The 110,814-nt window shown below is 41.1% G+C and overlaps 2 protein-coding genes across 7 annotated transcripts; one reads left to right on the plus strand and one right to left on the minus strand.

Moving 5' to 3' along the window:
* Positions 1–395: 395 nt before the first annotated feature.
* Positions 396–102,415, minus strand: LOC135494147 (glycine receptor subunit alpha-2-like). 6 transcript variants are annotated; one of them, XM_064781957.1, is made up of 8 exons: positions 101,647–102,415; positions 100,584–101,495; positions 18,664–18,767; positions 5,162–5,468; positions 4,779–4,861; positions 4,327–4,467; positions 3,755–4,095; positions 396–3,337 (listed from the first exon to the last, which is right to left on the minus strand). In XM_064781957.1, exons 2-8 carry the CDS (start codon positions 100,661–100,663, stop codon positions 2,990–2,992), a joined length of 1,404 nt encoding a protein of 467 aa, XP_064638027.1. In that variant the 5' UTR covers positions 100,664–101,495; positions 101,647–102,415; the 3' UTR covers positions 396–2,989. The 6 variants fall into 6 exon arrangements, with proteins under 6 accessions (XP_064638027.1, XP_064638028.1, XP_064638026.1 ...); XM_064781958.1 differs by having other exon boundaries at positions 100,584–100,670; positions 101,044–102,415; XM_064781956.1 differs by having other exon boundaries at positions 100,584–102,415.
* Positions 38,228–47,957, plus strand: LOC135494146 (DBH-like monooxygenase protein 2 homolog). The gene is made up of 12 exons (XM_064781955.1): positions 38,228–38,544; positions 40,941–41,090; positions 41,465–41,623; positions 42,306–42,389; positions 42,694–42,885; positions 43,251–43,353; positions 43,851–44,017; positions 44,341–44,529; positions 44,978–45,037; positions 45,466–45,590; positions 45,788–45,956; positions 46,566–47,957. Exons 1-12 carry the CDS (start codon positions 38,275–38,277, stop codon positions 46,719–46,721), a joined length of 1,824 nt encoding a protein of 607 aa, XP_064638025.1. The 5' UTR covers positions 38,228–38,274; the 3' UTR covers positions 46,722–47,957.
* Positions 102,416–110,814: the final 8,399 nt, after the last annotated feature.

The raw sequence follows: 110,814 nt of genomic DNA on the forward strand, positions 1-110,814 counted from the left end.
ACGCATGTAACATTAAAAAGGACCTACTTCCAGATAAAATTTCCGTCCGATCTGGTTCTTGGGCAGGCCATTAGGGGGCAAAATATGATATGAATGGCCGGAATCTTATAAAATCAGGATCTTTTCGGGATTTTCGATCCGAGTCGTAAGCCAGATATAAAATGTTGCTTCACTTTGCTGCCACTAGAAGGCGTTTTACCTCAGTGATCCGTTACATGTACCGATCCAGCACGACGAAGTCGACCTGATTGTGACGGGATGTGTCTTCAGTTACGTGACCGTCACATTAGCAGACGGCCCGAAGTAACCATTCTTGCAGAGGTGATCTCATCTTCGCCTCCTCGCCACTCATGCTTTAATTATTACCACGGTTAATAAATCAAGAAACAAGTCAATACAATAATCACAAACATTTAATTAACAAATAATTGAGTGGCAAATGTACAGCGTCACTTTATATACAGTAGCAAAAGGAGATGGAAACAAGCATTGCTTTAGCTCAAAACAAGTTCGGTGTCATCTCTAATCTTCCTACATGTGCCCGCTTCGTTGTGCTCCCTAAAGTCTGAAAGTCTCAATCCGTACAAGGTCGGGTGGGGGCCGGGTGGTGGTGCCGTCGGTTTCCTGCTCTGCCGTCGAATCCATATCACCCACTCTAACGCATGCAACACTAAATTCCTCAATCACGCATTGAACAAGATTGTCGCACACCAGGCCACATAAAGACTTAACGTTGTGATGGAACTATACTCTTCATGTTGTGATGGAATTAAATCACAGACATGGGAATACATTTAATGTTTTAGTATACCCTATCCCTGCTGTGACTGATCCTGTAGGCCTAGATCATCATCACCGACTCAAATTCTGAAGCACACACGAAAAATGCCATAATACACATCTGAAATACACACTTCCAAATGCAGCGGAACAACGCTCAGCGGACACACCTTCCTCCGCATGACATGGAAAAGCCGCCTTTGATAAGGTTCAGTGTTCTCTGTTGCCATAGGCGAACAGAATATATTGACATTGAGTGATGGTGTAACGAACCAGTGGAAAAAACCGATCTGGGAAGAAGTTCTTTGTGATCGACATGAACATTACAAATTTAGGGAAATCTACCTCTGTTTTGAGGAAAGCCAAGATTTTCACTCAGGCAATAATGACAATAACGAACAGCACACAACGCATGCTGATAGGACATCAGTTTTCCCTCACTCATCGGTCAAACATCCATATCTGCGCAGTCAACCTGTTATCCGCATCAATTTTTCCCACCATCCACCAATCACCAGTGCCCTATCTGCGGAGCAGAATCAATCAAGCCGGTCATCAGCAAATATTCCTCCAGTCATTGCATGACATTCATTGTCCGCACAGAGTAACTGCAAACAATCTGCAACCGATTCCACACGTATCAGTCACTCACTTTCACGACATCGACGCACAGTCTTATCACACACCAAATATACTTTTGCTTTAAAGCACTCTTCAAACACATACACTACAATAATGTGAATTTTGCGAAATCTGAGCTACATTCATAAGATTGGGCAACAACAATCAATGTCCTGCAGGCATGTGGCTTGCCTTAACGAGTCTTCTTATCCTAATACATGTATACAATCAACAAATAACGTCTTAAGCAAGGGTTATATAGAAAGTCGAAACGTTCAGAGGAAGCCATCTTTCTCAGCAACAGGCGAACATGCTCACCTCATACACACTTGGCAAGATCTTCGGGATTGTCTTTCGATCAAGCTGACAGAACACATTCACAGGAGACACATTCACAGCTCGCAGAGACACACGAGCATGCCGGTTTCTTTTGATCTACTGTCTCCCTTTGTGGAGGTGGGAGGTATATTTGTGTGTCAAACATAGTTCTTGTTTCCACCTCCCCATGGGAGTGTAGTGACGATACAAACCTATGATTCCACGACGACTAAAGTAAAGACAGTGACGGAGTACCTTAACCCTGTACAGAATATTATGAAAGGTCATGACTATGAAATAGGAATTTCATAATCATATACAGATACAGTTTTATCTATGTATATATTTACAAGATCCGCCCTCCAAATGAGACATGCGAGATATAAGGCATCAGTACACACAGAAACGATCCACTACATGACTGGTTGGGTGGTTTAGCAACCTATTTCTCATTTAACACCGCCTGTCCATGTAGATTAGACACAGTTATGACAATTAGGCACATTATATTAAAACACGCCATATCACGAGTTACATGCATTATGATTTGCTTATGTACAATATCAACAATATAAAACGCCGCAATCTTATACAATATATTCGTAATAATTACCGATTGGAATAATTTATATATAACACAAAAAAACTCAACACTTCCCGCCGACGTATCAAAACCTTCATGTATCGGGCGGCAATAAAAAAACGTCCCCAACTTTAAGGATTTTAAAAAGACGTGTGGATTTTAATTAGACATTATTAGAGTCATCGTGAACATTTTCATGCAATATTGTGGTGAGTACCTTTCGAAGTAGAGCCTCTCAAGATGCAGGATATAACCACTAAAACAAGCAAGTAAATGAAGAAAACACTTTGATCCGTGTCGCGTTAACTGGAAAAGTCATGAAATAGTAGATTACCAAGTACGCATGTACAAACTCTTGTTTCACCGATGTTAGAGCAGTTCTGAACACTCAATTCAAGCTAGATATAATGCACATGGTCGTTCTCTGCATATACACATAAACAGTCACCCAGACAAGGGAGTTTTATCCGCACTATTAGTATATCAGACATACATTTTGCACGGATGCGGTGAACCGAGCGGAAGTTGTGTGGCTTTTCCTGCCTTCACTTTGTTCTGACTTAATGCAACAGTATCTTCTCCAGTAAACCTCAATAGCTGTCTGGAAGGATTCAACACAGTAAGGCATTGATTGGGTCGCTTACAGCCCAACTGTGGTGAAAACTCAAATCAAGTATCGTTCAATCATCAGTGCTGAGCATCCAAGTATTTTCTAAACGTTGGGTGCTGGTAAATAGTCCAATACACAGCATTGAAAAGCACAAACAAAGAAGGAAATGCGATCCTGGAAACATAGTCGACGTGTTTGGCTTTCGTTCGACTTGGAAAGCAGAAAACCCGACCAAGGCATGAGCACATAGACCTTTTCTTATTTTTATTAGCGTTCTTCTTCAAGCCTCGCTTTGACGTTGAGCTAGCATTGCTATCCACCGGAGTGTAAGAGTTTTTACTTGTCCTGTAGACCGTGTCTAGTTCTATCTCCCCACCTGCTTGATGGGAGCCTTCCCGGCCAGGCGTACCCATTTTTAAACGCTCCTGAAACAGTACAAATCGCTTAGTTTAGAGCTTCACTATTAAGTCATACAGATGCTGTCATCTAGAAGGCCAAGCTCACAACCTGCTACCGACCCATAAATCGATCGGCATTAGGTGTTTAACACAGAATGCACGTTTATCTTTTTACTTTTTGATCATTACATTTATACGGACTGGTGAGATCTTGCCACTAAAACACCAGCAGTTATGCTTTACTAGTGTTCTCTTTCAGCTGTTGAAAGTTTGGGATGTACTCTACACCGTCAGTCCGTTTTCGATACTGGTGTTTTCTGTCGTTGATTTACTCGTCGAAGACATTAGATGCTGCCTTTCCTCTTCCGGGTGTCAGTGATTTATGACGGAAAGGCATGTTGATTCAACTGATGGTTTGCTTACAACTTAGCTATTCGCACTCACCTGGATTTGTTTTCTCCGCAACTGCTTCCTCCTGAGTGAATTAGCCACTGCAAACTCCAGCAAAGCCGCAAACACAAACAAAAGGCAAGCGGCATGCCAAACGTCAATGGCTTTGACATAAGATACCTTCGGCGTACTATCGTTGACGTTGGCATTTTGTGTGGTTACTGTGAGAACCGTGACCACGCCGAGGGAGGTACGAGCAGCAACTGCGTCTGGGCTTAGGAAGAAGGAGACCCAGGAGATGATTACAACCAGCATGGAAGGTATGTACACTTGGATGATGTAGTAACCGTATTTTCTGGCCAATGTCAGGCTGAAGGTCAGGCACGTGAAGTTCCCTGGAATTATAACACTGGGACTGAATATAGTTCATCACAAGATGACCAGTAGCTGGTGATATCATTTGACCGCCATCTTCGTAGGTGAGACCACAACAGGCAAACCAGAGAAAGAGAAATCACGCGGGGAAGCAAGCGCATGAACACTGGGGGTGATCATTGAGTCCTGTTGGTGACAACATGAGAAGAGCTACCCACTGCTCGACATAGAGAGCATATGGTGATAATTACCTGTTCTATATTTTCTCACGCATTTTAACTCCACTGCTTCCTCGACGATCTCAAACTTGGGCAATGTCATCTCTTCATTTATCGCCACGCCGTCGCCATTTCGGTGCCACTGAAATATGACGTCATCTGTACGCATGGCATCTGAAAAAAGAGTACGAAATTCATGATTAAGTCTTCTGTTGGTCTCAGTAGATATAGATGACGGAGTTACTGAGCTCTCAACCTGGTATCACAATCCACCTTTCTTTGAGATCTCTGGTTACTTTGATGGTTAATCAATAACTTCAAGAAGAAAGATATACGACTCAACCTCGCCTCAGGTATTGATGGCGTCATACAATAACTTGATACGAGGTTGTTTTCTCCCTATCGGAAACAGCTCACAACAATGAGAACGGGGTTTTGCCTATATTCAGGTTTACACGAGATATTGGAAGACAAAATACACTTACAACTGGTCATTATTATTCTACACTTCTGTGTGTCCATTGGGAATAGATAAAGTTTCATCGGACAGTGGAGCTTCACTGATATCCTGGAAGCAACAAAAGGTCAGGGAAGAAATGCGAAGTTACGGTATCTCTTTCAGACTAACGTTTTCGGTTTAGATATTGAAGGCTGTCCTTTGTACATACGCATATCCAGTGTGCCAGTATTGATGCGGATTTTAAGTTACCCGACGACGTCTGACTTAAATTTGCAAGAAGGACAAAATGAAGTTAAATTGTTGGCACTACTTTGTAGCTGCTGAATTTGACAGTTAACTCAATTCTCTGCTTTCCTTAATTAAACATTTCCCCAGTTAAAACCTTGCCACAGCATTGATGCTCCTTACCTTTCTGTTGCATAAATATCTCCTGTCAGCGTTATCACGTGCATTGCCGAGTTTTTCTTGGTGATTGTGTGATAAAAGGCATACTTTGAATTGAGAAAGAAAAGATCAGGCCGCCATAAACGACGTTTTAGTTCACCTTCAACCTCTACGTTGAAGGTCGGGTTAGCCACCTGCATGTCCAGATTGATAAGCCTTTGATCTGTCCACCATTGTTGTAAAAATAAGTCCACTTCCATATCCATGGCTATTTCATCCACGGAGCTGATGCTGTTTATGTAAACCATTGTCCAAACTTTAGTTGGTCTTTCTGAAAAGACAAATTTGAAAATATTTAGCTTTGATGTCAATGAGGTGATTCTATGAGTTATGTCTGTTGGGCTTTCCTAAAAACAAATACGAGTATTGGCTATATCACCAGTGGAACTCTGATACTTCGTGATGTGACTATCGCTCGAGAAGGAGGTCATTACGCCAGCAACGACTTGACATGATAATTGAGGATCAGACAAATACAGTGAAATGGAGTCGAGAATCGGTTTCTGACGTCGAATGCTGGACCCAAAAAAACTTACAGTAACTGCAGCGTATGAAGAAAGGCGTTGTGACTGAACATCAGTGACAACGTGGCTTTACTTTCGGCAAGTTTGCCAGATGTCATTAAGTGACCAGGCATTCCACAGCGTCACCATTCAGCATTGGTGCACTGTGGTAATCTCATTTAGCCTTCGAGATGGGTTTTGTGGTAAAAAAGAAGGTCCGCCATGACTAATGTTGCTATGTGACAGTAGCCTCTGGCTTGGCTGTTAAAAATTGCAAAAGGCTCATTTCAGAATTTGTTAAGAAAAAGTTTGTTCATGTAATGCATGTATTTTTTTGACAGGTTGCTGTGACTGAAGGCGGAATTAGCATAAGCTTTTATGTCCTAGCTCGACCTTCGCATTATGAACTGGAATACACAATCAGAGGAACAGAGTTTGCGTCTGGCGGAGCCTGCTCTCCGGCTTATGATAACCGAGCCAGTCGCAAGAGATGTATGGCTGTTATCATAACAGTACCTCTGCCATGAGCCATCCATCAATCAGCATCCACAGGTTTCGGCCCCATGACTTCTGCTATAAGGGCAACGCGCTTGCACCCAAAGCGTTTTTAAGCCTGTCCAGTTTCACCATTAGGACACAAATAATGACAGACTGTATTGACTGATACTACCCGAGTGGCCAGAATCAGCACAGTAATGGCATGGACTTCGGTGGCGATCGCTTTATAATTAATTATACCCATTCCCGATCCTCGATGAGTCTATAATCATTCGTGGTCCAGCCAGTTAGACCAGGGAGATGCTTTCTTGTCAGCCTCAAAATTAAGTAGCTTACAAGCTCAGCGTTTGATTGTAAGACTGAGGCTTCAATGTTACCGCTCGTGGGACCAGCTCTGACATGTACAGTGAAGGTAAACATAACATGATGCAGAAAGAGGAAAATACTAATACAAAATACGCTGAATTATTTAGGGCAGTTATCATTATGTCTACCTCATACACAAGTTGTTGGCGTCCGGGACTGCAGCTTTATTCGATCTAGGCAGACAGGTGGATGATGTTTACGTTGGTATAACGGCCACGTCTTCGTAAATAGCATGAATTACTAAAGTTACAAATCGACAACAACTACAAAATGCACAATTTACACAGCATTTACACTATGAATGCAGCTTTGGAGCTTGTGTATCTTTTTCAGAATAAGACTTGAGTGTCTTTTTCAGAATAAGACTCTGACAGCGGCAACGAATTCCAAGCGGGAATCACTAACTCAGAATGTCAGTTGTTTCTGTCGTTACTTGCGCAGCTGACCCGTAATATAATGCTGAAAGGAGGATTGTCGAGCTGGTACGCCACCATATCGAGATAAGCAGATACCACTCATTAGCATAAACCATCCGGTGTCGAAACTGATCTATACTTAGTTCGACGAACGCTATTTATGACTTCCAAACGTATATAGATGAATTGAGAGAAGGAATCAGACAGCTTGGTATCTGTACGTCAGCGACGATATCATACCACGGTCAGACCGTCAAGATTGGGATATTCATGGTTATACGTATGTCCGACGGGAATGAGTTCACGGCGTATCATTTCATGGGTGAAATCGACCTGACAGCCCGGGTTGAGACTGTTTTGATAAGTCGTAATGTTCTTTGTCTTGTTCATACAATGGGCTGGCAACACGATTCGATTTCAAGTGACGACGGCACGTCGAAATTGTCGCTAACTTGCTATTTTTTTTCTTTCCCGCTCAACCTGCGTAAATGTAACCTCCATGCCTTCCGGCACTACGAAGGAAACCTCACTTCGCCCTAAGCCTTTCTCACAACAAGGATTTGTCTCCAGATTCTGTTAATTGACATGAGAAATCCAAAATGCATTCGCAGACGAAGAGTTTGTATCTTCCATCTTCATCTAAAATTCAAATTTGCTTGTTTGCGGGCGCGTTAGCTATTCTTGATTTCATGCAAGCCTTTGAGACATTGACAGAAATCATCATGAGAAGATAGACCTTAGTTTTCCGATAAGCGATTCTTCATCGATTTTTTATGTCCTAAAGATTCATACTTTAAGATGCCATAATTCTTCTTATCTCTCATCTGATTATAGGATATGGGTCGGAAAGTTATGGTTTGGCTGACTTAATCTCTCCATAACCCACTCCATTTTCCTCAACTAATAAACCGGCGAGACACTCTGAGGGAATCGACTCTCATATGTCAAAGGGGATGTTATACAGATTTATGGATGAGGAGGGAGATATAATCGGGATTGCCGTCACAACCTGATACAAGAAGACGGGATCAGAGATAGCTTGTTGCCGGTTGTGAAATATGCTCTAAGGAACACAGGTTCCAGACTCGGGTGAAGCAATCTAAGGGATACACATTTGAGCTGCTATGGCTTTGAATGTCGCGGAGACAAGTAGTTATTTTATTTGCTTTTCATCTCTTAAACGTAGGTTCGTATTGAAGGTCATGAGTTTCAATAAAATTAACATCTTAATACGTCACCAAACAAATGCCAAAGGGAAGGACGCCTTTTCCAGGGGGACATTTGAGATTGCTACATCGATATGTTTTTGCTATCGTTTGACTGTTCAAAGCAAATCCTTAATGTTAAACGGAAACAACATGATTTATGGTTCGTTCACCATCAATATTGTTTAGCAATCCGAAAAATTAAATTACCACTTTTAAATATGGCTTGCGTTTATAAAGATGGGAAATACCCGGCGCTTGGTTTTCAAAAGAGATTAGTGATTGTTCAAATGGGGGCAGTCAATCAACCATACTCCTGATAATCATGCCAGATTCCTTACTCCTCTGTCAAAATAGCTCATTCTTTACATTCAAAGTAAATTTCAGTTCAATGTAGGTTGAGAAATATTACACGAACGTTTAGACGTTAACTATTTATTCAAGTGTGGGAGGTTCTAGTAAAGGGGATTTGGGATGGACTAAAGGATGCTGTTGAAGATCATGATTGATAGCGAGTAATTGGTAAAAAGTCTTCGTTAAATTTTCGGCTCATAAATCTGGTTTATAGCAGAGAATGGGTTTAGCTGAGCGACTGAGCCCTGGTACGTAAAGACGGGAATCCAGGGAAGTAAATTGCCTAAGCTTTCCTTAGTATCTTCTGAATCACTTGAAACCGGGTCATCAATCTCACAGAAGCGGACAATGATTACGCCCTTTATTTTCTCAGATATGTTTGTTTGCGCTGAAAGCTATCTATGTGAAGGAGGTCCATTGAAACATATTGACAGGTTTATCCATCACTTTAGCTCTAATGTGATAACTATTCAAAGACGCCGTTCATGGCCATGGACATCGCTTGAAGAGGGCGGCGCTAACTTGCTTTCCAAGAATAGCTCAAAGACTGACTCGCCAACACTAAGCTTTCTTTAGTGAAATAGTTACCATCTGCGGATAAGAGGTCGTGTGCCTAGCGAAACTAAAATTAACAATATCATGTTCTAAACACTAATAAAGAGACCAGATCACAATGTGGTTCTTATTGCGGTTATTATTGCTCGAGAATCTTTGACAAACTCTCTAATCGCCGTTGCTTTTTCTGTCCCGATGATGTTCAATTTCTTTACACAATCTCATCAAAATCTAATTTTCACATTCTATCATTGAACTCCTTGAATAGGAGGGACGAAGTAACTCAAGCAACTCACCACTGTTGATATTAGAGTCTCCTCTGCGAAAGCAGTAAGCTATGAACATGACTCAATACCATCATATTGCTAGTTCAGCAAGAGCATTTGTGGTGGCTTTTATTCCTTGCCAACAGCAACTTCAAGCTCGGGGCCTGGGATGCTAACGTTGTTCAATCAGAACTTGATCAAGATATCCCAGATCATAGGCTACTATGTGTCTGGTGTCTGGTGTCTGAGTGAGCGCTGGTTAGCTGCTGCTCCTTGGTCTCTTGATAATTTGTGTTTTTTCATCTGGATTGACAGTTTTTAAAGATCTGTTTCTTGGACTAACTGTTTTGTGAATAGACAGTGATTCTAGAGATGTCATTCTTGTTGAGAGGAATAACTCTGGCTTTGTGTTACTGTGTTTGTAAATTCTTGGCCCAAGCAGGGCGGGGACAGTGGCCATATTGCAGTGTGTCTAGCATTATGCATGAACATATACATACAAGTACATACTCAGCCAAACAGCTTCTAGACATGAGGAAATTGAGTACTCGTACTGTGCAATGTGAACAAGCGTCAGTTTCATTATTAAAGGACCTTTCCTTGTTCAGGAGAAACTCAACAAGGCGGAACTGTCGTGGGGGCACTCGGATTGTAAGGAAGATTCCTGTGGTGTGTGGTGGCAGTGCACGTCTGTCTATCAGAAATCGACACCCCGATCTGTTTCTACCGTCTTGGTTAAATTCCACGCTTGACCCCACTGCTCGGCACAGGAACTTAACGTCAGTGACCTTAGATGCAGGCCATGTTCCTAAATCAGATAGCAAGAACTCCATCGCAAAGTGCTTGATGGTAAATGCGCAGTCCGCTCGAAATAAGACCACTGAGATACTTGAACTTATTAACGAGAATCAGCTTGATATTCTCTTTATTACCGAGACATGGATTGTGGCAAACCAAACAGACGACCCCATCCTTGCTGCTTTAACACCACCAGGTTACATCTTTCTCAACTTCCCGCGATCAACAGCTGGCGGGGGCTTGGGAATTATCCACCGTCAGAACATAAGCGTAAAATCTGCGAAAGTTGGGCAGTATCAGACCCTGGAATTGATAGAGCTGTCAATTTCCAATAAAACCAAGGTTTTGTTGGTCTATCGCCCTCCTCCGAGCAAAAAGAACAAGCTCAATTTTGGTGGGTTCATGCGGGAAATGGCTGAGTTACTTGACTCGTATGCAACTGAGACCGCCCCTCTAACCATAATGGGGGACATCAACGTTAAAGTGAATCGAAAGGATGATCCAGAAGCCATCAAGTATCTCCACCTGTTGGCTACGCATGGGCTCATCCAAATCATCGACAAACCGACCCACCGATCAGGCAACACCCTAGACCATATCATCATCCGGCCGTCAGCTGTTCTTGTACCAACCTTCACAGTGGAACCGCTAAAAGCCATATCCGACCACTTTCCAATTTTCTTTGAACTCTGCGGTGTCTATAAGGACTGTCCCAGTAACCAGGTAGAAAAGAAAGTACGGAAGCTCAGAAAAATCGACACAGTGACTTTTGCCATGGACATTTGTGAACGGTTGAATAGCCTAAACGGTGAAGAAAATTCTGTGTTGGCCTACAATGATGCCATGTCTTCTTTGCTTGACAAGCATGCTCCGGTGACCACTGTACGTATCAAGGGTACCTCTCGTAAGTCATGGTACAATGATGATATACATGCTGCTCGTAAGACACGGCGTCACCTTGAGCGCCAGTACAAAAAGTCAGGTCTGGAGGTACATCGCCAAATGTTTGCTGAGCAGAGCAAGATAGTGGTGTCATTGATAAATAGGGCAAAGACTGGCTATCTGCATGAGAGACTTGCAGCATGTAACACTCGTGACATGTTTAAAGAGGTAAATGGGCTCCTTTCCGCTGATCAAGGGGGGAAACTTCCCGACTCTGATGACAAACAGGAGTTGGCAAATAAGTTGTTTCATGAGAAGATCGAGACCATTCGTGCTGGCTTTGTTAATGAATGTACTAGCCCGACTGTCCCACCTTTGGAAGATCGTTGTCTGACCAGTTTCAGGCCTGTGTCCTCTGATCAACTGCGAAAGGTGATCAAAGAGAGTCCTCCCAAATCATGCGGTTTGGACCCTTTGCCTACTTGGCTACTCAGGGATGATGTTGTGCTGGATGCAATTTTGCCACTGTTGGTTCGTTGTGTAAATGAATCGATTGGGACCGGTCAGGTACAGGACTGCTTAAAGAATGCCTTTGTGACACCACTGCTAAAGAAGTCAGGTTTGGATTGCAATATCCTCAAAAACTATCGCCCTGTGTCCAATCTTCCTTTTCTATCAAAAGTCATTGAAAAGGTGGTGGCGAAGCAGCTCGTGTTGCATATGAAGGTGCATGGCCTGTATGATCCGTTACAATCTGCTTATAGAGTTGGACACAGCACGGAGACGGCATTACTGCGTATCAAGGCAGACATCGATGTGGCTCTTGACAGGGGGCAGGGTGTGATTTTGATCCTCCTTGATATGTCTGCTGCTTTTGATACTATCAGCCATAAGCTTCTGATCTCACAACTTGAGGACAAGCTTGGTATCAGGGGGACAGCCTTGGAGTGGTTTAAATCCTACCTCAGCTCGAGAACTCAGTCGGTGCTCGTTCAAGGGCAAAAGTCTGACAAAATGCCTCTCCTCTCTGGGGTGCCACAGGGCTCCGTGCTTGGCCCTATACTCTTTTCTATATACATCAAACCCCTTGCGGCAATCATTGAAAATCATGACATGTGTCGTCATGGCTTCGCGGACGACATACAATTATATGATACGTTCGATGTCACACCAGAAGGGCTCCGCCTTGCCATTAAAAAGGCTGAATCATGTGTAGCAGATGTTCGGGAGTGGCTTGGCCCCAATCACTTGAAGGGCAATGATGATAAAACTGAAGAGAAAGCTGTCAAGACTTGAGCCACTTCCTTCAATCCAGATCGGATCATCCTCTGTTACTCCCTCATCTCAGGTTCGAAATCTTGGTGCTGTTTTTGATGCAAACATGTCTATGTCACAACAGGTGTCCCAAGTGGTGAGGGGGGTTTACTATCAGATCCATAGAATAGCAAAGATCAGACGATACCTGGACAATACCACCTGTGCCAGAGTAATAAATGCGCTAATAACATCTCGCCTGGATTTCCAAAACGGTCTTTTGCTCGGATTACCGGGCTGTGAAATCCAGCGCCTTCAAAAAGCACAAAATGCTAGTGCTCGCCTCTTAACCAGGTCCAAAAAGAGAGAGCACATAACCCCTATTTTAAAATCTCTTCATTGGTTGCCGGTGACATCACGTATCGACTACAAAGTTCTTCTCACAACCCACAAGGTCATCCATCATGAGGAGAGCCCACAGTATATGAAGGAACTTCTCAGTCTCCGTGCGCCCGGCCGCAGACTTCGGTCCTCGGATGACCCTTGGCTCCTTGCCATCCCACGTTCAAATGGGGTCTTCGGGGATCGATCTCTGTGTGTCCGGGCCGCGGGGCTGTGGAACGCCCTTCCAAGCTGGTTACGTGATGTCACTGTGCTAAACACTTTTAAGAGTAAACTCAAAACTCATCTTTTTATCCTAACATATTCAGAGTAGGCCATACATGTTTTAAATATTGATATTTTCCGGATGTTTTTAAACTGTTTTTTATCCTCATGAAATCACCACTTTTAATGTACTCATTTAATATTATGTACAGTGCTTAGAAAATGTATGCACCATTATTTTAGCACTTTAAATCAAATAAATTATTATTATTATTATTATTACTGTTATATCCAATAAACCACCATTACCGCTGATGAGCCCAAGCTATCCCTCGCCATCGGACAGATCGCTACTGAGAACACGTCGAATGGGCAATTCTTGAGCGCCCAGGCTAATCACTTTAGATGCATCCAGCATCTACAACCACGTTGGTTTCTCATCTGGGAGCACGCCCGGTCAACATGTCCTTCAAAAAGCAATTTAGAACAACGTCGTCTAATCATTAATAACGCCGATGGCTATTTCAGCGAGTTGGCTAAACCTTCCTGTACATTGCACATTGCTAAATGTACAACAATGGCAATACCTTTAAAAAATCTTATCAGGTACGAACACAGGGCAAGCGTACAAATACTATTCCGCTAAATCATCTATAACTTATGCCCACTTTACCCTTGTGGTCTTCAGGATAATAAGCCGACCGTAATTATCTATTTGCCATAGTCGTTAGTGTGTTCTATTACGAGGGCGGGTATCATGAGATGATCATCTATCTCATCGGTCTCATCATTGACATCTCATTGTAGAAGATAATCTCTTTCGGTCAACTTGTTACATGGCAAAGGTTTATTAATGAAAAACACTGTGTTATAAGCACGTTTGAAGGACTTGGAGGCCTTTTACTTCAGTAAGTTTATTGTTCTCCTGTTTCATTACCAAGCTATACTTCTGAAAGAACATCATTGAACATAAGGAACCCGCTATAAAGATCGAAATCAAATATTGAGCACTTATCAGTTTAATTCAGCTTGATCACATCCGTTCAAAACTCAAAAAAGAGCTGCGGATATATTGTCTAATGATCAGTGGATATCCAAGTGGTATCTGAAGTGCACTTAATTACTAAGCCTTTTAGCTAATCGAAGTACGATTTAACTCAATTCGATTGCTGAGTCACTGAAATTGCTAATGCTGTTTTCGCAATTTCACACTTTGCAAGGCTGTATCGTTGTCATTACCTTTGAGATAACACGGTGCTTACATGAAAACACCGATTTGTGATAAAATTTCCCTTGGCCCAACCATGGCCCTCGGCCAACTTCTAGTGAGTGATCAGGTGCCAGCAACAAGAGCTAAATTGAAAATCACACCAATAGTAAGAAAAGGTCATAAAATTATTGTTCTATTGCCCGAAATAATAACGAGGGAGGCGAAATAGCATACAAATGTCTGGTAATTAAGTTCGAGGTCCTTACTGAACCTGACCAGACACTTCAAAGTCGTTCGAACAGTGCCAAATGCATTGGTTTACGGCCCAACGTGACTGCGACCGACCATTTCATTATGTTGGATTGACTTGGAGCTGTATAACGAGAATTTAACTGGAGATGTGGTAGTTGTGACCCGCGTGATTGGTCCGAATGTTGCCAGGACCATTTCAATTCCGCACCCATCACCAATGCTGCTGATCAACAATGAACATACTCTAGATCTCGGTCGACGTCAGAACTTCATGAAAAAAGCTATGAGCAATCAATGTCTGTAAAGTAAAAAGCGCAAATATATCTGCAGCGAGCGGCAAAAAACATAGCTTGTCTGCTGAAAAAAAAGCTTACCACTGGATCTGACATTTATTGCAGATGGCATTCTGATGTTGAATTCTTCTCGCAGGTACCTTCGATGGCTCCCAAAAACGAGAGGTTTTTGTCAGATGTGATGTGTTGTCACAATTCGTCGCAACAAAAACTCTCGCTAACGAAGCACTTCAGTCTACGACCCTTCAGAACACGACGCTTGCGTAGGTTGGTGACTGTCGACAAAATACTTCGGGAAGTTGTATGTTTGAAGGTGTACCCATGTTTGGCACAATCTGGTGTTGTGAGGAGAAATAACCATATCCGAATATCGAGACATCCAGCTAATAAATTATGAAGTACAAAAAGTTGGACGACCACGAATATATCATCAGCTCAATGCATTCAAATCATCGTGTCAGATGATATGCTCAGCAGTTTTTTTCACCTGTCTCTCTAAAACCTTTGAAAGAAGAGAACAGGAGCCGTTGGGAATTTCCCGCGAAAGAATCATTTTATTTTCCCGGGTAATTTAATGCTTGGAATTGGTGTAGTTACAGTCTCAGCATCAGGAGACCCCTCGGGACGGGGAAAGTAAAGCAGTATCTAATCCATGGGCTTGTCAATCTTTAGGATCATAATACGATGCTCAGTTTTATTCCTTTGGGGCGTTGTTTGCTTGGAACAACAACACACCCGCACTGCACCGGATGATTTTCCGATAGAATAAAATGTTGAGGGGCAGATTGTAAATGACGAACATGATGTGTGTTAACTTGCTACTTTTTAAAATCATTGATTCAATCTATGAGGCGGTTGTTTCTTCTTCCTTTACCCAGGCAAAAAGAAAGCAACTATTGTGAAAAATAGAAGTGGAAGACTGAGTTTAAAGCGGAGCATCGACTGAGACATTAAGCTCTATAAACAATATTGGACGATCGTATTGTAAAAGTACGATGAAATCGAAGAACCTCGAGGAAACGTATGCTATCGAAGACAGTCACACTCTCTGTCACATGAGTATACCTTGCTGGACCAGGAATCGAACACAGGCCCTGAGAGGTGACATGCGTGGGTGTTTCCATATCGCCAATCCCACTGCTTCTCTCTTAGAACATCCGTCAACGAAAAACGGTTACCATCAGTTTAGACATGTAGCTGTCTTTTGCCTACGTCGCAGCTATTTTTCATTTCTGTCAAATTTTTGACCATTCATCTTTAATACAAACAATTAGCTAGTCGTTGGTTCTGGATAACTATTCTCAGACATCATTATTGATATTCTCCTTCAACTACATCTGTCTCTTCAAGCCAATTCATCACTAGTTGAAAGGAATAATCACAGTGGGTGAGCAGATTACCTTTTTTTTCCATCTCCATTATAATTGATCGAAGTAGCTGCGACAAAACATACTCATGCCCTGGGGGTGAGTTTTGCGTTGTCATGGCGAGGACGAAAAGAGATGAATTACCACAAAACACAGGAAATAATTAGGCCAATCAGCTGATATTATCCATACATACGCCACAGATGAAAACACTACTCCTGGAGATATGATTACTTTTTTGTCAGTCTCGGGTATTCGCGGAGAAGCGAATGATTTCCCTGTCAGACTCTTCGGCTAGCAACAATTGCCTTTAAGGCGCAATAACAAGACGTTACACGCTGATCAATATGAATATCTTTATGTAGTTACAATACTGTCTGGCGCCTTCGTCACGGACCAAGCTTCGGACTTTCCACTTCCTTGGAAGTGCTGTTCCAGCGTGGAAGAGAAGAACCTATAACTTTATGAACTTTCATAGCAAGACATTGGTGTGAGACATAGCAGCTGTTCCCCTTGCCAAGATTGCATGAGATCAACCGATCCTAACTCTGAGGCAGGGCCAGTGGACAACTGTCCAAACCACACGAGTTGTTCTCTTGTGAATCATTCAATGCTATCAACGCACTAAACGGAATTGCGTGAGAAGATGGGATAAGCAGCTGGAAGTACTTCGTCTTGGTCTTAGGATGTCCTAGATGATCTTCCGTCATACAGATCACTTGACATTAGATGCAGCTCACACCGGAGTTGTGAGGCGCACGCTCTGTCAACGTTCTCGGCATCTTTGAAAAAACACCATCCTGGCATTTTACTGCTTTTATGGCAAGTAATGAGACTTATATCTGTGATAGATCCTGTGATGTGTACGTCGAATGTCTTCTTCAGTTCTAATAAAGATTTTATACAGTTCAGACACACTTTGGGAGAACGTAAATACGTCCGCGCTGTCTAGAATCTTTATTATAACTGAAGAACACATTCAACATACACAGCAATACACATGTTAAAAACCGCCCTAATCCCCCTTCTCTGTATAAATAAAAGCTAATCCGATTCTGAACCAAATAACAAGAGGTGTTTCAATTCATTGTCTAACAAGCCACTGTAATCTGGAGAACACAATGCCTTACGAACACAAACAACACAAAGGGGTCCTCCAGTTCTTTGTTCGAAATAAATTCTAGGCCGGGTCTATTTGGCAAGCCGCTCGCCGAACAGGCATCTTTTTTTGTCCTGTTTGGAGAGCCGCTTGCCAAACAGCACTAAAAAGCCACCCTGTTCGGCCAGCCGGGCTTGCCAAACAGGTAAAAAATCTATCCTGTTTGGCGAGCTGGAGACTTTACTTTAATATTAATGAGTTCGGCTCTCCATTCAGGACAAGAAAAAGTAGCTGTTTGGTAAGCCGGGCTTGCCAAGTAGTAACTTCCTAAATTCTAATCTCGTATGAGTTAGGCCTCGATGGGAACTCTAGTACTATACATACAATCTACTATCAACATAAATGAGGAGGTCCAGATAATGATATGTACTGGAATGAACAGTACTACTGGTTTCTAACCCAGAGACACGCACGATCTACAATCCTGCCAATCTTCGCGACTTCGGCTTGGATGCACAGATGAAATTGAAATGGCACAGTCGGATACACCGATACAAGCATTCTATATGACAGATGGTCCAGTATCTCTCACTGGTTTTCCAGTTGAGTTTGATAAGCGAAATGGCCTTATAAATCATGTCCAGCAAGGCCATTAGTATATACGGAACACTTGTAGTAGCTTCAACTTATTACACCGTGACCTGTATTGGCTCGTCAAAAGTGTGTTTGATCAGGATGTTATGTATGCTGACTATAAGCAATTGACTAGCGTTTACGGAGTGAGTTTCAGCAATATGAGAAGCGTCTCAACATTGGGTTGTATACCGAATAGGGCTGTATAACAAATATACCATGACCAATTTATTCTCTAAAAATAATAATGAACATGTTTTGCAGTAGCAGAGCCCAAAGATGACAGAGCTATTAAATAAAGCAGCCGAATGTTTCAAGTTTAAACAATGGTCGCGTCGAGAATCTGTCAGTGTTTTTTCATTTTTTCCTTTTCCCTTCTCCCTATATCTAATCCGATAATAATGAAGCAGAGCTCACCTTGGTTTCTAATGTATCGGACCTCGGGAAGTAACACCTTGTTTTTAGGATGGTAGCTTAGTGCTATTCGGTGTATCTAATCAGTAGCTATCGGAAAACACGATACACCATTCGTGCTTCTTTGAGAGGAAGGACCTACTGTGAACCGGTCTTTGTCAATCTGGTTTTAATGCCTTATGGCATTGGTGATTCGTTTGGCAACGAAAATTGTATTCACAAAGCAAATGCCCAGGTCATTTATATATTTTGGTTATCCAAAGATCAAACTTGGACCACATGCCTTTCACGAAATGTAAGTTTGTTTAAAACATATGAATATATAGTTTCTAGAGATTCTACCAAATCTCATAATGTCTAAATGCCATGTTCTTGCTAACGTTCCTCGGGCTCCCTTGAGAACATCGCAAATCTCCTTAGGAGAATAAATAAATAAGCGAATAGATTCAATAAACGTTACAAATATGATAATAAAAGTAATCTCATATTACTCACCATTAATTCGATCAGGAGGGATGTACTTGTCGTATTCTTCGTCATCTAAAAATGTCAACATTTTTTCAACGGACGGACTTTCGACTGCTTGAGCACATGGGTATCTGAAAAATAAAAGTGTACAGGGTGTGAGATTTAGGTCAGTATGATGGGACAGCAGTAACTTCATGGCAGAAATTCGAAGAAAAACATCACTTCGGTAATGTGGAGAAGGCGTATGTCTATGTCATATGTTGATGTATCATCAAGTATGGGAAGAAAGAGAGATGTCTAGCCGAAACTGCCTGAAGAATGAGTAATTGAGAATTAAAAAACCGAACCGGGACTAATGAAAAGGAATGAAGTAGTTTCAACTCGGTGTTGATTCGGATGCCAGCCTCCTTTTGTGACACTGAGTGTTCTTTCTTTTCGGACACAAGAGTCCAGGTTTTAAATTTCCCCCTGGAAATAGTGTCCTACCATATTGTATGGTGACAGATTGTGGTATGACTTTGCTGACGAGACGCAAGAACTTCAATACTTTGAGATTAAAAGCCAAGTATAGAATTCGTTGCCCGTCGGCCAGCCGGACATTCAACCATAAGAAGACTGAACAGCATTTCCTTGTTGAACCGCCACTCCCACTTGAGAGTCAACCAATATCTGACATGCGATACCATTCTGTTGCAATGATAGTCTCGGCACGAAGTCTAAGCCTAACTCTCTTGCCCTCAGGAATCGAACAAGTAGGCCGTGCCTCTCCTTTCGCCTTTACAGACATAGATCATATTGTTACCGACACTCTTATTCCTTTGAGGAGAGTGGACGTGATTCTCAATCTCGGAGAGATGGTATCTCGCTAGTGCACCTAATAGGTCTGGAGAAAGCAACGTTCAAATTAGAAGTTTAATATGCATGTGCTCATGTCCGTGTTTTGTTGTGGAAACTTTACAAACTTAAGCTAGGAGTCCAAAGTAGTGAGCTCAGCTTTCACCAGAGTTGCAGCTGGTGGTTCTATCTGGAATTTTTTTCAGTAACCGCTTGCCACACGGGTTGTATTAGCACACCAGATGATAATGTGGAAGATGACTGAAATGTGACTGGACATACGCAAATACGGATGGAATGTTTTTACAGAGAGACAGTATTTGACTTTCTAAAAAGCAAGTCGTCAGTGAGCCTGATCAGTCGATTAGAAGCCGAGCAATCATACTTCGGTTGGTTGGTTTCACCTGGTCACGAGTGTAACAGACTACACAACATCACACCCACTTATTGGCCAGCACCAATCCTGTAACTTTCTTGACAGGATATCTATCCTCCTCGGTGAAAAGTAGTTAAAAAAGCGAGCTATCAAACCGATGGTAATTGGATCAAGGTGACGGATTTCCTCCGACAGGACACGCCGAAAGGAAGCTGCTCTAGTTATCACGGTGGTGATAAGAGATGGAGAAGAAAGGTTATGCTGATACCCTGATCTTTCCATTCAGTCATAAGAAAATAACTTCAGGTATTACTTTGCGTCAGCAATGACGGCTTTCGTCAGCAGCTTTCTTTTGCAATGATTTCATGACGCTGACAAAATGGCTCTCGTGTGACCGGCATAGTAAGCGGTTCTCAATTCTTTTTAGCGTCAGGATAGGAATTACCCACAACTGAGTCTCAGTATGCATTGCACATCATTAATACAATGATTACCGCCAGAAATGGTTACATAACATGGCTGACGAGTGATCGTGATTTTAGTTAGTCTCACCGACGGTAAAGGCTTTTCTACAAAGGCAACTCCTTGACCGAAGGCAACGCTGCATATCGTTGCCCATAACACACCAAGCAAGCCATACTTTGACATTAATGTCCAACATGCAACATGAGAGCATCAACCCATCCATTGTACTGGGAGTCAATGCTACAAAAACTGCACTATTTTCAATATCTGGCATTTCCCTGTGGGAACGCGAGAAACGCGAATTCACAAAGCTATTAGTCTCTTGACCTTTTGTGGGATCAGGACACGTACGGAGTATGGTAGCATCACACGGAATGGGAATCAAATTGAGAGAAATGACCATGCCGGTTTGTGTTACACCATTTCTTGGTGTAGTGGTGTACTTTTCGGAATTCACAAATCAGCGAATCAAATTGCGTCGAATGTTACATGTAACTTCACCGTACGCCATCATATGTCCAGGTTTAGTTGAACATTAGCGCGTCTGGTTTTGTTCTTAACAGTTGATACCTCTAAAATACGTTACCATGGTTACTGACACTTAGTAAAGCCAATCATTATTATATCAAGTCCAATTAGAGGAAATTAGAACCTGTTGAAAGCAAGCTAACACTGAAGGGCATCCTCTTCATGAGTTCTCTAATTGAACACAGTGACATGGACCTTCTGCTGGCGACGAGTAACCTACAAAACATAGCAACACATTGACCTTCTAACATGCGCAGCCCCATCGTCCATCTGCGGATCTCTACTTTGTCAGGCTTTACTCTCTAAACTGATGAGATCAGCCCGGTAATCCCAGTGTCTGTCCAAGGCTCAAACATAGAGAATGGTGACTATTATGTCTATAGTTGTATTTGTTAAACTCTTTTATCGCTGTTGTACAAGCCAGCTATTTCGACTTTCATCGACCTCAGGGCCTTAAGTGAGAGTATCTGTAGACAAAAGCATCTTCACAGCTGGTAGAGAGATGTGTTGACCGAGCCCCATATATAGTTTCATTAAATGTTATTCCGCAGCCTATAATGAATGTTCCCACTTGCTACCCCCACATGGCAAATAACAGAGTCAACGGACTCATCCTTCCTGTAACAAAACAAGTACCCCATTCATCCAAAAGATGTTTGAGGCTGAAATCAGTCAAAGCAGCGAAGGTGACACCTCTATTATGCGTTACCCGTATACTTGGAAAACCTGTCAAGACATTTTGCGCAATTGTCTCTCATTCTAATGTTTGTAACAGAAGCTGTCAAGATGACGCCGACCAAGCGGTCAGCGTCTGATAAGAATAACAAGCATCAATCCGTCTGACAAAAAAAACCCCTGATATCTTGTGACCAGTCTAGGACAGATAGGCAGTGGAGCCTGTTCAACAACACGTTCTTCTGATTACCACACAACACACTTTCATTGACAAACGACACAGAAGAAGCAGATGGATTGACCAAAGTCAGAAAGGCTCCACGTCCTTTCTTCAAGGATACAAGGTTTACTGTTCAATGTGTGGTTTGTACTGGCACTGTTCTTGCATACTTCCAAACTGATACCATCCTCCGGCACCCTCCGTTTAGTTTTATGATTCGATACATATTGATATTTTGCCCATCTGTACCACTGAAATGTACTAAGGTGTCATAAGTTTCGCTGGTAGTTCTGTCGCGACCACCTAAGCGGTCATACTTTAATCGGATAACCGTATTCGTGTCGATTACAAATGTCGATACCACGCCTGAAGGGACAGGCACTGATTAAATCAAGAACTTAATTTGACAGACGAAGTGCACTGTGATTTTGGGATGTTATCAACAAATGGTTTATGAACGGAGAACATGGCATCTTGAATGATGAAGTTACTCGAGGTCAACGCTACCGGTAGGGCCTGGGTAAACATTGTATGATACTATCTTAGCGACTAAAGAATGTCACCTTCCTGACGCCGCGGGAATCCTGTCTCAAGATGACGTACTGGTGTCGACAATTTACAGCGAAACCCTGGGGAGTTTGTCGTGAAATCTAATCATTGCATGCGTCGATGATTTACCTATGTCGTTGCACTCTTTCTTTATGCTGAAGACGGAGACGCCCCAAAACATTTTCAATTGCAGGCAAGGTTAAGGTACCTTACTGTTGTACTTTACACCGGCCCGTGTGACACTTACCGATGCTATCCTCAACAAATTGCCCGAGTCAATTTCCTTTGCACCATCACTAAACCTCCAAAATTACTCTACACGAAATCTTCAGGCTATTATTATCCCTAAAGCTGATTTATTGCCGGGTGTTTTTCCTGCTGTTATACGGTGCACTGAACAATACTGTCAACACCACAAAGGTATGCAGCAATATATCAAGATTACCCGATGATATAATGGATCAATAAATCGGGTGAGGTATTTGATATTTGGCACTGTGTCACAAACAGGCTTTTTTCATCGCGCCATTCTTCACGAGAGTTTTTTCTCGATCTGCCGTTAAATGACGCATGTTACGGTAGGAATACAACGGGACTTGTCAAGGACAGATGAGTTACTGAATCTAACAGGATGCTAATACGGAAATAAAACGCACCCACAAACTAAGCTACCGGCATTAGAATAACAGCGTTCCGCAAGGGTACATAATGCCATTAACAATTTAAACGTTTAATTGCGAAACTGTTGGCTTGACATTAAGAAAACTATCGTATCAAAAAGGAAACACTCAAAAAATCATCAACAACACTTTAGCAAATGAATTTCAATTAGCTTAAAAACTACGAGAAAAAGGAAAAAAATGATGAACACATTTTGTAAGAACAAGCACACGGTTAGCCTGACCATTCATGGAAATGAAACGCAAAGTAAAAAGAACATTCCAGCAACGATCTGTTGCGAAGAGAAATAGTATAGCAGCGATGGTTGCTACTCTGGTTGAAGATAAGCGCCAAGCGGACTAAGCCATAAGAAAGAGCTTGACAATTGTCAAGCTCTTTCTTACGACATATTATTACTTATACAATTTCTCGTACGAATCGTGACTTAGTCTGCTTGGCGCTAATCTTCAACCAAAGCAGCAACCATCGGTGCTCATTCGATTCGAAAGCCTATATCTTAAACAGCTGAAACCACACCAAGACTCAGTCGAGTTACCATAATATTCTGCTCTCAAACTCAAATATTTTCTTTTTTATTATCCCATGCTTCATTTGACGGAGCAACAGTGATTTAGTTATTCACAGTAGACATGTTACGTTTATGCTACATTTGGTTTTTCTTTCCCAAGCAAATCGACAACCTCGATATAGTTATCGTCAAACGTTAGGTGAAGGGAGAATAAGTTAATATCAAGTTCAAAGTTTTATCTCACTCAAACGATACAGAATATCAAACGATTAAAGCGAAAATAGTCATGGACAAAAGAAACCTTGAGTTGAGTAGACAACTATTCACACAGAAATCTTAAAGAATCATCCAGATAGAAATTTCCGTTTGATCTTTTTGGGCCACCTCACATAATTTGATTTTGTTGGCTCTGTCCATGTGTGAAATTGACTGAAGAGTTCATTACTTATTTTTGACTACAATATTCTCCTGATGTCATATCAGGCGTCAGTCACAAACTTGAAACCATAGTTTCCTAGTTGCTTGGTAGACACAAAGGATTAGCTGGTACTTCCACGGTTTTTAACTCTGGCTTCGATTTACCAGGGCAGCAACCTGGACATACGTATCCAACCTTATTGGCTCGTGTTCATTCTACCTGGTTAGAATGATTTAATTTGAGGGCTACGTTTCTTAATCGAATTTGTATAACCTCTCTATTCACAGTGAACAAGCACAAGTGCTTGATTTTAACCTTGGTGTTCGGTGACCCAATCTTTTTTATACATCAGAAATATAGGTTGACATATTTCAACTTTGAAGGGTTGAGAAGTTTTCGTATCTGAGTAGCTACGATGTGAATTTCTCTCACATTTTTAGCCATATCTGACAGCACTAAAGGCTGTATCGATTAACCCATAGACGAGACAAGAAAAAAGTACAGAGCAGTCGAACTCTCGAAAGCAAACAGTACAACTTGTAACACTTCTTGCAAAAACTGCCATCGAACAGAAGCCAACAGTCTCCAATGCATTAAGCTTTATTCTATTTGTTCTTCTTGTGATGAAGAACACTGATTGATAAGCCGAAAAGAAGGCTCCATGTATTAAAATGGCACTCATTCCTACAGATGGTCAAAAGGCACATAAATCCCCACTGGTCATCAGATGGCAAACCATGTCCGTCAACGCGGTACGTTTTTCAAGTGGCGTCAGATTTCCGCCAGGAGTGCTCTCATCAAGTTATTGGTGCTTGGGTGGTTCATGCCTTCTCTAATGTCCAATAACATCTCATTTGCGTTGGCGTTAGGTGTCACGTACAGGGTTAGCAAGATCACGCCAGCACATCCGCCCTGATGAGATAAACTCTCCTCTTCCACCACTGCATAAGTCAGTGACTACTCCGCGAGAAGATAACGTAGCTTTATTCAATTCAATGCATATCCGTTTCTGTCAAAGCGATAATCAGCAGGATGACATGCCTGACTACTCCAAGATTGTTGGCTCCCAATGACTTCATCAAGTGTCTTGGTATCTTTAAAGGTGCTTATTGATGATCTAGGAGGCATGAATTTGACCCAGGCACAGCACGAACTATAGTTGCCGTCAAGTAAGAATGAGCCACGTTTAGAATCATTTAGAAACAGTTTTTCGCGCTCCAGAGCCCAAAATGATTCAAACATAAAATTTACGAATGACTACTGTCACTTTGGTTCTCGTGTAAGTCCACAATCTCATGCATGCCTTGCCGATGTTATAGGGCAAGGAATTACATTCGAAGTCATTTTGGTAATGGTGAAAAAAAAGCGGATCACTCTGGATAAGGTTTCGGTAACTGAGGATTACTTTAATTTAAATCTCTCTGGATTCTCCAAACATCAATCGTCATTGGAGTTTTTAAGTATTTTCTGTTAAGCATCCTCCATAAAACATGGTTTTAAGTCGCAGGATCACCAGAAATGAAGACAAAAAGTTCCCATTTCCAATAAATTCTAAAATTCCCAAGGAATTTCACAGTTAATTTAAAAAACTATCTGCCAATATTTTTTAATTTTTCAAAACATTATCCCAGCGGAAAAAAGTACGCATCGGCTAATTGTTAGATTTCTGATTATACCTCAAAGCGGTTTTAAGGATTCGTGCGGTTACCGAAGTTGAACTTGCCAAGAAAAAATAATGCAAGTAAAAAAAATACTGTTTGACTGTAAACGAAGGTTGAATGATCTCTATTGCGACGGAAGACGATAACACGGTGCAGCTGTTAGCTATCTAGAAGTTTCTACATCTCAACAGCCACATCTATTCAAGGACGATACATAACTCATCCATTCGCATACTAAGTTTTTTTCTATAATACCGTATGCGTGACGATCACATGCGTCAGATTGGTAGCCGACACAATTCACTTACTTAGCAGTTGATGAACAAGCAGACAAGAAGAATGGCAAATTAATTGATATAAAAACAGTTTTTTACACAAGGATGGAGGAGTGGATGATTCTTGCACTTTATCTGACTGGATATGTTTCCGACAAATGTTAATGTACCCTCATCTTAGCCATATTTGTCATCCCATCAAGACAAAATCTATGTTTCATTATTGTTTACGACTGAAATGCATTACTAGGTGGCCTTGCCGCTTCTCCGATACCTTTTACACAGGTAGACGAGGAAATCGATCTAAAGATAACAAAACATGTAAGAACAATGACCGTCTGGAGACTATTACTTCACTTGGATTGAAACATCTCTATTGATCTAAGCAGCTTTTGTGGTAGAAGGATAAGGTCATAGATATCATAGGTCAAAGACATCAGAGGGGGGGGGGGGGCTTGAAGAGAAAGTGATTCGGCAGTCTCTTGCCTTCAAAAGACGACGAGACGCATGCACGAGGTCGTTAGTGTTCTGCCTGAAAATATCGGAGGAAAGTGGAGCTTTGAATATATGTCGAGAGGGAGAGTTGAGACCTCGACTAAGGAAGGGCCCCATCAAATCAAAGAGATAGGAAAACCTATACGACAGACGGTGGTGGTTCGAAAAGTGAAAGCCACATCGGGACACATCAGGCTACGTTGATGGCGAGGGTATGGTGATCTCTATCACACGATGAATGGATGATACGCCAGCTATTCGAGCAACGGCGAATGAGCATGCTGTTCAGCTGTAAGTCAACAAATGCTCCCAGCGCCTATTTGAGAAATAATCGACATCAACTCATGTTGACACCGCCCTTGTTCCTGGTGAAAAATGCGAAGAGCTCATTCGCAGCATCAAAGAGCTCACAGAGATTCACCAAGATTAAACGCAATTTTTGAGATTCCCTACTAACTGCACATCAGGAAGAGTTAGACTAACAGCACAATCGCATCATTATAAATCGCCCGGAAACGTGATTGAAAATGACTTCTCTTTACAGTTAACGGTTGTTGATGATGGCAGTTCTTACCCATTAATAGGAAAGAAGCTAGACATTTTCTCCATATGATATGGGTTTCGGAATATGGGAACGGAACTGGACTGCGAAACGATACTTAATATTGTGAATTTGAAAAAAAGATAACATCGATCTTTTATGATCCGGGTTCGATATCATGCGCTGCTGTGTTTTAACCAAATTGACGTGGACAACCCACAGACGCATGCAGACAAAGGCACCTTTGAGAAAGTAGAGCCATAGCATCGTAACTTGATGGACCTCGAGTCTTGATAAAACATAATCGCTCTAAAGTACAAACACGCTACGATAGAAATAGGAGCAGAACTGCCCTTTCTTTCATATCCGTTGAACGGAAATTTCAGAGCTGCATAAAGTATAACCTGGGGTGGACGAGGTAGAGTATTTGAGCAGTGCCGCCATAATTGCAAGATCAAAGTAAATGCCTCAAGAATAATCAATAACAAAAAAGACTTTTTGGATACCATTGCAAAAATAAATCCAGGGAATATGTTATTTGATAATCGTGATTATTTTACTTGCCAAAGTTAGATCAATGCGATCCAGTTGAATATTGGTAAATATGGTAAAAATATTCAAATAACAGAAGTTGCTCTCGGACATTCGTTTGACACATCTGTAGTCTAAACGCACAAAGCTATGAAGGCGACGAATGTGTTCGGTCAGTGGAGAGATGACATCAACTCGTCAACATATTAAGCAAGATTAATTGAAACTTTGAATAGATTTTATTTTTCTGAAGGTTTTTTGACACTTCAGTTAGAAGAGTATCGGTGGGACAAGTTGCAGCACTCTGGAACAACAACAGAACATGTTCGCTCATAAGCTAACATTTGGATCTCTCTCGCCAATAGAAACCTTCATAGCCTTCCTTGGGGGGGGGGGGGGGGGGGGTGCTACGTTTACTTTTGCACCAGTTGTTTACCTCCAGATTCAGATTCTGATAATGACAGGGATTAGCTTCGTTTGTCTCAGAGCAGTGTCTTTGCTGTATTTCCGAGAGCCGTGAAGAAATAGAAGACTCATTAAGGAGCTGATTATACAACCAGTCCTGAGTGGAAGCATACTTTTTGCTTGTGATCAACTTGTTAGAAGGTATTAAAATGGATATCACGCTAATAACGTAATTGCTACGATGGCGTATCAGTAGCTGCACTTAAAACATAACACTAACAGAGAAGGAAACGATGAGGTGTCAAAATGAAGCTATTTAGACTAAAAATGCAAAGTGCATCTGGCTCGTCAAGATTATATCCCCTGGTTCGTATCTGACCAGTAACTGATAATGTAGAAGGGAATAGAGGTCCTGAACGGATAGTTTACCCATAAGTAGAAAGAATAAAAACAAATTACGTTCATCCAACATCAAGGGAAAGCAAGCGAGAATATCAAATCTGCAATGGAACAGCCCTTGCTATTCTTTAAGAAGACAAATTGCTCCATACAAGATTACACAACTCAACGACTATGCCTCCGGCTGTCACTTTCAGAACACTTGGACGATATTTTAATTCTGCCGCCTGTGCTGTTTTCGTTCGTTGTGTGGTAATTACCTGGATAACAGATACACCTTCATTCCATTACTAGGAGACATTAGCGTCAACAAGTTAATTTGTTCCGTTTACCAGTATCTATATCAACAAGAAAAGAATAGAATCTGTCAGCAACACAATAAATCATCAACATTTTTTTTGACTGTGACGATATGTAAATAAACCATCTAGAAGGGGACTATCATCCACCCAACGCAGAGCTAATAATAGATACAGTAGCTAACAAAACCCGATGCTATGCCCGCTGCTCGACGAATCTAAAAGCTTAATAGCGACAAAACGAAATTAAACCGTAAAAAATCAGCAGAGAGATTTGCATAAAGAAAAAGGAGAGACTTCTTTCCTTGAACTGAGGGAGATGATAAAGAAAGTTATAATCATTCACTTCGGTACTTCCTAACTTTTAACCTTTTTAGTGAAATACCGCTAAATTTCGTTTTTTTTGCGGCAGATGTGACACAGCTCATTAAAGTTCCGCTTAAGAACAAGAGCTATGGGATTTGTATCAACTTGCTATTCGTTTAAGTTGTGACGATGATAATCTGTGATAACATGACGACGACGAAGAACACAGGATACAAGTAAAGAGTATATTCCAGGATAGAAAGCACACACACACGCAAACTTTGATTTTCATGGTATGTGAAAGAGTGATAAATTATACATCACTTCACTAATTTGCTGATGGCTCAGTAAGTTCGTTTTCATGACAACAAAAGAAGAAAATTACCACTTAGCTCATAGTTTCTGATTTTGTTACCAGAACTGTAATTGATCGGTCAAATTTCAAAGCCAGAGTTAAAGACTGTCAGGTGGGAAATAACAGAGTCGTCTATAGTACTGAAACAGTAAGACTGGAATCTGATTTGCTTTAAAGAAGGTACATTCGGGTTTATATGAGCTGTTGATGAAGCGACAAATGTGCATAGCTTTGACATTTGTGATCACGGCGCCAGACTTTGTAGTTCCAATGAGGGTCCTAATGTAAATTAAACTCTTGTGAGAAATTGAAGCTTTCACTGCAATATGTCTGCAAGTAGATCTTTTAATGGAATTGCATCAGTTAACATGTCGCGGAAACCCAGCTCAACGTTCTGAAAAGTCACACTTTAATGTTAGGACTAAGCAGTGACGATAATGGCAAGTTGCCAGCATAAGATTGTGCAAAGATTATCAAGTTTTATCCCGATACTTGATCCATTTCATGTACATTACGCAAATGTTTCACTTGGTGTTTAATTGAGAACCATCTTCCATTTGGTTGGTTGAGTGTATGTAACCACTTTAAGAGTATCTTTTCAATTAAGGTTGAGGACAATTTAATGCAATCCCATTATGTGATCGCGTACTTAACATAGCTATATCAACAATTTTGTAATTCCTCGGGAATCAAAGTTAGAAAAAAAAGTTTCAAACTTTCGCAGTAATCTACGAGGTAAAAGCTCAGATTATCTTTTTTTCTTATTCTCTTGTTTTCTTATGTTCTGCCAAGAGAAGACCGAAATGAAAATAGGAAAACTTTTGAAATTTCGTGTTTTAAGAATTACCCATTAACCGCTTGACACATTTTGTTCTTTAGTCGAACATCGCTACACTCTAAACGCTTCCTATGGATTTTGCCCGCAAAGACCGCAGCTCCTGCTCCGGTCGGGCGGAAATATATCACCTTGATACGTTAGACATGCACGACGCCTTAGCGAGTTTATAAAAGAATGTATCCTCTATGACGGATGCTTTAATGGACAACCCGAACTGATATCCTTTCATCATATTGTGGTGTTGTTGTGTTGTGTTTTTAATACTTTGCGATATTACAGAGGTTTCATATGAATGATATTATGGACATGGGATTATTAAAGAATGTAGCGCTAGATAAGGTAACATCTCTACGCTGAATTGTCAGCAATCTGAGGCTGATCAAAAAGGAACTTTGCTAAGTTAGCTACTATATCCTGAGAGGATATTCTCTTGTCTATTTCAGTGTTGTATGTGTTAGAGCGTCAAAAATACGCCCTCGCAGCAACAGATACCGGATAATATCTGTCGCAGCGAGGGTATATTTTTTACTCTCTATACATTTCTATACAGTTCCTTAGAGCTGCACTAGCTGAATGATACCAACGAGTCTCTCGCTAACGCAGTTCCACTGGTTTATAGTGATTCAGGTAGGTCTAGATTACTTGACTATGCCAATGATTAAAGCATTTTATGGATCAAAAACTGCCCAAGGGTACGAGCCGTCTTGCAAAGATCATAGCTTTAATCAAATTTCACAATTTCACTCGTATCCAACAATCTACTTGAGTTTTTTAAGTGGTATCGCCTCACAAGCCACAGAAACTAATGAAGTGTAGCCATGTCAATTCTGTGTATCTTTCAAGAACCCAAGCCCCAATTACAAGAAATAAGATTTAAATTCCCATAAAACAGATATGTTTTATTGAAACAACATATTGAAGTCAGCTTGATTTATCGTAATTTGATGCTGAAAGATTTGCTGCCGGATCTCTATTTAAGCGTATAACGATTCCTGTGCTAGAGCATTTCATAATGAATCATGTTAACGATCCTAACCCATTGGTTGAAAAAAATAATCTTCAAATCAGTAATAGATTTTCACTTTGTTGAGGATGACAGTTTCAGTTACTTAGTATCTTGCTATAGAGTCACTAATTAGACTACAAATGTCATAAATTTCATCTCATGATCTAGAAAGGAGCTATCACTTTGCATTTGTTTTCTCGATGAGTCACCAATTCCGTAGGTGATTGGAAGGAAAATCTGAACTGTGAATAATAGTCTCATTTGTGGCATTACATCATTTTTAAATATTGCAAATGTGATAGTGTATTCATGAGGTTCGTTGTATACCATAAATACCTCGGGATATTTCATGAATATCACAATATTCATCCAAGGGAAAACTCTTCTTTTTTTACTGTTCTTTATATCAGCAGAAGATGGATATGGAACGAAAGATAATGCCCTCAGAACAACCACTCTTTGTAATCTCGGTAGATTTGGCCTCAGCTGAAAGTATTAGAACACTGGATCATTGCCTGGAGACACCGAGCGAGTTCACGAGTCAAGTTGGGAGCCAAATGATTTGCTGCGGTTGGTGCAACGACATCAATTTACCAGAGCGCGACAAACAGATTCCTTTGAATACGCCCATCTCATACTAACGTCAATTTTCTGAGCTGTGATGGCTCCCGTCTGGCATACCAGTGGCCAAAACATGCAATAGGTGACTTGTTTATTACTTATTGTCTTAATGATCTTAACTGTTCATACCGAAGCGAAGCGTATTGAAGTCTTAAGCAGATTCTGGGTGCACGTTCGTCATTTTAGTTGAAAACAAGGCAAAAAGAAACGTAGAAGCCACAGCTTTTTGTCGAAATAGATGAAACGAAATGGATAGCCCAGGTTTGAAATCACTAATGAAAGTAAAATCAGTTACTTTGTATTTCAAACGCCATGCAATCGAATCCGAATCATCATCTGACTGAAGGAAACAGTAAAGAGAAGCGGGAAAATATGGTGACATCTTTTAACGCCATAATGAAGGGACTCGGAAAAACTTTGTCCATTGGCAGTTGATTGACGACAGAATATCATATCAAACTTATCGATGGCAGTTTGGATGACAACGAGAGTTTAAAAAGCCTAAAAGCTTCCGTTGGTTGGATTTAATGTGAGGAAACCGGTTAGAAGTACAGGTGTGAGGTGTCCACGTTGCCAGATAAAAGAGACATCTTCCAGGAGACAGCTCCAGCACCGCAAAATGTTCCTACGCGAGCCAAGCCACCGCGTCTTTTATTATTTGACATTTTCTGCTAAAAGGATACAGTGCGTTACTTGTTTCTAAAAAACGAAACTGCCATAGACCGAGCTTTGATCAATCAATGAGACTGAGATGGTATCCTCCTGTTCGGTGAAGTCGGCGATTACATCTTTGTAATCCAAGACAAAACTCCGGAGCTGTGGCGAAAAAATATAATGAGGGATGGCTTTTCACTTTCATAAAGTCAACAGCGTCACATAGAAAACAGTTAATGCTACCATTGACCTTTTCAATACAGCTTAATCTCCGTTTCTTAACGATGCAGGTTTGTCATTTTCGTAATTTCACTTTTTGTGGGCGAATTTGGATTCAGCGATTCTGTCAACCTGATCTTCATGGCTCTTATCCGATTGATCATCGGATGGCAGGACAATCGCCTTTGTAGTCTTTGGTGGTACGTTGGAAATTATTAGTTTTTGAGGATCCGGACATCTGGGAAAGATTATCTTTGATAAAGAGAGGCATTCGCCAATTAGGTGGACAATGATTGTAGTTTGGTCAGTTGTAACGGTTTTTATCGGGTATCTACAAACTGACTTCTATTCAACATAGTCATGGAATCTCGTAAACAAGGCAGTGATGAGGCCTTCGGGCTACTGGCCGTCTTTGATAAGTAACACCAGACCAGTGCGAGTTCGATCCACACCTTTCAAAATCCTACACCGGTGTAGAAGTCTATAATTTCCTAGGACGTTTTCTTCTTCTACTCAAGCAATACTGATGATGATGTTGATAATGAGTTCGGCAGGAGATGCAGTAGTTTACTGACAATACGACCAACAATCGCAAATACGCTATACATAGACAATTGGTTGCATGTACTTCCCTCCTGTGCCCGAGCACTTTGTCTCAAGGAAGTGCTGTGGACACACCTAATACCGGTATTGTCATTAATGGAGCAGGAAGTGATTGTGGCGTGAGGGAAGCCGATATGACAATGATTGTCTGTGCTACTGGCTGACCAGCATAGGGATTCCGCCTTGTGATGAATGTGGCACACCTTGGATTATGTAGCGATCTACTGCAACCAAACCTGAGAAATAGAGTTCTGGATGGCATAACAGAGGCATACTTTCTAAAATTAGCTCAGACAGTCAAACAGCAGACACGCAAGACTTTTTCAATCTCGAACTTACCTAAAAGGGAAACAAATTAGATTATTAAGGATACAGCACTCCTCTCATTGCACAGCCTCACTGATTGATCAAACTACGGCGTTTGCATAATCAGAGAATCACAACTTAGTATCTTACTTTTTACAAACGAGCCAATGGCATACCAAAGTACCTTAACACGCATATAATCTCGCTCCTTTTGTGAGGCTTTGATTACAAGTAATGTTCTATAGCAAAAACACCGCCATGCGAGCCAAGGTATACTTTTCAGCTTACGGCAAATCAAGTAAAAAAACTTGCCAGCATCGTTGCGGGTTCTTAATTAAATTTATGAACACTTTGAAGGAGAGAGGCTTTGTCTTTGCGTAACATATCATCATGAGCGTGCGTTTGACAGGGAAATTTTTTATCCTAGGGCACTGCTGCGTTTATTCTTATTCGTTGCTGTAGTGTTTGTGAAACGGATTGTATGTTCAGTTGAGGGCTACATCGGAATACGTTTTCCACAACGAAGACAAATACTGATGTTTGTCGAACTGTCATTGCAGAAGATTTCCTATAAAACTAAGATGTGTCATCCCCTGGCCAGCTTTGCCCAGGGTGAGCACTGCTACAATGACTCTATGTTGAAACAGGACAACAGACAGATCATTAGCTTGATCATAAGAGAGTTTTCTGGCTCCTCAGGCTATTATTCCTAATTGATCATTTCTCTAATGGCAAGTCAAATAACAACTTGTCATCTCAACATGAAGCTCTGCACTCCCGATTAACCGGAATCTGTCCTCCTGAAAGACCTGGCACTTGGTACGACATCGAGGAGGACACAACAGACCGAGAAAAGTTTGCGAAGCAGTGTATAATCATTCTCCCAAAAGCACAATAACTGCTCATCCAAATGGCCGCCACGGTCGGCAAGCTGATATTAAACGTGGCTATTAGGCCTACCCTTCTTTCGTATCACCTAGCAAGTTCAAACAATCAGGGACCTAAAACCAGGAGGTAATTAACTTTGATGTGGAACCATACCCTTGAGAAGACAAAAAAAACAACGATAAACGATACACAGTCTCTTGCCGCTCACTGTGGCGATGATCTATCACAACATCCTTCGGTTTCCAATATGGTTTTTCTAATGTTGGTACCCAGGGGCATGAGCAACATCATCAATACGACGGTGTACCTATATCAATAACATAGTCCATCGGAGGAGGTTTTTTTCATTGGTGGTGTTGTTTTTGGAAAGGGATTGAGGACAACTAACAGTACATGGGCTCATCAGATGCTGGTGACTGGGAGGTCAATGTCTCAACGTCTAACACTCCATGGCCTAATGGTCTGAACTTTCTCATCTGCTACAATCTGACCAAACTGCCAGCTTTGTCCGCATAGTAGGTTGATTAGATTTGATACTTTAAGGGCCCACAGTGTGAGAGATAGCAGTGTGATAGAATCGTCAATACCTCAAATATGCCAATGCATACATAGTGGTTTGAATGTCTTTTACCGCTGTTTCAAATTGTTTTCGGGTATGACCATTGACATTTACCTAAAAGTTAATCAATCAATGGCAGAACGTTGGCTTTCGTGACGATAATATGACATTTCGGTTCAGAAAGACGGAAGCGATATCAACCAAACCCACCCTTCTCCCCACAGAGAAATACACTTATGATTCAACCACAACTCACCAGACTAAAGCGCACAGCATGTGTATAAAACTGTACATTACGGTGTTTGATATTCGATCAAGTTCCTGTGAAATAACATAAGGTGATCCATCATAAAAGCGACAAGTACACATATGCATGGCTCCAAATAGCAGGCCCGGCTGTGACTGAATCACCAACGGTGGAGACCGTTCACGTTTAGGTACCAAAAGGTATTAAGTCAGTTTTTGATCAGAATTTCGACCTACAACACCCAAAACATTATTTTCTGTCACTTACGTACCTTCCTCAGCCATGAAGTAATTTTGACAACATCATGGACCAAACGGGGCCTTTAAATACCAAATTCTATAAGCAGGGAAACGTGAAACTCGCTGGAAAACTTGCTGTTGGTCCAAATAACGACAGTTGTAATCTCGTTTTTATCATTAATAGGGAACGTGTAAGAAGAACCTTCAGTTATTGGTTTTCCATCAACTAATCAACACTGCGGCCACAAAGCCACAAGCTGATCATCCAGTCCGCATTAAAGAGAAGAAACGCGATACGTTATTTTGGTATTTTAAACTTGATCGTTTAAGATACAGCAGCATTACAAACAGCTCTTTTAGGACTCCTGGTGGTATAAAGAATGGACGACAGTCCTTGAAGCCTAGAGCTTAGCGGCGATAAAGCAGTTACTTAAACCGTAATGACTCTTATCATAAGCCATTAACAAGATTTACAAATCTGCTTACTGATAAATTCGATTGCCTGGAGTAGCCTTTTGGATGTTAGTGACAGTGGAATTCAATCCCAAATGCACATTATAAGACAACGCTTATGAGATTATTAACTGTTTGGTGGTGGTGACTGGTCGACCAGGGGTGACAACTCATAGAAGTAGCTTTAAACAAGTCTAGCTGCACCAGAAACTTATCAAACCGAAAGAATAAGATTCATTGTAAAATGTACCAGTGTAAAAGACTTCATAATCGTCATTATCGTAATATGACAGAAGGACATGGTATCAATCAGGCATGTAGATGCAATCATTGATCGTCAATGGTTATCTAAAGACCCATGTCCGAGCGATGATTCTCTGCAGGACCATATCCCAGTGGACCTCTTCTCAATTAGCCATGAGGACTCTAGCGGGATCTGAAATCGACATACAAATCCAATCAATCATCATCAATCAGCGGTATCGCCGACACGTAATTACACCTTTCCTGTCTGAGAGCCTTTTACAATCGGAGAGTAAAAATATGAAAAGGTTGATAGGTTTTGTCGAAGAAGGGCCATACTTCCGAGCGCTGTCAAGAAATCAGTCTGACGATGCAAAATGATTGTATAAATTGTTTGTGGGCGTCATAAACAGCACTCCGGGTGCTTATGGTGCGAACCTTTTTTCTCATTTGGACTCGAGAATCGCTAGCTAGAGGGTTAAATGGGCAAGACTTAAGAAATCACATACTAAACGTTAAGTGATCTGCTAGCAAAGTCAGTAGCACATGGCTTCAGAGGTATAAGCGAGATAGAATCAACTGAAAAATGGCTTATATCAGTCTGTAATCATACTATATTTGGGACTTTGTCACCATTTGTTGGGATGCTGGACGATTCTGACGGGTTTTGTGAGTACATCAGATGCAATGACTTCACAATTCATACAGCCATCTACTTTCTTTCCTGTCTATTGGCCCAGAAGCAGTCTATTTCCTGTAAAAGTAATGACGACTCAACTTTTTTCTTAAGGTTTTTTGACAGATACAATATTGTGCGTGGATTGTAGTGATATAGACGTGTGGCCGCCGAACACTGCGGGTAATTGATTTTCTGGCCGATTTCCTGATCGAGTGAGATCAGTGATTACCCTATAAAAAGACTGGCTTGCCATGTGATAGGTGGAATCAATGAAATGCTGCATATTATCATTCTCCAAAGCAGACATTACGCCTCCTCACACGACAACTACCACTGCGACGGAGTATGGCCTGAGTGAGAGATTCCCTGGATATCATCGGTTTAAGACGTCAAGTGAAAGGGACACATTTCATCATGCCTTGATTTTCGTAATCCCTCCCTTCGACCACCACTCAAAGTTTGACCGACCCTCATATCAATAATATCGTACGCCATGAAAACTTCAGTTGTAGGATTTCCTCTGTTCAGCAGTAATGTCTTGGGGAAATGGATGCACCCCAAACGGCTGCACCTGCAAGCATGAATACTTTCAAGCCACAGATTTGGGAACACTACCATCACGGCGCCATGCATATAGCAATGTGCCGTGCCCTAATAAATGCTTCCCGAAATTGGTGGCTTGCATTGGAACTAACTTTTCCCCCCTTGTCCGTCATTAAAGGCATTCAAGTGTGTTTTTCAACCATGATTATCTCCTTTGTCCCTCCACCACTCAGCGCCCCATTTCTGGAAAGGTGTATAGGCCGGTTGTATGAAACGTCGTTTATGTCGAATATCATTATGCTTGTAATGTCCCTTTTGCAAATACACCTTCAAGTGTGGCTCTTGGAATTTAGACCAAAGAAACATGTTTTGAAATATTGAATGGAAAGATCCATTGACTCAGTCGGTTAGGGTCACGGAAGCCATTCGTTTCTTGATCAATTGGTACAAGTCAGCGCCATGCACCATTCTCTAATCGTATTTGTACAGAAATAAAGTCGTAAAGGTAGCCTAAATGCGTCATCTTGATGCATACAACATATTTCTCTACTCTTTCTATTTCTTATGCCTTTAGTATCATTAAACAGGGTAACATGACAGCAGACACATAGACATTTAGTATATCGTCACATTTACGGCATCCTGTTATAGCATGCTTCTGGCGAGTACGTAAATCAATGTATGTCATACATGTGATGCACGTGCAATGGACGCTAATAGTGGCAGAGAGGCAGAGAGACTGTGCTTAAATATTATGTCTGCCTTGTATCACAGGTCCGATCACTAACCTCCTGGAGATTTTAAAGTATATCCATCGCTGCAATTCAATTTCAAATTAGAAAGTCAAGAATCAATTGAAGTTAAAAAGTCCTTTAAATCGTCAAATCACCGTTTCATATCAGGTCAGATTGACAAAGGAACGACCTGTTTAGAAAATGACGAAAGCTTTGAGGTTGTTATAAGCCTTTTATAGATCCGGTGACATCATATCAGCTCGGAGAACCATCCACGATACAAGGATGCTCCTTCTGAGTAGTGTTATGGTTTGCCTGGTGGTCCTCAGGGCCCAGGCGATGCCTTCTCCAAGTCGACCTTATCCCAACCAAAAGATAATGGACAGTAATGGGAACTACCACCTCTATTGGCTTTACGATCACACCAGCATCACATTCGAGATTATCGCGAAGACCACTGGATATATTGGTTTAGGATGGTCGCCCAAGGGTGGTATGGCAAATGGTGACATCATCATTTCTGGGGTGTACGCAAACGGTACAGATTACTTCAAAGTAAGTTATCACACATTACCTCTTCTTGAGAGGACAGAATAAAACAAGAGGCCCAAGGGCCTGGCGCTCAGCTGGATATGACCTAATAACATAGGACTGAGGGTATAAAGTAGTAAATATCGGCTTTATACTACTGTTTGAAGGTCAAGAGAACACGTTATACCACTAAAATTTCCAATGCAGAGCTGCCAGTTGGATGAAATATGATTGAACTAATCAGCCATGGTATGTAAATATTACAGGAGGCAACGGAAGATATCCCTAGTTCAGTATAGCTTTACAGAAAAAATGGGAGTAACATTATTGTGTTGCTTAAAACGTCTACTTTTTACTCATGTAAGAATCGTAGTACTAATAATAACTTCAACTTATTTTCCAGTTATGATAACACAACACGCATCTTCATGATCATGATCTTTCTCAAACTAACTGAATGACCTATTAGTAATCGCCTTGGACGCACAACCTAACCACATATCAATCCGCCCCGACGATCGACACATCCATTCGATTCGATAACCGGGTAACCCTCGATAAAGTTTGATAAATAAACTAGAACTGAGATTTCACAGGAGCACCTGTGAATTCATGACTCCAGGGTTGTTTTGAGGGCGATATTGTAAGAGTTGGTCTTGAGTACGTGAAGGTCCGTGTGAGGCACCTGGGGAGAGAAGACTAGTTGAACGATGGGATCATGGAGGTATAAATAATTATTTATACCTCCATGATGGGATCTGACACGGACACTACTATTGATCTCATTATATGAATACCATTTAATTACAAAAAAGTGAAAACAGATCATATCATATTCCTTGGGATAAATTAAAATAGGAGTGCGGGAACAAGGTTTTTTAGCAGGAGGAAAGCGAGAACATTTTGTGCCGTCGTATTCCGATTTGGCTGGTTAGTGGTGAAATCTGCTTTTAATTTTGCAAATTAACATATTCGTTTTTCGAGTTCTAACGTTGTCTGAATTAAAGATGCTTTCCCAATGCTTGACTGGTCTGGCAATTAAAGAGACATTGCCAGGAAAACGTGACGTCATTTTGGCCATTCTTCTTACCGCACGCCCTCTCTCTCCGTAAAAGTTCCTGACATGGTGTGAAGTGGGAGGGCGCACAATGGGAACCACACTGCCGCGATGTTAATAGTTTCTATTTATAGAATTCAGCGGCAGAGATTTTAGGCACGGAAAAAGTGGATTAACTCGGCTAATCTCAATGGATTTTACCCAGGAATGTTTTCAAGGCGAGAGAAACATCTGATTTAAGTACTGCGCTTATTAGATTTCATGTTCAGGCCGAAGATTGGCCTAAAACGTGGACGAAAAGAGTGCATTATCGAGTGTTGGAGAGGTCACGTGATTGGACGAGAAACCTGAACAAAGTTTTCGTGCTTTTAGCTGTCAACATCAATGGCTATAATATACTCCTACGGAATAGTAGAACTAATAGAACTAATTTCCGAAGTTTCCAATAGTTTGAACACAAATCAAAACATCGCCCATCAGCTGGACTCAGATCTGCATAAATTACGATAAATAATGATGTCGTCGCTTCAATTTCGCAAAGAAAGTTGACTCCATTCGAAGGTTGTTTTGACCAAATTCTGTTGAACTCATCGTTATGAGGGCATTTGAACACATTCTCGTTGATCTTTTCTATAAACGTGTGAAGTTTCGTACCAAAATACGTTTCCGTAAAGGCTTAAAAAAGAAAATTTGTCACTTACAAAATCATCGCTCCGGTAGAAATAAAAAGGTCACCGCCATTTTCTTGATGATAGTACTCCAGGTAACCGGCGGGAAATTTAAAGCGGGGTCATCCGGGGTCAAACAACAGTTTTGCTCACTACCGCCAACTGGTGATATAAATCCACACTAATCTATTTTATATCAAAACTTCTGTATCATGAAGACCTTTTCAACTTTATTTCGAGCTTTTATCTGCTGGAATAGAGCGTCAAAAAATTGTTTTTTCATTTACGCATTTTGCCCCCTGGGGAGCTGAATTTGAGTCGAATCGCCCAAATTTTTTTCCGTAAGCAACATTTTCTGCGGTGTTTATAAGCAAGACTAGATTTGAAGTGCCTCGGTTGTATGATTACAAAATGCCCAACTTTGCCTACAGATGGATGGATGGATGGAAGGATGGCAGGATGGGTGGAAGGACGGACACCAATTGAATAGCTATTTGACTAGCTCCGCTGACTTTGTCAGCTGAGCTAAAAACCATAGAAACATTCGTAATTAGGATAAAATTCCCGGTTAGCCCATTCGTCGAGAGGTTATTGATATTTTCATTGATTACGACATATGATTTCAGAACTAATAGCTTAACAATGTAAAACGGCAAACAATAACGTTTTCTATGTTAACGTATTTCCTTCTTCAGGATTGCCATGGCCTGCACATAAATGCTAAGCCTGTCTGTCACGAAACTCAGGATGTGCTGCCAATAATGAGTCAAGAGATAGCAGGATACACCAGAGTTAAATTCCGGCGGCAACTGGACACATGTAAAATGCACGACTTGCCCGTTACGGTAAGATTACATGATTCTGATGCAATATCGGGTAGCGGAATATTACTTCCAATGCAGTAGATGAATACGATGCCATCTTGACTATACAACGCCTGTTTTATAACGAAGCATGTATGTCGTTTGAGGTAGGATTAGACTTTGATCCAAAGGTTCAAATGTCTCAGAAAACTGAGAAAACTGAACCGAACCGAATTCGGTAATTTTCAGGTAAACTGAAACGTCATGAGCATATGCTTTAGAAGGACTGATGAAAAGATGAAAATTCTTAACGTTAGCTTTATATAATTGCCTCTTAGCGGCAGAATTTGGTGAAAAGAACTACCAAACAGTGATATATATACTTACTACTTTATGCAGTTAACCTTCTCTTTAAGAGCGGCACAATGCGTATGATCTGGTCAATGGGAAAGACTGATGTAATGGATTGGCATGGTAGCAACCGCGGGACCAGGAGTTTGAAGCTGCTCGGCGATAAACAAGTCGAGGTTAAACTTCCCCCAGACGTCAAGACATTTGACATCGTCAAGGACAATGTAAGAATGTCATTCAAAAGCTCAAAAGTCACGTTATCCCTAACGGTTACGTTAAGTAAGTTATCTCTTTCAGTTAAACCCACTGAAATGTTCACGTTAAGACTTAACGGCGCCGTTAAAGCCAACGCGGTTTTGAACAACTCAGCCCAGGCCCATATCCTTTGCTAACATGACTCGAGGAATTCACTGTCAATAGCTCTTTTTTACTCGTCTGGGGTCGATTTCTAGAGTCATTTCTTGCTCACGAGTTCAAATGGTCCACTGATTCACAAAGGAAATTAGCCAATCATTCTCAATAAAATCTCAAAATAGATCGAGGTATAATAAAGGTATAGAAAGACATTTCGTCACCAGAGAATTTAATAACAAGGCGCCTATATCATAAAGATTTTTGATGAGGCTCCATCACAATAAATGCAGATGACTTTGTTAATTCTTAGGTGATGATTTGGCACAACGGTACACGGCCCAAACCATGGTATGAAAGTCCTGAAAGAAACGTTTTAAAATTAAACAGGGCTTCAAAGAACTCCTCTGCGCCTTTTGATGACTAACTCGGTAACGCTACTTAAAGATAACTTAGCCAGTTAGTTTGTTGAGCAAGCTGTTTCAACACACGACATAGTTTTAGCTAGAGTAACGCGAAATGTACTAATAACATTCATTACTTAATTTTTTTCAGTTTCTAGTCCCTGACACCGAGACTCATTATGACTGTGAGATCTTTCGACTGCCGAAGCTGGAGGACATTCATCACGTGATAAAGGTATTGCGTTATGATCATTATGAATATGGCATCGAGTATTGAGTTGGAGATTACGTTTCAAAGTGACTATCAATTTCTTTTAGAAATGATTATGAGAATAATTACACCTATAACACTAGTTTCTATCACAAGTGAGCGAAACCTAACAACGCACATGTGTACTAAACAAAATCATTCAACACGGACATGAGCTCGGTCTGCTCGCCTCTAAGCTCGTTTAGCCTACACATTAAGGTCTAGAAACTACTCTAGGACTCAAACACTTCATCATGTAACCAAAGGCCCTGATCATATTATTTTTTAGGTCATCCCTGTGATCACACATCCAGAATTGGTCCATCACATCATCGTGTACGTCTGCGACGCCAAAATCAACACATGGGCCAACATGACGTACCAGGTTAACAACGGATCTCAATGTTTATACAAGAACTCAGCTATGTGGAGCCATGGATACTGTGAAACTGCTATGTTCGGATGGGCCGTCGGTGGCGGGGTAGGTCATACTAAAGTTCACATCCTCACACACTCTTCGCCGCACCAGTTAGCCTATCTCAGTTTTCCTTTCTATGACCCTGATGGCATAGGGTTCAACTGTCAAAACTGACCTGGTGAAGAAGGATTAATTCTGATTGACTGATACGACAGACAAGATAAGGTCCTGCCCATTAGTTAATCCTTCAATTATGAGCTAGCGCTAGTCTTGTAGGAGAGTCTTACAATACAATTCCCGCTTCAAGAAACAAAACAAATGTGTATGCCAGTTAAAGGAATTGATGAATTGTTTTTTCAGGCATCTTTGTACTGCTAAAGAAATAATTTCAAACTGAAGTGAATGTGGATTATCATTCCTTCTTTCAGAATTTCACCTTTCCAAACAATACAGGAGTACCAATGGGAACGGACAGGGAGCCGTTTTATGTGATGCTCCAAATACATTATAACAATATCAAGCGAACAAAAAGTAAGTGATACAACTCGGGGTAAGATATTTGACAACCATATGTTCCTCTTGATGACTTGTACCGTGGTATCATCTCAGTCAATTAGAAATCCAAAACAATGTGAAGGTCAGGAATAATGGAAAGAATGCAGAAAAATCAATCCAAAGATATGTGGTACGAACCCTTGTCAAGGCAACTGGACTTTTCTGTACATACTTCATTCTTTCTTTATATGAGCCAGAAGAGGCATCTAGTAGTTATCATAAAGTAAGGAACAGCCTCAGCCACTGTGCAAGAGTTTACAGAAACAAAATGTCAGTGTCACATATTTGAAGGCCAGAACTCGCTGTAGTCACCGGCATGTGAAAGCTTTGCTCGGCCCTAAACGGTTATTTGGTAATACAGTAATAATGCACGCTGGTGCGATTGACGTATTTTAAAGAATATTTTACTTCCCACGACCCCGTTATGATATTTCAAATTCATAGAAATATATTCCCAATCATTTTACTTCAAGATGTCCGGGATAACTCAGGTGTGCGTATCGTCTACACTAAGACTAAGAGACAGCACGACACGGGCTGTCTCGTATTTGGGAAGATATCCTTTGAACGGCTCATGGTACCACCCCGGCAATCCAAGTTCACAGTCTATTCCTACATACCAAGGACCTGCACTGGAGAGGTATGTTTTGATTCGATACGCAATGACTTCTATCAGGAACGAAACTTTGCTGTTATTGTTGGGAGACCAATTTAAATGAAAGACGGACTGAATTCTGAGAGGAAGGAAATCTTCAAAATCCGTGTTCTTCCACAGCAGGCATTTCATAGCACCTATTTTTTTATTCATACCTTTCACAGTGGCGGGTTCAAAAGCACATTTTCACCACTCAGACAGTTGTGAGAACACAGCAATCTGAACCAAAACCAAATTTTGCCACATTTACTGTGCTTTATGTGTGGACTACTGCGTACATAATGCATACGACTTCTCTTCTTCTTCAGTTCGGATTCGGGAACCAAACACAGATCAGAGCCTTCGCCTACTTACTACACAGCCATTATGCTGGAAGCGCCATCAGGTTAAGACATTTCAGGAATGGAAGAGAGCTGGAGTATCTGGGCGACGACCCAACGTATGACTTTAACTATCAGAACAGCATCACCTACCCACAGGAAATCGTCATCGAGCGGGTAGGTGACTAGCTTCCGATAATAATGTCAGATGGTCAAGCAAAGGCAGCGCTTGTTCATTGGAGGACCTTAATATAATTGAACAGGTTGAAATTCAAGATCTCGCTTTGATGTTTTTTTATGTTGGAACTTTAGTAATAGAAGATAAATCCTATCAAAGAACTCGAAAACGCTTATTGATCATGCTGCTTTTTTTTCGTAAATTTGTACCCAAGTTCCAGAAGAAGCACAGACTCGTCGAGAACGATGGACAAGACCAAGTTACTAATCCCGCCCAGCCATCATGTGACGTTAGATGAAGGACTAATCTTACTTTTTTGGAGGCTGCATTAAGGTTATCACTGGATGGGGTGTTCAAAATAAACATACTACATCCACAGAGTGATTTTGTTCGACATAGTATAATCAATTTTTCAATGTACTTTTACTCTTTCGCTGCATGTTTTAGGGAGACGAGTTCCTCGTAGAGTGTACCTACAATACATTAGACAGGACTCATACAACTTTGGTAAGTTCATCATGATCAAATGCCAATATGCTGCAGCGAGTATTACTAAATAATAAATACTTAATACTGCTGAAGAAATCGGAATGAAGAAAAAACGTAAGATTTTTGGTAGCAATCATACACTATACGGACAGTAAGAACTTCACCAGGGTAAGAGGCCTAAAGCCCGCTCTTGAGTTTCATCAGTTTACGGATTTATCAAGGTATTAGTATAGAGAAATGATCGACTGGGACATTATTTGCTTTATGGCAAACAATAGCGAGGTGGGGTGTAGGAAACGCATTGTCTGAGACAGTCGATTCTTTATGACTCGAGGAAGAGGACTTTCACACCGTGGTCATACCACTGTACCAATCAGACAAGTGTCAGATGTTGACCTTTCAAAAATTGATATTGACGAATTTAACACAAATTGCATCTATTTCAGGGCGGGCTGAGCTCTCAGGAGGAGATGTGTCTCACCTTCCTCTATTTCTACCCTAGAATCCCTCTCTCCAAGGTGATAACTGCAACGAGTTACAGTGCCCAGAGCAATTTCTATGTAAATAACCGGTAGGTATAAGAACCTGATATAGATAATCAACATAGGGCATCCTGGACATTCGTTGATTTGTAAGCACTTGCCGTGCTCTCTGATGTGACAGTTTCCGATAACCAACATCACATTTACACTTATTAATTTGAGAAGCCAACTGAGTATGCCTCAATGACATGTAACAAACGCAAATGCGATCATCTTCTTCTTTTAGGAAGGATGACAGGACCAGCACGACCAGGCGCGACTTCCTGGCGTCCAACATTAGATGGGACAAGACCACCTCCAAGGATCCGGTGAAGGAATGGCAGCAAATAGAGAAGGCACAGGAGAACTATATCGCTCTTTGCACAGCTTCCAAAGGGCTCGGTGTTGTTGATAAGGTAGAGTTATAAAGCTGAAGACGTCTTATAAGCTTTTACCAGACAAAGCCATTGCCATTGGCAGAACAACTTACCAAAGCTTTCTCTTCTAGCTGGGAAGTGGCCATGGTGATCTTATGCACAAATTTAAAGTACTCCTTTGGCCTGCGTAGATATGGCTGTGTTATTACAATTAGCACCAGCTAAAACGCTGCTGCATTTGTGCCCCGCTTTTGTTATGTGGATGTGGAGCCCCTCTTTAGTTATGACTTCCTCATGGCAAGACAACTTTCATTCTCCTCACTGCAATTGTTAGGCGAAAATCCCGTATGGCTGCCCATGTTGCAGGGCACCAGAAAACAGTAAGACGGGAAACCTTCCCCCAATGGCAACTCCAGGCGATGGATCCAAATATAAAGCTGCCACTTTATCTAAGCTAGCTGCAGCCATTTCCCCGGCCACTAGTTCCGAGCTAACAGCTGAGGAATTCAAATAAAAATTGGGAGCACTGTTTGAATTTTCGACAAAACCGACGAATCTGGCATGTTGCTTGCTATACCAGACCTGAAAATGGTAGGCTTCCATTTGATTTATGTGATGTTTAATAGAATTGCTTTCTTTCAATTCCAGTGGATTTATAATTTGAATCCATTCAAGATCTACTCTGAGTACAAGCCACCAACTTTGCGATGTAACATCACCGCCTCAGCCAACGTGGCCCTTCCATGTCACTTGATCATAATGAACCTGGCAACTCTTGTGCTCCTTCTAGCCGAAATAGTGTAATACAGTGATACATTGCAAGACGTTCTCAATGAGGACCTTTCAACGAGCATGATTTCCGTCCATAACATCCAAGAAATTAGGTTTACCAGTTTACAAGTTTACATACGAAAGTGTTTTGTACTTTTATATGAGCTGTAATTGTTAGATAATCCTAGACTTTATACATGTATACGCAGCTTATTGTCATTATACATAATCCGCCCGCAATTAGGGTATTTCCAATGACACCATGAGTGAGCACAGAAAGCCTGCACATGTACCATAACGTTAATACGTTAAGTGCCAAGTTTTTCTTCAACAAATGTCACTTGGGTTCTTTGCACACTGGTCACAGCCTCTGCACTATATCTGTTTCATTTGACAGTCTTTGTCCTCTTCTGACCAAGCTATTCACGTAGAAAGGCAAGAAGTATACATATTAGCAACTAATCGACGTTTTACTATATCAAAATATGGATGCATTCTTGTTTCGAAGAAGTGGGAAATAACACTCTGATATTTAATGTTGGGTTGTTGTTCAGACTTTTGCCGCCAGTCAAGTTTAACACAAAGTTTATGTCTAAACATTTCAGAGAATTACATATTGTACTAGCATTGTACCCGTGGCGCAGGCAGGTTCAAATGGGCTATACCTTGAATAGATTGAATTGCAATGAAAATATAATGCAGTATCAAAGGAGCAATATCGAAGAGACAAATTAAACCAACCATTTGTCCACAGACTCGGACCCTGTGGCGTGCTGTATGCGTGCATATAAAAGTAAATCAATTGGTCCGAATGAGATGATGAGGCAATGTGAATATACCTCGTTCTTTAGTCAGCAATATGCCCCTTTATACGGAGATGAAGGAGAACCCAGATAGGCCTTCACATGGCGGCCTCCAAATGGCTCGGACCAATTGCACTATCTCCTCCTACATGTAGCATGATCTCGGGCAAGGCACTTAGTCGACAGGCAAGCTAGAAGTTCAGCACCGTGAGCAGCTCCTTGATAAGGCCATGCCAAGTTCAGAGTGCCTCTTCAGATACATCAAGTTTTGAAAGCTGTGGTGAGCACATAAACATACCATTGTAACCTTAATTTGAAAATCCCTTCATAATCAAGGGCTAGCTCTGGCTAATACAGTACCAATATACGATAGACCATCAATTTGACCCCAGCTCCTTACTGCGGGAAAACCCAAGTCCAGCAACCAAAAGTATCAAAATACATTTTTGTTTACATTTGAACTGCACACATGCGTTTGTTTACAATTTCTTTCCCGCGAAATCTCGAAGATCAGGTGACCTACAATCGTGGATTGAAAATAACATTAACCTTGGTTCAGCAGGTCAACACGTGTACAGGCTGTTCCAATCATCCCCCTACAGCCAGCCGTTCAACAGGTAGTGTTAGTCACCCCACAGGGAGTGCAGGTGATTCATTAATCCCCTGCATAACTGAACAGCAATGGCTTGGCTTCCGTGAGTGATAAGGAGAATTGACCGTGTCCGATTAAAAATCCCTCATTACTGCTCCGCTGAAGTAAATTTCCGAAAATAAACATGACGTTGCATCAGGATAACATATCACCTGCAAACGTGCAAAATTTCGAGACGAAACACGACCCCCAAATGGCACTTTAGCGAGCCGCCTTATAGTATTATGATATAGATTGGTGACATTTAGAGCTTAGCCCTAAATCATCAGTCAGAGAGGCCGGACCCAAAGCATCACCTCTCACTTCAGAGCATATCAGGTTACTTCAACGCATTTTACCGCATACTGGTTTTCAGGCATCAACCAATCAATCAAAAGGCGTTCGTCACACTGATATTTGAAAATAACACAACCCATACCCAAGACACCCAATAAATCACTATGCCAAGTGGACGTCTACCTTAACAGCCGCAGTGTTTCAATCGGAATAATTCATCACAGCCAGAGAAGTCCATGAGACTTATAAAGAAAATTACCTTTGGGGAAAGCTATCACGAAAGCACATATGACAAGAAAATATGAATTATCTATATGAAACCTGATAAATCCACTTTGGATGTGACAGCTTTCGATGACCATACTATTCCGATCCCTTTAATTGGTTTATATATCATTGGGCCATGTTCAATATGCTTTACTTTATCTGAGTGCTACACCTTTGGGTTTCATTGAAGGCTCTTTGATGTTACCGATGTCAATAGAGTAGAGGCTATATTACGGATTCGGCTAATGACTGGCCTGTCAGTAGTTTCACGTACAAACTCGAAAGCATCATCATGTTGAAAAAAGACAAAGGAAAACGGTGACTGCTGTTTTAGTAAATGGCCGCACGAGGCAGCTGGTAGGAACTACTATGTGTCATCCCCTCAAAATGACAGTAATTACAGTAAACAGCTTTTTGTAATGGTAGTTACTCTGGTTTCAAAGCATTTTCTCTACCAATAATCACAGGTCTACAAAATGATTGAGGGTCATTTGTTACACCCTAATCTTTATAAATGAGTGAACAAATACCACAATTAGTAATTTGTAACGAGATGTGGCCCAGACGTATAAAAGAATGAAAAAGATACCAGCAATCAACAAGAAGCAAGGAACAGTGTTCCACAGGGAGTGCTTAAAGGATAAAGTACACTTATGAACATGGCTATGGCGAGTGGAATCCCTCCCCCTAGGCGTTGTATGTTTCCCAGAAAACATGTGGAGGTCCAGTTAATTTAGAGTTACAGAGTGCGATCATCCCAGGAGGAGTGTAAGTGTCTTGTTTACCTACTCAATGAGAGTTCCTTCAACGCTTTGAGCATCTGAAAAAAACCTAGTTTTTTTTATGGCCAGCACATTACATGCAATTCATCAAGGTTTTATGAGTAAACGAAGAACCTCCATATAGTAGAGAGAGGCCGGATAATCATTTAGGAACATATACATGTATACATGAGCATTTGATCAAGCATTTCTAGGCTTTCAATCGTCTTCTTTCGTGAAAGTAATACATATGAGCGGACTCGATTCGAAACATATTCATCAAACAAAAAAACAACACCCCAGATGAATCGAATCCGCTGAATCAGCAAATTTTCAGTATCACTTCTCCATTCATGACGATGAAATAAGAAACGCTTCTGGCCTCAGCAGTCACTTCTGAATAAAGTGCCTGGTCTTTCATCAAGTAAATCCCTGTAAGATTGGACTATAAGCCACCCCACTTACGGATGGCCAAGTAATCAGCCATTTAAGGCACTTCAGAGACTGGACTTTGGTCTCTGAAGCCAGTTTGCTTTACGACTTGCCAACAGCTTTTTTGTCCACTTAGGTTTAATGTGTGATTGGTCGGATTCGCTGCACTTTATTCCTATTCATATCCTGTGCAACACTGCGAAATATTTCTCAGTTATGGTCTCATCATTCAGTTCGGAGTTCAATCAATGTAATTTCTTTATAAGATTCTTGTAAGATTTTTAGCGAAGATGTTAACTAAGAACCCTACACTTTGGTGACTTCCGTTCACCTCGACAGAGCTTTTCCCCCAAGAAACTTTGGAAATCGTTTGAAACATATTTATTGGTCTTATATCTTACGGGAGTGGCAGCGGTAGTTAACAGCTTAACCGATTGATGCAAAGGAAATGTCTCCAATTTTGTGTGGCATTAACTTCTCTGATTGATAAATGATGTTCTGTTTGTGACTAAAGTGGAAGGGGAAAACGGAAGCTTCACTGGAATGAAATAAGAGTTAAAGATCGGTTGACTTGATGTGTGTATTTCAAGAAAGACAACCCAGCCTGTCTGTCAGGATTCGAGAGCACCAAGATGAGGTATAAGCAAGACCTCATTGGCAAGATACCCATTTTTTATAATTCCTGTGAATCTAATAGAAATGAACCTTCTAAGCCATCTGTGCTCATCGTCAACACTTCTATTTATCCGAGTTCACCGTGATATTTGCCCAATTCCCTTCTAAAGCTAATCTGGCTATAAACAAGGATTAGGGGAGTTGAAATATCGACAAGTCATTGCAAATGACTTGGCTAATTCTCCCTAAGATGCCATTTACCGCTATTGACTATAAACGTTATGAATAATGTGTCGGTATATTCAGTGATTATGATTTGGTATTGAACAAACCATTCAGTGAGATAGAAATGTTGAGGTGTTCTGAGTCAAACAACCAAGCCACATCATCTATTGGAGAGAGAGAACAACTGATATCAGTTCAGTGCTTCTATGAATGAACAGTTACAAACAGATGACGAAGTACTGAGAGAAAAATGGCTGAAAATCGATGTTGCAATGTTTATTTTGAACACCTGTGGTATGCCTACCTGAAGTGTGATTCGACTGGGCCACATAACTTCACAGATGACAAAAGCTGGCTTTAACTTGCACCAGCTGTCGATATCGTTGCATGGAAGCAGGAAGAAGAGCCTCATCATCAACAGACAAAATACGAGCTGATGAGGCTGTGTCCTATGCAAGGACAAGGACACATCTTCTTAAATGTAACTAGACTTGAGCCTACAAACCCTGTAGACAAGGACGGCTTCGCGCAAACATTGGCACCATCCGCACTCACTCGCAACTTCGAGCACAGCAGAGCAGGTGGAGTAATGCAATTTTGTCTCCCGCCCATTCATTCCTATTTGATGTAGGAGGTAAGGGGTAAAAGTTTATTCACCAGGTGAAGCTTTAGTCAGTCCAATGCGCTTACCAGGACCATCCATTCGATGTTCAACCATGCACTAAACTTAAACAACAATTCGTAATATGAGAAATCAATCGGGTTTAGAACGAAATCTTGACCGAACGGAAACTATACCAAACAGACGTGGCTAGCGAGACTTTGGGCAATTTTCTACCAATGAAGTCAGGTGGTGTTGATTTGGAATGATGGATCTATTGGTATTATTGGCAAGACCTACACCTGTGTGCATGATCTCTCCTGGCTAACAGACATTATTTCACGAAAGCTGCATGGCTTACGGTTTTAGGCAAATGTTATGCGTATGATCTGCCTGGATTAGGAGCGCCAGCCGAACCTGTCTCACCATATTTATTCTCAAAACCACTTAATCAAGGTGACAGTCAACAGCAGCCGAATGCTCAAATGACGGCCATTTCTAAATTAGATTAACCCACACTGGTCCCCCGTCGACTGAAAATGCACTAGCAACCAAGTCTTTCTGTTCTAATAGTTTCAATGCAAAGCTGCAAAACCATTAGTTTGTGCGTGACTTGCAGAGAGTCAACACTCGACAAATGAAGCAGACATGTTGGCACGACAAAGAGGAAAAACATCGCTCTTATGAGATAAAAAAATCTGGCACTCTCAGCTAAAAGAGATTCCCAGTCATGAGGAAGGGATAGACATATAAAAAGGTCCATTTGGCGGTACTCCAGTGATGCAATTTACAGAGAGCAGGTGCTCTTAATGCATATAGTATGACCGCATTGTGGTCGACATCACATGCTTCGATTGACAAATATTACTGACAAACGTCTCAAGTTGTCATATGAGTTGCAGTAAGAATGAAGTAGACGTCATTGTTACTATAAAGACCACAATAATAATCCTTGTATTTGAAACTCTCACAACTGGGGTGAGAAATGTTTGAGAGGGGCTGAGCGCGGGTGTCTATCAACTTCTGCAAGAAGCTGAATGTATGGAAACATAATTAATCAGTAGTATGGCTTGCCCGATTCAGCAACTTAATGGCCGCTAGTGACATTTAGGCTAAAACTAAACAAGACAAATCTTAATTATAGGATGAACAGAGGAAAATTATCCAAACATGTCCAGCCTGTTCTGGTAAGTCACTAGTACTGTGATTATCATTATAAAGCAGATATTCATGCAAAGGCAAATCTTCAGCAGGTAGAATAGTATGTGGTGAAAAGCGTCATGCAACGCAGGTACCAAAAACGCCTTTGTTTTACTCGACTTGTTAGTTCTTCATTTTGCATGACAGGCATAAGCTGTTTTACATGTTTATGGAAGACAAAATCCCAAAACATGTTTAAGCTTTTTACTGAAACGATGATAAAAGAGTTCTGTGCGTGTTTCCAATTGTATCTAAAGATATATCAAATACTTAAAGCCCCGGACATATTTTCTTCTTTCGTGACAAAGCCTGTTCAAAGAATACATGCAGATATAGGTCACTATGTGATTTGTAACGCAGGTAATGTCGTGATGTCCCTGGGGGTTCACTTAAAAAGCGCACTAAGACTTAAGCAATGCATAATGACACATTATGCCAAATAAAATCAATGTTGTTTGCCCATATTTGCAGTCGGAGATGTCTTTTTTTATGACAAACCTCCAACCTGGTACCCTAACGCAACTTTTCCCTGTAACCAGCCACCTGTGTATCAATCAATCTTCCATTTATTTCCCTTTTTCAAAAGTCACGCAACAAAGCGACTGCCTCTTGACAGCGGCGGAAATCACTGCGATTGCAAAATGTTTCACGCGATGAATTAGTACGTGTCCGGACCAGAAATCGATTCCATTAGAATGGCTAGCCGTCCGTAGCAATCACTCATTGCCCTTGTTTGCAGTCAAACATTCGCTTTAGCATTTCCGTGGAGTCATTGGCTTCTGATTTGATGAAGGCTTGTTTATGTATCCAACTGCTGCCTTTGTAGTTGTGCCAGAGACCAGTTTGTGAGTTGTACGAAATCTATTATGGCCCACAAGCTATTTCAAACAGTGAGGGTCCACAAGCAACAGGTTGGTAAAAAAGCCCTCGAGTAGTGGTAAAGGTAATCAGTGAAGGTCAAAGCATTAGCCTCTGTTGGCCTGTGCGTAAAGAACTGCGATTATACTACGGGCTGCCACCGGTGCGGGTCATTTAGTTGCCCTGCCATAGACACGAGAAACAGTGGACTAGGGATTACTGCCCCGTCCGACGGACTTAAAGAGCTGGGTTTTAGCCCGAATGGCCTGGGATTCGAACCCAGGACCTGCCCGCTTCTTAGGCAGACTCGATAACCTTTAGGCCATCGCCGTTCCATATTCCTTCAAGTCATTCCAATCTACATGGTGTACATTGATTTTCTGATTAAATCTACATCGATTTGGTTGTGATTTTCCGCGTGTCAATTCCATTCTGGTGATGGCTATTACTGTCCAAGATCAATGATCTAGAGTGGCTTGTGGCAAGTCATTATATCGGCGGATATGTTTCGTCTGATACTGTGAGATCGAGCATGTTGGGCAGTCAAAACAAAGTGTACTTTACGTGTGGCAATGTCATACAGACTTAAACGAGCATGTGGTGACAAGAGACTGCACAATTCAAATTGGCTCATGTTTATCTAGCTAGCACACAGAAGTAACCGCAAAGCGGAGAATGAACCACTACCTTTGGTCACCAAGCCTCGAGCGCCGTTACAACTGCCCTGTTCTTTTTCTTTTCTCCCCTTGTACTGTTACTCATATCAGTTCCAGAAACACAAACAATAATTTTGAAGGAGTTCATCCGCTTTGCAAGAGAGAGTGTAATTGACTCCGTCAGACAGACATCGACGGGGTTTATAATCATTAATGTCACAGTTCCCATCAATTCTAAAGAAAACAAACGCTACTTTCTATCACTGGGCGAACTAAAATGATAGCCGCGACAGTTATCGGCCAGGAATCATGTTGATTTGATCTACAGTTGTGTAAATCTTTCATCATCATATCAATTCAGTCTTATCAGATACGTCAATTGCATTGTAAAGCTTCCGAGACAGTTGCCTGATCGGCTGGGTAGATAAATCGTACCCTTGGGTAGGCTGTCCTTATGGGGTGTTCATTGAGACGCCTGGACTACTACAGAAAGGAACTTGGATGTCCTATGTGTGCTGCATGTTGATGACTAAACAACGAAGCACAGAATTGACATATCTTGATACTAAACGTAAACTCGTGATGGTCTTTCGCAAGGAAACGGGTTTCCAAGCTGAAGACCGTCACTCGACTGTAGTCTAATACCTCAGAAATCCTACTCGTGTGGTTTTGTGTATACAAAACCTCAATGCACACATGTACGCACGAAACTCAGTGCAACATTGCGCTGAAAAACAATGGATATCAAAGGCATGTCGATAAAGTTCAGCGACGTTGTGTGGGCGACATGGAGCAGTTGGGTTTTTAGAACATCAAGCTACCACGAAAAAACGCTCAGCGGTGATTCGATTTGCATGAGATACGGACGTGTTGTTTGTTTCTCTGCTGTCCCTAGTGGCCCATGGTTTCCTTCATGTTCTTTTGATCTGAGTTGAGAATGCTTTCATCAACTCCCTCCAAACGTCAATGCAGGCATGTTTAATTCAACACGACAAATAACACAATGGTTGGCCAAACTACTAGCATGTCTTAATCTGCTATTGACTGCTTCTGAGATCGTAAATTAAGTACATATATCTAGGATAAGAGGTCCCAATCTCCGGCAAACATACCATTTCCTGCCCTGGCTTGTCACGCCACTTACTTCTCTCCTGTCAAGCTCATTCGATTAGCTACCTTAATGCACATAACAGTGATAAACAGCTTGTACGTGGCTTCAGACACTGGTAAGGGGATCGCGTGAAGGTAGAAATAACCCGAATTACAACGTATCTTACTCTTACTTGAGAGCAAAACGTTTTCAGGGTCCGAGTAAGGGCTAACGTCTCAGCGTCACCTGAAGGGTATATTGCCCTCTCCTCCTTAATAAATCCCAATTCCATCTTTACCTGAGACATTTTCAATCATCCTGAGCAACAGTTAGAATTGCCTGTTATTGGTGAACACTAGTACAAGTGTACAAGTACTCAATGACATTTTAAGTTGATTTGAAGAATCAGGAATAAGTGACCAATTCATGAAGTTAACCTCAGGATGATGACATATCAATTTCCCGAGGAAATTAGTTCTCACAGAATATGGCCTTGGTCTTTCGTAGTGATATCTCACCATGAGCCTCGCAGGATCTTTGGAACCTATATAAAGTATGTGGCAACCGTTAACTCTATACTGAAGGAGTGAAAGACAAATTTTCTCCCCGGCATAGATTAGTGTGTGGATCTTGTCTAGCGGTTAAGTCTTTGATTGCGGCCCTTATCGCCGTACGGAACATCATCAAAATCAAAACAATACACAGCACTGTGTTCTTATGTCTGATTGCAAGGGCAATCTCATAATAGCTTCTATGAAGAATTATTCTTTTTGCCAAACCGACACGGGCGAAATATCAAGATTGAGGGCACACCATTTTCAGTTATCAACAACTAGCATTAAGCTGCTATGTTTCGATCTGTTGACTACATAGGAAGATATCCTAAAGACAAATCAAAATCCCCCATTAGCCAGAATCCTTCAGGGCAGATAAAATGTAAATAACACTAGCTACCTCATCCAAAGATCAGGCAGATGACATTGGAAGTAATCAGACGAGTCGGTTCACCAGGGACAGACGAAATCACTTTGTCTGATGTGGGTCTACTTTGGCTTCCTTATGATGCTCCTCCGCCAGTTTCACTCTCCTTGGCTTAAGACGATCAAGGAGGCTTTGTGGGAGGAAAACAACCCTGAAAATGATATGTTATCTGATGTCGGCTGAGTTATCAGCAGGGTAATATACTAAGGAGAGAGGAAATTGCATGGTTGACAGTTTCTTCTAATATGAGGTGATAACGCATCTAATTCTAACCCTTCAACACATATCAAACCCGTTAGCAGTGCCTCTCATAATCTAAGGGAACCGAGTGCTTCTAAGATACGATGACCAGAATTCACTCATAATACAACTTTCATCGTTAAGAAAATAGCAATAGGACGTGGTTTAGATATGATGACGATGTCGATAAGAGGTGAGTTAAGCACGTACTATGTCAAAATAACCTGATATCGGACCGATATTTCAGAATTGCAAACCAATCCCGTAGACGTGTTACGCAGCCGTAAGTGGTAATGTACTTTGCTACTTCATCTGCTTCTCTGGATGAGTAAAAATACGACCCTACCTATAATTCTCGGATGGACGGCATAACCCTTCCAACAGCCAACCAGGCATGTTGCCAACGACCGTGTCTCAATGTACTCTCCCAAATTACCTTGATTACAGGCGCTTGTCATGAAACCCCACCACATTAAGAGCGGTTAATCTGCGGCAACAGATTTTCCCAAATAGATCGTGCCTCCCATGTCTCAGAAGAAGGGGATTGACGCTAGAACTGTTAATCCCTATACACTTCACAAAACTGGCTTCATATACCGTTAAAAGCAGGTTATTCCTAAATGTTTCACCTTTACACAGTTCTCATAGATTAACATGCCCAAAGCAGCCCCAACACTTTCAACAGGATGAAGTGAAGTGTGGGGCAACCAATTTGGCAAACCCAATTGCGACTTTTTAATAATTTATAAGAATGAAACAAATTAAGAGCTTGGAAATCAATTTTTATCTCTCCAGTGTCCTCAATGTTTTCAACTAATACCAGAGCTAAGAGTGAACACCTGACTTGATTTGGCTCGTGCAAATTGGTATCCGGTCGTTTCGCTTAGAATACGGAATCTGACTACAAGACCAATACTGCCAATTTGACAGCCCTTCCCTCCAGCCAGAATCATTCGATATTCATATTGTCGCTATCGCTATTGATGCATGAATGTGAAGCTGGTCATATATATCGGTTTTGGTGGCATCTGATTACTACACCGGCGCCCACACGGGTGATGCCTCAGGCTTGCTATCAGTATCGTCTGGCCTGGGACGGCTGAAGTCATACTTGTATGCTATCAATCGCCATTGATTTGTCAAGAAATAGGCGTCTGAACGGGCAGAACTTTGCTATAGAAGCGTAAACATTGGCGATACATTTCCATAAAAGAGCGAAATGCGTCAGATTAGGTTTTAGGAAGCAGTCAATAGGCGTCTGTACTATCTCTAGTACATTGGCACTATTCATGCTTGTAGGATGAATGTTATATCGATTAAGTGAAAACCAAATAGAGTTCTCTAACTTCAGATACTGGTAATCTAGAGACCTCCGACCGGATTCCCAAGTGTTAACCTATTGCCGGTTGCACCAGCACCAATATGTGACAGATGAATATTTTCCCTAACACCCCCTCGGCTCTTTCGTACAGAATGTCCTTCAATCAAGGCACTACTTGGAAAGACAAAGGATTAAACAAAACAACCCTGCCCTTGGCACATATCACCTGGAACGTTCATGTGGGTATAACTCACATTCGCATTTATTCTTTAGGATCTAATTACCCTCATCGACGAAATGGCTATCTTGGTTTAGTTGCTCTATGTTCTTGTGAGTTTTATTGAAACAGGGTAGAGACAGTCCCTCCGGCAGTACCCATATTACCAAGAAAACAATTAAGATACCGGAGGAGCAATTTGGAGAATCTCGGTGGAATAGGTTTGATATAGGTTAGGCAGAGCCTTAGACAGTTGACGAGGAAATGTCTTTGAAGAGCAAGCGATAAGAACATGAGAAGGCTTAGAGGGAAAAAAGGAGAAAGCACTTGACATTAAGTAAAGAAAAGGGAGAGATCTTTCCAGATCGGTGGTGAGGGAGCGAAGGTTCACCTAAAAGGAAAACGAAGGAGTATCTCAACACTTCTGAAAACTTTCACCATGACCAAGAAATGACGAAAACTGTTTGAGAAACTACGCGAAATTATAGAAGAGGCCACATACATGAACCAGCGCCACTGCTCTTCTGGTGATAAACAAAAAAAAGTCGATTAGAATAAAGGCTATCCCAAAAGCTGAAAACATGGCTGAGCAGCAAAGGCAAGTAATTGGCAGTCGCTGTATGAAGTGGGCTCACCTCCTCGAGTTGCTCACACGTACTCTTAACACTAACATAACGAACCCAAGGGGTTCGCTTTGAGAGTATATCGTTCTCGAGTGGACTCTGGATATGTGGTTAGAGGTTATTGGCAATATGATGTAAAGCCAATACCACTGATGCTGTGCATGACATTGGGACCTGGTCCTTGCAGTGTTACAAGGCGGGTGACGTGTTTCGGATTGTGATGAATACCTGCCATGAATTGATGATATATATTTCACATGGTGGTGGGTAACCACGATTTGTGTATGCAAATTAAGTGGTGTATGGTAATCTAGAGTGAATTATAGTAATGAAGGCAAGTTTTCTTATTATCTAAAACAGATTGTTTGATATTTCGAATTGACACCACGCTGAATTAAGCCTACATAAAACAGTTACACGCTATTCTGTTCAGAGACTGTAGTTCCCTCGTGGTCTTAAATATTTCATGTCCAGTAAAGCCAAACACCATTAGGCCTTACAAGAATCCTGGCAAGAGTATCTATAACCTTTAATGAAAAAGTGTGCAGTCTTATTTAGTTACAACATATGCCAGATGAAGAGGAAAGCAACTGAAGCCGACATCATAAGGTAATGGCCGGTAGTTCTGCCGTTGAAGCGCGTAAGTCCTCGTCGACCTACCGATAAGACATCCCCAGATAAGACACCGATCCCAAATGTTCCAGCACTGCACACCTCGATTCCTCATCATATCATATTGCTGCGATACCCAATGGTGACATAAACGATCCAATTACGTAGTACGATTATACTGTGATGCGTGTTAGTGGCCAAAAGCTAATAATGCAACGAAGCGGTTTTACAGAAGGTTTTAGACAAGTTGATGAATATCTTTAGGTAGGATCTCATCATATTATGTCGAAGTGAACAATGAGGCAGGTTGTTTCCTAATAGCTCGGGTATCCTTTATTGGCGAGGAAGGAAAGTAACAAACGCTACTAGTTTATCATCGAAATAACCACCTGTCGTCATTGTCGTCTGCTTAGGAACTGACTAGGTTCGTAGCGAATGGATCCAACTTCTATTTGAAACTCTATCAATCAAGCCCACACTGTGTCACAGACAACATTATTGATCGTGAAGCTCAGGCTGGAGTGACAAACAACAGAATAACGAGGTGATATGTCCGGAGGAAAGTAGGGATTATGGCAATAAGGGCTCATACTCAATAACAATTAAGTTAATGAGTAAGGATTGCAGACAAATGCGTCTGGTTGTTCAAAACACGTCAGTCAAACTTGTAGTTCAGTGCCTCAACTCAAAACTCAATCTTACTTCTCTTAAGTCGCCAAAGAGTAATAAATATGAGAACTTCTGAGATATAACACATGTGAATCTACCCACATGCTAAGAAGCTATCCGTTTTACATTTGATTGGTATCATCATGAACGGAATCTACTAAGGTTTTGCCAGAATTCACTTAGCAGAGCTAAATGGTGCCACAAATGAAAGTCCAGTCAATGCCTGCAACAAAGAGTACCTTTGAGAAGCCCCAGTATAGATGTAATTCGAAGTCTGGTCCTAAGTGGTTTACCTCTAATGGCGCCATCAACATGATCAATGCCTTAGCCGCGTACCCCTCAATGTCACGACATCGGTAAAGGAATCAACCATGCCAAGCTTCCAAGACTGGTGCACCTTTGAAATGGCGTCAATCACAGCCGCATTCGAAAGACGATTTTCACCAATGCTGCTGTTTGAAGCCGGCTTCAATCACGGCCATCCCTGATAGACACCACTTACGATGGTTACTGTTTGAAGTTTAATCGATCGAAATTGGTGATCCCTCTCTATACGTCACCAGTGCAATGTATTTGCCCTACTTTCTTCCTTTCCGCTTGTGCTGGTGATGGGATTCAGCCTGCAGTGTGGGTAAAGTGCAATATTTCTGCAATGTCTGATGTGAACTTTCCGCTTCTCTACGATTCCACCACGACTCACTATTTCCTTTCAAAGGACAAATCGAATTAGACACATCTGTCAGTCGCCGAAATCTCAGCCTCTCATTTTTGCTAGCTGAGGATCGCGTCAGGAGAAGCTAAAACCAAAAACATCACGGCAATACAGTCGCCAAATCATGATCAAAATAGGGTCTCAGTTTACCTAGCACTGACCCTGAAGGCTACACTCTTATACTGTTTCCTATCCAACAGATAACTCGCTCTCTTATGTTTCCAAAGGCTTTGAGCCTACGCAGTAAGCGATACTGCTCCTATAAATGTTATCAAGTATGTATCAAGACCAGACATCAACGTTCATCATTTCGTCTTCGACAGCGTTAACTTCACTTCGTGGCAACGTCTAAATATTCTGGTTTTGTTAGTGCAAGTACCATTGCTGTTGCTCACCATTTCGATGGGCATCGCTATAGAGTCAGTCCAGATGTAATATTTCTGCAATATCTGATGTGAACTTTCCGCTTCTCTACGATTCCACCACGACTCAATCAGACCTCACTCCTGCCTTAGCAATCATCCCTAGACCTACTCTGTCAGTGAGAGCTTGCTGGTTCAGATTGCCTCAGTAGCCCCGGGGTTATCAGGCAATCACTGGACATGGGCGGGAGCGACATTAGGTCGGAGAGCGAGAAGCATGGTCTCTTTACTTTGCCGACGACTTGTTCAGACATCTACCAATTACAGATTTGACAACGTTCAATTGGTATGAAAGTTCTTCATACCTTCCTGGGGCGATAGTTCTGATGGCCGACGGCTGGCGAGAGATATCAAAGTGTTTTAATCAGGCTTTATACAGTGTACATTAACCTCCTTCCTAAGCTGTCGGAGATCAGGTCAATGACTTGCCTGCAGGCTACAGAAGCTCAGAAAAGAGGTGATAGAATATGCTACGAATACAGAGCCGTTTGCTCAACGATACTCACACCAGTGGCTGCTGAGGATCGGCCGTTTAAATAAAAATCTACAGAGTCTTTCTCCCAAAGCCAGGTCTGAGTTCGCTTTGATTGGGTGGGACATTTTCACTACAGACGGCAAAGACTTTCTCACGAAATTTGAAGTTCACCGATTGGTAATCCGAATTTTAAAACAAACTATCTACCCACCATTTAAACTTATCCCAGTGTGAACACTCCCATCATCATCCCACACGTTGCCATCAATACATGCGACGCCGGCCGGGTAATTCGTTTTCAAATAGATAAACTCAATTAAGTGAAATCTCACTCGTTTCAAACATGAATTTAATTTGGTTAGTTCTGTTAAAATTTGTATCAAATACTTAGTTATTGGATGTTCTGGTATCATATCGAGTTCAGGATACGGTGTTTCATTTGTAACGGCAAAACGAGAGATGATGAAGTAACTTATCAGGCAAATCCAACATAACAGAAGGTAGAGGAAGTGCACAGACCTGGACGAAAAATAACCGTTCCTGGTGAATAAGGGAACGTCTCTGTTCAAGATTGTCCTTTTAAAGTCGAAACACGCCAGAGGCAGGCAAGTACTTGATACTAATTAGTTATCCCACCCATTAGCCAGCTTGATGTCGAGATCTACCGGCGGGGATAATTAGGACGTTGGAGCAAGAGGTTAACGAGCTGGGTCCTGAGAGTCGGACAACTTTGAACAGATTATCCTAGTTCAGAAGTAACGTGTTGAGTCGAGTCATTAGCCTGACCATGGCCACTTGTTACAGTCTACGACTTGAGAGGAGACAACACCAGCTGCAGTGACTACTTGTAATCAACATGGAGAATGCAATCAAATTACTCGTCGATTTCAATGCTTTCCTTCTCCTTCCATTTGGTATGGACACAGACTAGATATCATTTGATCAAGAAGTCACCAAATTAGCCAAATATATCAACATGGGTTTAATTAAAAAGATTCGGATGTAACAGCGGCCTCATTCGACGCTGATAAACGTTGAAAAAGTCAGTCACATTTCTTTGTACCGCAACTCGCCACGCAGTTATAAATTGAATCTTCCAAGGGTTGGGATCCCATCAAGATGCTAATTAAGATGTTAACTGATATCTTTCCTTCTGGAATCCCATCAGCTGGCTTGCGTGTTAGGAATAAACTTTAAACAGGATGATGCCTGTTTTATGTGCGACTTTAATTAGACTTGCTACTGATCAGTACTCGGAAGTCATTCGGTTCTCCTTCTAATATGCTTGTACACAATGGACAGTCTGCATAGTGCGTTCTCAAGCATCAAAATAATCCACAGTCCCAACAACAGGCTTCACACAAAGAAGGGATTAGCAACAGACGCGCACATCAAACAGCCCAGTCCCAATAGTCAATTATAATGATCTTAAGCCGTTGGCATGACGGCCATTGTCTCTGTTCAGAAAGGGCTTTTGGTCGTCCATGCATTGAGCTGGTGAGCTACACGTTTCGCCAATACAGCTCTTGCGGCAGGAGCAGTCCAACCTGTATACCACATCCCTTGGTCACCGTACCTTGGTTGTGGGGCTTCTGTCTGCAGCTTTCTCCCGTTAGCTCGCAAGCTTGTTTTAGCGTGTCTTGTTTCGCGAAGACAATATCTAGGTGGGCCAGGTTCTGGATAAGTCTTTGGATATTGTGTGAGGCACTACCTTTGTATGGGCGTGATCTCAGAATCGGCGATCTGCATGTTGGTGATTTCTTCGGCCTGTCCTGTCTTATATGGTTATCGATGGTGCGATTGGTGGTTATTTCGACAACACCTGGATTCAGTTTCAGATTCAGATCTGTATGCTAGTCGTTGTTGTTTGTGAAAGATTGTTCTATGTGTTGCCATTCTGGGATCTCCACGTTGGAGTTACGATCATTCCCCGTTTGACTTGAAGAGGATGTATGGATTTATAACTGATATACTGGTCCGTTTGTGTTGGTTCGTGATACACTGTGGTTTCGAGTTTTTCTCCACTTCTCGTTATGAGCAAATTCAAGCACGGGATTTGCGCGTCACAGATGCATCTTCAAAGGCATTTGTTTCCAAATCAGTTATGACGATTTCAGTAGCGATTCCATGGGTAAACTATTCACTTGTTCGTAGACTTTGGAACTTCATAGTAATAGCAATCCCTTCTAAAAATCTTCAGAATCAATACACGTCCCAGTAAGTCTTGCGGATTTAACTGCATTGCATAGTGTCTGCGTGAATCACTGTCACAGGAAAGAATTTCAAGAAACAGCTATTCTCCTTTATTAAAGTTGTATATAAAGATGCGAATCTGGTATTAACACCATCCCCAACTCTTCTCTCTTTAATCTACCAATTTGTAGGTAGATACAGTGAATCACGCCGGTCATCGAGACAACTAGCAGCACGATCTGAAACACATCATACGCTGAAGACACGATTGGACTAGTTAGAAACGAAGTCCTACACCACTCCAAATAAAATGTGTAATTCGAAAGTGAAGAGCAGGCCAGGTTTTAATGAGACAAGAGTGATCAGATTAAAAGGAAGATTGTGAACCACTTAGGCATTCCATCTTGGAGGCGTCGTTGTATTAACAAAGAATTTAAACAGATCAACTGAAATTACCATGTCAGCAAGTTTTCAGCTTGGATACTCGTCTGTAATTATTACCTGGCATCCTGGGTAGATATCCGAGTTTGCATTGCACTTCATGGAAGGTATAAATGAACATTGTCTCAGACAAGATTCGAATAATAAAGCTACATATCTTACAACTTTTACATTCGTTTTTCGTTTTTTCTGCGGCACATTGACTTGGGTTTACATTTTATATACGTTTATTTCGTACTCATAAGGTACAATAGAAGTGCACGGGTGCGTTACAAAGAAGGCTGCATTACAATTTTGAATATGCAATTTGCCTACCTATGTAGGAAAGTCAATTAACACAGAGTTCAAACAGTACCCCATCAATCTCCTCCCTCGTTAAAATGTCAAGGCCTGTATCCCTCCCACTCATCAATTCCCTAATTTGACGCGCAACCCTCTTCTGTTCTTCATTGTCAGAACTGTCCCTCTCGCCCTTTACAACATCCCTTGTCATTGAACACTTACTTGGTAGCTCATACCTATCCAACCTGTATTAAGATACTAATATTAGGATGGGAACGAAAATAAAGGAGAGCCAGTTACTCATGTGCTCACTTTGAAATAAATGAGATTAGCCATCTTTGATAAGAAGCAAGCGACACTCATTCTCGCTTAATCGAATGAATATATCCATTTTCCCGAAGTTGTGATGGCACGCTTCTGGATTCGTGCTGAAGAAAAACTTCTAAACTTAATAAATAGTGTCCAAATTCTAAGCCGTGTTCACGTATTGCCAATTACCACCAAAACTATGCAGCAAGTGGAATAGGGGGAAAGTTAATTGTCTTTTCTATTGAATGATCTGGAGGAAGAACGTTTGTGCACGAATGATTGGCACGGTTGGGTTAACGATGCTCTTATCAAGGTGAACCACATGAGAAGGTTCATCTATAATTGAGTCATTTAAAAGAAATACTTACTTGAGTTATATCGTCAGACCTGAGCCAAGTCTATTCCAATGATTGACAAATGCGCAACTATTCCGCAAATCACGAAATGCAAATAAAATCATCTTAGATTTATACACTAATCTGCATGATGATTTAGTTGAGATTTAAAGATGTGCAGAAGAAACGCATGATACCGAATGCCGCAATTTTAAACCCGAGATGTTCATCGTCATTATTTACAAACTCAGATGGAAATGTGCGATTGTGCTAACTGCCTGAATTCAATGCTTTTTTGTCACAGTGACATTATGCGTTCAAGCAAAAGTCAGATACCAACTGACAGCATATCAACTCGAGTGCAACAGTTTCAAAACTACAGAATATTATAATATTTGAGATATGTTTTGAATTGGCATAAGATGCTGCACGGAGCTTGCTTTGTTTGTTGCGTTGCGTTATGGTGGGAACTACTGTTTTGATTAACACTCAGCTCACGACCATCACCTCAGAGTGGATCATCCCGGATCATGCGTGATTTTCCATTTCTGTATAATACGGCGTTTCTTTTGGTATCCCTGACCTTTTGACCATGCATGGAATGGAAATGGTGGCTCTAGTCTTGCTGCATCAACTGACTGACCAGGTGATATTCTACCCTGATCGAAGTTTGTTCAACTCGTAGCAATACTCTGAACTTATAACCACAAACTTGACTGTTCTCACCGGCGCATCTTTATTCATTTTACTTAATGGTAAGAAAGCACTTTTCAATTGTCATGCGTGTTCCAAGTGTTCAAAGCCATCGTCGTAGTTGCTCTGACCGCAGCGTCCACCAGCGTTAAATGAAAGAGAATTACCACATCATATGAAGTTTTGCATGGTGCGGGCGTTTCGAATGAAACAAACCGACTAAAACCCGCCTACATATAAATACTCCTCGTATAAGTTTTCCGCACAGGATCCTTTCCAATTTCCATGTTAATATGATATCAATAACAAGCCTGAGAAAGCTTCCTTTATGCGGCATCAGCAACGCCAAACAAACGCCCAGACGAGAATATATGAATTCAATTTCAATTTGCTCCCATAAGTAACAGTTAATTAATTCAATCAGCTTAATTAAATGAAGAGAAGCGCCATGAACTATGGAGCATAATCAAATTCGATGACATCAAAGGTCTTATTTGAATCCAGTTAAGTGTCAACCTTTTAATTAAGCTTTCATTAGAAAATGCGGGTAGAGTATCGTTGTCGAATGTCGAACGAATTCCCGTAATTCGGGGAGGGGGTCGACGCCGCAAACGGCATTTCCTTTAAACTGGATGAAACACTAAATTATTCAAATTAGCTTTATTTCAGATCGTTCCTGCCCCGGGTGGGCTGAATCGATTCAAACCTGCAGCTGTCTCAAAAGAAGATACATGTTTAATTCTTCTCGTGTCCAATATCGCTGAGGTTAATCTAAGCTAACTCAACGAAGTGCAGTGGTAATGTTCCATAGCCTATTTCGAACTAACTTCTTTCAATTTCATGCCACCACCGCAGGCAATCGGACATGGAAGTTATTAAATCTATTTTCCGTGGCGAATCTTTTACTGCCATTTCAAAGGATGTTCACCAATGAGGGACAGGTGACATAATTAAAAACCTGGTTGTTTTCAGCCGACAATGCTTTTTTTCATTGTGGCTGAAGGAAACTAACAGAATGCCATAAAAATACCGGATGACAACGTAAAGGTCAATATCGCTATCAAAGTGCATGTGCTCCATACATAATTCATTGTGTCATTTGGTTTGATTGACCTATCAATGCTGCAGCTGCCCCGCATTGACAATCAGTTCGTTAACTAACACGATATATATCAACTAAATAATGTCATGCATCTATCAAAACTGTCATACACCGTCGGAAACGAAGCATCTGCAAAAGAATGGTGTCAAGTCTGGTAGCTTATTCATTGGAAGCTATTCAAACTGCGGCTAACAACTCGTGATATTGAAGTTATTAGTCTTAAGTGGTCTGATTGAATATCTGCAAACTAGATCAGAAACCAATGCTTTTCATCAGCTCCAGTCTCTTCAGCCAGAAAATCGTATAATCTCCAATACTCTCATCGAGAATAGATTTGCTACGTTTTTCCAATATATAAGTGTCAGTTTCTATTTCTCTGTGTGACGTGAATTGCAATTTTACAGAGTAACTGTAGAAACTGGAGTCCATCACTATGGACTTATCAAACAGAAGTTGGCAACAGAGTAGGCCATTCCTTATGATTATAGATGTGACGTATATTCACCATTCTGAAAGCAAAGTATAACTGACATCATTTATCACATCCTAATGATGTCTGAAGACTTCACCGGTCAATTGAAACTATGGCAATACGGTAAGAGGTCAAAATATTGCACTACTAAATCAGTGAATGGCATTTCCATTGCTAAAAACGAAGTGTATTTCATAAGTCGATGCTAAACTAAGAAAATCTAACCATCAAACTTCCCAATGTTTTGAATGACTTCGTTTTATTCAATTCATCATAAATTTGATCGACTCACTGCCAAACGAGAGTCCGGAAAAACATGAAACTTGGGATTAATGATCATAGCTGCACTTATTAGAATGGGTTGGGTAACCGAAAGCTAATGTCAAATACCATTAGGAACTTAAAACATTAACGTATTTTGAAGTCAACAAAAAATATGCTTTAGGTTTGAGTGACGTACAAAAGAATTCTGTAAATTGCAAGTCGTTTTATTACCAAAGATGGCAAGATTATGATAAACGTTGTTTCACGAGCGCTGAACAAAAACCATTCGTCATGTGAAGGTGAAAGCCAGTACCAAGTTGTAGTACTTGCGTACCAAACGTCCACTACCATCATACCTCGTTATTATTTAATATTGCAGATGTAACCACGTTGTTTTTTCGTCGGCAACTACTCATTTGTCACAATTTTCCAAAAATATATGATTGTTGGTTTTTTTTACGAGCTGATTACAGCTCATCATAGCTCTCATTTTTCAAAATTACCGGTTGCAACAGATATGGCTCAAGTGACAGACCAGTCATCAGTACATGTGTCTACATACGTCTGGCCAATGTACTTTTTCTAACATTCATACTTCCAGCATGAGCAATTGGCTTGAAAAGTCCGAAAAACACTGTAATGAGCAAACTAACAGAAAAAGTTCTTCACCTCATTACCAATGTATTTGTTTTTATAGACATGTTTTGTTGAAAATCTTCATAAAAAACGATTGCAAAGGATGGGATAGTTTCTCAAAATATCGATGATATAAAAAAATTAAATGAGCCAAATCATAAGTGGGCAGTTATGCGACCAGCAAATGAATAAACTAATATGGCAGACACAAATTAAGTAGAACCATTACACAAGCACATTAGGTGTGGGGTATTATTAACATATTTTCGAGCAATTATGAAAAAGTAGGACAGACACGCATTGCCTATTGATATTCTATTGAGAAGCTAATCACGAATAAGTTACATGGCTAAGAGCTTCTACACCTGGCACTCGAATGGCTAGTTAGAGTAGCTAAATCTACATATTGTATTTCTCAAAACAATCGAGTCTAAAGGGGTGGGCCTGTCACGCATATGCTTTAAGGGGTATGATCGCTCTATCATCGCTTTCAACTTGAGACATATCTACTTGGGTACACTATCAATAATATTTCCGTTGAGAAGCCTTCAAGTCAATAAAGTAGGTTTGTGAATGATTGTTCAAAAAGGTTAAAGTAGACACTAATGTGGATATCAGTCTTTATAGCTGAAAGGCCTCCAGACTTCACGCAGCATTGTATCAGCCATGTTCTATCATATGGGCAACTATCAGCACCAAATCAACTTCACAATAGCATGAATGAATCAAGCCTTGAGGAGCTAATCATTAAACCATAGACACTGAATGTTGACGTCTGAATCTGTTGGATGTCACATACTGTAAACGAAGGGGTGGTTTTGGCAATGAAGTGTAAGCTCCTTACGAGATCTTAGGATCCACCTCCACCAGCTTCAGACCAACAACCAGCGCTGTGGTCGATTGTAATATCTCGACTGCAGCTTGATTGAATAAAAAGACATGAAGAGCCAATCAGTAGACCAGTGACGCTGAATGTTTATGATTAGGCGTTGTGGACATCACGTACTGTATTCGATGGCGTGTTATTGGCAGTGCTCAAGAGCCAATCAACATGAAAGAGGATGCAGGAAATGGTCTCATAAAACGTTAATGCCACCATATAAGTTAAAACGCCTTGTTATGCTGTTTCCGGGTGCCTTGGCGAGGCTTTCCTCCCCACATGAGTTCGTAGGGAACCAACATGCTGAGCGATCGAAATTCAAGATCAATTCCAAAAGTGTTTTCAAAAGTAATGAGGCGCCCTCCGTCTCGCAATTCATCAAGCCACCGCAGGGAAACATGGCACGATTCAACAGTCTTTGCCGTATAATTGCAACATTCACTCACAATGCAACATTCTCTTACGTACATCTACATTTAGTCACCGTACCCACACCAGAAAATAGACGTCTCAGTTGATAATTCCTGTTAAAGAATGACAATATTTTACGAAATGCCATTATTAAGAAAAAAGGAAATGCAATCAAGAGGAATTGAGTTAAATCATTCCATTAGACAAATTGTTTCCGACTTTTGTTATCTCGGCGATAATCAATAAAGTACTGAAAGGAACTGTCAGTAACATTGATGAAGGAATATTTAGACACACCCATGGTTGTTAGACCAATTGTTAGATAATGGACAGCCTATTGATTAAAATAACAACATTTAAGTCAACGACCCCAGAAACGTAGTGCACCACCGTCATCAAATAAAAGATATACGGCGATTGTCAACATACGAATTGATTCATTCGGATGACTTCGAGACATTTAGGTTCAACATCCCGCCTTTTCCCACATAAATCTCTAATGAGAGTCGAACCAGACCAATATTGTTTGAAAAGTTTTGTAACTTTATAGTTCGTCGATTGACAAAACCTTCAGCAGAAGCGCTGATCAAACTTACAGTAAGATCGAATAAGGACAGATTCGTTTGAAACGGATTGCCAGTCAATAATATCTTCTATCACCTTTAGAGAAGATGCTGACGCAAGACTGCATGAAAACCACGAACAGAATAAGCTAGTTGCGACTCTGATGAACACCCTTTCAACTATTTGTATATTTCGTTTCAGCTTGCATACTGATGGATATTGTCTCCAGTCGTGTGAAAGACATCTTAGAGTAAAGTATACTTCAGATATCGTTGGGTACTGGTAATCTTGTTCTTCAACAACAGTTTTGAAATTTCGGACGATCAAGCTGATTATCTTTGACTTTAGCTGCACAATGGAGAAAGCTCCGCATTCGCACAAATCTCATTCGATGTGATACTTTTCTTCCCGCCTTGACAACTGTGAATAGGAAGCCATAAATCGGTATTCCTCTCAGGCTCGCACCAATCTAGAATTATGGGCAAAAACTTTCTATCAGCGTGTGATCCTCTTGAGATATGTGATGTAAAAATATAGGAGATTCGGTTCAGACTTCGAATTTTGTAAAGTGGAGTTTGGCGACAGAATGTTACTATTCCAATATAACTTATGTTTCAAAGCAAACTGAATCAAAACAGTATAACTGTATGTAGTAAGAAAATAAAAGGATCAGGACCTGACTATACGTTCTTTCTGAAGATTTCAATATGTGGTTGTAAGCCTGCTGGAGTAAGAGTTTCTTGCATCCTACTTATTTCAACAATGTTTCGCATGCCTCTCAGGTCAGCATACCGGGTGATTTCACACTGACCAATGTTGAATTAGGGAAGCATTGCTCTCTGGGTTGTCTAGTGTGTTGTGCTTGGAGTTAGAGTTGAGCCTACAAAGTCATGTTCAATCAGGGATGGTTGATGCAGACACAATAGAAAAGCTGCGAGGAGGATGCACTGCGCCATCAGATCAATGGACGAGAGAAAAGTTGGTCAGACTCCAATCCTGTATTCCGCACTATTGAAAAAAACGACGATGCCAGCCACGATGGGGAAACCCATCAAAGCTTCCCCAACAGAAATCCTCAACAGATTAATCTGATCTGAGGATACAAGGCAATAAACGCTCAAGTGATATGACTTTTAACCGATTTCGATTGATGGTGAGAGAGAAATATGGAGATTGGGCCCCAAGTTGGAGTTATGGGAACGCAATGCTTTATACAATCTTAATGGGTATAATGGATTTCACGCTTGGCAGTTCTAGGCTTTTCACAGGTGGGATAGTTGATATCATTTTGTGGCAAGTTGCAGCCCAAAAAAGTTAAATCACTTGAATAACGGGAAATAAGCTTTCATCAGAAAAGCCTCGCTGGTACTCGAGCAGCCACGGTCACTGAAACACAAACTTTCAGATTCACATGTTTCTCAGAGTCCTACAATAATTCATTATCACTGCCAACCGAGACAGGGTACAACTCAATATCTTCCGTTTTCAAAATCATAAATCAGGTAAAAATATGCAAGATGTCAACAGGCAGCAATATTATACATATTGTGTGACCATCTGTAACTCCTGATGCTTGCCAGTCAAAATTGTCCGAGCCACTTTTGGTGGAGACTATCAAGTGCATTTTTATATTGTAATGACAATGTCTAAATCTCCATGCGCGCCCATTACACTATCATGGGACGATTAAGTTGAGATATATGAGTGGTTTCATTACAAACTAAGTGCTTATAAGTTTGTAAACACAGTTCTGAAGTTTTGAACATGATGATTTCTATTACATAATGTTCTGTAAAAAGTAGATTGGATAGTCCTCAATGCTGTCTGGTTTTCATCACCAATCTGCAATTGAGTAAAATTATTTGTAACTAATCAGTAACAATTTTTGCCCTGATAGCCAAATGAAACCATAAATATCCACATTTGTTGACATCTAGTCTTACAAAATGGACCCAACAGCTGAAGAATTCTTCTCCCCGAATACCAATTCTAGTCGTCATAATAAATCATTGAAATAAACATAAAAATGATGCAATAATTATGTTACAATGCCCATGTTTGCTGAAGCCGTGACTAAATTGTTGAGAGAAGCTGTTAAAATACCCCAACTTCCAATGCACTATTGCCTAGTAAACATTACTGCAAGAACTCCTACAAGCGATGAAGAATAATAGCTTGGGGAGAGAGTATTAGAAAAAGAACCACACATTGCCACCCGGGAACATTTAAAAATCAAAAAGGTTATGGCCCCGCAAATGTGATGACGCTATTCATCTCTGGTGGCTGATACCACGTCCGCTCGCGTGTGAATCATAGTAGTTCACCACGAGAAGATGGCAAATATGAATATGGGTGGCTTCTGACTTTTGATATATTCTGTGAAAAGAGAATACCTTAGCCTCTGAGATAACAGAACATGTCATCGATCGGTAGCCTGGGTAAGGGCCTCGAATGGAAGAGGAATACTTTGATCTCCATATTTCATACAAAATGTTCAGACAACATGGCCAACACACGCTAAGTGACTGATTATCACTCACTTTGTTTATTCATCATGTTTTTGGCACTTGCGACATTATATACTTTCAATTCTCCTTGTTCAGACAAGAAAACCATAATCTATCATCTAGTGTCGTTCCCGTCCTATTCTGCCATGCCTGTCCAACATGTCCCGTGCCACCGTCAGCACTATGATAAGCGGATTTCCGTTAAACAGCTTAAACTGCCACAAGCACAATATCCAATGATAGAATGTCATACACGTGCTAATATCTTACTTGATATGATATCTTTGTCGCACTCAAGACCGGATGCAGCTGACCGTTCTGTGGCCTTGTCTATGTCTTGCACACTCATAATGGCCACCAATTATGTACTACGTTACAGTAGGCAAATGCCATCAGGCCACACGGGGATGGCAAGAGGGTGGTTTAGTACTGTAGATCAAACAGTACCAGAGGGTGATCCAGCTTTCTGCAAATGGACAACAAAGTGTGGGGCACTGGGACTTCATCTATTCAAACAATAAATGGCCAAATCGGCAGCAATGATGAGCAGAGACAGCAATTCAACTTCCATACATACTCAAAATTAGACTTCCTGATGACCTGATGGTGGCGTCAACAAGAATGAGAAATACTATCATCAGGTCCTATGATGAGGCTGTAAATGAGATTGCTGCTGATACCAATTGTGATATGGTGAAGCAATTTATTCAGAATGTCAAGCAGTGACTCAAAAAACCGCGAGCTTCTAGCATCGTATCGTGAAGTTGAGCAACCTGGAGCACCGGAACTGGCAGTCTGGTCACAAAGAATTACCAACCTCATTTGATTTAATGTTCAAAAACCATGTTGTTCAATAAAACACAAGCAATCGATTCCCGAAAGGCAGCCAATTAGATTCAATGACTCCGAAGCCATTTTAGAAAGAATTCCATTACTTCACTTAAATTGATGTCCTTGGGGAATGGTAAATGCATTCTGAAACCAATGGCATCGATGTCTCTTGGGGTGTGGTCGGGGCGCCTTATTTGATATCGCAGAAGGCTGATGAATGTGTCAGAGTCGATGAATGTCTATTTCGTGGAGCTGATGTGTGTGTGGAGACTTCAAAATCATCAGAAAATGGTTCCCTTACGGTGTTGTTTATTAATATGAGAAAACTAGTCTGAGAGCATACCCAGGTGCGAAATCAAGTCGTTTAATCATTAGCAGTACCGTGTGTTGGACATTTCAAACATCGTTTCGTATTACCACACTTTATGACTTGAAGGTAATTTAACTTTCTTTTTGGCTGTTTTCATTCGATTTAAGGTGATGGATCTGCAGTGTCCTGGGAATAGTGATCAAGTTATAAAGTGTGTAATTTGCCTGTCCTTGCAGCAATATCCAAGAAGAATTGATATCAACCAAGGAGATTGTGACACAAAGAGAACGATTTGAGCACTCAGAGAGAAACCCAGCGAAACATAATAGAAAAGATTTGATAAGATCCAGCTGGACATTTAAACACAAAGAGAAAGATTTGAGCACAGCTACCGCGACTGGACATTTATGAGGGAACTTTCCACAGAGTTATAGCTGGTAACATTACCATGCTAGAGCAGACACATCCGCCTTAACACGAACAAAACAAGGCGAACTCATCTTTCAGCCAGATGCAGAAAGAAGGCATATCAACACGAAGCAGGCGGAAGCCAAGCGAGGAAGTTTTTTTCTGAATGAGGGAGGCGAATCACCTGTTTTCACAACCAGATCGTGTGTAGACAATGGTCACATGAGATGAAAGCCCCAATGTACTTTCCCCACCCATCTCCATGAATATCACGGGTCTATGCATGACTGGTTCAAGGAACTGGCATCGCACATAAGTATTGTGAAGACCTACATAGCAGAAGTCTAAAGGCTATTCTTGGAAACAAAATAATGTTAGTTCAATAAAACCGTGTTAGCTCATTGTCACAGAGAATCGGCAAACAGATAAAATACTCAATGATACCATTTTGGAACCTTCTTTCATTACACATTGCAGTTGTTGTGCGACGAGAAGACCGACAAAGAGATGGATATTTCAGGTAATGTAGCAGTGCGATGGTCTCGCAGAAAATAATATTTCCACATTTTTTGTATTCTGTTTCGAGCTAACTGAAGGTACCTTCGGGTGATTTAAAGAAAAGCCCATCAGCATGATGAAGCCAGCAAATATTTATTTCGTGACATGCTGCCAAGAAAAAACACGGCATTTTCTTTCCTTAATACACTTGCAACTAAAGAAATAGAAGCGTACTATGAAAGGCAGAAGCGTCGTTATTTCCTATCAAAATTGCCATTTGTGAATAAGTTTTAGTACCATGAGGTTTGAAGAAGGAAATTGGTAGCTTATTTTGGAGGCAAATGAACTTACTGATAGTTGTCCCCGGTCTGTAAATTCTCTGCATGTTGTTAAAACGTGACAGACGGAAATGATAATCTTGAATTCAAGCTTATTTGGCCGGGCTGTTTTGGTTGATTAATCAATTTTTGCTTAGGAGACAGATTGCAGATGGACCATGACCAGAACAAAACTTCCGACGGGCCGCGGCATGCCACTAGACAATTACTTGATTGACCGTAGTCACTTTCTCCACATTATGTCAATAAATGGTTATTCATTAGTAATCCTGGCGATAACTTTATGGTTGTCTGAGCAAGTGAGATGAAATTTGTATTCTCACGCCAGGTACAGCGCGTTTCACCTCGGTTCATTATCGAAATATACTATGCCTGTTCCTCTTAAGAGTGCGTTTTACAGGGGTTTAGGTTATGCCATGGCCGTTCAATTGAAGAGTACGTTTTACAACACTGACAGATCATATAGGGGTAAGGTAAAATAAGAGGTTATAAACTTTAGCTTAGAAACCTCATCAATGTTCGCCATCACGCTTCTGTTACGGAATATGCTCTTACAAGAAATAGCAAGCTAGCGGGAAGGTCTCCCAAAGATCAGAGCACTGAAGATGATTTTGCTTGTGGACACCAGTATTTGACATGTCAGGCTGCAGCCCAAATTATCCACCAAGACAATGGCTACAACACTAAGCTCTATCACTGCCTGAGAGGATCGTTCCATCAAGATGTATCTATCTTGAAGCAACCTATTGTCTTTGCTGTACCCTTTAATCAATGCTTTGTTTTTCACTCAGCCAAATGTCATTGGCATTTGATAAACAGTCTGAGGGGAAATAAACGGAGACTGATGTGATTGTTGCTATCATTGTTTGACAACAAAGCAACTACTGCCTTCAGCAAACGCACTAGGCTTTTGGATCCGTTGGCGTGGAAACTAATTCTGCCCACCGTCTTGTAATCCAATGATGAAGATATGCAAATAACAAATAGTTACTCACATTGCCTAATGGAACGCATTCTGTTGACTGGCATAGAAGTCAAACAGGACTTCATCGCGACATCGTTTCTCAACAGCCTGGCCAATTCTGGTTATTTACTCTTAATTGGTGACCAAGACTTGATAATAGGCCCTCGTTGTGTAATCTGATGTTCCCATTCGGTATATGATTATTGGACATAGAAAGAAGAAAGATTCGAGAGTACTCTGGTCGGTAAGGCATGCAAAGGGGACATCCTCCACCTCAGCCGGTTTATACTTTATCCAACCGCAGAAGAAGACAACAAAATGATACCGATGTTGTTCCCAGCCATAATAACGGCTTCTATCACATTGTTATAGGGTAATTGGGTGCAGAAATAGCCGAAGTCATCACCAACCGTCTGGAAAAACAAAGCAAGGCATGCAGGTATTGAAATGAAATGCCATCCGAACCAGAAGACTTTAATAAGATGATGGCGCCGCATCCTTTGCCGCTGGTCTCATCTGACACGAGGCAAGATGTCAAACCACCCTTGTCAATAATGACACGATGGTTGGCCACACAATCTTTGATCCTTGTTCATTTCACTCTATTATTGGCCACGTGTCCTGTGGTTAATTTAGCAGATAAGATTGGGCTCGGTATCAAGGTGATCATTGACAGGAATCAGCGACGAGCTGGCCCTGTGATTGGGGTGCGACTGACCCGGTGATTAGTTGGCAGTGGTATGGAGATGATTAAGTTGATTAGCTCTAAGAGTGATTGATAGTCAGGGTATGAAAGGAGATACCGGCTTCTAATACTGTAGAGATTTCTGGTAGTGACGGAAAGAGGGATATGTCAAGAAATGCGAGAAAATCAGGTTTTTCACAACCCTTCTTTCTAACATTTGGATTGTATTCTACAATCATTTTATCAGAAATAACAAGATGAAGACGATGAGCAGTGTGACAAATAAACGATACACGAAAATAGGTTCAGTTAAACGGATATAAAATAGCCGCAGCAGTCTATCGCCGCAAGAATCACCTTGACAAGGTGCCTTGATTTTATCCAGTATTGGATGGTTTATGAATGGTTTCTTCTGATACGTCTGATATCTTGCTAATAGCATGAACGGTCTGCCCACTTTCTCGAGAAAGCTTTTGGGCTGTATTCAAAGGTTATCATCACATACTGTCTGGAGTTCCTTCTACGAAATATTTAATCAGTAATGCTAAAACTAGGTACGGAAGAAAACGAAAGCCATGCCCTAAAGCTGCTGTAGGTGCCTTTTTCGAAATGATTTGCGATGCTTTGTACGTTTGTTGGACACATAGTACATTGACAGCGGATGAACTGGTTCTACACGAATTAAGTATGTTTATTTCAGGCCAACCAACAGTGGTTGATTGTTGCTAATGTCAACTCATGGCATACGTGAACCAATATATCAACGCCTACGCCTTTTGGAATATTAAATCCGCGCCGCCGGCGAGTTGATTCACCAGCCCAATTCAAATAGTAGACAACTTGTAACCATTGCCAAACATGTCGATACATCAATAAAACCAATCCGATGCCATATCGTTCATGTGATATACGGCCAGGAGCGTATCAATTGCCTTGGTGATGTCGAGATGGTATCACCTCAATATAAGTTCCTAATGCCATTTGTCTGGAGCAACCTTGTGAACTGAATTGGAAGACTGGCCTGAACGACAGAGGATGGTTGCCTTCATCCGCTTCGCTGGAACTATGGTAATTGCTACCCCTTTGTGACCGTTTTTAAGCCAGCAACACAGGTCATCCTAGTGGTAGTGGTAAGGTCAAGCTATTTGGGGTCTTACGATAAAAACTCCAGCACCTATCGATGAAAGCATTAAAGCAATATTTTCAGTGTCGTATCATCAAGCATTATACCCTAGTTCGGGTAAGTCACACAACAGCATTGCTATGAAATTCTGGGATTCTTTTTTAGTTCAGATTTAAGGTACATGTTAACTTTGAACTACGAGTCGCATTCCTCAGGAGACATCGTTTCTGGATATCAGACAAAGGTAGAATCATGTTGCTTGCTGGAGTAGGTATACGATTACATGTTGAGGTCATGTCCGCGTACTTCAATCTATACACTAGTAACTTCATGGATTACTGGACTCTTACTCGAAATCATATTGGGAGATGTCATTGTCAGGATTGAGTTGCGGTAAGGTTAAATCACTGGTTTGCCGCCATCCTTTTTGCTGTCTCAGTCTTCAAGTACTGGGGTCCTCATTTAAGAACAAAGTGATTTAAAGTAAATATTTTCTACAGGATTATATCTCCCGTATTGCTACCGATGATTTTTTAATTTCGCACGAAATAAACGCACTTCAAGCCACGAAGGGGTTTGTCTTATATTACAAACCTTGCCAACGGTTCACGATTTCGGCGAGTTGTTACCATTCTAGGTTCATTTGAAATTTCCGAAGTGGCTGTAAACTCTTAGATTCGTCCACGGTCGCAGCTGGCAGTGAGACGAGTAATCTTGGTATCCAATTATTTTAAACAGGTCTTTCTCGTCACTTCTGAAAGAATTGGATGAAACAGAAGCAAAATGTTCTTTAGCAAGATTAATTAGCTTTCGCCACTACCATAATGGTGGTGTCAATTATTCAGGACGTCCTCAAATGACTTTCCCCATGTTAATCCACAAACAAAATTGGGCAGATAAACCAAGCCTTATTTGATAAAGTGAATAAGGACAGACTAATATAAATTATTAACGAGGTGGAGTCAGACAATGATATACAATAGCAGCACCGTACAAGCAAAGTCAATGAGAAAGTATGTATGGTTATTATTGCAGCGATATGGCTGGGTGGCTCATCTGGAAAGCACCTTAGTCGCTAGAGTATCACATCTCTTGAATGATTTCCAAGTGTAGCACACATGCTATTGATTGTAAGAGAACACCTACACTTCCGAACACTTCTTCCTCTGAGGAATTTCCAACAACTTCCTCCACACCACGCCCGCCATTTGCCAGCTAGTTATCCAGCTCATCGATCTGCACTCTAATCAGACCTGTCAATTAGGGAATATCACACCAATGAGACAAATGAGAGTGGGTGACTTAACCGAGATAGTACTTAATATGCCATCAGTGACTGAATCATGACCAATCTTGGTAGAGGGCACATTTGCCCGGCATTGGTCGTGTAGCCATTAGATGGCTCCAACTAAACGCATTGCACAAATGAAGGGTCGTTATCACACTAGTCTATCGCCCCTCGTACAAAAAGCCTACTTGGCCCAGTGGACCGTTCTTAACCCACATACGCCCTTGCCTGTCTCAGTGAGAGTCACCGGCTGGAGGAGGATGAGTGTCCTAGCAACTCGAATGATTAATCCTACCCTATACGTTTCAAACTTTGTGGTCGAGAAATCATCTTCCGTTCCTAGAGTCCAGACTCCACAACCACCCCTAACATCGTTGTTGTGACCATCGTCTATCATCATCGTACGTTAATAAGATTGACAAACATGAGAAAACTGAACTATTTCTAGCCACCATTTACCAGACATAAGAGTCCATAAAAATTAATTGGTGATCTATTTTGACAGATGTGTCGGAATCCATACTGGGTTTCGCCATCGTAGCAGACTCACGGACGGTTTATCATTATTGGAGAGGGTGGCCAGTGATGACAAATTAAGCCCCGCGGCCTCATGATTAATGGACGTTAGATCCTACGGCTTCATACGACTTCTCATGCCGCTCAAGTTTGCTCTCATTAATCAACCTATTCCATCCCCCGATAGCTGGCAGATTACCCAAGTCATGTCATTGCCTGAAGGTGAGTGCGAGTGAGAGAGGTATGTCATTGCTACATTAGTAATTGTCCACCAGGTGGTCGAGGTGGTTGGAATGAATGGATAAACATGTCGAAGAAATGATAGCTGGCAGATAGCAAAGCCATGCCCGCGTCTGGAGGAGGGACATCGTTGGCATATGAAGGATAGATGAGGTACAGATATCCTATACGTGCTCATGCCTGTGCCCGAGGAGGTTTCCATAATTACATGTATACTTGAAGGTAATCGACTTCAGTCAATGGTTAGATAACAACAGCGGCCACGACGAAGCAAAGATATCTGGAAGAGCTATGTCTTAAGAAGTAGCTTCATTTTCTTGTGCAGCTGTGTTTGCCCTTCTGTCATAGGCTGAGGGGTAAATAACGCACACACAGTCTAGCCAGCTCATTTCTCCCCAGCGTAGAAAATGAGAAGCATCATTTCTCAGGTCGAGAATCCCGATCAGACCCTTATAAATATCGCGTCTGAGATCTTAAGTCAGTTTTTTGTACATCTACATGTACATGTACCATGATCCACAATCTTCACAGGATTCTTCCCAGAAAGCTTGTGAGAAAGTTATCAGATCTTCTACCGCCATGGTTCCTATCATAACAGTCCGAGTCATATTGACGAATAGCCAAACCACCCTGCAATGAATACCATAACAATTGGTTTGTCGATATTACTTGACTACATGATCACTGGCCACACCATGTATGCCAACAATCTATCTCATCCCCGAGTCCGCGCTGGTGAGAAATAAGCCCCAACAGGGAACTACAGGCAGGATAAGGAAGATGAGGAAGCAGTGGCTCTTGCTTATGTGTTCTCCCTTTAAGATTTTAAATGATCAAGCTTTCACCAATGATATAAACATAATATCACGCCATTAGCCATTACATTTGATCAATATAACGAGATATTGCCGTCCATTTACTCGGTCAGGTTTCGTACGGAATAGCTGAAGTCATCGGGTGCATTACCAGATGGAATAACGAGATTATCGAGATCCATTACAGGTACATTCATTGAGTATATTCTGTTAGGTGATATGCCACTAACTCAGTTATTGGCTGCAAGTTAGTTACTTGACGAGTTACATTCAATTGTTTGTAACATGGAAATCTCTGGATACATTTAAAATTCTGATTTATCATCACCATGCCAGTGTAAAGCGAATACACCAGGTTGTGCGGGTTATTGCGAGGCAGCTCAAAGTTAGTATGAAGTTCGAGGTGTCTTAAAACCTCTCGGCAGTAACATTTGATCATGGTGACAGTAGCCTAAATCAGAGCACTGCGTAATCATAACACGGGTCGGTCCTTGTCGCCTGCAGCGAACATCCAGAATGGTCCTTTGAGAGGCAGCTCAACAGTCATCGGAGGTGGAAATCCAGCTGATTTTACCCAGGGTCGATAGTCAACCTTTGGAACTTGTCCCATTATGCAACTTAGTACAAACTTGCCGATTGAGGCTGACTAACGATAAGGCAGGTGCTGTGTACGAACATGCTCCATTCCACAGACATACGATAACTGGCAGGTATTGCAACGCACATGAGCTTCGAAAGCCGAATATGAGGAATGTAGATGATTGATTTAATTGCCGACGATGTTTGTGGATTTCCCCGATTCCTCGCACAACTACTATCAAAAGTATGAAGGCAGATCTGTGAGTGTCCAAAAACCTGACTATTCCCAACACTAGCCTATAGAATGAGAATACCAATCTCGTTTAAAAAGCAGTCGCGCAAGTTATTTATCGAGTTGATCATCGAATTGTTACGTTGACAAAACAATCAACTTGTCTGATCAACAACTCACAGTGCAAACATTGCCCGACTTAATGAAGATCTTTTTAAGACACATTCAATAAATCAATGAAACTGAACAAGATAAATAGGTGAGCCACCACGTGACGCCACTCGCAGTGAATATATCTTCCACGACGTGCTGGAGGAGTTACAGGTTTTTGGGTGGCTTGCCAAGTAACTCTGTTAGTGTTGAGAACAACGGTTCAGAACTCCTCAAGATCAGAAATAGAAGACACTGAACCGTACTGCTGACGGTGAGAACTAACGCCCAGTGTTCAAAAGAAACCATGAACACTATAAGCATTCACTGCGTTCCTGATACATCAATCTAGTGAGTTGTGTATGCCTCGAATATGCATCTGCTCGTGCATCAATATAAACATACCGGCTTCATACCACAACGTGTTTGTGTATGGAGAGTCGGTATCACATATGATTTCAAAACAATCTTACGTTTCTAAACCTCACCTTTATATATTTTGAAGAGCTTGATATAAATATTTATACAGTTATCGTATGGCATTTATAAGTATACCGCGGTTATAGGTACCCATCCTACCAACTGAAATAAGAAACAAATTTATACTGACAAACATGCGGTAGACGGTCTCTGAAAAGAAACTCTGTTGATCTTCAGATAATTATGTTAGGATGTTAATGCGTCTTCGAGGTCGATGGAGAGAGAAAGCACTGGCACTGCACGAAGCAATGTGAACCAATATCAGTGTGAACCACACGATCTTCAAGACACTGACTTACATTGCCAACTCGGGAGCCGAATGTGTTTTATGTCTTTCAAAGATGGCGTTAACCAGATTTCAACGAAACCGACTGCCCATACTTTGATTGACCACCCTTCACGTCTCCTTCGGCCGCAATCAAGAACATATGAGTTGACTGGAATTGACAAAAACCTTGACACCACAAGGAAGGCGAAAGAGGGGCAGGCCTGACCTGGAGACCACCAGTGGAGTGTGAACATCGGAGGCCACAGCCTCACACCAATAAGTAATGTTGAGACCAAAACGACTTCTACTTCCCAGCCAAACTACACAGAAGAGCGCGATCCATTTTTCTGTCGAAGCAGGATATCACCGTTTTATGTCCTTGGAAACGAGACATAAAGTCAACACGATGAAACCAATAGATGCAAAGAGTCAGCCATTTCCAAGATATTGGTTTTAAACTAGTTCCGTAATATTTGGTTAGGGAAAGCTATATTGTTTGAATCCGAGTAGTTCTGTTGAATATTGGACGGTGCAAATGTAAACTACGCTTTATCAGGAAAGTAGGAGCTCGTTGGCGAGATTCAATGGCCACATTTATCTGAGGAGACGATAGCAGGAAGGGATTGGGATAATTGTACCATGTGATCACATACTATTCTAACCTGCTGTGTTCAAACTCACCTGTGTTTAAAAAGTAATTGATAGTTAGTTTGGTAACATTACGAGCCGCGCATTATGTTATTCAATAGCCTAGACACAAATGTTATATATGTGGCAGTGTCTACAACCAGAATGATATATAACGTCGGAAACCCCATTTAAGCAAATCGAATATCCATTAGGTCGGCCGTTCTGCGTGATAAAATAGATTTTAGATGCAATCTACTGTAAAATCAGATGAACGGTCCACGAACGAAGTATGATGTATACGTAATCGTTATTGTATATGGGAAAGAAATTCGTGGGTGCCGATGTGAAGCCCGAGGCTTCTTTGATGTGGGATGACGGAAAACCTCCAGCGATGTATGACTTTCAAAAAGGAAGTAATCCAGCGGAAGAATTGACCATGTGCCTAAACATAAACTAGTGTAGTTCTCTTAGACTATTTTGTGTACTCAAGTAAGACGATTACTAGATTTGAGCAGGAGTATACTCGATAGCAAGGTACACCACTTCCAATTATCATAAACGACTCTTTACCGTCATTGCAGGTCCCTGAAGTAACATTTTAATGAGGATGGGTCAATGAACCTTATGTTACCTTAATAGTCTATAGCTTTCGCAGTAACATGTGCTGTGTCTATGCTGATCATAATGGGTCAATATTGAATAATTGAAATCGATTGAATAAAGAGGCACTCACAGCCTCGATCCATTCCCTTGGGCATTCCAGCCGCGAAAGTGAATTACGCCAATGGGAACTTCATGGTAATGCCGAAACATCAACTACTGTATTCGCAAATCGAAGGGGAACAAGTGAAACGATACACTAGAATGCTCAAATAGCCCGAATGTATAAAAATATACACCAGTAAAGCGACATGGGAATGAACAAAATTATTAAACTTGAATGAAGCTAAAATCCTAAGTGATTATCATGCAGAGTTCTTTTTCAGATTATATGGTTTAAACTGCAAAATGGAAGATGAAATCCTAAGTGATTATCATGCAGAGTTCTTTTTCAGGTTATATGGATTAAACTGCAAAATGGAAGATGAAATCCTAAGTGATTATCATGCAGAGTTCTTTTTCAGGTTATACGGTTTAAACTGCAAAATGGAAGATGAAATCCTAAGTGATTATCATGCAGAGTTCTTTTTCAGGTTATATGGTTTAAACTGCAAAATGGAAGATGAAATCCTAAGTGATTATCATGCAGAGTTCTTTTTCAGGTTATACGGTTTAAACTGCAAAATGGAAGATGAAATCCTAAGTGATTATCATGCAGAGTTCTTCTTCAGGTTATACGGTTTAAACTGCAAAATGGAAGATGAAATCCTAAGTGATTATCATGCAGAGTTCTTTTCAGGTTATACGGATTAAACTGCAAAATGGAAGATGAAATCCTAAGTGATTATCATGCAGAGTTCTTCTTCAGATTATATGGTCTAAACTGCAAAATGGAAGATGATTGTCGCGGCATAATGAACGAAACATAAAAAGGTATGGCTAGCATCTGTAAAAGATTGGTTGAGCAGGCAGTCTTCGATAATGGCCCAGAGTACACAACACGTGATAAAGGTAACCTGAAAGACGTATGATCGCCTGGAGAGATTGTTATCAACCTGGCTTTGTAAAAAAACGCTCAATCATAGAATTCATCACGACTGTTATCCTATAGTGCTTCAATATAGTTGTCACGAGGATACAAAAAACAACCAGTGGGAGATGTGATAGTGATGCCGCAAAGAACATCCAATTTGGTTTCCTTTAGACACACGAGCATAATACCTTAAAAGAAAGCAAAGTAAAACAAGGAGGACCCGATTCAGTTGATTTAATCTGATGACTATTTGACCAGCGATATTGGGATCCAACGTCTGGTCTATTTGAAGTGCACGGCAGTGTGTACCAGCAACCATAGTTAGCGAAAGGAAGTGGAAAGAAATGAAAGGAGAGATGCCTGGCCCGCAACCCGACGAACCAAGTTGCATCTGCTTTGACAATGTCAATAACGCACACACGTTCTGTTGTATACACTAACAAACTTATCACAAGTCATATGATAGTAATACTGCGTATGATAATTTTCCACATCAGATAAATAAATGGAGAGAAGAGAAAGGCAATCACATTGCAGCATCACCATCATTGAAGCGCTGACCAAGTAGAGTCGTCAATGTTGGTTTTTCACCTTGCCATCAGATACAACCACCTGCGCGAACTTCAAAGGAGTTTTTGATGCGTTTAAGAGAAATAAATCGTTATCTGATTTCGAAGCGGAGATTTTCTTAAACGCATAATCAATAGACACTGGTATGATTCGATTTCATTACTTGGAAAGTTTACTTGATAGCTATCGGTAAAGGTGGACAACAGAAAAATCGCAAAAGGTAATGAGCCATATATGATGGAGAAACTAAAAAATCTAATCATATCAGTGAATGCGAGTGTAGAATCAATATTGATCAATGCGCGATGCCTCCTTCATTACCTTGGCGATGATACAGTAATTCCCCGAGTAATCATTATCACAAAAGAGCAATTAAACGGGGATTATGGAAAAGGCAGTTGGTTGTGTGCGGATCAGTGAATGGAGTTGGTTTGACAAATCAAGCGCTTATGAAATGACGCGCCTTTTGCTGTGGTGACTGGACTTGTGTGAATTGGTTTTCGCTCTTTTTTCCCTGTAATTACTGGCTCAGTGAATAGAGCTTGAATTGGTGTGATGCGTGCATGGCGGGCACGATCGGATTGTGTCAACAATACGAGGTCGTCAATATTTAAAGTTTTCTCACCATTTAGGATCTAGACGTTTACTGTCGTATCACTAACGGGGAGAAATCATATATTCTCAAATGAGGGACATTCACGAATCGACCAGAAGAGTTTAGTTTCTGAAGCACGTCAGGAGTGCTCTTCTCACTGTTGTCAACAACCAAAAACATCCATCTCCACTTTAATTAAGGGTAGGTCATTCAGTATAAAACACTTTTCCAACCGTCTGTTTCTACAACAACCCAGTCGATATTTCCCTCAGAAGCATCAGTTTACAGAAAACGATCTATTCGCACGGACTATTTCAATTGGATTTTCAAGTGACGTTTTTTGTCAAATAGGCCCGCTTCCCAGCTGGCATTCCCATATATCATTGATCGCTAAAGTCAATAACTCCAAACCTGAGGCACTGGAAGAGGCACAGTAGTTGAAAGGATATCTAAGAAAGGAATTGAAGCTGTAACTTATTTAAGGTTGACGAAGACAACAGAAAGTTAAAGAAGAGGCGACAGTCACGACGGTCAATAAGCGAGAAGAGCATTGTTGGCGTGAAGAAAATAATCCCAATTGCCGCGATCGTGCACTTCGTGTAAAAAACTTACTGAGCAACTCAGCCACTCCAAATTGGAAGTTTTAATTCAAGATCTACTTCAGTGGCCAATCTAACTTGCCCATTGACTATCCCTCCAACATAAAAACGTATACCAGTTATTCAAGGAGAGGACACTGCAAACAGACAATACAAACAAAGCTAAAGAGCAACATTATTCCAGACTCGTGTATAGCCATCTCCTAGCTGACAGTATAATGACACAATTTAGCCACTAGACAAATAACATACATCAAATTATACTCATCTTTTTCAGTTAATGAAACTACCCAGTATCCATTTCTATCGGTACATGATGAAAGAGATACTCAACTAGATACAAATTTCGCAATCCGGTGCCATTCTATTATCATTTTCTAGAGCTGTACGAGCAATTATGTTTTTTCCGTCGTGAGTATGCTTGTGGGAAGGAATATAGATATCGTGTTTAGTGAGAGTTTTAATGCACAGTATTCACGAGGCAAAAAGTGAGAATATACTACTAGTCAACGTCTTTAAACCTAACTGAATACCTTCATGTCCCTGAATCGGGTGTTAGAAGCATGATGGAGGCATTTGTAACACAAGTATACTCTCGGAGCAAACCACCTTGAACATGCATGTTCCAGGGGCCGCTCTCTGGGCCTGCGTGACACATCAAAATGCCAAGGCTATTAACTGAAAGCATGTCTCATCCAATTGGCCAATGATAAAGTATTCCTTGACAAATCGTGTTAACCGAAACAAAAGACTGTTTAGAACTGTGAGATGGATTGCGTGTCATTTACTCTTGTGACAAATTCGAATCATTATTTTCATAACGTTCCAAACTGTATTTGCATATAACCTGAATTCATTTATCAAACCTTTATAAAATGGCATTTATATTGCTTTATATAATAACTGTGTATTCCCTTTTATTGCGATGTGTCTGAAAAGCCTGATTTATAAGAATATTAGGATTTAGATTCCGGAAAGCTTTTGAAATCAATTCATCGACGTCAACTGTTATGCTCCGTGGCGTGACTGTATAATCTCTATCTTAAAATGATCCTGACAGTTGTCAATTATTTCATTGCAAAATGGGATTGATCTAAGTCCTTGCACATGACAATTCTATTTTATCAAATTGCATTCTTGTTAAAAGTAAATTGATTATTCTATTTTTTACATCCTAACTTGTGCGTTGCAAGATGAACTGACATGTACTATTGGATACCATCAACCTTATCCCACCTTTAAATACGTTGTAATCCTGCTATTGTTACTCTATATGTTTCCAGTGTGTTACAAGCGTAACATTACACTAAGCAACACCTGACTGACATTGGCATTGCACATTTTCTGTCAAGAACTGTCAGGCGCGATAGAAGTGCATATTATTGATTGAAATCCTACTCCATATCTATGAATGTGCTAATTGGGACTAAATGCAACATTCAGGTCAGGTCCCTATAAGTTCCCGTCCAGGTGACCTAGAAACATTTGCCCATTTCAATCAATTGATCAGTAACAATAGCAATATATCAAAAACTGGCAAAATTAATTAAGCAAGTGGCTTGAAAACTGGCTTTTCTCCACCCAAGATGTTTCATCAGATAATGACCCAAAAGCTGCGCGACGGGCAAAATGACAGGGTCAACCGCACAAGACGAGCTGTGATGAAGTAGCGCCAAAAATAAAGGGGTCTGTGATGACGCGCCTTTTAACAAGCGACGCCATTGAGGAAATGTCTAGAGGCAGGAATCCCGCTTTCGGTGTTGTTTGCTTTACCGTTATTGACAAGAACAGAACCATGTATTGATTGATGTTTGGCGGTATTGCCTTCGAAACAGTTAAGCTTTTACTATTCCTGAAATTATTGAGTTTTTCTTTACAATGTTTCTGACAGGAGTGGTGCATTTTATACAAAATATGTTATGAAGTACACAACCTTAATTATTCATTGATGATGTTTAGACTTGGAGTAGCAGGCTGTCTGATATGGAGGGGAACCACCATCCATAATACATAAAGCAACCTACTGAACAGGTCTTCTGATGAATAACCGCCTGCATGCAGGGATCGCTTTGTCTGAAGCAGAGGTACACGCCATTGTTTCAAGTGACACGCGTGCTTGAAAGCTTTAAATTTCCTATGGCAAATACGCCTGAAAAATAGTCGAATAAATAACGACGGAGATGGCGGCGCCTTGACAGACCTATTGCCACTTTAGATTTTCGTACTTGTGAAGGCAACTGGTCGATTCGAGCGGGCACCAGTTCGAGCATGAACGAGTCGAGCGAGTACCGAATCCCGCGTTTGCCAGTTCGACTAGCGAGGTGAAACGGTAATACAAACAAGGCATTGGTCAGTTCGAGCGTGCGTCATATTGAATAAGGTATGTCAGTCCAAGTCATCTTCAACGTCAGAGCGTAACCAGCAGATCTTCTGCGAGCACACAAAGACAGATTCCGATGTCTAAGAGCGCATTAGGAAAATCCTCTGGTTTCTTCTTCTTTCGTTCACCACGTTTTAGACAGTCAGTCCGGATTTTATCATAAAGTCGGTGGTCCTGCGTAGCTGCTGGAGATCTCCATATAACTGGTCATGGATTCGTGCTCCCTCTGGCCAGGTCTCCTTCCTCAGGTCTGCAAAACTTGAGCATCTTCCCAGTATGTGCTCAGCAGTCATGGGAATCCTCTGGTTAAGGCGTATGGTGACCTCCCATACTACTGTGGACTCATAAACACTAGGACACATCTCATTTCATCTCTGTTAATTCATAGATGTTTCTTCCCTGTTTTGATCATCTACATGACAAGGACCACTCTTTTACTTTGGTATAAGCCCTCTTCTTTCAGAAAAGTGTGTTGATATTTGCTGACAATGTGTCACTTTGATTTGAACCTGGCGCACAATTCATAGCAAAAACTATTAGACCTGCAACTCAGTGGAAAAGTTTGTCCACCTTATCTTGTGTACCAGATACCTGAGCAAATAAGAAATGATTTATTACCACGATTTGTCATTTATCTTAAACATTGGTTTTACAAAAGCTGGCAATTATGCCGGGGCATCTCCCAAGGGAATATGACGAATGAACACCATCTTCTTGTTCACAAGTCAATGGCCTATGTCAGCCTTGGGGGCATATAAACATGATAAAATGGGCGAACCACCCGTGTATGAATAGCTGAATAGAATATCAAGTTGGCCCGAGGAATCTTCGAGACCCATTTCTTGTTTTTCCAACTAGTGTTTGTCTTCGCATAGCTTACAGTCAATACGAAAGATGCACTGCAAAACAATAGCTGTGATATGGAATCATTTGCCGAGAGATACAGCCGTCGCTATATAGTTGCTTAAAAATATAGAGCAGTCAGCAACGCCATCCGCCTATCTTTTGTGTCCCACGTTCTATCAACAGATCAAAAAATCCTAAGACCCAATAGACACAACCGGTCATAATTTCTGCATGAGGTGAAACCCACGGCGCATAAAACAGCCGAGCTTTTTGTTTTCGCTGCGATGGAAAGGAATGGCAGCAGCTCATCACGCGGTAAATCATGCATCAACTCGTATCTCTGCTGTCACGAGATGAATGGGATCACACAAAGGTAATGGGATTAACTGATCACTGCTATTGTGTTGCCATACCAACCCTTATGTCCCCTCGCAATCGAGGAGAGATAGTAGAAAAAGTAATCTTCCGTGATTTTATACAAGTTACACCAGATGTTGCGAGATCGAACGTACGTCCATCCTGAGAAAGACAATGGAACAGTTTTTTATTTTTGATTCACGATTCATCTTTCAACTGTGATTTCGTTTTCCATTTTCCTATCTTTGAATTATTGTGACTAAAGAAGGACACTGCACGGTTGAGTGGTGAACACATAATGCGAGTTGCAGTGCCACGGGCATCTCTGCAACCTGTTTATGCTTTTCTACAACAATTTGATTGATACTACAGACACATCGGTTATATCAAGGAGTTTCGAAAAATGGACCCGCAGGCGTAATTGGAAACAAGATAGACATCGGTGTAGTCATGAAGGAGATCTCCCCTCTGTTAAGCCTTCTTGACCTACCCATAATGGGAATATAAGTTAACATTGATTAAGCAAAGGAACATACGCACTAGACCATCCGCAGTCGTAATCCACATTAATTCAAAGCATGCTATCACTGAATACTGATATGGTCCCAGGAGTACTTGGAAACAAGATAGACATCAGCGTAATCATTTAGGAGGTCTCCCCTATGTAGCCTTCTTGACCCACCCATAATGGGAAAATAACTCAACAACATCAATCCTTGCCGCCATGCGATTAGGAGAAATATGAGATGCTGTTGAGGGTCTGCGCCCAGTGTGCACGGCCACATGTTGAACATTTCATGCGGCAGTGACTTGTGGGCGTAGGAACGACCGAGTTGTTGAGAGGCTGCGATCAATTGTCGTGGGAGTAACTTTTTAGTCTACCCAAAGCCATGTCGAGGTTTTAAGACCTTCTGCTGAAAGTGTTGGGATTGAATGTGAATAGGATGCAGAATGGCATGTTATACCCAGCTGACCCGCTCTGGCTATCAATGGTTAAGCAGTTTTCTCTATAGAATTGTGACAAATTGCATCAGCAATTTTACAATGTATGAATTAAATTTGTGTATGTTATGTTCTATTAACAACTAGAAGAAGGACTCTTGAGAGGGAAAACGATTTAATGTTTAACCTGATATCAACTACGATAGAGATTATCATCCGACCCTAATCTGTCATGAATCTATCCAAAGACCTTATATTTACATATTTATGTACAACACATGTTTTGTCAGCGCCCAAGAGGAAATTTTCAGATTACGGGGTGATGTATATTATGTAAAATAATGATTAAAATGATAATGGCAGTGACAACCAAAAGAGACAAAACATGACTTTGCTTCTGGAGACGGAGCAAATTGGTTCTCCTTCCAATTTTTCAATTTCATTTTGGCACGGATGGCAGATCATGCGATAATCAAATAAACGTACCTATCCAACTACATGTAGTTAACGATAACTTCACGCGATATATCATCATGTTAGGATGGTTTCGAGCCATATTTCGTGGTCGATCAGCTTGTCAAAATTTCCATTTCAGATTAGGCGATGTGGCAATAACTGTGGGGATCTACATATTCCCTTTAAACACGTTAGGGAAGTAATTGATACAGTGGTTATAAAATAGGATTCGGCTATCACTTTGAACTACGAACACGATGAGGTGAAGTTCGTTCGTTTTATTTGACTTAATCGAGTGATTATCAAACCAGCCTCACAGTTAGAGAAGAACCATCATATTATTCATCGTGCATTACTCATCATCTATCACCATAGTTATAATCTTTCATCGTGTCTCCATGTTCCTGCTGCTAAACAGACAAATACTTGCGTTTCCTCTTACATTGTTTGTTCACTTGCTAAAGGCACTGGACGAGCGAGCATTATATTGGTTGGTTTAATGGCCCAGGCGAAGAAAATGTGGTACCGCTGTGGGGCTTACAAGAATTGGAGCTGTTGGTAATTGGCTTCTAAGGATAATCCAAACTCATTAAAAGGAAACCTATTCATCTCTCTCACCACCAAGGAAATGGAGGGAGAAATAATAAAGAAAACTGCACGCATTATCTATGTCAAGTCTGCATCCAAGCCAATATTCCCGATCATGTTCTTACTACCGGAGCCACGAGGACAATGAATGTACAAGAGAAAGAAATTGGCCTGGTTGCAAAGCCGAATAACATGCGGATATATTGCCGTACTCGTCGAAATATGTCTTCTCTCGACGACAATAACAACAACAGAAGATTTACGACCGAATCTCTGCGGGGGTAATTGCTAACACTTACGGTATAGATCACAGTGGGAATGTACAGATGGTGATTATTACGGACAGCACTTTATCGTCTTCTAAGGCATACAATGATAATTGATTTTGAATACGTTACGCTACGTTTACCGTATTGGTTGTGAAGTAGTTGCGAAAATATTGAGATTAACGTCAAAGAAAATGAGATAGCAAAGGATAACAAAGAACTTTTTTTCAAAAAGCGGGTGAACGCCAACGAAACCTTCACCGGTGTTTAGAGCTTACGTTTGTATCACCCGTGTCAAATGCATTTAGGGCAGAGTGCGTTGGAGATCACAACAAGATGAAAGTCTTAGTCACCAGATCTTCTCTCCCTTCTGTTGCGTTAACATCATCATGTTGGGCTCATCACGATTACGTGGGAAGACCCATGAGAGTCTGTGCTAAATTACTCATGGCATATAGGAATTCTTAAAGTCAATCTTTTATTATCTGATGAATCCCAAATGTTTTAACTCCCATATTGTGAATTTTTGCTAAGTAGCTTTGAAGCTGAAGTCAAAGGAAAGCGTACGTAGCCTCAAACAGTTTCTCATGTACAAGGCTGATATGTCGGAATGGAGCACAGCTGACAGTTAAAATCCATACCGACGAACCAACGAGTGTAATCATCGCTTCTTCCCACTTCTGTTGACCGCAATTAAAAGTCAGATATGTGGGAGTGTCGGCCTGAAGTCCGACAAAACGAATGCACTGTAATAACGATGGTTCATGGCTGGCCCCTCTAAACGTATTCAACTCACGACCGCAAAGCCTGAAGTGATTTTATCTGTAAATATGGCGAATGGATGAATATGAAGAAGCAGGAGGGAATGACGATGTAAGCTAGCTTACTTCCAAAGTGGGGACAAGATCGTTAAGCACCTGACACTTGACTGACCCGGCTGTCCTTCTAAAGGTATCACCAAATATCATTGCGAAAGCAACTACAAAACGAAAAGGGAGTGACCACCACTGAAGTTCGGAGCACCAGAGTATTAAAAGTTCGGAAGTTCGAAGTTCGGAGCACCAGAGTATTTAACTTTCTGCGAGTATTACTCTTACTGATGCGCAGATGAAGAGGTTCATCTACCACTAACATGACGAAAGAGACTTGAACAGAAAGAAATGGGAAGATTGGCAGAAGAATTGGCCTCAATTCAAATACTAGAGTAAAACTCTTGTTTCAAAACTGCAGCAAGTCCGCACCGATATGACACAGGTGTTGCGTCATCAATGTGCGATATTCTACTTCTACAAGTAAAATCACTCAGCATAACAAAGCAATGAAAATGAGCGTGGGGTTGGCCTCGCCTTTAATTCCAATAGCAGAATATCAAGTTTCCGTCCAATGTTGCAGCACAAACCTCTGTACTTATCTGACCCTGTGGTTGCTAGGAGTATTCTGATAGCCATTATTGGTCAGTGAGTTCGACGGATGGTAGTCACATACCATGAAGATGAAATAACACGGAGCAAGTGGTTTTGGTTTAATAGAATAAGCACTTCATCAGCTCTGGAGGAGCCGCACTCGACTTAACTTGAAGAGGAACCATTTTACATAAATCTGTTGTGATAAGGAGACATGCAGTTATTCAATTTCGTTCAAAATATTACTTTCAGATACCCGACATGGATGCACTGAGTGAACTATAGGTTGTAAGTTTTCTAATAGCGTCAAGAGTGTGCAGAAATCTCCCAGTCAATCTACTGAAGGACAGGACAGAAAAAGTCTCCCGTCCTCCGTCCTCCCTGTCAATCCATAACTGCCCCACAATGTTATAGTGTTGATTTTTGAAGTTCACATCGCCATAGCCTGGCTATTACAGGCACAGAAAATCTCCACTCAAACATGAAAACCTCCGAGTTTATCGCATTGTAACCGTAAAACTGTCCACGACTCTGCATACAAACTCGCCGGAAGAATCATTTCAATAGATTGTCTATCCATCATGATATAGATAGCTTACCATATCATAAGACAGGAAGCTAATGAGCTAGTTTAGCCATTAAAGGCAATTCATCAATCCACCGATAATTGTGACAGTTAAGGTGAGAAACGCTATGAGGCAAGGAATCACACAGCACGCATTACTTATCTACATAACATGCACTGCAGTACAGTGTCTTGTGCAAGCCTATCAGTGACCTGAAACTACTTCAACCACGCAATACCTTCAAGCTTGCATGATGATGAGCGACCTTTAAGCCGTTTAAACTCTGCAGATGCACTCATATTTTGTAACACGCCATTGAAAATGGGAAATCACAATATCACTAATGAGAGTAGTGTCATACTTGGCGATGCAGTACACGTGAATAAGGGGATTGATATGATGTCGTACAGGACAAGTCAGCTGCCATTCATCAAGACGAAAATGACCGGCTTTTTTCTTTTTCAGATCGGTTCTTCGATTGACATTAGAATATGATTCATACCAAATCTCATCGCGGGGCGTACCTGGTAACTACACTGCGACCATGCTTTTTCCGATTCCACTGATTTAATGTGGTCACATGTAAACATTAAAATTTATAGAATAGATAGAGCGGGTGACTCTCCCTAACTATTTGTAAGTGACAAAACTAATTTTGAACAAGCAGGCCCTGGCCTTTAACTCAACGTTGCCACGCCTTCAATCAGAAAATCACCGATCCTACCAAACATAGAAATGACATCATGAAAACCTCAGATATAACCTTGGACAAGTTTGAGGACAACACGAAGAGAGACACAAAACCTAACCTATCTTTGCCGAGTTCGGGTGCGGAGCATAATGCTTGAGAAGAGTTTGGTATTCAATAGGTATCCGTCTGAACTGCTTCAGTGAGTGAGTGCTGGCCAGAAGTACATGCAGACAAGTATGTGATAGTTAAGTGTTTGCACCATCCAGCCTCCCTTAATCAATAAGTAACGAAATCTGCCTGTGTCTGAAGATTCTGGCCGTTCAGTTGTACATATACTTATATTGTTGCTCAGTCGAAAAAGTACATAGCGGTGTTGTCGCCGACCGGGGTTCCACTGTACGTCGTTTTATAGAAGATAAGAGTACACCTAGACTAGACTAAAGCCCGCAGCTTACTAGCCGCCAACTTCGGCGTTCACTGGCGTTTTTTGCCGCAAGAGTCCTGAACGCCTGAAAAATCCCTAGTCTGCTACGAACGGCGTCGGCGAACGTCACTTGCCGCAACTAAACGCCAAATATCTAACATGTTTGATTTTTGACGCGTGTCGCCGCGTTTGAACGCAAGAAGAAGCCAGGTGTGCTACGGATTGTCGCCTGAATGGGCGTCGGCGGCGAGGCTCTGGCCAATCAGTATGCGTCTTGATGTGACATGATTTCAAAATGGCAGCCTAAAGTGGCGGAAAATACGCTACTGGGCGCCGATTCGGGCAGGTGTGCTCTGACCGGGATCCACTGACCGCCAACTTCGGCGTCGAGAGGCGTCAGCTGAACGCTTCTTGTCGCCAAAGTTGGCGGCTAGTGTGCTGCGAGCTTAAGATATATAATGGCAGGGCTGTAGCCCGTGACGGGTAGCTGCTTTGCCCACCAAAGAACAACTCCAAGTCGATATACTCTCGTTAGTACCTAAAATGAGTTCACGTAGAGTCAGTGAAGATTTATTCCTGGATGGATTTCAACTTTCTACCGCTCATTTATTACGAAATGCATCAAACTTGCGGAGGTTTTACACCATAAATTTCGCCCTCCACTCTTCCTGACAATTGAGAGAAGATTGATGCACCAGTGTTCATGTGTAGCTTATCAAATCAACCTGACTGAGCTTCTTTGTATCTGTCCCAGTCCATTTCACGGAGCGGCTCTCATGTTCTTATCAAGATGATCTATGCCTGTTTCATCTTGCCCGATAGAACATATTTTATCGTTTATTGTGCCTGTTGTTTAATAGATGTAGCTCGGATGAAGTGTTTGTTAGCTTGAATAATTATTCAATTAATCATGATGTGAAGGAGAAAAGAAATCACTGTTGTTCAAGGAAATTAATCAAGTAATGTAGCAGTAAGGTTAAAAAACTCGAATGATATTTGAGGCTCTGTACTTGGTATAAGCACTGAATATATTGCTGATAATCTTAGTAAATTGAGACTGAAGCAGGACTCGATTTGACTGTCAACAAGTTTGCATACAGTTTTGGTGGTTCCTTAATACGGGATTTGAAGAAAATCAACCACGACATTGTCCTGACCTATTCCTATTCCACGCACGCCTGTCGTAGAGAATATCAACATGGCTGACAGGGAAACAAAGCGAATATAGAAGGAACCACTGATCACATATCATCATTGATTAGGGACTACATGGAGTAGTGATTTCACATTTATGTTGAAGAACGGCAGACGTGTACATTGTTCAGATAGAGATCATTTGGTTCTCACTCCATGAAGTTAGGGCTGTGTTTCATGGTCATCCACTCTGCGACAGCAATCAAGTACATATACTAGGAGATGAGTGAGCACACGGCTTGAAACATTGTGTTTTCGCTGACTATTTCGAGAGATTGGCCCTGGTTGCCTTAAATGCTTCCCCTTCAGAGAAATAACAGCTGGATAAGAGGCCAAAGCCGCCTGATGTTTATTAACCATTATTGGAGTAATTGCTTGTAATCTACCCTATATACTCCTGTCTACTGATATCCATTACTAAGCCAGACCACGCCGCTTGAATGAATAACAACTTTAGCGTTACTACTCTCAGACAGTCTCGCGTCATATGGATCGGACAACACATCAGGGGTACATGTACCTACATCTAAGAGAAACGATTAAGTCAGTTATTGAAGCGGGACCGAATGCAACAGTCATTTCATTTTTTGCACTATTGTTTTTTTAAATCACAAAGCGAAAAAATATCCCCATAGAATGACATTTTTGAAATGCTCTCCACGGAGTGGAAGGTTGGACATCTCGAAGTGAGGACAGCCCTCTAATGAACATGCTTTTAAAGTACAGGACAGATCGGGCCGGGGGAACGGTGACAAGACTGCGTTACCCTTGAACGTATCGTTCAACAGGCTGTCGACTTTAAACACACCTGATGATGAACAGGTGGGCAGAACCTAGCCTCGGCCCAGAAAGAGATAACAGTCATGACAATAATGTATGGTCGGCGTGCATTCCACAGCCAAATGCCATCCTACATCCACACAAGTCACAAGCAGCGTTTTTTCAATGAAATACGAGCTTCCATAGCAATATAAAGACGGTGGCAGGATATCTTCACAGTGAAGGAGACAAGGCGATGACAGAGAAGATGAGCTTTTGCAATATCCCCATTTAAACTGAAGCACCGGAGCCGGATATTGTGTAGACAGTGATGCTTGGCAGGTGCGATGGCCACAGCAGTTTGTGTTTTCTAGTTGTATATAGTTTACCAGTGCTTTGCTTTGTTCTTTTCAAGTCGATATGGGAGGCTGAAGAAACAATCTACTGCCATTCTATCAAAACTGGCCTCGAGACGTGTCTTAAAGCTTTAGCACCTCTGAGCACCGTTTCATTTTTAATCATTGTCATAACTCTTTAATATTGTATCATACTCCATGGTATAAGAGAAGTTCTACTACTTTTCTAATACGATATTTCGGTGGGCACGTCAACCCATTGGGCGATTAACCAGTAGATGGGTGACTGAGGAAATATTTATATGGCAAACTCATGAAGTATATTTATGGAAATAGACGTTATGGAGTACTATGATAGCTCGCACACAAGCTGACTATGGCCCAAGGGAGGGATGATGTATTGTACTCCCTATCACAAGAGACGTCAAACTATCCACTATGTAGAGGAATTTTCCAATTCCGTGCGTTTGGCCCCATCACTGATCGGTGGAGATGACTGAGAAACATAGTATTTTACAATATGGATATTGAGAGGTCTGAGCCAGGCTTTGTCTTATCGATAGACATACTGGGTACCTTTGGCAATTGGTAAAGTCAATCCCGATGTCGACTAACTGCATTCGTGTCGTCAATGTAGGTAGTACTTTAAAGTGTAACTCTAATCTCATGACATGTCTCATTAGTCGGATTGAATATGTCATACAGCCATGAACTTAATGTACAGGGGTATAAATAGACAATGCTGGAGTAATTATAATAACTTCAATGGTGTCATCTTTCAATCAGAAATGTGAATGAAAGCATGTATCTTTGACATGGTATCAGCAGTGCGCCGGCTGATGGCTGTGATGAAGATCACATTGAGATTCTATGTACATTTCTCTTGTAATTGTTACTGTTGCAGGTAGTGGTAAAATCGACGGATAAAGCGATGAAAAACTGTGGAGTAATGATTGATATATTTGTAAGATATTTCTGTTTGGAAATTAAACCAGCATCGGGGCTTGATTCCTTGCTTACCAGACAGAGACGACCAGTCATACCTCTCCAATGATCGCGTTATAATGGTTGTCAGTCGAAAATGAAACAGCAATGTTGGAGAATTGCGGAGCGGACTTTGGAAGAGCTGGTGCTACTGATCCATTACATGGGCTCATCACTGATGAAAGATGTTGGGTAAATTTTAAAACCTGATTTTACGGCGCAGCGCATAGTCATAATGCTAGCATTTAGCGAGGCTATTCTTCGATACACAGCTTCAACCCAAGCAAAAATCGAAGAATTCTTTCATGTTGCAACACGAAATAAGTGCTAATAACATGAATTCGCACCTCCTTATCATCTATAAAGACACGCAACAGACAAACACACAACAACTTCTCATCAAGTATGTAACTAACCGAGGCAAACACAAAGAAGATCGATTTTACAACACCCAGGGAATGTTCTAGTTTCATAAAACATGTCTTATCTTAGTTTTTCATAAGCTCTACCCGTGAAGAGCAAATTGAAAACCTGTTTTGCCATTTTTTGGCTAAGTTCCGAGATCAAACGGCAGTAAAAAATGGGTTGCCATTTGATACAGTGGAATCTTGATTGAGTTGTCAATATTGCTCAGCGATAGTGACAGATTAAATGATGTGCTCAGTCATTTGAGATTTATTTGCGGAGATGACGAACGAACTGAAGACAGATGCTTATATATTTACCTCAGTTGGGCCTGAGAGTTTATCTTGGAATTCAAGAACGACAACAATGGTTTTTGAGATGAAGTAGGCTGCGCCATCTGACAATGTCATGATGATATTACGACCAGGGTTTCAAAAGATGCGGCCGATGACTGTCTGTGTGATCACTGCAAGTGTCCAATCCAATCAGTTCCATTCACCGAATCACAGAAAGACAACGAACGACTAGTGAAAAGACAATTGATAAGAAATTATCCCCATTTAAAACGTTTCACTTCATTTAGCAAGCATTATCAAACGTTTGAGGAAGAGTATTTATGCACCGTAGTTTAATCTTCCTGAAATAAGACCAATTTTATGCATCCGCAAATGTTTCCGTTGTATTGTGGTAAATTGCCTACTCCTGTCTACTAAAACAGTCACAATCGACCAAACATGTCTTTGAATTATTTACAGAGGAAATAGTAGAAGAAAACGGATGTCGTTTGGTACATTTTTTCAACCACTTGGTTTATTAAAGCCTTCCTGATTCAGTAACTAGTTATTATATATTCCAAATGAATATGTCGAAAATACTCATGCTGAGTATCTTTCTTTGTCGAGCTTCTTGTGGGTTTTTTTCTTATTTCCAATTCTTTTTCAGGGTAAACCCATGTATTTCTAAGTTACATACATGTTTGGTTTAACACGAACTGGTAAAGTCTCAAGGGTTTTTAATCAAATATGATCTGCGTTTCATGATGAAATGGTTTTCTTGGTTGATAATATGAAATGCCATGAGGACGAAAGAGGTGTTCAGAAAGATGGTTTTTTCGGAGGTTCCACGCTGAGAAGCTTGAGTCTCGATTTAAAATTGCATGATCATCCCATCTGTTGCGCGCTCGGCAACGTTTAACTAGCGGTGAGTTTAACTAGCAGTAAGTTACGTTTCTAAACGGTTGAGTTTAGTCTAGACGTTTAAGTTCGAGAGACTCGGGAATAATCTATGCTTGGTTATTTTTCATCCTTTGGAACATTTTGCAAAAGACGAAGTACTGTAAGAAATTACCCATATTACCTATTCCGGCAATGGGCCTCACTTAGGCGGAGACATCCAGAAAGACCGAATGAAGGAGATACCGCATTGTAGCCTTGTGTACCACGAGGGTTGAAGAGACCAGTCAGTACCGCTATGGTTCATGTCTAGGGCGTTATTTATATTGATAATAAAAATGTTCCCTGGATGAAGATTCATTTTTGCCAATTAGAATCATCTGATAGTATGTTTTATCACTGTACTGTAATGTCACTATCTCTATTCTGTGACTGCTGAAAGACTGGTGAAGTTCTCAGTAAGGAATGACCTGTTCTTGACACTATGCTTTTAAATCGAAATTTTGCAGTGATAAGACAGTTCAAGCTGTAATCGATGAAATAAAACATTCACCTACCTTTTCCAGTGATTCACCATCAGAAGAACGAGTATGACGATTGGTGCACCGTGGTTATAGCTTAATCCAAATGTACTCATGTTAGGTCTGTAGTATAAAACATGAAGAGACCATCAGAACTATCCACTAGCTGGCCGTATTGCTGGAGACAAGGCAGGTTCTAATCCTATAAACCATCAGATGGAGTTGCACGATGTGAAATCTGTCACAACACGATTGTGCGCTACGGGTTTTTAATTCCTTAGAAATCGTGTCCCCTCTCGACAACTGCCAGCAATATTAGTAAAACAAAGCCATGCGAGCCTGAACCTCCTACCATCTGGTCACCAGCCGGCGTATTGTCACTAAAGCACTCACTCAAATAATAACAGTCGGTGATGACAAAACTTCAGCCTTAAACAGTTAATCTAAAGAATCATCCTCCCATTTAACAGTTACTAGTTCAAATAGGGTTTCTTACCTTCTTGAGATGCAGTTCAACACCTCACTGCGAGTCCCAGTTGAATTGTTAATCACTTTTCACCTGGCTGTCCTTCTTCGAAATCGCTATTCAAGCGGCGCTCGTGAACTGTATCAAAGTTATGTTAAATCCTTACAACATTCAGAAAGTCCCAGTCAAACACTAGGAAATAATACCAGAACATTATCACAGGATCCTGTCATCAAGATGTCAAGCCACTTGAAGCCACGTGCTGTTTTACCGTCAGCTCTGTTTAATTTGAAGAAGCAGCTGTTTGGAACCTGTGCATCTATTGGCAGCATAACGCATGTTGGAGCTGTATCGATCTAGTGAGGAGAGTGCTACCTCGTTCCCTATACCACAGCGCTCGTCAGCTTGGTTCTGGCTCAGACTTGTTCAGTAATGCTGCATCATTGTGATTATGCCCTCCTTGTCGGGCCATCAAACAATATCTGAAATAAAAAGGTCAGGAGACCACAGTACCCACATTTGACGGTAAAGGGAATCGGAGGAGTGAACCTAAGCCGTAACTAGGCTTTCAAATCGAAATTCGAGTGATAAGACAATTTAAGCTGTAATGGATGAATACAAATATTCACTTACCTTTTCCTTTCTAAAATCCTTTTTTAGATTGTCGAAACATTGGCCTGCTGTTCATTTAAACTTGAACCATACGAGTAACTACTTCATTTACCATTCATTCAAAGAAAGAAAATTAAACTCATATCTTTGATAAAACCTTGACAACCTGAACCTTGCAGTCCTATGATATCATCCATTGTAGCATGTGTCTCTTGTCGTTTCCAGTTAAGACTACACGGGTGATTCATATACTTACGTTGGAATCATATGAAAAAAAGGAAAGAGTAGCATTATAGAAAACCTTTGACATGATGTGACATATCACGCAAGATTGAAAATATGCGGATGGAATATTCTTCGAGAAAGTGGCATTGATATAAAAAATTATCCATGCGCTTGAGAAGGGTTGGGCTTTGATATAGGTGTTTTATGTTATTTCGAAGCTGCATGATAACCAATTTATGGCAATTACAAGTCCAAAAGTAAAAATATCTCTCGCGTGTACAACTTCTAATTTGACATAAGTTTTGCAATTATGAAATTGCTATGGTGTGAAATTTACAATTTTTTCGGGTTGTTATCTTGAAGTACTCCTGCTACTGTGTTTGCTTGCTGTTTAAGTATCATTACACCAATAGCAATCGCATGATGGGGTTCAGCAGTACATATTGCTTTGAAGTATTGTTCAGGTGACTGAAACTTCACTATTTTGTTGTTTTGCATTTGATCAGAATACTGCTAGTGGCTGCTGCACACTCAAGAAATGATCGTACCTCTCCGTTATAAGCTTAAGTTATGAACACATCACGTTCATCAATTAGGTTCTTCTCGACTTGTAACAGATCGAACCATCAACGTGCAACCTGCATTTAATGTTAAACTTTAGTATCCATTGACAAATGAACACACATCAACATATATATCAAAGCCGTTGGATTAGTCTCAAAACCCACACCACTGCAACCACATGTCAAGGTCACAAAATCACGCGCCTTACATCTTTAACATCGATCCTTCAAGTTGTGTAAACTCATACCAAGTATTTTATAACATACAGACGCAGTGTGGTAGAAGAGCACTTGAGAATATTCATAGCTTATGCAGTCTGCTGCGTATTTTGTTATCAAATATAAAGTTAGTTTTAGGAACTGCAGTTTGAAGAATAATCAATTGCAATGGTTGGTCTGTGCAGGGGCTCGTCATTTGATCAATGACAGCTGATGAAGTAGGCTTTAAGTTATAATCACGAAATATACTGCCAACAGTGCCCAAGCATGTGAATGTCTTGACTGCAGCCCTTAATAGCGAGCACGCAACCGTTAACTTTATAATACTAGACTGGAGTCTGGTGAACCTGGTTTTCTCGGTGGTTGCAGTTGGTTTAAAGCAATTCGACGCATGAGCGGGTCAGTGAAAACGGCTCCAATGTATTAAAGCCCTCATTCGACGTGTTATTGATATCAAGATTATAAGTATTAACCCCTAGTCATTCTTCTACGTCAGCAAAAATTCATTAAGATGTACGGCAGCCAATTGGTGATTTGAGAGACTGGCCATATGCCCACACAGTGCAACAATGGAGACTAAGCTCTGGGATCAAGAGAGAAGCTGACATAGGCCTGGTTCTGTAGTATAGCCATATAAAGGAAATCGAACGTTGAGAAAAATTGCAATTCTATCCGACTGCATCAGAATAAGGTTATATATATGCTAAGAAACCTTTTTGAAATATGTCTGTTTTACGATAAGTTGTTCTGTATATAACATATACGATATAAGAGCACTTAATGGCACATAATGGATCATTACTGGTGGACTGGTTGCTCCGTTAGCGTCTGGAAAAGCATTCCGTTATTCCCCATCGGGACTGTTAGTGTTAACATATATCATAGTACTGTATAGAAGTTTGCGTTTAATTTATGTCTTATGAATATTGGCTCGCATTTCACGCCAACTGTTAAAATGGACCGTCGCCCACTTTGCTCCACAGAGCAAGTCTTTATTCAAATCACATGAGTGCTTCTGGGTAATGTGTAATTCCCTCAGTGGCAGATTCTATTAATACGAAGCAATTTCTCGTAGTTAATGTAGTTTTGATTCGGCGATTCTGGTTGGGAGTGTTTTGGCTCCGATCTAAAGCCTTTTGGTAATTTGCCGGCTGTGGTACAGGTAAATTGTGTTCACCCGGTGAAACATCTGTGGTTGTTTCAATGTTTTCAAACAAGAGACAGCTAGAGAGATCATGTGTCTTTTCAATAGGGGGAAATGCAGAACAACGTGCATTCCAATAGATATTTTAGAGTTCTCAAACGGTGAGGTTAACAGCTTCCAGCCTTGTTTCTTCTGTCAATCAACGATAAAAAGAGGGAATTGCTTTTCTAAAAAGATCACTAGAAAGGAATAAACCGACACCTACTGAATATTTTACCGACTCGATGAGCTTTGCTTCAATTAATGTGTCTGCTGTGTTGCTTCAGTGGTCTTGCTAACCTAAGTCGCTAAGCTGCATCCCACAACACCAATGGGTGGTTTTCTTTCCAATGTCTTCTGCTAACATGGGTATTTTGGCATATAATGTGCCAGCATCTTGACATCGCGGAACCTTAAGCTGAAACGAAGGTAGGAAGTGGTACAAATCACAAGCAGACACAGCAGACAGCAGAGTCCGCCATTAGAAATATTATTTTACAGCCCAAATGGCTGTGATTGCTCTTGAGAACACGATGGCATTAGAGTTTCGGAGTAGAATTGATTGAATATCGCTGTTGAATTTCAAACGTACTGCAAGCAGGTTTCTTGTCGCTTTGTGCGATGTAGCCGTCTCCAATAGGGGAGCTGGCAGAGAAAATCTGCTTGTTCTTTTACACAAGCACATCATCATGCCCCCACCTAAGCCTACAAACGATAACATCAATCAAGAGCTCAGCGATCACTATCATATCACTAGGCCTATTTCATGACCTTCGAACATCGCTGCCTCTAATCCTTGACAGAGAACATCTTTCATAGATAAGGAGTAACACAGAGGTGTTGGGTTACCCTGGGAAAGGCCTTCCTAAATATCATGAGAGTGATTCATTATGTTACCATTACATAGCCCTCTTGATCTCAAACACGAGTCGTAAATGCACATTTTGGTGTCATGTGTAGCCAATATCTTCACCTAGGATTGTAGCTTCTCTGTTGTGAAGGTGAAGATGTGCATCCTCACACACAAGGCTCCGAGATCAGTCGGCAAGTTTGGTATTTTAAAAGACATGCTGGAGATGCGCTTGTGCTGCCAAGATAAGCCAAGCCCTACACTGGGTTAGCGGGTGATGCAAAGAATGCAACTTTCTGTCAGCCTTGACCATACTGGGTGATGCAAAGAATGCAATGTTCTGTCAGCCTAGGCCTCATACTGGGTGATGCAAAGAATGCAACTTTCTGTCAGCCTAGGCCTCATACTGGGTGATGCAAAGAATGCAATGTTCTGTCAGCCTAGGCCTCATACTTGGTGATGCAAAGAATGCAATGTTCTGTCAGCCTAGGGCCACATACTGGGTGATGCAAAGAATGCAATGTTCTGTCAGCCTAGGCCACATACTGGGTGATGCAATGAATGCAATGCTCTGTCAGCCTAGGCCATACTGGGTGATGCAAAGAATGCAATGTTCTGTCAGCCTAGGCCATACTGGGTGATGCAAAGAATGCAATGTTCTGTCAGCCTAGGCCTCATACTGGGTGATGCAAAGAATGCAATGCTCTGTCAGCCTAGGCCATACTGGGTGATGCAAAGAATGCAATGTTCTGTCAGCCTAGGCCACATACTGGGTGATGCAAAGAATGCAATGTTCTGTCAGCCTAGGCCATACTGGGTGATGCAAAGAATGCAATGTTCTGTCAGCCTAGGCCTCATACTGGGTGATGCAAAGAATGCAATGCTCTGTCAGCCTAGGCCATACTGGGTGATGCAAAGAATGCAATGTTCTGTCAGCCTAGGCCATACTGGGTGATGCAAAGAATGCAATGTTCTGTCAGCCTAGGCCATACTGGGTGATGCAAGGAATGCAATGTTCTGTCAGCCTAGGGCCACATACTGGGTGATGCAAAGAATGCAACTTTCTGTCAGCCTAGGCCATACTGGGTGATGCAAAGAATGCAATGTTCTGTCAACCTAGGCCACATACTGGGTGATGCAAAGAATGCAATGTTCTGTCAGCCTAGGCCTCATACTTGGTGATGCAAAGAATGCAATGTTCTGTCAGACTAGGCCACATACTGGGTGATGCAAAGAATGCAATGTTCTGTCAGCCTAGGCCATACTGGGTGATGCAAAGAATGCAATGTTCTGTCAGCCTAGGCTCATACTGGGTGATGCAAAGAATGCAATGTTCTGTCAGCCTAGGCTCATACTGGGTGATGCAAAGAATGCAATGTTCTGTCAGCCTAGGCCATACTGGGTGATGCAAAGAATGCAATGTTCTGTCAGCCTAGGCCTCATACTGGGTGATGCAAAGAATGCAATGCTCTGTCAGCCTAGGCTCATACTGGGTGATGCAAAGAATGCAATGTTCTGTCAGCCTAGGCTCATACTGGGTGATGCAAAGAATGCAATGTTCTGTCAGCCTAGGCCTCATACTGGGTGATGCAAAGAATGCAATGCTCTGTCAGCCTAGGCCATACTGGGTGATGCAAAGAATGCAATGTTCTGTCAGCCTAGGCCATACTGGGTGATGCAAAGAGTGCAATGTTCTGTCAGCCTAGGCCTCATACTGGGTGATGCAAAGAATGCAATGTTCTGTCAGCCTAGGCCATACTGGGTGATGCAAGGAATGCAATGTTCTGTCAGCCTAGGTCATACTGGGTGATGCAAAGAATGCAATGTTCTGTCAGCCTAGGCCTCATACTGGGTGATGCAAAGAATGCAATGTTCTGTCAGCCTAGGCCACATACTGGGTGATGCAAAGAATGCAATGTTCTGTCAGCCTAGGCCATACTGGGTGATGCAAAGAATGCAATGTTCTGTCAGCCTAGGCCATACTGGGTGATGCAAAGAATGCAACTTTCTGTCAGCCTAGGCCTCATACTGGGTGATGCAAAGAATGCAATGCTCTGTCAGCCTAGGCCATACTGGGTGATGCAAAGAATGCAATGTTCTATCAGCCTAGGCCATACTGGGTGATGCAAAGAATGCAACGTTCTATCAGCCCGGGCATATACTGTTTTATAGAGATGCATTGTTCTTTCGACCTACCTGATGTGAAAAATACAGAGACCGTGAGCTTGAGAATACGAAGTGGTCTCTGCTTTGCTCCTCTGTTAACACCATACCCCAAGTCAAGAAAAACATATAATTTCCTTTATCTTGCAGAAGCTGATATTTCAGAAAGACCTGGTCCACCCTGCAGCGTCGGTGCTCAGCAAAACAACTCCCATTTCATGCTGGTTAACATCCATCCTGGCAGGAGCTCTAAGCCTGCTTATGGCTTCATCACCTCATTGATATCCTCTCTCTCGAAGTCTTTCGGTAAATCAGCGCTCTTGCTACTCTGTCTTCTCAGCCTTAGGGCCCTTGGCAGTGTGACAGTGTGACAGTGTTGGAGTGTGAGGTCCCCGAGAAGCTTGTCCGAGGCATATTTTTATTACAAATTCAAACCGGAATGAGTTCCTTGACGACTGTCGACCCCCTTGCCCCTGCTTAAAGTTTACCTTTAGGACGCAGTGGTGTTTTAAACTCTAGTTTTGTTTGGGCGAAGGTAATGAGAGTTTACATGTATACCTGAGGGTGAAGTGATATGATGTACACGGCAGTTTTAGTTTAAGTATTGGAAAACATGCTCCTAATCGATAAGTGCAAAAGCGATACTGACTGTATCAGGGCATTGCTTCAAAGTGACACAGTCTACACATGATTAGTGAAATCTTATAAACATTAAATGTAATTTGAAATTTATATTTAGGCTCCCTGATTTGGTCTTTTAGTCCCCTGGTGGGCCCTGATATCCTCCCCTCCCCTCTTCAATTTGACATTTATTAAGGCGTGTTTAGTTCAGCCGGCTTAGAATTAAGAAGCTAACCAATCAACAGTTGTTATCTTCGTCAGCCTCTGGTAAGTTTGCTTGAGGGAAGTGGTGGCAGGGTGAGCTATATGATGGAGATAAGCACAGCATTACCATTTGCAAAATATCTTTCCCCAGGAAATGAGTGTCTTCCCTCCCAGTTCCTTTGTTGGGTCTAGTGAATGTTAATAACCTGATATATCTCTGCATTTGGTTCCTTCAGTAGTTTTTGCAAAAAAACCTGATCATTATTCTGGAGATAATGATGGGAATATTGAAGGCCGAGATAAAATACTTGGAAGGTATGGTATGGAATGTCAAACTGCAGACAAAGGAACAACACAGTCTGTGACATTTATCTTCAAACAATGTCATTATTCACATTACTTGCATTGCCGACCAGGCAGGTTAACCAATATTCTCGTGCTCTCTCTCTTCTTGCTATATATAGTACTCACTAAAGGTTTGGACACAGCTAGAAGAGTACTCAGGATTTTTACCATATAAAACAGAATTAAAGTGTTTAGGTTATAATTCCAGAATGCAGTCTTCCAATATGTCATTGAAAGTGTTCAATTAAGGAAAATTTGCAGGGAAATCCAATTCTGAGATTTGGCTTTTTCTTCAAAATAGCGTTTTAGTGTAATCTCTGATTGATCATAAAAATTTGTCCACAAAACAATTCCCAAGTTTCAGGTTCTGTCATGATGAAAGTTGCCGATTACATGTATTGCATTCTGTAATTGAGCTTGAAAAAAGCTGTGGTAATGAACCTGGGAACAAGTAGGCCTACTTATAAAAACACATGTTCTTCAGGTAACATATGTATACAATATTACACCTCCATGGTGCCTCCATAGGTCGCTCAATATCAAACATTTAATGTCAAACAAATTACAATTATTGTGTTAAACCATGTGTTACTATCATCGATTATAAACTTTAATAAATGTTGTGCTGTTTAATTGATTGAATGTTGGTCGACAGCTCAAGGGCTTTCTCACAATCAACTTACGATAGAAGGGGGAAATTTATTGTTTTTTTGCTTTTTTATTTCAAATGTAAGCGAATGATTTTTAGATGCATGAAGCTGTTTGGGGAGGAGAGCGAAGGATGTATTTGGGCAAAGAAAAAATTTGATAAAGGGTTTGAAAAAAGTGAATGGTTATGGTAACGTGGAGGACGTTTGTGGATTGTAGCTTTAATTTGGCTGTTTTTGTTATTTCATTTCAAATATAAGCAAATTTCTTTTAGATGGGCTAGTGGGGGAGGATTTGATTGGGTACAGGAAAAAAAGTATCTATTGCACTGATGTGTTTTTTAATGTTTTTGTAGTCCATGTATTTTGAATTCAATAAAGGGTTTGAAAAAAGGGAATGGTTATTGGTGGTAATGTTGAGGATTGGTGTGGATTGTAGCTTTAATTTGGTGTCTGCAGTGATCTGCTATTGTTTGTCCCATTCAGTAATGCAAGCAGAGTATGAAGAGTCCCATGAAAGTGTTTGGGGTTCAAAGTCCGATATCAACTACGATATAGGTTATCATCAATACAATTCAATTCAATTTATGAATCTAACAAACATGAATGAATCTGAAAAGCATACACGAACATACACTAAAACAAATATACAACACAAAAGAGTTCGAGACAAAACATTATCAATGCAATTCAACTTAAAGTGTTCATAAATAGACTTAGCAACCCAGGGACCATGTGCTCACCTCGGGTAATGTAATGCATGTCATTTGCAGACGGTATGGGGAGAACAGTTTCTGACTAGTTTCACCAGTTTTGATTCCATTGAATAACATTATTCTTCTTGGCTCAATGGCAGAAAAGAAAATAACCGGTACCATCTAACTATAGCATTTTGGTTATAAAGTTGACTAAATTTCAGGGTTATTGAAGAGTGTACATGTCACATGGAAATTGTTTGACATCTGTTTGACAGTTTAGAAGTAATAGGACTTCGTTGGATTTTCAAGATGGCGGCCTGGCGGCCATATTGGTCATGGGATTTGACTGAAAATTAAGGATATTGATAAGGGTACATAGATACATACTAACATGGAGTTTGGTTGCAATCCGATCATTAGTTTCGGAGGAATAGGACTTTGTTTAATTTCCAAGATGGCCGCCTGGCGGCCATATTGGTCAATGGATTTAACTGAAAATCAGGGACGTTGTAGAGAGTATAGAGATATATAATCACAAGAAATTTGGTTTCAATCGGACTTTGTTTAATTTTCAAGATGGCCGCCTGGCGGCCATATTTGAAGTCCGAGCGGGACAAATTTTTCGGGTAGAATAGAGGGTCCCTAGATATGTCCTCATAAGTTTAGAACCTTCTAACTCAAATAGAAACGAAACGTGCCACCAATCGGTGATTTAGTGAACTTTGACCTCTGTGACCTTGAAAAGTAGGTCAAATCAAAAACCCGGGTGATATGTCATTTGAAATTATTAGATACACGCACCACAAAAATGTTGTCACTCTACGTACAACCATTAGCTTCAAAAAGGCAAAAAAACAATTTCCAAGATGGTCGCCTGGAGGCCAGAAAGTAGGTCATATCGTGAAAAAGAAAAATAGGTCTGGGCATATCGCCCAAAGCTACCATCACACCAAGTTTTAGCCATCTAGCCCTAGCGGTTAAGAAACGTACCACAGGATACGACGACGGACGATGACAGACGATGGACACATGGCTATTGTATAGACTTCCCGAACGGTGAGCCAACTAGGTGGCAAGTAAGACAAAGAGGCCTACCTTGCCTTGAGTCTCACGGCGACAGTAGGGATCGAGAGACCGTATGACTTGCACAGCTGAAACATCAATTGCGAGACATTTTAGGCATTGGACAATGAGACATTCCAATTACAATAAAGCTGAAACTGCCCTTGGTGTACAGCGGCCATTGTACATCTGATGAGAAAGAAGTGAGATAGACAAAGACAGAGCAGTTCCTTTTGTAAACCAATCCACGAAAGCACCTCCGCGACCTGCAAACTAGATCTTTTTCTTTCTCTCGGAGACAAACATCCGATGGTGTTTTTTCGGAGAAGCTATCCTCTTATCTTGGGAATAAACGGACATTTGCAAGTCTTGGCTGCTTCAAGCAACTGATTTGATAAGCAGTGATGAC

This window comes from Lineus longissimus, chromosome 9, assembly GCF_910592395.1.
Source record: "Lineus longissimus chromosome 9, tnLinLong1.2, whole genome shotgun sequence".
In the NCBI taxonomy this organism is placed as follows: domain Eukaryota; kingdom Metazoa; phylum Nemertea; class Pilidiophora; order Heteronemertea; family Lineidae; genus Lineus; species Lineus longissimus.

What these genes read in the sequence shown, in the direction of transcription:
- LOC135494146 (XM_064781955.1), top strand. Translation starts at nt 38,275, where the DNA reads ATGCTCCTTCTGAGTAGTGTTATGGTTTGCCTGGTGGTCCTCAGGGCC. An exon ending in TTGACATCGTCAAGGACAAT is followed by an intron (nt 41,624 to 42,305) that starts GTAAGAATGTCA and finishes AATTTTTTTCAG; the next exon opens with TTTCTAGTCCCTGACACCGA. An exon ending in ACATTCATCACGTGATAAAG is followed by an intron (nt 42,390 to 42,693) that starts GTATTGCGTTAT and finishes ATTATTTTTTAG; the next exon opens with GTCATCCCTGTGATCACACA.
- LOC135494147 (XM_064781957.1), bottom strand. Translation starts at nt 100,663, where the DNA reads ATGAGTACATTTGGATTAAGCTATAACCACGGTGCACCAATCGTCATA. An exon ending in GATATTTATGCAACAGAAAG is followed by an intron (nt 4,862 to 5,161) that starts GTAAGGAGCATC and finishes TGTTGCTTCCAG; the next exon opens with GATATCAGTGAAGCTCCACT. An exon ending in CGTGAGAAAATATAGAACAG is followed by an intron (nt 4,096 to 4,326) that starts GTAATTATCACC and finishes TTATAATTCCAG; the next exon opens with GGAACTTCACGTGCCTGACC.